General features: G+C 42.2%; 5 protein-coding genes and 4 long non-coding RNA genes across 17 annotated transcripts; 5 read left to right on the top strand and 4 right to left on the bottom strand.

Moving 5' to 3' along the window:
- Positions 1–31,923: 31,923 nt before the first annotated feature.
- On the top strand, positions 31,924–34,109 carry LOC129866968 (uncharacterized). The gene is made up of 3 exons (XR_008761559.1): positions 31,924–32,542; positions 32,662–32,821; positions 33,447–34,109. It is a non-coding gene; the product is annotated as an uncharacterized LOC129866968 (long non-coding RNA).
- Positions 34,110–35,361: 1,252 nt separating this feature from the next.
- bend7 (BEN domain containing 7) lies at positions 35,362–45,071 on the top strand. 3 transcript variants are annotated; one of them, XM_055940026.1, is made up of 10 exons: positions 35,362–35,713; positions 36,932–37,009; positions 37,217–37,561; positions 37,844–38,319; positions 38,529–38,636; positions 38,710–38,827; positions 38,951–39,064; positions 39,195–39,236; positions 40,799–40,849; positions 41,069–45,071. In XM_055940026.1, exons 1-10 carry the CDS (start codon positions 35,644–35,646, stop codon positions 41,125–41,127), a joined length of 1,461 nt encoding a protein of 486 aa, XP_055796001.1. In that variant the 5' UTR covers positions 35,362–35,643; the 3' UTR covers positions 41,128–45,071. The 3 variants fall into 3 exon arrangements, 2 of the variants coding, with proteins under 2 accessions (XP_055796001.1, XP_055796000.1); XM_055940025.1 differs by having other exon boundaries at positions 39,192–39,236; XR_008761558.1 differs by having other exon boundaries at positions 39,195–40,849; positions 41,069–41,117.
- Positions 45,072–46,940: 1,869 nt separating this feature from the next.
- On the top strand, positions 46,941–59,353 carry sephs1 (selenophosphate synthetase 1). 2 transcript variants are annotated; one of them, XM_055940027.1, is made up of 10 exons: positions 46,941–47,047; positions 49,886–50,014; positions 50,328–50,424; positions 50,508–50,611; positions 53,317–53,424; positions 53,523–53,677; positions 53,871–53,961; positions 57,255–57,354; positions 57,614–57,826; positions 57,917–59,353. In XM_055940027.1, exons 2-10 carry the CDS (start codon positions 49,919–49,921, stop codon positions 58,129–58,131), a joined length of 1,179 nt encoding a protein of 392 aa, XP_055796002.1. In that variant the 5' UTR covers positions 46,941–47,047; positions 49,886–49,918; the 3' UTR covers positions 58,132–59,353. The 2 variants fall into 2 exon arrangements, with proteins under 2 accessions (XP_055796002.1, XP_055796003.1); XM_055940028.1 differs by having other exon boundaries at positions 46,984–47,061.
- A 402-nt stretch (positions 59,354–59,755) lies between these two features.
- Positions 59,756–81,478, bottom strand: LOC129866962 (carnitine O-palmitoyltransferase 1, liver isoform-like). 3 transcript variants are annotated; one of them, XM_055940022.1, is made up of 19 exons: positions 81,339–81,478; positions 66,811–66,970; positions 66,423–66,562; positions 65,891–66,062; positions 65,638–65,739; positions 65,345–65,482; positions 65,090–65,167; positions 64,870–64,977; positions 64,493–64,577; positions 64,086–64,281; positions 63,780–63,965; positions 63,493–63,598; positions 62,447–62,563; positions 62,086–62,250; positions 61,731–61,865; positions 61,039–61,191; positions 60,811–60,924; positions 60,511–60,603; positions 59,756–60,386 (listed from the first exon to the last, which is right to left on the bottom strand). In XM_055940022.1, exons 2-19 carry the CDS (start codon positions 66,949–66,951, stop codon positions 60,294–60,296), a joined length of 2,322 nt encoding a protein of 773 aa, XP_055795997.1. In that variant the 5' UTR covers positions 66,952–66,970; positions 81,339–81,478; the 3' UTR covers positions 59,756–60,293. The 3 variants fall into 3 exon arrangements, with proteins under 3 accessions (XP_055795997.1, XP_055795996.1, XP_055795995.1); XM_055940021.1 differs by having other exon boundaries at positions 81,359–81,478; XM_055940020.1 differs by lacking the exon at positions 81,339–81,478 and adding an exon at positions 79,292–79,625.
- LOC129866963 (kelch-like protein 42) lies at positions 80,190–97,064 on the bottom strand. The gene is made up of 10 exons (XM_055940023.1): positions 96,571–97,064; positions 88,791–88,897; positions 83,740–83,998; positions 83,367–83,555; positions 83,028–83,212; positions 82,521–82,872; positions 82,278–82,423; positions 81,837–81,991; positions 81,518–81,675; positions 80,190–81,428 (listed from the first exon to the last, which is right to left on the bottom strand). The coding sequence occupies exons 1-10, from the start codon at positions 96,622–96,624 to the stop codon at positions 81,246–81,248; spliced, it is 1,788 nt and encodes a 595-aa protein (XP_055795998.1). The 5' UTR covers positions 96,625–97,064; the 3' UTR covers positions 80,190–81,245.
- A 5,992-nt stretch (positions 97,065–103,056) lies between these two features.
- LOC129866964 (zona pellucida sperm-binding protein 4-like) lies at positions 103,057–107,339 on the bottom strand. The gene is made up of 8 exons (XM_055940024.1): positions 106,647–107,339; positions 106,195–106,382; positions 105,860–105,957; positions 104,743–104,900; positions 104,470–104,662; positions 103,964–104,111; positions 103,390–103,465; positions 103,057–103,263 (listed from the first exon to the last, which is right to left on the bottom strand). The coding sequence occupies exons 1-8, from the start codon at positions 107,275–107,277 to the stop codon at positions 103,160–103,162; spliced, it is 1,596 nt and encodes a 531-aa protein (XP_055795999.1). The 5' UTR covers positions 107,278–107,339; the 3' UTR covers positions 103,057–103,159.
- A 4,112-nt stretch (positions 107,340–111,451) lies between these two features.
- Positions 111,452–119,570, top strand: LOC129866969 (uncharacterized). Of its 4 annotated transcripts, none has more exons than XR_008761562.1 (5): positions 111,452–111,540; positions 114,307–114,419; positions 114,802–114,884; positions 115,008–115,109; positions 118,968–119,570. It is a non-coding gene; the product is annotated as an uncharacterized LOC129866969 (long non-coding RNA). The 4 variants fall into 4 exon arrangements; XR_008761560.1 differs by having other exon boundaries at positions 115,005–115,109; XR_008761563.1 differs by lacking the exon at positions 111,452–111,540 and adding an exon at positions 112,546–112,686 and having other exon boundaries at positions 115,005–115,109.
- A 365-nt stretch (positions 119,571–119,935) lies between these two features.
- LOC129866971 (uncharacterized) lies at positions 119,936–122,721 on the top strand. Its single transcript, XR_008761565.1, has 2 exons — positions 119,936–120,288; positions 122,488–122,721. It is a non-coding gene; the product is annotated as an uncharacterized LOC129866971 (long non-coding RNA).
- A 9,841-nt stretch (positions 122,722–132,562) lies between these two features.
- Positions 132,563–143,034, bottom strand: LOC129866970 (uncharacterized). The gene is made up of 2 exons (XR_008761564.1): positions 142,369–143,034; positions 132,563–137,208 (listed from the first exon to the last, which is right to left on the bottom strand). It is a non-coding gene; the product is annotated as an uncharacterized LOC129866970 (long non-coding RNA).
- Positions 143,035–144,179: the final 1,145 nt, after the last annotated feature.

Below are 144,179 nucleotides of genomic sequence, written 5' to 3'. Positions count from 1 at the left end.
ATCAAAATATATTTTATAATTGAGATTCTTCTAGCTACCCTTTGCCTTGATGACAGCTTTGCACACGCTTAGCATTCTCTCAACCAGCTTCATGAGGAATGCTTTTCCAACAGTCTTGAATAAGTTTGCATATATGCTGAGCACTTGTTGGCTGCTTTTCCTTCACTCTGCGGTCCAACTCATCCCAAACCATCTCAATTGGGTTGAGGTCGGGTGATTGTGGAGGCCATGTCATCTGATGCAGCACTCCATCACCCTCCTTCTTGGTCAAATAGCCCTTACATAGCCTGGATGTGTATTGGGTCATTGTCCTGTTGAAAATCAAATTATAGTCCCACTAAGCGTAAACCAGATGGGATGCCATTTCCCTTTGCTTATTTGAGCTGTTCTTGCCATAATATGGACTTTTACCAAATCGGGCTATCTTCTGTATACCTCGACCGTGTCACGACACAATTGATTGGCTCAAACGCATTAATTAAGGAAAGAAATTCCACAAATGTACTTTTAACAAGGCACACCTGTTAATTAAAATGCAATCCAGGTGACTACCTCATGAAGCTGTTTTTTAGAGAATGCCAAGAGTGTGCAAAGCTGTCATCAAGGCAAAGGGTGGCTACTTTGAAGAATCTCAAATACAAAATATGTCATATGTGTTATTTGATAGTTTTGATGTCTTCACTATTACTCTACAATGTAGAAAATAGTAAAAATAAAGAAAACCCCTTGAATGAGTAGGTGTGTCCAAACTTTTGACTGATACTGTATATCTCTCACTTCATATTGTCCTCCAAACCACCCTTTTTCTCCCTCCCTTTCACTCTCCCTTTTCCACCATTTGTGTGTATATGTGTATGTTGCTTCACCTGCTGCATGACGGAGGAACACCTGCTTTTCCCATCTCTATCACTCCACCTCTCTCTCTATCTACTCCCTTTCCATCTCTCTCTCCATTTCTCATCCCCTTTTCCACCCCATAGCCCATAGAGTGTTAATACCTATAACCCCCCCGGGCCAGGATTGATCTTGTTACACATCAATGACATGAACCAGACCAGTGTGATCGAACAGCATTTAGGAGGAGAGTGTGGTGGGTAACCAGATTGTAACCTCTGAGCTAAATTAATTAACTAACTGAAACAGCTGGAGAGAGAGGGATTGAAAGAGATAGAGGGATGAGGGGGATAGGTAGTGATTAGAAGTCCCAGCTGTGTGAATCTGTCCCTGTGGAGAGGATATAGCCGGAGCACAATAAGAGAATAAAATAAAGTAATGACGAACACAGACAGGTCTCTGAGAAATAGAATCTGACACATCACTGCTACTGCTCAACCTTATGAAACACTGACCTGAGATAGCCTGACCTGAGATTTCTCTCTCTCTCTCTCTATGAGAAACAGCAGGTAACAGGTGTAACACCTTAACTACATAACTTCATATGTGTATTTGTGTTAACGCTTATGTAAATATTATCCAGCTGCCTATCGCTCCTTCTCAGAGGGCTGGCAGGGACCTGCAGGGCAGTGAGGAGTCTGTGAGTCTGTCTGTTAGTTAGGGCGGCATCTCAATAGTCTAGTATGTCTTCCTCACCTCATCTCTTAACCCTCATCTTCACTGATCAAATCTAGCCAATGTGTAAGCAATATGGTGGATGCCTATTATATCTACAATTTCCATTCACCAGATCAGTTATTTCATGTCAATGCAGTTGAAGGAAAGAAGATAATGAGAGGAGGCTATTTCAGACTACAGAGAATAGTGATCTAGAACCTGTTAGAGCAAAACATCATGAATAAAAGTGAGCACAGGAGAAATCTCTGGTGCCAGAATTGTATCTATTACAAACCTAAGTTTGTCAAAGACTCCAGTCACCCAAGTCATAGACTGTTTTCTCTGCTACCGCACGGCACTGAGCGCCAAGTCTAGGTCCAAAAGGCTCCTTAACAGCTTCTACCCCCAAGCCATAAGACAGCTGAACAATTAATCGAATGGCCACTCGGACTATTTACATTGAACCCTCCCACTACCGCTATTCACTGTTTATTATCTATGCATAGTCACTTTACCCCTACCTACAGTTGAAGTCAGAAGTTTAAATATATTTGGCTAAGGTGTATGTAAACTAAGTTTTTCACAATTCCTGACATTTAATCCTACTAAGAATTCCCTCTCTTAGGTCAGTTAGGATAACCACTTTACTTTTAAAATGAGAAATGTCAGAATAATAGTAGAGAGAATTATTTATTTCAGCTTTTATTTATTTCATCACATCCCCAGTGGGTCAGACGTTTACATACCCTCAATTAGTATTTGGTAGCATTGCCTTTAAATTGTTTAACTTGCGTCAAACGTTTCGGTTAGCCTTCCACAAGCTTCCCACAATAAGTTGGGGGAATTTTGGCCCATTCCTCCTGACAGAGCTGGTGTAACTGAGTCAGGTTTGTAGGCCTCCTTGCTCGCACACACTTTTTCAGTTCTGCCCACACATTTTCTACAGGATTGAGGTCATGGCTTTGTGATGGCCACTCCACTACCTTGATTTTGTTGTCCTTAAGCCATTTTGCCACAACTTTGGAAGTATGCTTGGGGTCATTGTCCAGTTGGAAGACTCATTTGAGACCAAGCTTTAACTTCCTGACTGATGTCTTGAGATGTTGCTTCAATATATCCACATAATTTTCCTTCCTCATGACACCATCTATTTTGTGAAGTGCACCAATTCCTCCTGCAGCAAAGCACCCCCACAACATGATTCTGCGACCCCCGTGCTTCACAGTTGGGATGGTGTTCTTCGGCTTGCAAGCCTCCCCCTTTTTCCTCTAAACATAACGATGGTCATTATGGCCAAACAGTTCTATTTGTGTTTCATCAGACCAGGGGACATTTATCCAAAAAGTACGATCTTTGTCCCCATGTGCAGTTGCAAACCGTAGTCTGGCTTTTTCATGACGGTTTTGGAGCAGTGGCTTCTTCCTTGCTGAGTGGCCTTTCAGGTTATGTCGATACAGGACTTGTTAAACTGTGGATATAGATACTTTTGTACCTGTTTCCTCCAGCATCTTCACATGGTCCTTTGCTGCTGTTTTGGGATTGATTTGCGCCTTTCGCACCAAAGTACGTTCATCTCTAGGAGACAGAACACATCTCCTTTCTGAGCGGTATGACGGCTGCGTGGTCCCATGGTGTTTATACTTGCGTTCTATTGTTTGTACAGATGAATGTGAATACCTTCAGGCGTTTGAAAATTGCTCCCAAGGATGAACCAGACTTGTGGAGGTCTACAATTTATTTTCTGAGGTCTTGGCTGATTTCTTTAGATTTTCCCATGATGTCAAGCAAAGAGGCACTGAGTTTGAAGGTAGGTCTTGAAAAACATCCACAGGTACATCTCCAATTGACTCAAATGATGTCAATTTGCCTATCAGAAGCTTCTAAAGCCATGATATAGTTTTCTGGAATTTTCCAAGCTGATTAAAGGCACAGTCAACTTAGTGTATGTAAGCTTCTGACCCACTGGAATTGTGATACAGTCAATTATAAGTGAAATAATTTGTCTGTAAACAATTGCTGAAAAAATTACTTGTCATGCACAAAGTAGATGTCCTAACCGACTTGCCAAAACTATAGTTTGTTAACAAGAAATTTGCGGAGTGGTTGAAAAACAAGTTTTAATGACTCCAACCTAAGTCTATGTAAACTTCCGACTTCAACTGTATTCTATACTATCTACTGTATCTCAGTCTATACGCTCTGACATTGCTCGTCCATATATTTATATATTCTTAATTCCATTCCGTTACTTAGATTTGTGCGTATTAGATATTTCTTATGAAATTGTTAGATATTACTTGTTAGATATTGCTGCACTGTCGTAACTAGAAGCACAAGCACTTCGCTACACCCGCAATAACATCGGCTAAACACGTGTATGTGACAAATAAAATTCGATTTGAATGATTAAGGGAAATCCGTTTTTTAGGCAATTTTGCAAATTTATAAAATAAAAATAAAAGATATTTACATAAGTATTCAGATCCTTTGATCTCAGGTGCATCCTGTTTCTATTGATCCTCCTTGAGATGTTTCAACTTGGAGTCCACCTGTCGTAAATTCAATTGATTGGACATGATTTGGAAAGGCATACACCTCTCTATATAAGGTCCCACAGTTGACAGTGCATGTCAGCGCAAAAATCAAGCCAGAACTGTCCGTCGAGCTCAGAGACAGGATTGTGTCGAGGCACAGATCTGGGGAAGGGTACCAAAATATTTCTGCAGCATTGAAGATACGCAAGAACACAGTGGCCTCCATCATTCTCAAATGGAAAATGTTTGGAAGTACCAAGTCTCTTCCTAGAGCTGGCCGCCTGGCCAAACTGAGCAATCGGGGGAAAGGGCCTTTGTCAGAGAGGTGACCAAGAACCCAATGCTCACTCTGACAGAGCTCAAGAGTTCCTCTGTGGAGGTGGGAGAACCTTCCAGAAGGACAACTGTCTTGACTATCATTAAAAGTGAAGACTGTTGTATTATTAAATCCATTCTCTAGGTTTAATTATTACGTGATTAAACAAATCATGTAAACATGAATTAACTAGGAATTTGGGGCACTACGGGAAAATTTCGTAACAGAGTTACTATTTCCCGAAAATAACTCTTCGGATATTTTTATATCTTTTCAAAACAGTCGCTTATTAATGAATTTGACCTCGATCAGTCTCATTCTTGAACGTCGTAATTCCTTGTAGTCTGAACGAACTCAGACTTTACTTGTTGAATCATCCATACACAAATTGGCTAAATTATTTATTTACTAGCTAAGTAAACAATTACAGAATATATGAAAAATCCTGACATTATACAGTCAATACCGGCCCTAGAGGACTTAACAACACATGACAGTTTGGTTATAACACAATAGATACAGAGAGAAAAGGGGAGGGAAGGGAGATAAAGGAATTGGTATCTAGGACAATGGGGAAGCTACGCTCCCAGAAATACAAATACATAAACCACTAATAAATCGCTCATTCGAAAAGTAATGCAATGTATTTACGTGAAGCTGGATTCGATAGTTGGTCGATGAGGTAAGACTCTGATTTGCCCAGTAGAGATCGCCATTGTCCTTTGTAGAGTCTTCCGGGTCGTAGTGGTGTGAGAGGTTCATTTCACTTTATAGATGCTTCCACGTTGTTGTCAGTGTTCTCAGACTAGACTTGTGCACATTTTCAGCTGCAGACTGATATAAGCTGTAGCCTAGGATTCACTTCTTCAGTGATCAATAGTTCAGTAACTCACGCTCCACGCAGTCTGGTCTTTTGGTAGTGTTGTAGTTTCAAACCATTTGTAACACCTGGCTTTCACTGTGTGTAGACCGGCCTGATAGAAATTCAACAATTTCAAACGTGTGTAGCAAGCGCTCATGTTCTTTCTGGACATAGAAATTCAACCATTTGCAACCTTAGCTTACACAGTGGTTTGGGTGGTCTGGTGTGAATTGCGTCACGGGGGCATTTATACTTGGGTAGAAAAGGGGCCGTCTCATCATGTTTGTTCCCACCTGGGCGTAGCTACTGACTGTGCATAAGTTATCATAAAACAACCAATACTCATTGAGAACACTAAATCAAATTGTTATCTTTTCAAAAGTATTCTTATACTTAATCATTTATCTTATACAACATTCAGATGTAAACCTGACAGCTGGGGAATGAACACGTTAAGAGATACAGTTATGTTGTCCTACTGTCTTTCATGATGTCACCAAATTAAACAAAATTGACATGGTGGTTTTTGGACCCCCTCCCCCGACCGTTTGCCCCATCCTCTATGTTGGAAATATTGTTCAATCATTCATTCTAGGATGCTGGAGTTTTGGCAGGAAGGGTCTCTGTCCAGGGGGAGAGTGAGTCTCTGCCAAGAATTTGTGACCTGTTGTAAATTCATAAAACTGCCGTTGGTTGTTCACATCTCTGCCTAGCCGATCCACTGAAAGGGGCGAGCGTCATGACACAACCATCTCTGCAACACTCCACCAATCAGGCCCTTATGGTAGTGGGTAGACGGAGGCCACTCCTCAGTAAAAAGGCACATGACAGCCCAATTGGAGTTTGCAAAAAAGGCACCTAAAGACTCTCAGACCATGAGAAACAAGATTCTCTGGTCTGATGAAACCAAGATTGAACTATTTGGCCTGAATGCCAAGCGTCATATCTGGAGGAAACCTGGCACTATCCGTACATTGAAGCATGGTGCCGGCAGCATCATGCTGTGTGGTTGTTTTTCAGCGGCCTTGTCTGCGTTAGCATTGGACTTCTGTGTTGGGAAACAAAATGCAGCATCTCTAGCCACTCTCTTCCTATGAACCAGTTGCAATTAAATTACATTTTTTGAGACAGAAAACCTGCGGCTAAGGTGGATTCTAGGCTAACCTGGGCTGGCTCCTCTGTTCCAAGTTCATCAGGAACAGCCGGAGGCAGCTGTGGAGCCATTTTTGCGGCACTTGTGGAAGTGTCGTAGGTTAAGCACACATAAGCACATTATGTTTATTTTACCAGGTAAGTCAGTTAAGAACAAATTCTTATTTTCAATGAAGGCCCCTGAACAAGGCAGTGTTCCGGGGCAGACCGACAGATTTTTACCTTGTCAGCTCGGGGATTCGATCTTGCAACCTTTCAGTTACTAGGCCAACGCTCTACCCACTAGGCTACCTGCCACCCATAAGATGGCAAAGGAGCCAGTTAGATGTAAGATGGCGCCGGAGAAGAAGGCAGACGTTTTACGTACCCCCAGGCGATTGTGTTTTTTGTTTGTTTATTTGAGTTGCTTGTAACTTATTTTTTTACTTAATTTGTATATAATGTTGCTATCGTCTCTTATGACCGAAAATAACTTCTCGACATCAGGACTGCGATTACTCACCACGGACTAGCAGAATCCTTTTTTTTCTTTCATGACTCTAACGAGCCCGACGCGAAGGATATACTGCTTCCTCGGGAACAGGCCTCGGTCCACGTGATCTGCGTGAAGAGGAGGTGGCGAAAGAGGGGCTGAAGGGCGGGCTGCCTTCTGAGAATTTGTAGGTGATCGAATAAACCCCCAATGTCCCTCCATTCCGCTAGCAAACGTGCAATCCTTGGAGAATAAAATTGACAAGTTATGCTGAGTATTAAACTACCAACGGGACATTAAAAACTGTAACATCTTATGCTTCACGGAGTCGTGGCTGAACAACGACAAAATCAACATACAGCTGGCTGGTTATATGATGTAGCGACAGGGTAGAAAAGCAGTGTCTGGTAAGGCAAGGGGCGCGGACTATGCATTTTTGTAAATAACAGCGGACACCAAGGAATGTACACCAAGGAACGCTCAAGGAACGTCCGCGTTCAAGGAACGCGGACACCAAGGAACGCTCTAAGCAGCGTGATCACACAGTGAGTTTTTCTTACAGCAGAGTAAGACTTTTAAACAGGTCAATGTTCACAAGGCCGCATGGCCAGACGGATTACCAGGACGTGTACTGCGAGCATGCGCTGACCAACTGGCAAGTGTCTTCACTGACATTTTCAATCTCTCCTTGTCCGAGTCTGTAATACCAACATGTTTTAAGCAGACCACCATAGTGCCTGTGCCCAAGAACACTAAGGTAACCTGCCTAAATGACTACCGAGCGGTAGCATTCATGCCTGTAGTCATGAAGTGCTTAGAAAGGCTGGTCATGGCTCACATCAACACCATCATCCTAGAAACTCTAGACCCACTCCAATTTACATACCGCCCCAACAGATCCACAGATGATGCAATCTCTATTACACTCCACACTGCCTTTTCCCACCTGGACAAAAGGAACACCTAGTATGTGAGAATGCTATTCATTGACTACAGCTCAGCGTTCAACACCATAGCGCCCTCAAAGCTCTTCAATAAGCTAATAACTGTGGGACTAAACACCTCCCTCTGCAACTGGATCCTGGACTTCTTGACGGGCCGCCCCCAGGTGGTAAGGATAGTTAAAAACACATCTGCCACGCTGATCCTCAACACAGCGGCCCCTCAGGGGTGCGTGCTCAGTCCGTTCCTGTGCTCCCTGTTCACTCATGACTGCATGGCCAGGCACGACTCCAACACCATCATTAAATTTTCCGATGACACAGTGGTTGGCCTGATCAACGACAACGACGAGACAGCCTATAGGGAGGAGGTCAGAGAACTGGCCAAAAACCTCTCCCTCAATGTGATCAAGACAAAGGAGATGATTGTGGACTACAGTAAAAAGAGGAGTGAGCACACCTCATTCTCATCGACGTGGCTGTAGTGGAGCAGGTTGAGAGCTTCAAGTTCCTTGGTGTCCACATCACCAACAAACTAACATGGTCCAAGCACACCAAGACAGTTGTAAAGAGGGCATGACAAAACCTATTCCCCCTCAGGAGACTGAAAGGATTTGGCATGGGTCCTCAGATCCTCAAAAGGCTCAACAGCTGCACCATCGAGAGCATCCTGACTGGTTGCATCCGACCGCAAGGCACTACAGAGGGTAGTGCAAACGGCCCAGTACATCGCTGGGGCCAAGCTTCCTGACATCCAGGACCTCTATACCAGGTGGTGTCAGACGAAGGCCCTAAAAATTGTCAAAGACTCCAGCCACCCTAGTCATAGACTGTCGTCTCTGCTACCGCACAGCAAGTGGTACCTGCGCGCCAAGTTTAGGTCCAAGAGGCTTCTAAACAGCTTTTACCCACAACCATAAGACTACTGAACATCTAGTCAAATGGCTACCCAGACTATTTGCATTGTCCACCCCCCCCCCCCCCCTCCCATCGCCCACTTTACACCACAGCTACTCTCTGTTGTCATCTATGCATAGTCACTTTAATAACTCTACCTACATGTACATACTAATTCAACTAACTGGTACCCCCATCTATTTAGTCTCGCTATTGTTATTTTACTGCTGCTCTTTAATTAGTTGTTACTTTTATTTCTTATTCTTATCCGTATTTTTTTAAACTGCATTGTTTGTTAGGGACTCGTAAGTCAGCATTTTAATGTAAGGTCGACACCTGTTGTATTCGGCGCATGTGACTAATAAAATGTTATTTTATTTCATTTCATTGATTGTTTGTGTACTTTGGCCAAGACAATTTCTGATATCAATCATGGAAGACTAGCTGGTTCGAGCTAGCTAAATAGGCTAAGGCTAACATTAAAGCTTTTTACCGTTATAGCTAAGAGAGAAGAAGCTTCAATCGTACGCCCTTTTAAATCAAAATCAAATATTACAGGCGGAGGTGTATCACATTATTCACTACCACTGACATAAGAGATGAGAAGCATTTCCCCGCTTTTTACGGAAACCCAAAGGAGTCATACCTAGCCGCCCAGTGGCTATCCATAGCCCCCTGCTGCAACCTGGTCTCAGAGCATTTCCTTTTCTGTACGTAAATCCAAGACACTCCACGTAGTATTATACTCTACGTTACATTTTGTATTCATTTGAGAATGTCCATCATTTTCATTTTCGTATGGTATGTTACGAATCACAATTTGTATGATATGTCACAAATTTGCTAAATGTACAATATGTTAAGAATTTGCAAGCATACAACACATTTTTGCCTTTACGCTGCAATATGTAACTTTTTGGGTGACCCGACCAAATTCACAGAGAAATGTTGAGTTATAGATCTGTCATTCAAATTGAAGCAAGTCTAAGAAGCAGTAGATCTGTACTAACCAGGCCCGAACCTTGATTTTTTTTACCCCGTTCTCTCCCCAAATTAGGTCCCTTGGCTCATCTCTGCAACTCCTCAATGGGCTCAGGAGAGGGGAAGTTCGAGTCATGCGTCCTCTGAAACATGAACCGCCTGGCCACTTACTTCTTATCCTCTTAATATACTGCTCGCTTAAGCCGGATTTCAGCCTCGCCAATGTGTCGGAGGAAACACGGTTCGACTGACAACTGGGGTCAGCTTGCAGGCGCTTAGCCCTGTCACAAGGAGTCACTAGAGCATGATGAGCCAAGAAAAGACCCACCGGCCAAACCCTCCCCTACCCCGGACCAATTGTGCGCCGTCCTATGGGGTTCCCGGTCACGGCTCGAACCCCAGGCTGGGATCGAACCCCAGACTGTAGTGGGTAGTGGCACCTCAGCACTGCGGTGGAGGGCTTTTGACCACTGCATCACCCAGGACCCCCAAACAGCTGAAAATACAATATTTGGAGTTATGGAAAAATTATTTCACAGCGGTTTAGGTTGTACAATGATTCTCTATACAATTACTGCTCATTTTGTCACATAAACTGAAATTAGGCGAACTATTAGAATTTTAGCAACCAGGAAATGGCGGAGTGATTCCTGTATATTGCACCATGAAGTAACCTTCTGTCTTATGTAACCATACCAAACGTAACATATACTAATTTGTATCCCGGATTTACAGTTGACTATATTACATCTAGTCCAAGAGACCATTCTGTCTACACACACTGCAGGGGGCCTTGTCCATTGTGCTGACACAGTGGAGCGGAGCTAGATTTCTTTTAGTGCCAACCTGTCACTCAATCATTTTAACTTTTGTTGCTATTTTTACATGTGGATGTAAAACTAAAACTGAGGTGGCTAAAGTTTGAACAGAGGGGACTAAGCCCCCTTTAGCCCCCTCGTGGTGCCGGGTCTGTTTATATTCCACTTATCCTGGCTGATCAGTGAAATACAATCAGGGGCTGCTGCCAGACCCTAAGCACACCTGTGTGAATTGTTTGTTTGCTTATAGTCATATCGTTCAATTTTCTTTAATTTTGTCTAGATCTATGTGCGTCCGTAATCCTAATCGCTTTAATATGCGGAAAACATTATAATCACTAGCGGAGGTTGTATGGATTCACAGCTGTACATTTCGATGAAACATGGTGACCTCCCTGGAATACTGTGTTTCAGACATAAGGAAGTAGATGGAGGCAAATGTTTTACTTTAAAACTCAGACAAAACAGATGCTAGTTCTAGGTCCCAAGAAACAAAGAGATCTTCTGTTAGATCTGACAATTAATATTAATGGTTGTACAGTCATCTCAAATAAAACTGTGAAGGACCTCTGCGTTACTCTGGACTCTCTCTTTGACGAACATATCTGAAATATTTCATGGACAGCTTTTTTCCATCTTCGTAACAATGCAAAAATCAGAAACTTTCTGTCCAAAAATGATGCAGAAAAATGTATCCATGCTTTTGTCACTTCTAGATTAGACTACTGCAATGCTCTACTTTCCGGCTACCCGGATGAAGCACGAAATAAACTTCAGTTAGTGCTAAACATGGCTGCTAGAATCTTGACTATAACCCCAAAATTTGATCATATTACTCCAGTGCTAGCCTATCTACTGGCTTCCTGTTAAGGCTAGTGCTGATTTCAAGGTTTTATTGCTAACCTACAAAGCATTACATGAGCTTGCTCCTACCTTTCTTTCCGATTTGGTCCTTCCATACATACCTACACGTACGCTACGGTCACAAGACGCAGGCCTCCTTACTGTCCCTAGAATTTCTAAGCAAACAACTGGAGGCAGGGCTTTCTCCTATAGAGCTCAACTTTTATGGAATGGTCTGCCAATCCATGTGAGAGACATAGACTCGGTCTCGACCTTTAAGTCTTTATTGAAGACTCACCTCTTCAGTAGGTCATATGATTGAGTGTAGTCTAGCCCAGGGGTGTGAAGGTGAATGGAAAGGCACTGGAGCTGTCTCTGCCTGGCCGGTTCCCATCTCTCTACTGGGATACTCTGCCTCTAACCCTATTACGGGGGCTGACTCACTGGCTTACTGGTGCTCTTCCATGTCGTCCCTAGGAGGGGTGCGTCACTTGAGTGGGTTGAGTCACTGACGTGATCTTCCTGTCTGGGTTGGTGCCCCCCTTGGTTTGTGCTGTGGGGGAGATCTTTGTGGGATGTACTCGGCCTTGTCTCAGGGTAGTAGGTTGGTGGTTGAAGATTTCCCTCTAATGGTGTGTGGGCTGTGCTTTGGCAAAGTGAGTGGGGTTATATCCTGCCTGTCTCAGCCTCCAGTATTTATGCTGCAATTGTATTTATTTATTTTATTTTTATTTCACCTTTATTTAACCAGGTAGGCTAGTTGAGAACAAGTTCTCATTTAATACTGCGAACTGGCCAAGATAAAGCAAAGCGGTGCAACAAAAACAACAACACAGAGTTACACATGGAATAAACAAAACATACAGTCATTAACACATCATAAAAAAAGTCTATACACAGTGTGTGCAAATGAGGTAAGATAAGGGAGGTTAGGCATTAAATAGGCCATAGTCGTGAAAATAATTACAATTTACCAATAAACGCTGGAGTGATAGAGACTGGAATGATAGATGTGCAGAAGGTAAATGTGCAAGTAGAGATACTAGGGTGCAAAGGAGAAAAAAACATTTTTTATATATAAATAAATAACAGTATGGGGATGAGGTAGTTGGATGGGCTATTTACAGATGGGCTATGTACAGGTGCAGTGATCTGTGAGCTGCTCTGACAACTGGTGCTTAAAAGTTGGTGAGGGAGATATGAGTCTCCAGCTTCAGTGATTTTTGCAATTTGTTCCAGTCATTGGCAGCAGAGAACTGTAAGGAAAGGCGGCCAAAGGAGAAATTGGCTTTGGGGGTGACCAGTGAAATATACCTGCTGGAGCACGTGCTACGGGTGGGTGCTGCTATGGTGACCATGGAGCTGAGATAAGGCGGGGCTTTACCTAGCAAAGACTTATAGATGACCTGGAGCCAGTGGGTTTGGCGACGAATATGAAGCGAGGGGCAGCCAACGAGAGCATACAGGTCGCAGTGGTAGTTAGTATATGAGGCTTTAGTGACAAAACAGATGGCACTGTGATAGACTGCATCCAATTTGCTGAGTAGAGTGTTGGAGGCTATTTTGTGAATGACATCGCCGAAGTCAAGGATCGGTAGGATCCTTTTTACGAGGGTATGTTTGGCAGCATGAGTGAAGGATGCTTTGTTGCGAAATAGGAAGCCGATTCTAGATTTAATTTTGAATTGGAGATGCTTAATGAATTATCATTGATTTAGCTCAGTCTTATCAATCACTTAAATATATCTAATAATGATCTCTTATCTAGCTTCATGACTGGGCATTTTGTTTACTTTATGTTGTTCTGAAAAGAGACGGCTAGAAGGACCATGAGTAATATTAGATTGTTTAGAAATGCAAGAAATTAGCTTTAGATGCCGCCAAAAATGGTAGGTCCCCAGACCTCCCACCAAGTTATGTCCCCCCCACTTCTAAAACCAAAGTTGCGTCCCTGCATACAATACAACAGCGATGTGTAATCTGACAGCCGGAGAACAGACTAATAAAAGAACAGAGGAAGACCCCATGGTAATTCCATATACATGTAATTAGATTGTTGTATCGTATGAGTGCTGTATGGTTACACATACAGTACATAGCCAGTGTACATTTTTCACAAATCATTGCAAAGTATTGTTGGCCTATTGTCTTGCAATTGTGTAGTAACAGAAAGCAATTTCACGCGTAATATTGACACATCAGAATGTATGATACTTACGACACTGTGTTACAACAGGACTACTTTCTGTTGTTAAATAAAACAAATCCAACAAAACTGGTTGGCTCAACTACCTGAAACCAAAAGCTACTTGTATCAAATGATGATTAGACTGTGCTATAGTCTGCTAAACTCTTTTAACATACTGTAGGTAAACACTATCAACCAGATCTAAAGGAGATCTGAGAACTGAGGAGCTAATAATAGACACTTTCTGCTGTTCAGCTTCTGTTCCATATTACACATCTTCCTGCTCAGACCACATCTAGACAGGCTTGTCATATCATTTAAAGGATTAATAACCAGTGAGGATTATTTATAGAATAACATAAATCAGTCATATCACTGGTGTATTTTAAATACAACTGAAAAGGTCAACTGGACTACCTCAGATACTATTGAATGTGAGACACCATCACTGGCCTACTCAGGGCTGGCCCTAGCTTTTTGGGGGCCCTAAGTGAGATTTGGTTTTGGGGCCCCACACTTCGTGGGTAAAACATTTTAGTAGTCTCCTCTTGACGGCGGTGAGAAAATGTTAAGGTTTAAAGTTTACAAATTAAAGTTGGTAACCTGCAATTCTACGCATTGTGCCATGCGGTGTAAAGAAAATGTTGTGGTTTTAAAGCTAATTTTATGTAATTCTACTCATTGTGCTATGAGGTGGATAGAACAATTTGCAGTTTAAAATCACATTTCCTACAATTTTACACATTTTCTTATGGTCATATGGTATCTGAGTGAGAGTGACTAACAAAATCATTGGGGGCCCTCTGGAGGTCAGGACACCTGGGCACGTGCCCTGTATGTCTGGTCAGTAATTGAGCTAGGATTACTACAAGGTGTAGATACTGTAACTGGCTAGACTAAACATTAGCTGACATGGGCACATTGAGTGACTGTCAGTAACTGACATTACAAGAGAAAAACTGCTGCACTACCAAATGTAGGAATGTATTTTTTTTATACTTTCTTTTGCTTTAGGGCGCCCTAGCGGTTGGGGGCCATAAATGACCCCTTGTCACTTATGCCCAGGGCCGGCAAATCTTTGGAACTGTTGTAGAATGTTAGAAACAATGAATACACCCCAGATCTACTGGAATGAACTGACAGACTTGTGAGTAACTGCTGCCCTCTTCTGGTCTATTCACAGATGTCAAGTACCATAACAAACCTAGTTCCTCATACATCAAATCAAATTGTATTTGTCATATACACGTGTTTAGCAGATGTTATTGTGGGTGTTGTGAAATGCTTGTGTTTCTAGCTCCAACAGTGCAGTAACATCTAACAAGTAATATCTAACAATTTCACAACAATACACACAATACACACAAATCTAAAGTAAAGAAATGGAATAATAAAGAATAAAGACTATGTAAATATTTGGGCGAGCAATGTCAGAGCAGCACAGACTAAGATACAGTAGAATAGGATAGAATACAGTATATACATATGAGATGAGTATGTAAACATTATTAAAGTGACTAGTGTTCCATTATTAAAGTGGCCAGCGATGATTTCAAGTCTATATAGGGCAGCAGCCTCTAATGTGCTAGGGATGGCTATTTAACAGTCTGATGACCTTGAGATAGAAGCTGTTTTTCAGTCTCTCGGTCCCAGCTTTGACAGGACAACGACCCTAAGCACACAGCCAAGACAACACATGAGTGGCTTCGGGACAAGTCTCTGAATGTCCTTGAGTGGCCCAGCCAGAGCCCGGACTTGAAAAAAATCGAACATCTCTGGAGAGACCTGAAAATAGCTGTGCAGCAACGCTCCCCTTCCAACCTGATAGAGCTTGAGAGGATCTGCAGAGAAGAATGGTAAAAACTCTCCAAATACAGGTGTGCCAAGCTTGTAGCATCATACCCAAGAAGACTTGAGCCTGTAATCGCTGCCAAAGGTGGTTCAACAAAGTACTGAGTAAAGGGTCTGAATACTAATGTAAATGTGATATAAGTTTTTTTTATTTTTAATACATTTGCAAAAATTGTGGAAAAAGGAAAGGGGTCTGAATACTTTTCGAATGCACTGTACCTACTGTATAGACTTCCAGTCATTGCGCTAACGCTAGTTAGCATTGGCTCACAAAACTAACTTCCTTTCTACTGGAAACAGGCATAAAAAGGGTGTCCACTAGTTCATCTGACTTTGGGGAAGTAGATAAAAGGCCTCATTGCCAAAATCCGGAAGTATACCTTTAATGGCAGAGAAAACTGAGGATGTATCAACAACATTGTAGTTACTCCACAATACTAACCAAAATAACAGAGTGAAAAGAAGGAAGCCTGTAGAGAATACAAATATTCCAAAACATGCATCCTGTTTGCAATAAGGCACTAAAATAAAACTGGAAAAATGTGGCAAAAAAATGTATACAAAGAGTTATGTTTGGGGCAAATCAAACACAACAAATCACTGAGTACTACTCTTATATTATTGTATTTTCAATCATGGTGGTGGCGCATCATGTTATGGGTATGCTTGTCATCAGAAAACAATCTAGGGAGTAAAAAGAAACAGAATAGGGCTAAGCACAGGCAAAATCCTAGAGGAAAACCTGCTTCAGTGACAGATCTTGAATAATTTTTACAAGAATAATGTGCTAATATTGTACAATCCAGGTGTGCAAAGCCCTTAGAGGCTTACCCAGAAAAACTCACAGCTGTAATCGCTGCCGAATGTGATTCTAACATGTATTCACTCAGGGGTGTTAATAATGATCTAAATGAGATATTTCTGTATTTCATTTTCAATAAATTTGCTACAATTTCTAAAAACATGTTTTCACTTTGTTTTATGGGGTTACTGTGTGTAGATGGGTGAGAAAAACATCAGTTTAATCCATTTTGAATTTAGGCTGTAACACAACAAAATATGGAATAAGTCAAGGGGTATGAATACTTTCTGAAGGCATTGTAAGTATCATGATAATATCGTATCGTGAGGTCCCTGGCAATTCCCAGAGCTACAGTGGGGCAAAAAAGTATTTAGTCAGCCACCAATTGTGCAAGTTCTCCCACTTAAAAAGATGAGAGAGGCCTGTAATTTTCATCATAGGTACACTTCAACTATGACAGACAAAATGAGAAAAAATAATCCAGAAAATCACATTGTAGGATTTTTTATGAATTTATTTGCAAATTATGGTGGAAAATAAGTATTTGGTCAATAACAAAAGTTTATCTCAATACTTTGTTATATACCCTTTGTTGGCAATGACAGAGGTCAAACATTTTCTGTAAGTCTTCACAAGGTTTTCACACACTGTTGCTGGTATTTTGGCCCATTCCTCCGTTGCAGATCTCCTCTAGAGCAGTGATGTTTTGGGGCAACACAGACTTTCAACTCCCTCCAAAGATTTTCTATGGGGTTGAGATCTCGAGACTGGCTAGGCCACTCCAGGACCTTGAAATGCTTCTTACGAAGCCACTCCTTTGTTGCCCGGGCGGTGTGTTTGGGATCATTGTCATGCTGAAGACCCAGCCACGTTTCATCTTCAATGCCCTTGCTGATGGAAGGAGGTTTTCACTCAAAATCTCACGATACATGGCCCCATTCATTCTTTCCTTTACACGGATCAGTCGTCCTGGTCCCTTTACAGAAAAACAGCCCCAAAGCATGATGTTTCCACCCCCATGCTTCACAGTAGGTATGGTGTTCTTTGGATGCAACTCAGCATTATTTGTCCTCCAAACACAACGAGTTGAGTTTTTACCAAAAAGTTATATTTTGGTTTCATCTGACCATATGACATTCTCACAATCTTCTTCTGGATCATCCAAATGCTCTCTAGCAAACTTCAGACGGGCCTGGACATGTACTGGCTTAAGCAGGGGGACACGTCTGGCACTGCAGGATTTGAGTCTCTGGCGGCGTAGTGTGTTATTGATGGTAGGCTTTGTTACTTTGGTCCCAGCTCTCTGCAGGTCATTCACTAGGTCCCCCCGTGTGGTTCTGGGATTTTTGCTCACCGTTCTTGTGATCATTTTGACCCCACGGGGTGAGATCTTGCGTGGAGCCCCAAATCGAGGGAGATTATCAGTGGTCTTGTATGTCTTCCATTTCCTAATAATTGCTCCCACAGTTGATTTATTCAAACCAAGCTGCTTACCTATTGCAGATTCAGTCTTCCCAGCCTGGTGCAGGTCTACAATTTTGTTTCTGGTGTCCTTTGACAGCTCTTTGGTCTTGGCCATAGTGGGGTTTGGAGTGTGACTGTTTGAGGTTGTGGACAGGTGTCTTTTATAATGATAACAAGTTCAAACAGGTGTCATTAATACAGGTAACGAGTGGAGGACAGAGGAGCCTCTTAAAGAAGAAGTTACAGGTCTGTGAGAGCCAGAAATCTTGCTTGTTTGTAGGTGACCAAATACTTATTTTCCACCATAATTTGCAAATAAGTTCATTAAAAATCCTACAATGTGATTTTCTGGATTTTTCTTCTCATTTCGTTTGTCATAGTTGAAGTGTACCTATGATGAAAATTACAGGCCTCTCTCATCTTTTTAAGTGGGAGAACTTGCACAATTGGTGGCTGACTAAATACTTTTTTGCCCCACTGTATACTGTACAGTACAGAACAGTAGAGTAAAGAATAGTATAGTACAGTACAGAATCCTATTCGTAAAGAAAAGTAAAGAAAAGTACAGTACTTACTATACACAGTACATTCACCAGTGTTATATTCACTGTGACAAAAGTGATCGACTCCCATAGAGTTGTTTTAGCAGCTGGCAGTGCCAAATGACTCCTAGCATCAGTGCTGATAACTGGTGTTAATTGCTAAGGTATTGTAATGACCTGACTAGATCATAAAGGAACAATTGTCCAGACATAGGATTGAGTTTACGAATTGACGGTTTATTAACCCAACTTTACACAAGCTACTGTTTGGCCGTAGCCCACGCCAAATATATGAAAGATACCCCACAAACTAACCGTGACCTTCTCTTGTGAAGCCCAGACGTAAGAGAAAGAACAATGGCTAAACCTGGTCTTAACTTCCAATGCTCCATCCCCCTGCCAAACCCCCCTCCACGCCACTCCGCCAACCACCAGGATGCCCGGCATCAGAACATTCCAGGCATTCCCGTGATTGGCAGATAGCAGGTTGATTGGCATGTCAGACCCCGCGAACACTGGTAAGTACAACACACTAATAGCCTAAAACATAACACACCGCTGTCTGTGCGAGTCGCTACACAGCCCCCCCACCACAAAGTCCCTCGTCCCCGAAGGAACAAACACATCTCTGAAGCGACCCGGAGGTCTCCTTTGCCTGTGTGGCCGTGATGGTCGCGGAGTGTCCAGATGTGAAACAGGGGGCTCCATCCGTGGCAGGGGGCTGCCCCTCTGGGACCCCAGTGGATGAAGGAAGGGATATGGGGGACAAGGAAGCGGGAACGGGGAATAGAGTCCGTGGCTCTGGGGAACCACGCAGTGACACAAGGAGGGAGACAGGGGGAGTGGGCTGTCTGGAGCCTTGTCTGCGGCACCTGGGGGTGGGTGCCTGGAGAATGTCATTGCCAGAGAGGGGAATTGTGGGGGTCACTGGGGTTTGGGGAGCAGAGGCCCCTCTGTATGGGGCTAACCTGTCCCGGTGCAGTGCCACCTTTCTCCCCCTGGGAGGAAGCTCCACCCAGTATACAACCTCCCCTAAACTCTCCAGGATGCTGCAGTGTCCCACCCAGTGACTGTCCAACTTGGGGCATCAGCCTTTTTTCCTTAGGGGGCTGTAGACCCCGACCAGCTCCCCAGCCACAAAGTGCCTTCTCCGGGTGTGCACGTCATAGTTCCTTTTCTGCCTAACACCTGCATTCACCAGCTGCTCTCTGGCGATGGTGTGGGCTGTCTCCAGGTGGTCCTGGAGTCTCCGGGCATACTCCGGCCCCGGGGGGACATGAGGGCTATCCAGGGGCCGACTAAATGCCATCTCCGCAGGGGTGCGGATCTCTCTCCCCAGCATGAGGAGGGCAGGCGTGCAGGTGGAGTCTTGGACAGCGGAGCGGCATGCCATGAGGACCATAGGCAGGTGCTTGTCCCAGTCACGCTGGTGTTTGGCAGAGACGATGGCCAGCTGCTGTCCAAGCATTTTGTTGAAGCGCTCCACAAGGCCATCACTTTGAGGATGGAGAGGAGTAGTGCGGGTCTTGTGCATACCCAGTCTCTCACACATGGTGGCGAACAAACGGGACTCAAAGTTTCTGCCTTGGTCGCTGTGGATGGACTCCGCAGCTCCAAACCTGCTGAACATCCCCGCTGTCAGGGCGTCGACGATGGTCTCTGCCACCTGGTCAGGCAGAACATAGGCCTCGGGCCATTTTGTGAAATAGTACATGGCCGTGAGCACCCAGCGGTTTCCACTGTCTGTGGTGGGGAACGGCCCAACTACATCCACTCCCACCCTCTCCATGGGAGCCCCCACTGGGAACTGTTGGAGCTGAGCATGAGAGCGGCCTGGGGGGCCCTTTCTCGCTGTTGAGTTGTCACAGCGGCAGCAAAAGTCCTCCACATCCCTTGTGCTGCCCCCAGTAAAAGCCCTGACGGAGGCGGCGCAGTGTTTTTGTGACCCCAAAGTGTCCAGTCCCCACCCCGCCATGAGTACTCTGGAGCACAGCCTCCCGCAATGCTTTTGGGACCACCACCTGCCACCTCTCCTCTCCCGTAGCTGACTGCTTCCATGCCCGCTGTAGCACGCCATCAGCCAGCTGCAGTCTCTCAAACTTTGACCGCAACCCTTTGGTCGCGAGTGAGAGCGCTGTCACCTCTTCCCATGGTGGCCTCACCTGCGCCTCGACCTACCGTAGCACTGGCTGTAGGTCTGTGTCCCGTCCCTGCTGCTGCTCCTATACAGCCACGTCGACAGTCTGCAGCTCACAGCAGACAGGCCCGCTCGCCCGACACACTGTGGCACAGACCCCCTCCTCTGCACACAGTTCTCTCTCCCGTCCCTCTCGCCGTTCACAGTGGCGGCAGCCGCCTGCAGTACAGGGCCGACGGGACATGGCGTCGGCGTTGGAGTGGGGTGTTGAAGGCCTCCTCACACTCCACTGTCCAAGTGAAAGCCTTGTCCTTCGGCAGCAGGCGGTTCAGGGGAGCAGCGACGCTTGAGAAGCCCCGTACAAACCTCCTGTAGTACGAGGCCAGGTCCAGGAAGCTCTTCAGCCGACGCTGGTCCGTGGGTGTGGGCCAGTCTTGGACAGCCCCCACCTTGTCCTCCATGGTCCTGATCCCCTCCTTCCCCACTCGGTGGCCCAAGAAGGACACCTCTCTCCTCATGAAGTGGCACTTCTCGGGTGGAGCTTCAGACCTGCGGCAGCCACCCGCTCCAGCACACGCCATAGCGCCACCAGGGCTGACTGGAAGGAGCTGCCATGGGACAGGATGTCATCGGGGTATACCAGACACTGCTGTCGTGGGATGCCATCCAGCACCCTGTCCATCAAACGCTCAAAAGTAGCTGGAGCATTGCACAGGCTGAAGCATAGGACCTTGAACTGCCAGTGTCCTCTGTTAGTGGAGAACGCAGTTTTGGCTCTGGCCTCTGGGGAGAGGGGCACCTGCCAGTAGCCACTGCGGAGGTCTAGTGAGGAGAACCAGGAGGACCCCCTAACCAGGTCCAGCGACTCATTGATACGTGGTATGGGGTATGAGTCCTTCCTGGTTACCTCATTCAGCCGCCTGTAGTCCGCACAGAACCTCAGCTTGTCCCCCTTATTCGGAACCATGACGACTGGCGCCGCCCAGGGGCTGTCTGAGGGCTCGATGAAGTCTGCCCGCTGAATCTCCAACACAGCCTTGTCTGCCGCCTTCTTGCGTGCCAGCGGGATACGGCGGGGATGCATCTTGATGGGTCGAGCATCACCTGTGTCGATCTCATGCTGCACCAGATGAGTCTGACCCACCTCTTCCTCACTCAGCGCAAAGCTGTCTCTGAATTCAAACAGCAACTGCCACAACCGTTCCTGCTGCTCGGGGTCAAGACCAACACAGTTCCTCCCCCATATCTCCCTCACTGCAGACAGTGTCCTCTCCTCTCCCATCTGGGGTAGCTGGGCTGGGGGGGTGCGGCCCGGGCTCACAGAGGGCTGTGTCGTGGAGGTAGCTGGGGGAATGTAACACCCAGCCGTAGGTGACAGGGGGGCTGGGGAAAAGTCACACACAGATGTGGGGGAGGGGGGGCAGCCATGAGTCTCTGCTGCTTTAACTGTTGGAGTAAAGGGTTTGTTGGGTTGAGTGAATGTGACATTAGGGGGGGGGGGGCATGGTGACTTCCGGCCCTCCCTGGAAGCTCAGTGTGCCCCCATTTAGGTCTAACAGGCAGCCTGTGCTCCTAAGAAAGTCCAACTTCAGTATACAAGGGTCCTGCACAGCTGCCACCCACACAGGATGACGCACAGACCTGCCCCCTACTGTCAGAGTCATTATTCCCTTCCCTTTCATGGGTGCCAGCTCACCTGTGACTGTGCGGAGCTGCACAGTTGTAGGCTCACACTGAGTCCAACCTGGCACAATATCTGGCCTCACCAGGGTTACTGTGGACCCAGTGTCCACCAGGGCAGAGCAGGGCACCCTCTCCACAGTGACAGGGACATGACAAAAGTCCCCAACACAGGTCCGGCCCACCACAACAACAGGCTCCATCCGCTTGCCCTCGTCTGCTTCTGGGGGAAGTGGAGCCTTGCTTCCCCGTCTGTGCCGGTGAGCTCCTCCTGAAGAAGATGGTAGTTGGGACAGAAAGCCAGGGGTCCGCACTACCCGGTCTATGCGGACCCGAGCCGTTTCCCTGAGCTCTGGGGGAGATGGGGCAACCCCAGCGCAGATGGCCTGGCTGGCCACAACCCCAGCAGACCCCGGGACCAAAGCGTGTGTTTCGTGCCGCCTGTAGCGACACAGCACGAATGAGTTCTGTCATTTCAGCCACCCATGCAGGCTTTTCCGGCTCCGGGCTGCTCTGCCCCCCAGCTCGCACAGAGGTTCTGTCTCCCTGCACCCCCACCAAAGCCCCCAGCTGAAGCCCCAGCCAACACCAGCTCCCTCTCCAAAGCCATCTCCAAGGCTATCTGCAATGACTCAGGATGAGCCAGCTGGGTCTGTATGCGCAGCTCCGTAGGAGAGAGCGCCAGTATGAACTGGTCCCATGCTAGCTCGCTCTGCAAAGAGGGGGGCATGTGAGCATATGCCTGCCGAGAGAGGCTCTCAATGTCATTAGCTCGAACCCGTAGAGGCTCTACAGGCTGCCTGCGTCTATTACTCAGTTCGGAGCGCAGTAGCCCGGGCTGTACACACTGTCCATAGCGCCTCCTCAGTGCTCCCACTCAAGCACCATAATCACGTCTGTACTCGGGGCTAATCAATATCAAACAGGCCAGAGCTTCATCCGTGAGGCATAAAGCCAACTGCAGTGCCCTATCTTCATACGATCACCCCCTAAAATGAGCTAACAGTTCAAACTGAGCATGAAAAGCTTCCCAATCCGCCTTACTGGAATACTTCGGGGTCTTAAAAGATACAGACGCAGCCGGGAAACTGGGCGCCGCCATGTTTGTTTACATCCTGAGCCCCAGATTCCTCGTCCCGTCGCGACGTCACCCCTTCGGTCCGCCCACCAGAATCCGTGCGAAGCACAGTCGACGAAGGACTCATGCCCGCTTCAGCCGCCATCACTCTAACGTCCTCCCTCAAGCGGCCTCTGGGCTCCGACGCCCTGGCGATCTCCTCAGCCAGCTCATCCGACGTCCATGCACACGCACACACGCGCACCTCCTTGGCCATAATCGTCCATAATGACCTCCACCTTCACTTTCAGATTCCCTCGAAGCATTTTCAACCCCGTTCTCACCTATGGTAGCTAGCCACAGAAGTCAGCTAGCTAGCTTGCTAACTTTTATAAACGTTTTTACTTCTGACACCAATGTAATGACCTGACTAGATCATAAAGGAACAATTGTCCAGACAGAGGATTGAATTTACGAATTGACGGTTTACTAACCCAACTTTACACCAGGATGCCCGGCATCAGAACATTCCAGGCATTCCCGTGATTGGCAGATAGCTGGTTGATTGCATGTCGGACCCCGCGAACACTGGTAAGTACAACACAACCAACTAATAGCCTAACACTGTGGGTCGCTACAGTATACAGTTTTACTCTATTAGTAAAGACATTTACTCAGTAAGTGTAAACAGCATCACAACCACGCCCATAAGTTCAGTTTCTGCGTTCAAATTTTCTTTGTTGGATCAACAAAATCCTAATTTGTTCCACGACAAGTGAGTTTTAAACAATTATTTCACTGATATTATTTAGCTATTTTATTTTAAATACTTGATACTTGGTTGTCAGACTGCCGTGTAACATAGAAAGTAACAGTTTTGATTGTGTGTGTGCAGCTAATGTTAGAGTTACTTGCGTTTCACTTTTTGCACGTCTTCGCTTGATAGCTAGCATGCTAGCTAACGAGCTCGCCCCTGTCCTGTGCAGTTAGTCTGCTCCACGTGGTGGTTCCATGGGCGCGTGTCTTATATCAGCACCAGGCATTTTTAGCCTCATGCTAGTTTGTTCTCTTTATTTCAGCTGCTTACTATATATTGAGGACTAATCTGATTTAAGGTGAGTTGTTTATTTATTTTTTATTTATTTATTTATTTATTTATTTATTTAGGTTCGTTTGTTTATTTATTTATTTATAATTGCATTTTAGACTTGTGGGTGATGTTTATAGATAAATATTGTGGCCATTGAATCGCCAAATATCTAACTGCGTTTTCCACTCACTTTATCACCAGTTCATTTTGGCGGTCTTGTAAGACTGCTCCTAGAACTTGACAACATAATATAGTGACTAGCTGGAATTACGAGTGTATTTTACTGGACTAATTAGGCCGTGTCCACATTTCGGGACAGTGAATGTGAGTTGAATAGTCTTTTTGCTTTAGTTGGGACCTGCTTCAAGTAATATCAGACAAGTTCTGGTCATGATCCAATATTTTCAGAATATACTTTTAAATTAGCATTGCTAAGTAAAGGAGTATTGGTGAAAACGTTTGCAGTCATCCTGATATAATGTGTCATGATTGAAATACAAATGTAATGCTTTTTCATCCATTTTGGCCTTATCTCGTACCATTAACCGCTTTCAGACCCAGTCATGTTGATCAGGGTGAAATTCAATGGTGAATAAAAATATGTCAAGGTCATTGACCTGACATGTGAAAACCTTTTGATTGGAGGTAAACTTTTAATTTGTGAATGGAAATAAATGTATTGTGTTCATTCATTTACAAGTTAGTCTGAGTACTCTTACCATTACGATTGCAATTCTAATTGGAGGTTGTTTTAATGTTTGTCACAGCTTTCCTGAAATTTGAGATCCCATTAGTTTATCAGAGGCAAAGCTGTATGATGGGTCTGGAACTAAAGTTGATGAGGGGGTTTGAGGAGGTGGTGACACGGACAGATCTTGGTGTTTGATGCTAAAGGTATGTGCTGGTTTTCAAGTCTTGACTACTTGTGGCATCACTTTCAATATAACCATATATTTGACATGCCTGTTTCGTCATTGTGTATTTCAGAATCTTCCCTGATGAGTCCTGTCTCTGCCAGTTCTGTGATGGGTGGTTCAGACCATGAGTCGGATGATACAATCATTTTGATTGATGGAAGCTCCTCACGACTGCATCAAAGATCTGATGAGGAAGCAAAAAATGTACTTTTGTCACCGGCAACAACGTCGCCTATGGTCACAAACTCACCGTCCCTGGACCAGACATTATGGCGGTTATGTCACACCAGGGGTGATGGTCGGATTCGCAATTATCGTGGAAGGAATGAGCGTTACACCGAGACCTGTACTCTGGAGCGGGATCGATTTGGAGGTGGAGGGTCCGTCATGGTCTGGGGCGGTGTGTCACAACATCATCGGACTGAGCTTGTTGTCATTGCAGGCAATCTCAACGCTGTGTGTTACAGGGAAGACATCCTCCTCCCTCATGTGGTACCCTTCCTGCAGGCTCATCCTGACATGACAATGCCACAAGCCATACTGCTGTGTAATTTCCTCCAAGACAGGAATGTCAGTGTTCTGCCATGGCCAGCGAAGAGCCTGGATCTCAATCCCATTGAGCACGTCTGGGACCTGTTGGTTCGGAGGGTGAGGGCTAGGGACATTCCCCCCAGAAATGTCTGGGAACTTGCAGGTGCCTTGGTGGAAGAGTGGGGTAACATCTCACAGCAAGAACTGCCAAATCTGAAAAAATAAACGCAGTTGACAGTGAGAGGATGTTTCTTTTTTTGCTGAGTTTACTTTGAGATATTTTACCCCAAAGTTTAATTCAATTTTGGTAAATATTCCCTTATGTGCACTCTTCCATATCAGGACGCATGGATTTGATTCCATTCTTAAGCCAATAGTAAGTGATTTGAAAGTGCTTGAGACTGAGGGTATTGAAGTTCCCTTTTTCAGTGGTCGTATACATAGCAGTATTGTCCAAGTAACTGTAGATAATCTTGGTAAACATTGCCTGTTTGGTTTTGTGGAATCATTTAGTGCTCGTCATTGTTGCCGTTTTTGCCTCACTGAGAAAGTGGATTTTCAAACTGTGTTCTCTGAGGATGACCCAAGAGTGACTTTACGAACAAAACACATGTACTCAGACCATTATCAAACTCAACACTACCTCATATGTATGGTGTGAAGCATGCTTGCTTATTTAACTCTGCAGTACTTCAATACTACAGATTTTTTTTTCTATTGATAAAATGCATGACATTTTAGAAGGAGTTGCACAATTTGAGGTAAAACTTGTGTTACAGTATATACAAGCGAACTTTGTGACTGCTAAAGATGTGTACGGTAGAGTTCATTAATTTAACTATAGCTACACAGAGAGGAGGAATCGTCCAGCTGCACTCAAATTGGATGATGGGAGCAATGATTTGGGTCTAAATGCTATTCAGTCTTGGTGTTTTCTCCATAATATCTGGTACAGAAAGATGATAAATACTGGCAGCTGCTTCTGTTACTAATACAAATTGTAAATATTGTGTTTTCTCCTATACTAACAGAGGGCATAACTATCTATCTGAAGCACTTATTTGTTGAACATCATATGCTTTAAGTATTTGTTTCCTGATAGAAATCTGTTACCGAAACACCACTTCATGATACATTATTGTTGTTGTATAAGGAATATTTTGCCAATTCTTCACTTGTGGTGTATGCACTACGAGGCAAAACATAATTTAAAAAGCAACTGAAGAGTTTTAAGAATGTCACTATGACCTTAGCCAAGAAACACAAATTACATGGCATATAATTGGGAAACGTTCAGCCAGGATAGACTAGCTATAGGTCCAGGATATTTTTGACTACATTGTCCCCTACTGTCACTTGATAACAGTTTAAGCCAGGGCTGATACTTATGGTTAGGTTGTCAGAAACATGTTTTTAATGTAAATGTCAGCATTTTTCAACAAACATATTGATTTGATCATGTCATATGGAGCAAGGGGTTCTTTTGACTACATTCTACTGTCGCTTGTACTGTGATGTCCAACTTATGAAACATAGACGTCAGATTTGGTCTGGACCAACCAAATTTGGTCTTGTTTGGGGGCAGAGCTCATTAGAATAATAGCCAGTATGTAGAATAATACCCAAATAGGCAAAAAAAGGATATATCAGGATACATCACCATGAAGAGAATTATAATTTTTTATTTCAGTATAGTACAGATCAGGGACACATGATGTAATCTCAATAGCATATTTCGTTACCAGATATAAATCCACTTGACCTATTGTAGTTCAATAACCAATAGACATTTTTGTAAAAACTGTTCAAAAACAAATAGACATTTTTCTAAAAACTCACGAGTGATATCATAGCTGATGCCCCATTCTTTCTGCATACATCATTTCATCTTAATTCGGAGCAGATATTTAACATAGTTTTTGGAAAACGTGGTCACATAAGAAACTGAGATTTTACTATAATTCTGTTACCAAACTTTGCATCTGCACAGTTCTTCCAGTTTTTGTGAAATGTTCTGTGTAAATTGTTCAAAGTAGTTATTGTGCATAGACTTTGAAATCAATATGTTTTGTTTGGCATACATTTTAAGTGAAAAATCTGAGTCAAATCGTCATTCCGTTATCGTGGTATTACCATAGACCATCTTAATGGCCATGAAAAATGTCAGTGTTTACCGACATTAAACCCCGGCAAAGTATAGCAGTTTCATATTTGAAATATGCTGACTGGTCTTGATTTCAGAATCACATGAATCTGCACCCAGGTAGCCTAGTGGTTAGAGCATTGGGCCAGTAACTGAAAGGTTGCTGGATCAAATCCCTGAGCTGACAAGGTAAAAATCTGTTCTGCCCCTGAGCAAGGCAGTTAAACCACTGTTCCCTGGGTGCCAAAGACGTGGATGTCGATCAAGGCAGACCCCCGCACCTCTGATTCAGAGGGGGTGGGTTAAATGTGAAGACACATTTCAGTTGAAGGCATTCAGTTGTGTTTTGTGTTTCTATGAGGAGCACAATCAACAATAAAAATACAATAAACATTTTTTTTCACATAGCCAAAGCCCCAAAAATGCACAAATGATCAATTTCAGATGGAGGTCTTGCATTTGTAAGCTAAAAACCCGCTTTACGTGCATATTTGGAGCTGTATTACAGTCAGTTGGATTGCAATGCAGTTTCCCTCCCACACATGATCAATCTCAAAAGTAAGATAAAACCTGTAAACACAAAAACCAAGGGGAAGAATTGAAAGTTGTTTCTGCTGCAAAGGCCCATATCAAACTTGTTTGCAACATATGTAGCAAAGCCTGATTAACCCCAACACTTTAAATGTGTGAAGGGATAAACTGATAACAGAGCCTAAAATCATTCTCAACTCCACAACATGGCCATAACCCAACTCTCAATTCCTTGCCCCCTCTCCTTCCAGGTAACTGATCAGTGAATGGACTGAATACCCCCCACACATACACCATAAAGTACTGAGTAAAAGGTCTGAATACTTATGTAAATGTGATATTTCAGTTCTCTATTTTTTATAAATTTGCTAAAATAAACAGTTTTTGTTTTGTCATTATGGGGTATTGTGTGTCGATTGATGAGGGGGGAAAAAAATTTAATCAATTTTAGAATAAAATTGTAACGTAAGAAAATGTCAAGGTGTCTGAATACTTTCCAAATTCACTCTCCATCACTATGATTAATGACTTCACATTTAACTGGCTAGCTAGACACAATTGTTACCTTGTAGCCACACCTTTTAAAATACTCCTCTTCTTTTCGTACAAGCTCGGCTTGTTTCAACTATTTCTTTGATTCCTGTAAATCGAAACATAAACTAACACCACATCTCAACAAGAAGATGCAATGATTACAACATTTTAATCTGACAAATTATAGCTAGCTAAGCCAGTTGAGCTCTGAAACTACTGTAAACTAAGGTAGCTAGCTGGCATGAGCTTGCCGCTAACCTCAGACCCATAGTGTGCAGGGCAAACCCGTTTTGGTGATTTCTGCAGAGGCGGCTACGGAGGGGAGGACAGCTCATAATAATGGCTGGAACAGAGCGAATGGAATTGTATCAAACACATGGAAACTATTTGTTTGATGTATTTGATACCATTCCAGTGATTCCGCTCCAGCCATTACCACGAGCCCGTCCTCCCCAATTCAGGTGCCACCACCCTCCTGTGAATTTCTGGTATATCATCAAAATAAATAAATCACAGCACATGTTTAGACTCATTCTGCAGTTTTTACCTGATTAAGTACAATCCCATTGGAAAAGAATTTTGAAAGTTTATATTTCTAAGTTCAAAATTATGCTGTCACTGCTTTCTGTTGACAAGACATATTGATAAATAGCAGTGGCGACCGGTCAGACAGGGCAGTTGGGGCAGAGAAAAACAGGTGGGCGGGTTAGTTGCCTGTTGTGCATGTTATTTTGGCATTAATTCGTGTCACATATCAGTTTGCAAACAATGTAAAAACAAATGTATTGAGTGAATAAAGCTGCATACAAACATGAGCTCTTGCTTTCTTGAGTAAGGTAGCTCCAAAATGCAAGTGTTTCAGCCTAGCTCAGTGCTTTCTGTGGAATCTACAGGGAGAGCTAGGCAGTTCAAGCCCTGTTGGGTGCTGCTGTTACCGGTTCTGTGGAAGAGAAGGGAAAGCTCTGGACACAATTCTGCCGGTTGTCTCTCTTTTAATGACTACATAGAATAGATACAAATGCAAGGCAAATGTTAATGCTGCTTTCTGGACTCTGATACACAAGTATATTTGCCTGATAAAAGACAAAAGACAGTGCAGAATGCCGTGAGAAAATTGTCAAAAGAATCATCTCCCGCACCCGAAGCTAACAGTAGCTGTGCTACCCTTGCAAAGTTGCAATCAAAGTTGCACTTGAAATGTATCCCCATTCACAGTAATATAGTATATATCCCTACCAACAGCAGTACAACAACACTAAATAAATGACGATATCATTTTTGCTTGTCTTTTTTGTGCATTTGTGAACATTTGCTAACATGTGCATTCAAAAGACCGGAGCATACAGTTGGCTCCAATATTACTGGCACCCCTGACTGGCAATGCACAAAAAATACTTTAAAAATAGAAACAATATAATTATAGAGAGAAACTCAAAATACCAACATGTGAGAAATACTGTACTTGAATAATGTTTCAATGGAACCAACCAAAATCATGAACCATTGCATTTCTGTTCAAAATGTTGTCAAGACTGCCCAAATGTGCCTAATTGGTTTATTAATAGCATGGTATTCTTTCATTGTAATAGCTACTGTAAATTGGACAGTGCAGTTAGATTAACAAGAATTTAAGCTTTCTGCCAATATCAGATATGTCTATGTCCTGAGAAATGTTCTCGTTATATACAACCTCGTTAGCTCAACCGTCCCACGGGGATGCCACTGATATTTTTGATTCTTCAAGGTAGCCACCCTTTGCCTTGATGACAGCTTTGCACTCTTGGCACTCTTTCAACCTTTGAAATACTTTGCGGGTCTTTTACATTTTTTGCTTCTTTGAAATATTTTGCAGAGGTCTTTGAAATGTTTAGCAGTTTAAAATATTTGAAATATTTTACAGGTCTTTGAAATATTTCGCAGGTCTTTGAAATATTTCGCAGCTTTTTACAAAACTTTGCATGCCTAAATATTTTGCAGGCCTTTGAAATATTTAACTTCTACAGAACTTTGCATGCCAAAATATTTAGCTGGTCTTTGAAATGTTTTGAAGACCTTTGAAATATTTAGCATCTTTGAAATATTTCCCAGGACTTAGAAATATTGTGCAGGTCTTTGAGATATTTTGCAGACCTTTGACATTTTTTGCAGCTTTTTACAAAACTTTGCTCGCCTAAATATTTCTCAGGGCTTAGAAATATTTTGCTGGCATTTGAAATATATATATATATATTTCACTCCTTTGAAATGTTTATTTGGTCTTTGAAATATTTTGCAGGCCTTGTAATATTTTGCTTCTTTGAAATATTTTGCAGGTCTTTGAAATATTTAACAGATCATTTACCAAACTTCACAGCCCCAAATATTTTGCTGTCCAAAGATTTTGCAGCCTTTTACCAAATGTACCAATATTTTGCTGGCCGTTGACATATTTTGCTGGTCTTTGGAATATTTCGCAGGCCTTAGAAATATTTTGCAGGTTTTTTAAATATTTCGCAGCACTTTGTAATATTTAGCAGGCCTTTGAAATATTTAGCTTCTTTGAAATATTTAAATCATTTCACAGGCCTTTAAAATATTTCGCATGACTTTTACCAAATTTTGCAGGCCTTTGAAATATTATGCAGCATTTTAATAAACGAGCAGGCCGACATATTTTGCTGCCTTTTACCAAATTTTGCAGGACTCTGAAATATGTTCTAGCATTTTACCAAACTTGGTAGGCCTTTAAAATATTTTGAAGCCTTTTACCAAATTTTGCAGCCTATTATTTTGAAAGGTTGTTTGCCTCCTTTAGGGCCACGGTAGTAGAGGGCTGTAGTACCTGCGGTTCCCGACAGAGATCATTGCGGCATGGTTGGCAGTTTTCATGCTGGCAATTTTGCGATTAAAATATATTTTTGTCCCGTAAATTATTTGAACATGTTCGTCTTTCTGCTTTGTATGCGTTAGCCTACCTGTTGTATTAAAAGCACATATTTGTCAAAGTATTCACACAATCAGAATTCGCTGCCTCAAGTTACTGTAAGTAGCCTACCTCTCCTCGTTGGGCGTGCGAGATCAAGTGCCCTAGTATATGTGTGGTCTCAATGAAATAGAGTAGGCTGCATGGGCGGAGAAGCACGGGGCAGTTAACTTTCCTATGACATTTACTTCCTAAATATGATTAGGCTATAGTTAACTACATTGCCTAGAAATAAATATTGATCACCCATATTTGGATACTGAATGCTGATTGGCTAAAACAGCATTTAGCTGTGTGTGAAACGGTATACCATGACTGACTGTTTAGGCTTGTCACCTCGATAAAATGGCAACATCAACAACAGTTCCACATGTCGATGTAGAAAATAAGCCTTAATATCAACTTGATAGAAACCTAAACAAACTAAACGGGCACTTGCCTGCTTCACAGAACATGGGATACATTGTGAGTTTGGGAATACAACAAAGACGGAACCGAACGTCATTCTATGATACTTTCGTGGTTTTGTGAGAAACATCTATGGCGAAGAATATAGGATTAGCAGCTACATTACGCTGAACTCGGAGCTGGTTTGAACCGCCTTGTCAACGACCCCTCTTAGTCTGGCATGGAGTATACAGAAGGATACCAAATTCACAACGAGCAACAATGTGTCTGTCTGCGAAATTAAAAAGTTGAGGAAAGAGGGGCGGGACAAAGCTGCCTACCAGTGAACTGATACATATGTAAGTTAACTGTTAACTTTAATTAGCTAGTTAAATCATTCTAATGTACCCTGGCAATATAACCGGTAGTTTTGTAGGCCTAACTATTAGTTCACGTTATTTTGTCTTATATCTTTCAGGTACACAAAAGACGAGCCGATGGGAGTGACCACCCTCACCCCTGCAAAATAGCAGTCCCGTCGCAGATTTAAACAAACCACTGCCTCCGAACCACAATGATCCAGAAACTGTCGGATGCTCAATGGCGACCCGTCATTGTTTTGAGCGCCACACTTTTAGGTATTTTTTTCTTCTTTTTAAATAACAAATTCAAGATTTATTTGGGGGTCTTGTCTGTTTTGCTTGTTATTTTGCCATTAATACATGTAATATCAGTTTGCAAACAATGTAAAAAACATGTTTTTTAAAATTAAGTTAATAAAGCCGCATACAAACATGGTCTCTTGCTTTCTTGAGTAAGGCAGCTCAAAAATGCAGGCGTTTCAGCCTAGCGCAGTGCCTTCTGTGGTGGTGGGATTGGCAGTAGAAAATACATGAATGTCGTAATCGAAATTAAGGGTTGCCTCATCAACTTGTCGTCCTCTTATACCATAATTTGTACATCTCAATTGTCAGTAGAAACCACATTTGTTTCAGCAAGTCTGCCATATCAGCTATGTTTTTTTTAAAGGCAGCAAATGAGGCTGAATTAATTGTTTCGCGGCCAGACAAGGCTCAGCTGAAAGACAGGTTTAGCAGTAGGAAGGTGTTGGGACTCTGCTGTTGGGACAGCATTATGTAGGCCCTACCAGTTTGTGGGCACCGTTTGTCACCGTTATAATGCAATTCATGTATTGTTTAGCGTTGTGTAGTGGCTTTGCTGCCATGCATCCCACATGTTTTTTTTTGTTGTTGCCCCATCCAGATATACATGCTAAAATCGCCAGTGCGGTTGCTTGACTAGAGGCGCGAGGAATACTCTGTCAAGAGGACACAGATTCGCAACCTCTCTTCAACATTACTGGAGGCCAAATCTGTAAGCATTATTCTCAGACAGCACAGCAGCAGCTCCCCCAGCTAAAATAACGGCTTCCATTTCCAGCAGCGTGGAGACAACAACAAACGATAACATGGGACCATTTTTTTCATTTGTACACAATAAATAGCAACATTCAGATCAACATGAATAAATCATTTGAATGTGTTGGTCACTTTAGAAGTGGCGCTAATGCTCGGTTTTTGCCTACATTTAATGTAAGCTTGTTAGCTAGCCTGTGGTTGTTGCATAGTAATGAGACTTTTGTCCAGACTACTTTTTCTGGCGGAATTGATTTATTAAAGCAACATTTTCAATTTAGATGTGTAGTTCCTTGCCTTACTGTGTTGGCAACCGGTTTATAAAAGCAATAAGGCACCTCGGGGGTTAGTGGTATATGGCCTATATATCACGACTAAGGGCTGTATCCAGGTACTCCATGTTGCGTCGTACAGAAGAACAACCCTTAGCTGTGGTAAATAGGCCATATGCCTTATTGCTTAAATATAGCCCAGTAATACCGAAATAAAATCGGATACAAAATCATCGCTATTTTGACTGCCTGTATGTGTCTTGCTTGTGTTTGATATTCTTGCCTAAATATACTGTTACAACAAAGTTTGTACGAACATGTCTATCATGTATTTTGTGTAGGCTACAACATGAAAAAAAATCACGCTCGAGCCATGGAATGCATATATCGAACATGTTGACCATATCTTTAGTGTACAACATGAAGTTTCCCCCTCCGTGTCAATAAGGGGGAAGAGGCAGTGGGAGCACTGAAGAAGCTACTTGGGCACCCAGCTAGCACAGGCCACACTCGGTTGGGTAAAGGCATGATCGGCTGAGAGTCAGCGTTGGGTGTCGTCAACTGGACCAACACCATGCCGACTTTGGGGGGGTAGATGGGTAATATTAATATGAATTTGTTGATATGACTTTGCATCGGTACACTTCTGGTGGGATTCTGGCAAGATACCGACTCCAGAGTGGCGCAGTGGTCTAAGGCACTGCATCTCAGTGCTAGAGGCGTCACTACAGACCCTGGTTCCAGGCTGAATCATAACGGCCTTGATTGGGAGTCCAATACGGTAGCGCACAATTGGCCCAGTGTCTTCAGGGTTAGGGTTTGGCCGTCATTGTAAATACGAATTTGTTCTTAACTGACTTGCCTAGTTAAATAAAAAATACAAAAAAAGTTCTGGTAGACAGAATCAACCCGATTCTGGGCAGTCATTCAATATGGCACCCGGATTCGGCTGATTAAATCAGTTCTGGCTTATCAGAATGGGGCCACGATTGGTTCAAGTACTTGTTTCTAGCTGGGCAGCAGCTACATGAGAATCACACATTTGCAGAAATCTATGTATAATTAACCACTGTAAATCGGGTTCCAGAAAATCCGGAACCGCAGCCACAGCCAACAGTGTTGAAAAATACAATTATAATAATATGAAATTTAGAATGTGTTATTAAGACTGAATAATCAAGTCTTATAAAATAATTTACATCACAAGACAGAAAAATACTATATTGCCAACAGAATATAGAATAGAATATATTGATGTAGCTATTCTAATTTCTCAATTATATTAATCTTTTCAATTGTTATTTAAGTGATAATGCCCGAGAAGCCGGTGTTTGGAGAATATATTGGCACGGGTGTTGTTAGGCCGGAGACGAAGCCGGCTTCTCGGGCATTATCACTTAAGTGTTGACCCTCCAGTCCAGAATATAGCAGAGAACTGGATTGTTGCGACCATCAGGTGGCGCAAAGGCATAGATGTGACGAATTGTAAGTATTAAGTCATTTATTTATTTACATAGCCAAAAAACGGACAGCCCTCTGAGGACAACCCATTTAAAAGATGACTGTGATGAAATACAATAATTAGTTCCTCAGTTATTATTTGAAGAGCTTTTACAGAGTGAAGGTTTGATGGAACTATAAAAGATATTGAAGGCGAATTTAAACGGAGCATTATTAGGGCAGACGGTCAGTGATCTTCTGTGTGCCGATGCACTGCGCGCTTCGCTTTCTGATGAGGCATCCTCAGCTCTACAACACACAGATCCTGTAAAGATGGAGTTTAGCGAGAGGAAAAGAAGAAGGAAATCTCAGAGCTTCAAACTGGTCCATGAGCAAGAGCAAGGTAGGGGATACGGGAGACTGTGTCTGTCTCTGTCTGTGAACGTCTGGCGCTGTGAGCAAGTCAGTGCTACACTGTAAACAATAGGCTAGAGATGGCTACGTCAGTACATAGGTATGTACCTGTTATGCATGTATAACTCACTCGTCATGGTTTCCAAAAAATAGCTAGGTGAGTGAGTATTAAAAAAAGGAAATTCAACCAACGCAACGAACTAAGAAAATCCAGAGAGCATTTAGGCAGTGGATCAGTGATTTTGTACAGAATATGATTAGAATATTATTTTATGTGTTTTACTCTTGTATTTGGCTAGCCTTTAGGGCACTTTTTTGTGAACTAGCGAGAATAATCTTTCTGAGAGCTGCAACTGAGAGAGTGTTTTTAGTGAGAAAGATTTCGTCATACAATACCACCCACAGGTGGTGGAATCTGGGCTGAATGGGAGGAGGGTGGAGAATCATTGGTTTACATCACAGCCCACAGAATTACCATAGCATAGTGCATGATGTGGGCCTAGACAGAGGAATGCAATGTTTTCATACACATACGGAGTGTACAAAACATTAGGAACACCTGTTCTTTCCATGACAGACTGACCAGGTGAATCCAGGTGAAATCTATGATCCCTTATTGATGTTACTTGTTAAATCCACTTCAATCAGTGTAGATGAAGAGGAGGAGACAGGTTAAAGAAGGAAGTTTAATCCTTGAGACATTTAAGACATGGATTTTGTATGTGTGCCATTCAGAGGGTTAATGGGCAAGACAAAAGATTGAAGTGTCTTTGAAAGGGGTATAGGTGCCAGGCACACTGGTTTGAGTGTGTCAAGAATTGCAACGCAGCTGGGTCTTTCATGGTCAACAGTTTCCTGTGTGTATCAAGAATGGTCCACCACCCAAAGGACATCCAGCCAACTTGAGACAACTGTGGGAAGCATTAGAGTCAACATGGGCCAGCATCCCTGTGGAACACCTTCGACACCTTGTAGTCCATGCCCGACGAATTAAGGCTGTTCTGAGGGCAAAAGGTGGTGCAACTCAATATTAGGAAGGTGTTCCTAATGTTTTGTGCATTCATTGTATGTCAACCCTCATATGTATATTATCATTAGTCATACAAACATCATTTTATTTATTTTAATGTCATTATTTTGGATGTACACCAAACTACCCTGATTGTGCCCTAGATATTACAGATCTCTGGTATTTTTATTTTCACAGATTTTGACGCAAGGAGTTTTGACAATGCCGTCAATATTCATGTCAATGGAGCATCAAAAGATACTGCCATGCCAGAAGGTATGATATTCATGCTCTTTATTTTAGTCAGGAAAATTACACACACACACACACACACACACACACACACACACACACACACACACACACACACACACACACACACACACACACACACACACACACACACACACACACACACACACACACACACACACACACACACACACACATCCTCTCTTTCTAACTCCTCTCTTTCCTCCCCAGCCTGGTTGGGTGATGAGGGTGTGGAGATTAAGAGACAGATCACAGGCATGATGCGTTTGCTGAGTGACAAGGCCGGCCGGATGTACCAGCGTGTGGGAGCAGAGGGAAACAGCCTCAAACAGGAGCCCCAGGAGGAGCACCTGAGCTGGGCACAGCCGGCTGCTTTGCCACCAGAACTGGAAGACCCCCAGATCAGTGTCTGGAGCTCAGCAGGGGAAACAGAGCCCAGTCCCATGTCTATACCCAATCTAGTCCCCAACGGCCAGGGGTCTGGCCAATACGGCACACGCTCCAAGACCCAGAGGATGCTCAACACAACCACCAAAGGCACATTCAAAACTAATGGTAATGGGGGGGGGGGGGGGGGGGGGGGTCTGTTTATGAGGTCTAGAGAGCAGACAATTTCTGCAGAACCAGACAGCCACATCATTATACAGAGCAGTGACATCATAAAGAGGCCTCTATCAGTCCCTGTCTGGTAAGGCAGACAGACAGTGGAGAAGCTTGTGTCATTTAAACAGTCAGACAGAGGCATGGGGTGTCAGAGCTGCCTGGGCAAAAGGTTTGTCCCATGTAATGACACATGTGTATATGTGTGTGTATGTGTGTCTGTGTGTTCCCGTGCAGATGTGGCTCCTGCAGTGGTAGAGGCTCCCTGCTGTATGTGTAACTGTAAGAGCACCTTACAGGCTATTCTACAGGAGCTACGCACCATGAGGAGGCTAATGCAGACACAGAAAGGTTCCCAGGAGAAGCAGGAGCACAGGGCCCCTCCCTGCCCCCCTTGCCCTGTCCCTACAGCTCCGCGTCGCAGACCCCGCAAGAGACGTCCTGTCCACAAGGTTGCTCCACTGAGCGCACCCAGCAAGAGGGCATCTGTTCCCCCTCTCCCCCCCTCATCCCCCGCCTGTGTACCCCTGGAGTCCGGGGGAAGGAGGGAGGGGGGGAGCAGAGAGCTGGAGAGACCTGTGCACACCCCTGCCTCACCCTCCACCTCACCCGAGCTCTCAGTACAAACCCTGTCCATGCAGAACAAGCCCATCCCTGGTGACGATAAACACAATCCTAACTATAGACAACCCAAAGGTCTTCAAACCTCAGAGGTATGTTGCACTGTGTGTGTGTGTGTGTGTGTGTGTGTGTGTGTGTGTGTGTGTGTGTGTGTGTGTGTGTGTGTGTGTGTGTGTGTGTGTGTGTGTGTGTGTGTGTGTGTGTGTGTGTGTGTGTGTGTGTGTGTGTGGGGAGGGTAGTGTACTATCAGTCTGTCTGTCTCTGTCGAATGTGCCCCTCTTTCTCTCTCTCTCTCCCCCAGAGTGAGGTGCGCCTAGCGGAGGACTATGAGGTGTTTATTCCCAAGGCGCAGCTGGACTCAATCCTGGTCAACTACACACGCTCTGGAAGCCTGCTCTTCAGGAAGTTGGTGGGTCTTATTAACCTTATCACTGGCTTTATTCACTTTATTTATGTTGATTGACACACCATCTTGGTCACAGGTGTGCGCCTTCTTTGACGACACCACGCTAGCTAACTCACTGCCCAACGGCAAGAGGAAGAGAGGTCTGAACGACCAAAGGAAAGGACTGGACCAGAACATTGTGGGAGCCATTAAAGGTAGGAAAGAAACACACTGTGAGAGTAGAGTGGAGTGGAGAGAGATCGGGCATGGAGCGAGATAGAGATGTAATATCTATTTGTTTTGTTGGGTCTTCTGTAAATCTCCCGTGCTGTGTCTAGTGTTTACAGAGAAGTACTGCACAGCTCACAGAATAGAGAAGCTGCCAGGCCCTCGAGATTGGGTCCAGATACTACAGGACCAAATCAAACTTGCCCGCAGACGACTAAAGAGAGGTAAGTGTGTGTGTGTGTGCGTGTGCGTGTGCGTGTGCGTGTGCGTGTGCGTGTGCGTGTGTGTGTGTGGGTGGGTGGGTGGGTTCAGAATGTATCTTACTGAAACTATGTTGTTTTGTGAACTCAGCAGAGGCTACAGACCCTCAGGACATCTTCAACAGACCTTGCACAGGTACACACATATGCACACACATGACAACAGTCGCTGCACCTGACATTCCCGCCTCGCTCACCCATCCGTCCCTGGTTTATGCACCTTGGGTGTAATGGCTCTGTCTTTGGCCGGTATATTTAAGTGAGGCGATCCCCCTGACATCTGACATTCTCTTCTCAGACTCCCAAAATGTCAGCTAATTAGTTTCACACTGTGCTACTCTCTCCTGCTCCTCTCTATTTCAACTTACTCTTACACACACACACTCCCCTTCTCTCTTCTCTGTCGCTCACGCTCTTTCACCAATCCCTCTACTCTCTTTCTCATGTCTCCCATCTTTATCTCTCTCGCACTCCTTCTTTCTTATTATTTCCCTCGCTCCCTCACATTTTCTCTCTTTTGCCCTCCACATCTGTTTCTGTCTTCCCTCCCTCTCTGTCTACCCTGCTCCTTTCTCCCTCCGTCTGTCTGTAGTTCTCTATTACCTCATCGTGTATCAGTCCAGAAGTTCTGTAACATTAGGGTGGGGGATGTGGACACTGTCCAGAGGATGTACTGAACTGTGTTAGACTGGACTGAGTTCACCCCCTTTAACAGCAGCTCTCATATGAGAACAGCAGTACACTGGAGACTAGCAAACTCTCTACATTAACAGTAGTCAGTGGTGTACTTAAGTAAAAATAATTGAAAGTACTACTCAAGTAGTTTTTTGGGGTTATCTGTACTTTACTTTTACTTCACTACATTCCTAAAGAAAATAGTGTAGTTTTTACTGCAGACATTTTCCCTGACACCCAAAAGTACTCTTTACATTTTGAATGCTTAACAGGACAGGAAAATGGTCCAATTCACACACTTATCAAGAAAACATCCCTGCTCATCCCTACTGCCTCTGATTTGGCAGACTCACAAACACAAATGCTGCATTTGTAAATTATGTGTTGGAGTGGGCCTTTGGCTATCTTTTGATACTTAAGTATATTTTAGAACTAATACTTTTAGACTTTTACTCAAGTAGAATTTTACTGGGTGACTTTCACTTTTACTTGAGTTATTTTCTATTAAGGTATCTTTACTTTTACTCAAGTATGACAATAGGGTACGTTTTCCACCACTGACAGTAGTATCGTAGTAAATGCTGAACATCTGTATGTTTGCTTCACACAATACTGTGAACATATTGTGAGATGACACTTTCCACATTATCCTTTTATTTTCCCCATTTTGTAATGGCCACACACCTTTTATTTTCTTTCTCGTTCTTGGGTGTGTTTTAATTTTAATTTAACTAGGCAAGTCAGTTAAGAACAAATCCTTATTTACAATGATGGCCTACCCCGGCCAAACCCAAGCCCGGACGGCGCTGGGCCAATTGTGCGCCGCCCTACGGGACTCCCAATCATGGCCGGTTGTGATACAGCCTGGAATCAAACCAGGGTCTGTAGTGACGCCTCTAGCACTGAGATGCAGTGCCTTAGACCGCTGAGCCACTCGAGAGCCTAGTTAAATAAAGGTTAAATAAATAAATAAATGTTTTAATGTGGATTGATAACTATGGTGGTATCATATTCTTGCAATAGAATCTCTTCAGCTGTCCGGAGAGAGGGAGGAGAGGGAGTTTCTATCAACAGGTAACACCACACACACACACACACACACACACACACACACACACACACACACACACACACACACACACACACACACACACACACACACACACACACACACACACACACACACACACACACACACACACACACACACACACACACACACACACAGGTTATAATTTGATAATTTAATTACATTTGATATAACAATGTTTTAATTGAAAATGTGTCCTGTAGGCTATGACTACAACAAGCCAGCATGTTTGGTTAAGGTGGGGAAGGATGTGACTGATTGATGCCGGTGCTGTGAACCAGCAACTTGCAATGAAGATACAACGCACTGTACTTTATGTCTTTGTTGCTCCACTAACTTGATGCGTTGTGCCTCTTTAGAAAGTCCATTTTGGAGATGTATTGTTCTTTTACAGCTATGTCAAAATTGTATTGTGGTTGTAGAGAAAAAAACATGACAGTGACCAAAATAAGTTGGTTAGTGAAATGTAGTTAGTTTCCATGGACTGCTTTGTTTTACATATGCACACCACATGCACACACACAGACACACACAGAAATACACACACACACACACCAGTCTGACCAGTATAGTCTAGCTGGTTCTGCTGGCTGACCAGCAAAGTCTAGCTAGTTATGCTGGAAGACCAGCATGGTCTAGCTGGTCTGACCAGCATGGTCTAGCTGGTTATGCCGGCAGACCAGCCTTCGTTGTGTTTTCACTGGTGACCTACCTTCATTGTGTTTTTGCTGATGACCAGCCTTCACTGTGTTTTCGCTGGCAGACCAGCCTCTGTTGTGTTTATACTGGTGACCAGCTTTCGTTGTGTTTTCGCTGGTGACAAGCCTTCGTTGTGTTTTTCGCTGATGACCAGCCTTTGCTGGGTTTTGGATGCTAGCAGATACCCAGAGACATAAAAATGGTATCCACAAGTTCATCTGACTCTGGGGAAGGAGATAAAGGGCCTCATTGCCAAAATTCTCACGTATCCCTTTAACTGAATTGTTCGAAACAAGATTCATGTTAGAAATGAGAGGATCGTCCAGAGTCGAGGTCATGTGGGAAACACTCTCAGCAACAAATGTGTGCTTCCCCACCATAGACCAGGGTTCAAATACGACTCACCCTTAATGCTATGTGTCTGTCTAAGTAATGCAAAAAATACTAAAGGTAGAGTGGAATTCCACTCTCCATAAAATTAATGAGAGGTTTTTTAGTGCAGGACTTAAATTAACACTCAGTGTTGTAAAATAACCCCTTTGTGTTAATAACCAGAGTTGAGCGTGATTGTGTCATTTCTACTCTGTAGTATAACATTGACACTCAAAACCACGCCTATCATATTTCCCAGCATGCTTTATTGCAGGTATATTTTTTTGAATTGTTGGTGTCAATATCTGTGTTTTTGCATGCACGTTGACTGATAAATGGATTGATTGAGTAATCTTATGCTGTACCAAGCTAAATAACATACCTTTTTCTAAACTAATCCAATCCATTAATCCGTTGGACTTATTGCACCCTTTACTGAGATGATTTTCCAGTTTAAATGGTTTAGGTCAGGGATGGGCAACTGGTGGCTCCCTTTTTGTATACCCGCAGATCAATTTCCAAAAGCAGAAGATTTTTTTTTTTTAGGGGGGGGGGGCGGGTTTCGGTCTCAATTTACTGTTGAGAGTTAGAATAGTACAATACACAAGGTGCAATTTCTAAATTTGGTTGTGCTTGAGCAGTTTTTTCTTATGTCAATCACTAGCTAGGTTTCCATCCAAAGGAAATATGCTAATTTTCCCAGAAGTGTTGTTGTGGATAAAAGGCAGTGGGTGATGTGGATGTAGTGCACACACAAAATCTACTTTTTTGCTTACGTTTTCATGTACCGAATAAAAATCTAAAGTTCAATGTGTTTCAATCGCATTTTCAACTCTACCGATAGTTTTGTCACAAAAACTATTGCATTAAATGGAAAATCTGCCTACCCTGGCCTTGGCACGTGTGCTCTAGCCAAAAGCTTGCAGATACAGTGCAGGTAGCCTGTGCGGTGGTCTACATGATGAGATTATTATGAATAAGAGCGAGAATATATTTTTGGGTCAAATGGCAGTCAAGCATCAATCATCATGTCACCTGAATAATACCCTCAATATTTATTGTAAAGGTGCATCAATATCACTGTGCACTTTCACCACGCTGTGAAGTTCATCATAACCTTTTTGATCTGTAGCCTAATAAACTGCATGGTTTCCCGAGTCATAGTGGGAGGACTACACACCATATCATCTCATGACTCCAAGTTTACTTCGATATGATGGTTATCATATCGATATTTGCGCATAAAGGCGATTCCCCCACAATTTCTTGCATAATTAATTTTACCAACACAAAACGATCCCACCATGTCGAATGTCAAATGATCTGTCAGCATTTATAAAATTGTACTGAAACTACCTGTTTCCATCACAGCTGACGTGATTCCTTTTTTATAAGGTATGACTTTACCCACATTAAAACTGGATGGAAATGTGGTTACTGACAGTCACTCAATTAGCTCATGTCAACTAAAAAATTTTACACTGCTAAATTAGTCTAGCCAGCTATCTAAACTTAATTATCATGGTTGAATTACATGATTTTGTTAGTCACTCTCCCTCAGATATCATATTAAAAACTGCAAACATTTCTCTCCACCCTATGGAAAAATGTGAAGATTTGCAGGAAATGACCCAATGGAAAAATATGTAGAGTGGCAAAAAAGAAAATCGGGAAATTAACTTCTGTTTTTTTTTCTCCTGTCCAGCGGCGACACTAAAATGTTAGGGCCGGCTCTGACTGCATATGTGTGTATGGATGTGGTTACGCAGACCCGCGAGCCACTGTGGGCCCCTCATGATGAGTTCAGATTTTTTGTGGCCCTAACCCAAACAAAGTTGCCCATCTCTGGTTTAGGTAGTCTCCTTTGTCCAATTCTCCCTACCTTGGCAGTCATTCTAAAATGCTGGTTGCAAATTCCAATTGCTGAATATCTTGACTGTCTGGATTGCAATAGGAATTACATATCACTTTGCAAGCCAGCATAATGTGACATGCTTGTTGTGGCCTGCAAACCAGGAGTTTCAGACCACTGTGCTGGGGTAAAACTAGGCTGTTGAGGTATAGCCTTATGATACAGTATGTAATGTGTTGTCATGAAGGGTAACATTTTAAGGACACTATATTCACTTAGGCACTCACTTGGTGAAACTACTGGTTTGATAAGAATTAAATGCAAAACCATGTTTCTGTCACTAGCTAACACAGTCACGGTGACTCACGGGTGGTAATTCCAATGTTCACTAACTGGCACTCTGGGGTATATGCAGATATTTGCCCACATTTGCATATATCACAGTGTGCTAAATTCATTAACGCCAGTAAATGGAATTTGCACAATTATAATACAATTGAAGTTTGACCATTTTTAAAATTCCAATTCCATTCATTGGGATGTTTTTATTTTCCAATTCCAATTCAATTCCAATTCCATTCCAAGGATGGTTTTGTTCTTCAATTCCAATTCAATTCATATTACGACAGTCTAAATCCAATCCAATTCCATTCCAAGGATGGTTCATGTTTAATTCCAATTCAGACAATCTAAATTCTAATTTAAATCAAATGAAGTTGTTTGAAGATTGCTGCAATTCCAAGTAAATTCTCTACTTCCTGCTTGAATTCGAGAATTGAATTTGAAATACAATTGGAATTGACCCCAACCCTGCTGGTCACCAGCGAAAACACAACGGCTGGTCACCAGTCTGTGCTGGTCTATGCTGTTTTTTTTCAGCAGGGTTGTTGTCTCTTTATGACTGTTTATCTGAAAACAAAGGTGGATAACTTCCTGGTAACTCTTTGTTTTGCACTTGTAAAGTCCCTCAGTCCTACAAAATAAAAACAACATCTCTTCCAGGTGACATCTTTGAACTTATGAACCTCAAATGTACGGATTGCGCCTTTTAAAATAGTTCTGGTTTTGTATACCATGTAGACTGTAATGTGTTGTCTTAATGGCATTCTAATCTGCCACTCACTATGCACCTCAGTGCCATTTATGTTATTAATGTGACCAATAGGACAGTACTGTTTTTATTTGTGTTCACTGTGCCACCTGCCAACACCTTCATGTAAGGCTCCTTTGTGTACATGTACAGTTGACTGTGTATAATACATATTAAACTAAATATGATCTGATGGTACTGTGTTTTAGTTGATGATGAGTGCTGCTTTGAGAGCAAACACTGTAATTGATAGCTCCTTTGATTATGTCAGTATCGTGCTAGAATTATGAACAAGAGTTCAAGTGAGATTGTCAGAACTGATAATGAGCAAGTACACGTGTTGGGGTGAAATTAGGGTTCGCGTTAAAGGGCAATTACACCACTTTCCAACCTAATTTTCATTACCTCCAGCACCATACCAGTGTATACATATGTGAAAATACAAAGTTAAAAAGTTCTACCCGATGACATCATCAAAAGTTGAAACATTTTTAAAACAGTGATTTTCTCCATCTACTGTTTGCCAGGAGCCCAACACCATTCTGGTTCTGTTGGAACAAATCAAAAGCCTCCTCTCCTTACCACAGACAGGTGGAAACATCTTGGGTGCGTTTGAGTGGTAAGGCGAAAGCAACTGACTGTAGACAAAAGTTGCGGAATGAAGTCGGGGAAGGTGTATCTGCACATCTGAAACTCGGACAATAATGTAGTTTTCCAACAGCAAGGCTCACATTGCAGTGTTGCATTTGTTTATAATTTTTTTTCTTTGTAATGTCGAAATAAACATGGCTCCAACCCTTACATCACACATTCACAAACTGAAATCATATGTGTGTACATTGTACAATCAATCAGTGAGAGAGCATCAAATATCTCATTCCTTTGTACATATCCACTGTATACAGGAATCACGGCAAAGTTGTTTCCTGTTTCAGTCATGTCTTTTGTCCCTAATGCGCGTGGTTGGCAATAGTCTCCCACAATGCAGGCGATGGCTGCAGGATGTAGTTGGTAACAACTGCAGAAACTTGCAGTCGACTGTAGTCAAAAGTTCCATTCCTCTGATCAGACGCTGCTCAGACGTTGCTGACGCCTATCAGATCTTAAAACACCTCAATATGTTACGTATCAGCTAACCACATCATATATTATAGCAATATTGTGCCCAACTGCACAGTCGGTTGACGTGGTATGCAACGTCTAAACCGGGGAACACGACTAAAACCTTAAATGGCCTTTGATCACATGATTTTTGTAAAGTTCATACAGTCCACATGTAGGCGCTAGTCGGACATTTTTAACTCCATAATGCAATACACTTTGAAAGATGGTCACCGACTTTACAAAAATGATCCACTCGAACGTTCCCCTAGACATTATGCATTTTCTACTATAAATTATAGTTTATGTTCCCATTGCTTAACCGTCATATCAGCACCATTCAGTAGTTCCAGATGCATCAATGCCTTTGTGCTGACATATTAGGAGTATAATTGTAAGACGTCATTTAAATTACATTTAGCAAGTCGATTAATGCAAATCATTCATTCAGTCATTCGTTTGCAAAGTTATCAGTGTCTTCCCACATGGTTAAACCACACTAATGACACGTTTTATAAAAACCGATAGCCTACTGAACATATACTGGAATTCAGAGGTCATTTAACATTGAATGTACAATCATAAACCATTATGCATGCACTGTTTCTACTGTGAATACTATAAACTAGATTACAATATATGTAATACTACTGATGTGAGGGATCACATTGGAGGGAAAATACTAAATTAAAGGTACAATCCATTGTTGACTTTTTATTGCCAGACTCTGCGGTTCTTTAAAGGGGAGGTAAAACCGCCAGTCTCCTTGTGAAGGACCCTTTGTGATCTCGTGCCACAGACAAAATAGTATTTTTGCTCGTGCTTAATCGAAAAAATTCCCCAGTTGTGATTACTTTCCTCACGTTGCGATATAATCTGACGCATGTACATCTGTTTATTTTATGCACCTCCCAACGCCGAATAAATGTAATATTCTGTTGTAAAACAAGAAATAAAAAGGAATGTATTTTTCGTCAGGCTATCTTCAGAGGCACCCGATTTACTCCAAATGCATTCTGGTACCGTCCCTTCTCTTGTATCGGGAGACCCGAAGCTAAAGCAAAACCGGTAAGGATAAACTGGTGAGAGCAATTAAAGGGGAAATGTTATAGGTATATACCTCCGCTTCAGCCCTGTAAATGCAAGGGGGGGTACTTTAAATATATCGTAGGCAGCATATGATGACAAACTGTGTGCAAGTTGCATGTATGGCGCTATTTTATTGTTACAAAGTCTGTTGTTGCACGTCTCGCATGACGCTGGACACGAAGGGGTTAATTTTTTCCACCGCCGACATTTTTATCCACTGCGCCTCCCGCTTACTTCGAACCATAAAATGCTCCTTATTGTTCTGGTTTCGATAACTGAAATGATGAATACAGTACTATTTTGTTCGCTTTTTAAATCCTGTATGAGGCCCAATCAGTCACACTTGATTGATAGCTAACTCTTTGATTAGCAAACGTTAGCTCTCAGGCAGGTTTGTTCAAATCGGTGGGCTTTTCCTGTCTTGCAGCTAGCCCACCGAATTATTGTTAACGTAATGTTTTACTGTCTGTAGATAGTTAATATTTCGAACTTTTTTGACTACTGAAGTTGAAAGTTGGCAGCAAATGACGGGTGCATGATTTAACTGGAGCTGGCGCACACTAGCCCAACTTCACATCCTCCTCGCACTGTTTCAGGAGCCTCCAAAACGCCCCTGTCAAACCGTTTGAAACTAGGCCCTGGGCGCAACAATTTAGCCAGAGCCACGATGAAATACAGGCTCGATCACACAGGGAAAGTTTGCTCCTAGTCCTAGCCTGCTGCTGGGATTTTGTTTCATAGAATGTATTCTATTTCTGTTTTATTTATCAAAGAAATGACATAAGAGGTCTGATTCTATGTCCATAAATGTGTTTGTAAACAGTGATGTAGTGCTATCTTTTTTAGGGGAGGGAGCGAAACATTTTTTAAAATGATGTCATCATTTCTCAATTAAAGTTTGTACCAACACATGTAGCCTATTTAATATCATTGTAGAACAGGCCTATGCATAAAATGCATCCTCCAAATGTACGTCTTCCTATGCCCACACATATTGTCAGAGATTTTTAATACCCATAACACCAAGTTTGGCATACCTCGTTTCAATATAGGCCAACACTGTCAATTGTGAATGTTAAATCTTCACGTTTTACCAGTGGACACTCCAAACTGCCAATCCATTTGATCTCAATAAGTTTCATGGGAATATATATTTTGATCTTCTTGAATTACTGTTTGTTACATGAATTAAAGCAGATGGTGTTAACAAACTATTAGCCTTTCTTGTAGGCCTATATTGTTTCAATCAAAACATAGGCCTATATCCTGCCTAGTTTTGGCCGCGAGGGGGAAAAAATACTTTTCAGCTTCAGATAAGAAATGACTGAGGTGTTTTTGGTGTAACATATAATAGGCCTATTAAGCTACAGTATATAGGCCCTACTATTATTTTCAGTTCTGTTATGTAACATACTAATTCATAATTGTGAGCTTGCAAGGCATTGATTCAGCTTTGATTACTAAACAATCACCATTGTGAGAACTGATCATCTTCTATTTGTAATAATAATAAGTGATGAGTAGGACTATTAGCATGGGCAACATATCTTGTTGAGGGTTATTTTAAGCGATTTGAGTGTCCTTTGAATTGTGGTGGTGAAAGGACTGCACCTTAACCAAGTGGTCACACATCGTTCTGGGTTCCACTACTCAAGAGGGGTCCGTGGAGTTTTATGAACATTAAGGCAGGCACAGTGAATTTGGTTCCTAGATCTTGTTAGTTTGATGATTCATGGGGGGGATCCATTTGTTTTGCATATGGAATAGGGGTGGTACGTTTCTGTAAGCTAAGGAGTTCAAGTGCATCGTACATGATCCCGAAGTCCATAACAACCTGTTTTGAGGACAGCTGTTTTAGCAGCCCCTGGTAGAGTTTTCTGTCTGTGGCAGTTCTTGTTAAGTTGGATTTGGCCCACACAAAGTGGTCAAGCCTCCGACCGACTGGCTTCTGCACACACGCCAGAGAGAGGGAAGGCAGGGGGGAAAAACACCATTTACCTACGTATAGGCTACTATAGCCGACATATTAATTTACTATAATATTCATGGAATTTGAGTGGTAATTAAATAGAATTGATCAGAATACATTTCCAGAAGTATTTTCACCAGCTTTTGTATTCTCAAATTGCGGCTCTGCCTGTGCTCCCCATGCAGCCCTATGGCAGCACTACATCCCTGGTAGGCAGCTCACTAGAACAATCAGATAAGATTTAGTAATACTGACTTTGAAACAATCTGTCTAGATGGATTTCTCCTACTTTAAACATCTCTGACAGTTCTAAGCAGTTCATTTTTTCCCTCAAATGTATTTTGAGTAAATAATTTATGATTGATTTTAGATAGGATTTTGCAACAACTTAAAAACATTAATCAACTGATTCAGCCACTAAAATATACATACATTAATAGGCAGTTTTAGTTGTATTAGGTATTTGCAAGTTCTCACTTTGGACATTTTGGAGTTATAACCTAATCTCCATAAATAGCAATATAACGTAGTCAATCATTCTTCAACATTCTTCAACACTATTGATACCCGAGGATACATTTTAACCAGATGTCAGCATCCACTATACCTGTACTTTTTCAGTTTAGTCGTAGTTACACAACAACTGGATATTTCATGTTTTACACCCACTCTCCTTCACTCATCCCTCAGTCCTTCTCTGTTCCGTTATCCTTAGTCACTGTATCCTGACCCTAGATGCTGATTTGGTTGAACAGACTAGAGGTGTAGTCAGTGGTGAATGTCCAACGTTACTCCAGACATGTTTCTCATCCCACTCTTCCCTTTTCCCGCTCTTCTGTCCACCTCAGGTTATTGACTGAGATCCCAAAGTGTTTCCAGCCATGTCGGTCAGAGAGTCGTTTAACCCAGAGAGCTACGAGCTAGACAAGAGCTTCAGACTCACACGCTTCACTGAGCTCAAAGGAACGGGCTGCAAGGTGGGTTTTTCTACACCCCTAGCGCTGTAAAGAGAGAGTTATTAGGCGACATCTAAGACTGCCTACTGGTATAATGGCCTTAAATAGAATGTTAATGTCCACTCAGTCTTTGCTTCTTACAAATATTATTTGCTGTATCCCTAGCTTCAATATTAAATAATGTTTGGGAGCAATGAGCAGACATTTACATTATGTTCATAACTATACAATGTGAACTGTGATGAGTGTGAGAAGCACTACAAATGTTAACATTAGGATGATTACGATTACCTTAGAAGTACAAGTCAAGCATAATCTGCTTGTTATTCCCTAGGTGCCCCAGGATGTGCTACAGAAGCTTCTAGAAGCCCTGCAGGAGAACCACTATCAGGAGGATGAACAGTTCCTTGGGGCTGTCATGCCCAGACTTGGTATGAACACATACACATATGCACTTTAATCACATCCATTCTTTATATAACTTTTACAGTTTAATAATAACTGTTCTATGCAGGCATTGGTATGGACACCTGTGTCATCCCCCTCCGACACGGGGGCCTTTCTCTCGTCCAGACGACAGACTACATCTACCCCATAGTGGACGACCCCTACATGATGGTATGTTTTCATTATGTACCACTCTTTGTGTTACTGTTTTCAGCTATACCACATGCTTTAGGTCCTGTGAATATCATATACAGTGAATTCTGAAAGTTATTCAGACCTCTTGACTTTTTCCACATTTTGTTACGTTACAGCCTTTTTCTAAAATTGATTAAATCGTTTCCCCCCTCAATCTACACACAATACCCCATAATGACGAAGCAAAAACAGGATTTTTAGACAAATGTATTAAAAATGGGAAATATCACATTTATATAAGTATGCAGAGCCTTTACTCAGTACTTTGTTGAAGCACCTTTGGCAGTGATTACAGCCTCAGGTCCTCTTGGGTATGACGGTAGAAGGTTGGCACAGCTGTATTTGGGGAGTTTCTCCCATTCTTCTCTGCAGAGCCTTTCAAGCTCTGTCAGGTTGGATGGGGAGCGTCGCTGCACAGCTATTTTCAGGTCTCTCCAGAGAGGTTCGATCTGGTTCAAGTCTGGGCTCTGACTGGGCCACTCAGACATTCAGTCACTCCTGCGTTGTCTTGGCTGTGTGCTTAAGGTTGTTGTCCTGTTGGTAGATTAACCTTCACCCCAGTCTGAGGTCCTGAGCACTCTGGAGCAGGTTTTCATCAAGGATCTCTCTGTACTTTGCTTCATTCATCTTGCCCTCGATCCTGACTAGTATCCCAGTCCCTGCCGCTGAAAACATCCCCACAGCATGATGCTGCCACCACCATGCTTCACCGTAGCAATGGTGCCAGGTTTCCTCCAGAGGTGACGCTTGGCATTCAGGCCAAAGAGTTCAATCTTGGTTTCATCAGACCAGAGAATCTTGTTTCTCATGGTCTGAGAGTCCTTTAGGTGCCTTTTGGCAAACTCCAAGCGGGCTGTCATGTGCCTTTTACTGAGGAGTGGCTTCTGTCTGGCAACTCTACCGTAAAGGCCTGATTGGTGGAGTGCTGTAGAGATGGTTGTCCTTCTGGAAGGTTCTCCCATCTACACAGAGGAACTCTGAAGCTCTATCAGTGATCATTGGGTTCTTGGTCACCTCCCTGACCAAGGCCCTTCTGCCACGATTGCTCAGTTTGCCGGGCGGCCAGTTCTACCCTTCCCCAGATCTGTGCCTCAGCACAATCCTGTCTCGGAGCTCTGCAGACAATTCCTTTGACCTCATGGCTTGGTTTCTGGTCTGACATGCACGGTCAACTGTGAGACTTTTATGTAGACAGGTGTGTGCCTTTCCAAATCATGTCCAATCAATTGAATGTTCCACAGGTGGACTCCAATCAAGTTTTAGAAACATTTCAATGGAAACAGGATGCACCTGAGCTCAATTTTGAGTCTCATAGGGTCTGAATACTTATCTAAATAAGTATATATATATATACATTTTTTTGCAAACATTTCTTAAAACCTGTTTTTGCTTTGTCATTATGGGGTAGATGGTAGTGTGTGTTGACTGATGAGGAACATTTTTTATTTAATTCCACAAAATGTGGGAAAAAGTCAAGGGGTCTGAATACTTTCCGAATGCACTGTAGATTGAATAGTTACGGAGAGCTTTGGACAGGAGTCTTTCACCTTGAGCGGAGTATGTGTTATCTTCATTCATACACTATATATACAAAAGTATGTGGACACCCTTTCAAATTAGTGGATTTGGCTATTTCGGCCACACCGTTCCTGACAGGTGTATAAAATGGAACACACAGCCATGCAATCTTCATAGACAAACATTTGTAGTAGAATGGCCTTACTGAAGAGCTCAGTGACTTTCGACGTGAATGATAGGATGCCAATATTCCAACAAGTGAGTTTGTCAAATTTCTGCGCTGCTAGAGTTGCCCCGGTCAACTGTAAGTGCAGTTACAACAGAGTGGTAGGCCTCACATGCTCACAGAATGGGGCCGCCTAGTGATGAAGCGCGAAAAATTAATCTGTCCTCCGTTGCAACACTCACTAACGAGTTCCAAACTGCCTCTGCAAGAAACCTCAGGATAATAACTGTTCGTCGGGAGCTTCCTGAGATCGGTATCCAAGACCGTCGGCTGGAGTGATGTATCACCATCTAGCAGCCTGACAGACAAATCTGGGTTTGGTGGATGCCAGGAGAACGCTATCTGCTCCAAAGCATAGTGCCAACTGTAAAGTTTGGTGGAGGAGGAATAATGGTCTGGGACTGTTTTTCATGGTTCGGGCTAGGCCCCTTTGTTTCAGTAAAGGGAAATCTTAACGCTACAGCATTCTAGACGATTCTGTGCTTCCAACTTTGTGGCAACAGTTTGGGGAAGGCCCTTTCCTGTTTCAGCATGACAATGCCCCGATGCACAAAGTGAGGTCCATACAGAAATGGTTTGTCGAGATCGGTGTGGACGAACTTGAATGGCCTGCACAGAGCCCTGACCTCAGACCTAAACACCATTGAACACCTTTGGGATTAATTGGAACGCAGACTGTGAGCCACGCCTTATCGCCCGACCTCACTAATGCTCTTGTGGCTGAATGGGAAGCAAGTCCCCGCAGCAATGTTCCAACATCTAGTGGAAAGCTATCCCAGAAGAGTAGACACTGTTATAGCAGCAAAGGGGAGAACAAACTCCATATAAATGCCCATGATTTTGGAATGAGACGTTCGACGAGCAGTTCTCCACCTACTTTTGGTCATGTAGTGTTTCAAAATCATGTCAATAATGCCTTCTTGATAACTGTCTGTAGGGGCGAATTGCGTGTGCCAACGTTCTAAGTGACCTGTATGCCATGGGAGTGACGGAATGTGACAACATGCTGATGCTACTGGGGATCAGTAACAAGCTGTCAGAAAAGGTAAATTGCATTGACACACACACACACACACCCACCACCACCAATGGGTAGCACCCAGCCACTAAATTGTCCCTCTCCTTTCTCTATGCCCCTGTCAGGAGCGGGACAAGGTGATGCCTCTGATCATCCAGGGTTTCAAAGACGCGTCAGAGGAAGCAGGCACGTCTGTGACGGGGGGACAGACGGTGCTTAACCCCTGGGTGGTCCTGGGGGGTGTGGCCACCACCGTCTGTCAACCCAATGAGTTCATCATGTAAGAACTCTTTCATAGACAGCTACCCTCTTGTCCATCTCTTGCCCCCTCTCGGTTGCTCTCTCTGTCTCGTTCTTGTTCTCTGTTTAAGCCTCTGAACTATTGCTAGTTTGTTCATGTGAGCTGTATTTTGCGTTGTGATAGTCATGATATCAGAATTGATCATGTTGATGTCTTCTCTGCTGTCCCCCAGGCCAGATAACGCAGTGCCAGGAGATGTGTTGGTGCTCACCAAGCCTCTGGGGACTCAGGTGGCTGTGGCTGTACACCAGTGGCTGGACATCGTAAGTGTCAACACACAAACCACCTTTCATTTGAGTTAATAGCCTATATTGTAACTTCAACACTAAAATGTCAACAGACAAGGTGTCTGTATTTGTTAGAAAATATCAACCTCTACAGTACAGGAAAGCTTTATCGGTGGTTTTCATTAATTCAAAGTGATCTAATGTCGTGTGTATGTATACAGTGCCTTCGGAAAGTATTTAGACCCCTTTTACTTTTTCCACATTTTGTTACGTTACAGCCTTATTCTAAAATTGAATTGAAAAATCTACCCACAATACCTCATAACAACAAAGCTAAACATTTTTTTTTTTTGCAGATGTTTTATTGTGTCTTATTTACATGAGTATTCAGACCCTTCGCTATGAGACTCGAAATTGAGCTCAGGTGCGTCCTGTTTCCATTTATCATCCTTGAGATGTTTCTACTACTTCAATGGAGTCCACCTGTGGTAAATTCAATTGATTGGACATGATTTGTAAATGCACACAACTGTCTATATAAGGTCCCACAGTTGACAGTGCATGTCAGAGCAAAAACCAAGCCATGAGGTCAAAGGAATTGTCCGTAGAGCTCAGACAGGATTGTGTTGAGGCACAGATCTGGGGAAGTGTACCAAAATATTTCTGCAGCATTGAAGGTCCCCAAGTACACAGTGGCCTCCATTCTTAAATGGAAGAAGATTGGAACCACCAAGACTCTTTCTAGAGCTGGCCGCCTGGTCAAACTGAGCAATTGGGGCAGAAGGGCCTTGGTCAGGGAGGTGACCAAGAACCCAATGGTCACTCTGACAGAGCTCCAGAGTTCCTCTGTGAAGATGGGAGAACCTTCCAGAAGGACAACCATCTCTGCAGCACACCACCAATCACGCCTTTTAAGGTAGAGTGGCCAGACGGAAACCACTCCTCAGTAAAAGGCACATGACAGCCTGCTTGAAGTTTGCTAAAAGGCACCGAAAGACTCTCAGACCATGAGAAACAAGATTCTCTGATCTGATGAAACCAAGATTGAACTCTTTTGCCTGAATGCCAAACGTCCCATCTGGAGGAAACCTGGCACCATCCCTACAGTGAAGCATGGTGGTGGAAGCCTCATCCTGTGCGGATGTTTTTCAGCGGTAGGAACAGGGAGACTACCGGTAGTCAGGAGCCAGGCAAAGATGAATGGAGCTAAGTACAGAGAGCTACTTGATGAAAACCTGCTCCAGAGTGCTCAGGACCTCAGACTGGGGCGAAGGTTCACCTTCCAACAGGACAACGACCCTAAGCACACAGCCAAGACAATGCAAGAGTGGCTTCGGGACACGTTTCCCAATGTCCTTGAGTGATCCGGACTTGAACCCAATCGAACATCTCTGGAGAGACCTGAAAATAGATGTGCAGCAACGCTCCCCATCCAACCTGACAGCTTGATAATGTCTGCAGAGAGGATTGGGAGAAACTCCCCATGAACAGGTGTGCCGACTTTGTAGCGTTCAACCCAAGAAGAGTAAATGGTCTGAATACTTATGTAAATGTATTATTTCAGTTTTTTAATTTTAATATATTTACAAAAATTATAAAAACCTTTTATTGCTTTTTGATTAATGGGTATTGTGTGTAGATTGATGAGGATGTATTTTTTATCTATAAAAAAAAAATACATTTTAGAGAAAGCTGTAACGTAACAAAATGTAGATAAAGTCAAGGGTCAAGGGGAATACTTTCCGAATGCACTGTGTATGTATGTACAGTACCAGTCATAAGTCTGGACACTTACTCATTCAAGGGTTTTTCTTTATTTGTACAATTTTCTACATTGTAGAATAATAGTGAAGACATCAAAATTATGAAATAACACATATGGAATCATGTAGTCACCGAAAAAGTCTTAAACAAATCAAAATAGTTTCTTCAAAGTATCCACACTTTGCCTAGATGACAGATTTACACACTCTTGGCATTCTCTCAACCAGCTTCATGAGGAAATCACCTGGAATCCATTTCAGTTAACAGGTGTGCCTTGTTCATTTGTGGAACTTCTTTCCTTCTTAATGCATTTGAGCCAATCAGTTGTGTTGTGACAAGGTAGGGGTGGTATACAGAAGATAGCCCTATTTGGTAAAGTCCATATTATGACAAGAACAGCTAAAATAAAAGAAGAGAAACGACATTCATTACTTTAAGACATGAAGGTCAGTGAATCCGGAAAATTTCTTCAAGTGCAGTTGCAAAAACCATCAAGCGCTATGATTAAACTGGCTCTCATGAGGACCGCCATAGGAAAGGAAGACCCAGAGTTAGCCCCGCTGCAGAGGATAAGTTCATTAGACTTAACTGCACCTCAGATTGCAGCCCAAATGAATTCTTCACCGAGTTCAAGTAACAGACACATCTCAACATCAACTGTTCAGAGGAGACTACGTGAATCAGGCCTTCATGGTCGAATTGCTGTAAAGAAACCACTACTAAAGGACACCAATAATAAGAAGAGACTTGCTTGGGCCAAGAAACACAAGCAATGGATATTAGACCGGTGGAAATCTGTCCTTTGATCTGATCAGTCCGAATTTGAGATTTTTTGTTCCAACCGCTGTGTCTTTGTGAAACGCACAGTAGGTGAACGGATGATCTCTGCATGTGGTTCCCACTATGAAGCATGGAGGAGGAGGTGTGATGGTGAGGGGGTGCTTTGCTGGTGACACTGTCAGTGATTTATTTAGAATTCAAGGCACACTTAACCAGCATGGCTACCACAGCATACGGCAGCGATACGCCATCCCATCTGGTTTGTGCTTAGTCCCACTATCATTTGTTTTTCAACAGGACAATGACCCCAAACACTTCTCCAGGATGTGTAAGGGCTATTTGACCAAGAAGGAGAGTGATGGAGTGCTGCATCAGATGACCTGGCCTCCACAATCACCCGACCTCAACCCAATTGAGATGGGTTGGGATGAGTTGGACCGCAGAGTGAAGGAAAGCAGCCTACAAGTGCTCAGCATATGTGCAAACTCCTTCAAGACTGTTGGAAAATCATTCCTCATGAAGCTGGTTTAGAGAATGCCAAGAGTGTGCAAAGCTGTCATCAAGGCAAAGGTTGGCTACTTTGAAGAATTTGAAATATATTTTGATTTAACACTTTTTTTGGTTACTATGTGATTCAATATGTGTTTTTTATAGTGTTGATGTCTTCACTATTCTATAAGGTAGAAAATAGTAAAAAATAAAGGAAAACCCTTGAATGAGTAGGTGTGTCAACTTTTGACTTGTACTGTATATATTGTTTGTGTGTGTGTCTCTCTGTCCTTCAGCCTGACAAGTGGAATAAGATCAAGCTAGTGGTGACTCAGGAGGATGTAGAGCTGGCCTATCAGGAAGCCATGATGAACATGGCCCGGCTCAACAGGACAGGTACACACGCACACGTGTGTAAAATACTGAGGCTGGACTTTTCCTCATGAAGGACAATGAAGCGTGATTTATACTGTCCATTTGATACGATTAGTTAGCTTTAATTTGTTTTAAAAACACACACCTGACTCGACAGACCAAGTACATGTCCTCAAGTTGTGCTCCCTCTCTTCTTTCTCTTACTTCTCCTCTCCTGTCTTCTACCATTTTTTGGACCAATGTGATTTAAATACTGATGATGTTGTTTTTCTCTCTACAGCCGCTGGTCTGATGCACACCTTCAATGCTCACGCTGCCACTGACATCACTGGCTTCGGGATCCTGGGCCACGCCCAGACACTGGCACGGCAACAGCGTAGCGAGGTGTCGTTCGTCATCCACAACCTCCCCGTGCTCGCCAAGATGGCAGCTGTGTCCAAGGCCTGCGGGAATATGTTCGGACTCATGCACGGAACCTGCCCTGAGACATCAGGTGTGTGTCTGGTCGTTTTTGTCGGTCTGTTGTCTCTTGCCTGTCTTTCACACACATAATCATCACCCACTTCTCTCTCTCTACACGTAGGGGGTCTGTTGATCTGTCTTCCCAGGGAGCAGGCAGCTCGTTTCTGCGCTGAGATCAAATCTCCTAAATACGGTGAGGGCCACCAGGCCTGGATCATCGGCATCGTGGAGAAGGGCAACCGTACCGCCCGCATAATCGATAAACCACGAATCATTGAGGTCGCTCCTCAGCTCTCCACACAGAATGTCAATCCCACACCCGGCGCAACCTCATAATAACCCCCACAGCAACGCAGAGCAGAACCACAAGCTTGGACAAGTTTTTTTTCTTTTTTCGCATATTCTTAAACTAGAGCGTGTTAAATGTATACACGTGTGTGTATGTATGTATGTATATACACATACACACTTAAATGGGTTGCTGTGTATGCACACCTGCCTCAGACAGAAGCCTTAGGGGCAGGTCATCACACAACTAAAAAGAAAAATTCTCTCAAAAGAAGAGAAAGTAAAATCCATTTGCCTTTTGTGTCTGTTGTAATCTGTTACGTTTTAATTGTAGAAGCAGGCAGCTTCTGTGTTTGAGAATTGATGATGATGAAGATTATCCGATACTGTTGATTCATTTTGAATCTTTTGGAGACTCTTGGTGTCCGTTGCCTTTTGGGCTCTTTTTAAAGGGTGCTAAGCAAGTGTAAGTGATGGGTAGCGAGATAGCGTTTTTGTTTGTCCGTTCACTATGTGTACAGTTCAAAAGCCTTGTTCAAGTTGAAAGCTATAAGCGATGCCTTGAAAGATTGAAAAATGCCTTTAAAGAGTGTGAACGTAAGGGTTGCTTTTTTACTTTCACTTTTTGTATTTTTTCCCCAAAATAAATAAAATAGATGTTTTATTTTCTTGCGTTGTTTTACGAAAGCACTATCAAACTTATGGAATCTATGGTGGACTCCGTCTGTTCACATTGCTGCCCTGAACTTTAAATCAGTGATATGATCATTCATAACAAGGACATTAAATCATTTTACAGGAAATGAACACAACGGCCTGGGATAATTTGATATACTCACCTATAGAGATGTGATCACACAATAGGATTTTGAAGAAGTCGGAGCATTCTGTCTCAACTCTGTTGTATTGTACGACTACCTTTTCAGGAAGCAGGGGTCATGATATGAGGCAGGTGAAATGGAAAGCACTCAAGTCTTGGTTGACACTTTTCTCCATGAAAATAATACAAGTGCATCCATTTGTAGCAGAGCTTACTCTGATGTTCCATATAATCTTCCAGTACCTAGAGGTTCCATCATTTGTATGCCGGTAGTGTACTTTGTTCACAGTATCGCAAATCTACAATCTGTTTCTAATCATCCTGGTTGGGATCGGTGTAGTCTTAATACTCTCCATCTGATATAAGGCCTTTTCTAATATCTGGTACTATAAAGGGTTGTATGGCACTGCTTCCAAACTGAAATAAAACTGGATCCTCTCTTACACTGAAGGACTGTGTGTGCTCTCTCATCTTGTTTCTTAAAGCAGAAAGTAGCCATCTACACACAGCAACATCAAGGGCTCTATTCAATCTGTCTCGTGGAAGTTCAGCATTACAGCGTGAATTCAATTTAAAGGCAACGTTCCAGCATTAGTGGAGACTACATTCACGGTAAACACTGCAAATGTCGGCTCAATCGGAAACGACCGTAAAATTTCCAGCGCGCAATCTAATGCTTCAGCATCCAGATTGAATAGAGCCCTAAATTGTCATTATGCCATATAGTGACTAACCACTTTGTACACCAGAATGTAATTCCTCTATTATACATGGCGACGGCAGCAGTTGGCCACACAGTTGAGGTATGAGAGTATTAATTTCTAACTGTCCTGGAGTCCAAAGAAGAAGTCAAACAATCAACATCCTTTATTATAATATACTAATAAACACATTAATGCATAAGCATAACAGATATATATATATATTACAACACTTAAAATACTCTAAACAGTGGTATTTACAAGTGTACACATTACAATCAGAAGCAAATACTATGACCTCTGTCTAAACAGATGAGTGGCCTATCCTTACAAGGCTACATTCATATATCATTCTACTACAATCAAAATCAGATTAATAATTGGTCTATATGGCCACCAAGGCATTATGTGCTCCATTGCTCTTGCCAGAATCGGTTCAAAATTTACTGCCCTTTTATAGAAAGGATAGTGTCTAATATAAATAGTAAAAATGCTTTATTAAATATACATTTTTTCTGCAAAGCAATTCCTCCTGCTAGATATCCAGAAGTTTTATAACTTGACCCAGTCTAAAGTCGTTACCCAGAAGAGACTAGTCGTGACCAGCCGTTTGGGAAACAATGTTGTAAAGTCACAGAACACAAAAATGTGGTATGAAGGCTATAAAGAACTTCCAGTCTGTCTACTCATCACATCTCTTTCTCCTTCTTGTCTTTTTGGTCGAATAGCGCACGAATGTCCAGCATGGCCTGTCGAATGTTCTGTCCAAAGCGGTACGAGTCCTACAGAGAACAAGACAGTTGTTTGACCTGATAAATATTCACCTAGATTGCCATTAAGGTATTATGTGAGGGCAATATACTGTATGGTTCAGTAGGTTTGTGTAGTGTTAGACAGTGGTCTCACCGTCTCAGGGCTGGAAAACTTGCTGGAGATGTGGAATGTGATGAGGTTCTCTCCTATAATGATGTAAGAGACGCCATAGCCGTCATCAGCCACCTGGGGGCACAGGAGAGCCACATCAGTACTACTCACCCCTAACTCTGACCACTTCATAGAAGTAAAAGCAGACATAGAAGAAGTAACAGAGAAGGACACAATGGCAGTAGGACTTAGGATATGTAGGATTCTGGTACCAGCTAATTTATTACCGTCTGTCTGTGTGCGCGTGTGTGTGTAGCGTGTGCGTGTGGGCGGTTGACTCACAGGGCCGAACCCCCCTCCTGCGCCCACGTATCTGGGGAACTTCTTTATGTCAACCATGTTGAGCTGCTGTTGAGGAGTCTGACTAGTGGACAACCTCCAGGGTTCTGACAACACCTAAATGGAGAGGGAGAAGGGTGAGCGGGTAAGCGTAAATCTCTGATATCATTTCACTTGGTCACCAAAGTATCATTTAACATGTATAATGGTGTTAACATCACACCCACACACCTGTTTGAGGAATGGTGAGTTGATGCTGAGGTACTTAGACATGATGTAGAGACAGAAGAGGTGTCTGTCGATGCCAGAGCCTGTCATGGCCAGACGGTACATGTTCTGGTGTTTGTCTGCGGCCTTCCGGAAGAGGTCCAACCTTTGGGCACTCTTTCCACAGAGAAAACAAAGGATATTCAATCAAAACCTAGATCCAGCTCAAAAACATAACAGATAGAGCAGTGGTGGCCAACCCTCCACCTGGAAAGCTACTGAGTGTGCAGGTATTCGGTGCAACCCTACTCAGACACACCTGATTCTACCTATCAGCTGTTTATCGGCACTTTGATTAGCTAAATCAGGTATGTTAGCGCAGGGCTGGAGCAAAAGTAAAAAGTACATCAGAGATCAGAGTCCAGAAACAGACATTTGGGTCCTGGTCACCTAGTTTTCAGTCAGAGTGACCTGAGCCTTACTGGAAGTTACATCATGTCACTCTCTATCAGTAACTCCCACAGACAAGGCTATTGACTGTGGAACTACTGACCTGCAGTGCTGAACCCACACTGTGTTTAACATCAGATACTGTCAACCATCTGATGGTCTAGCAGGTTCTAGCATGTAAGTGGAAGGTGACTGTTACTGCTCTTGCGTTGTCATTAGTTCATTCTATATTTTCTCTGACATGATTAACTGAGGTGTGTCCCCACCATAGTGTTCTTGTCCTCCATGGCTCTGACAAAGGCTGTGGACTCTGAGGTGCAGGAGCGAACCGTCTCTGTCCTACCCTCACGGAACATCCGGGTCATCGAGGCCTCATACGTCAGACAAAACTCCCCCTTATCCTACAACACATAGACAACAAATACATTCAGATGCATTGCTATGGACTTGATAGTGTCTTGTGTTAATGTTAACCTAATCGTTGTGTTGTATTGTTTGTCTGGTATCATCCGTTGACATCAGGCCAGGTGTCATATGACTATTCATTACGAAAGCATACACACATGCACGCACACACACACACGCACATACACACACACGCACGCACACACGCAGTCATACCCTGAATTGGGCCAGCTGCAGTGCTAGCTGTATAAAGGCATCAGGACTGGTCCTACTCTTCTTGATCAGGCCTTTCCCAAACTCATCAAACAGACAGCCATGAAAGTCCACGTCATCAGCGATCACCTTGGCAACCATGTAGGACTCCTCAATGACCTCCTGGCACTGAGGGACGAGGAGAGACCAGAGGACAGACAGGGTCAGACAAGACACAGGGCAGCCTGTAGAAACTACTGAATGGTCTACTGAACACAACACAGTCTAAACTAGCGTTACTGACTCTACAGAGAGAATTTGCATTCATCCCCTTTCCTCTTTACCAAAGCTACAACTTTTATCCCTAACACATTAGAAGCCATACCTCCAGTGGAATGTCCCATTGTAGTTTGGTGGGGGGAGGCAGGCCCTTGTTGATGTCTCCTTTGCAGTGCCCCTCCTCTGTGTAGCCCAGATGGAAGCAGTCCGTTGCTAGGACATACTACACAGAGACAGCACAACAATCGTTAGACTCACACAACACACATCCCAATTAATCACAATGTCATACACTGAGTGTGCAAAATATTAAGGACACCTGCCTAATATTGAGTTGCACCCCCCCCCTACCCCCCCCCCCCCCCCCCCCCCCCGTTGCCCTCAGAGCAGCCTTAATTCGTCCGGGCATGGACTCTACAAATGTGTTGAAAGCATTCCACAGGCATGTTGACTCCAATGCTTCCCACAGTTGTGTTAAGTTGGCTGGATGTCCTTTGGATGGTGGACCATTCTTGATACACACGGGAAACTGTTGAGCATGAAAAACCCAACAGTGTTGTAGTTCTTGACACAAACTGGACACAAACCTAATACCATACCCTGTTCAAAGGCACTTTTGTCTTGCCCATTTACACTCTGAATGGTAGACATACACAATCCATGTCTCGATTGTCTCAAGGCTTAAAAATCATTTTTTAACCTGTCTCCTCCCCTTTATCTACACTGATTGAAGTGGATTTAACAAGTGATATCAATAAGGGATCATAACTTTCACATGGACTCACCTGGTCAGTCTGTCATGGAAAGAGCAGGTGTCCTTAATGTTTTGTACACTTAGTCTTTATTTAGGCAATAAGGCACGGGGGTGTGGTATATGACCAATTTACAACGGCTAAGGGCTGTTCTTAGCACGATGCAACGTGGAGTGCCTGGATACAGCCCTAAGCAGTGGTATATTGGCAATATACCACAAACCCCCAAGGTGCATTATTGCTATTATAAACTGGTTACCAACATCATACACGTGGTATATGGTTTGATATACCACGGCTTTCAACCAATCAGCATTCAGGGCTCGAACCACCCACTTTACAATGTGTTTTAGAAAAACTTGTTTGTTCATTAATGCACCATCAATAATATGGTTATTACCTCCCACATGTGTCCTATAATGGGAGCGTCTGCCCATGAGTGTTCTGCATTAACCCCCAGTTTACCGTTCTTATAAGCGATCAGAGTGAAAGATTTGTCAAACCACCTGAGAGAAAGAATGCATATCGGGTTAAACACTGTAACACACTCATCACAAGGCAGTGCACAGAACAGCAATTTACCACTAAACTACAGTTTAGTGAAAAATAGGCCTACTTTACAATAGATGTTTTCTTCCTCATTTCCTGTCCTGTCCTACCTGTCATAGCAATTCCTGTTTGTCTCACCTGTCATAGCACTTCCCGTGCAGCAGGGACTTGGCATACAGGTCCAATGACCTCAGCTTGTCAGGGTCATAACCATGCACCTCGTCATCAAGGCTGAGGAAGAAAGCTGACGTCTCGATGGCCTCCAGAGAGGTTTTGTTAACACCCTGGCTGAAGTACTTCAGACGAGCCCGCGCCCACGGAACTCTGGAGAAGAGGTGGCTGTTTTATTTCTGATGTGTGTGTAAGGAAGGGGAGTGTATATGTACCCCTCTGTGTGTGTGTGTGCAGGTGTGTCTGCGTTTTCATGCCTATATGTGTGTATACCTGTTGCCGGCTGTGAGGGCAGCCAGTTTGAGTTCCCCAGGCTGTGGCTCCGTGGTGTCGTCGAGGATCCTCTGGAACTGAGTCTCCAGCTCAGAGGGCCAGAGGTGACGTCCCCCGTAGTACAGCCACACCTTAAAGAAGCGGCCCTTATGGTACACCACCAGGTGCTTCCGGTCACTCAGGTGCTGAACAAAGTCTGGACCACGGAGAAGGAGAGTGGGAGAGGAGAGAACATAGAACATTATTTGGGGGTGGGGGGATCCACATAACGCTTCTCTTGAATTATAGCGTTTGTCTATGATTGTCGGAATATGTGTCTTACACAAATGCATGTTCATATTTAGTCATGCAACTACCCAGCAATAGTCTGATAGTGTTATTCCCCCAGCAGGCATCAGTGTGCTCACCTGTCTCTATACCAGGGATACGTGTGGTGTTGAACATCCTCTCCATCTGAGAAGAACACATGGGCACCACCCCCAGAGCCCTCAACTAGTGAGAGAAAGACAGAGGGAGAGGGAGAGAGATATAGAGAAAAGAGAGAGAGAGAGAGAGAGTGGGGTTAAGAGAGTGGGGTTACTTTAGTAGAGCAGAAATAAGTCAAAGGCAGTGGGAGGATGATTTAGGTTAACAGAGAAGGAGGAGGGAGATGACCTGGGTTATTTAAGGGGTAGAGAGAGGGCCAAGGGTCCAAGGGAAATGGGGGAGGGACCCAAATACTCTCAGGGGAAGGGAGAGAGGGAGAGAAGAGCGGTGAGAGAGAAGTGAGAGGGGTTTTCGTTACCGGTGCATGTTCTCCTCTCTCTAGTTTGCGGCGGTACTGCAGCATAGCGTGAACAACATTCCCTGCCCGAGCTGCCTGTCTGTGTGTGGGAGTCACGTACAGCAGATCCTAAATCAGATCATCATTACAGCATTAGGGAAGGGTTACTGGATGCATCTTAATTAATGCCATGTTCCCTGTATAATGTCTACAGTACATGTACAGTACAGACATGTCTTACCATGGCGTAGAAGTTACTGTTGACCATGATGGGACTCCTGCCTCTAAGGTAGATGTACTCCTCCCACCAATCACTCACCTGCAACAGGTAAAACAATCTATTACAATCATTTGTTTAACTACTATTTTGTTTTTAACAGCAATTTTAACACTCCCCAAAACAGTAATACAGTCATTTTTCTTTTTTAAATAAAGCTACCAACATTATTGTTTAATGTATCCTAACATGGCACTTTGAAACAATCGGAATACGTACATAGTTAGTAGCCCACCAGGATTTGAGGATGAGGTATTTCTGGAGTTTGGGTGCCTGGTCCTTCTTGAAGTCATTGGCCACCACCTCCATCTGGTTGTACTGCTCATCATCCAGCAGGGGGCGAACTGACTCCAGGTACTGCAAGGTCATAGAGAGATTATATGATATAATACCGATATGTAGTGTACATATATGGTTATATACTGGTCCTCGTCTCTCCTGAACAAATTAGCAGTTTGATATTGTATTTCAACCAAGCATATGAGACACATAAACATCTCTCTTTCTCTCACCCTGGTTATGGTGTCATCCACGCTAGGCACAGGTAGTCTGGGTAGGGAGGTCTGGAAGCTATAGAGGAGAGGTCTGCGCCCAGATAACATCTTCACCAGACTCTGAGGAGAAAGAACACAACACAATGACTGGGTTAATTGCCAGAATAATCAAATACTGAGCTCAGACAATATATTGTCTTGATTCTGAGCTATGAGTGAGCTGCTCTTTTGGTCATGTTGATTTTGAAATATAGACATTTAACAGACATACCAGCCAGAGTTTGGTGCAGAAGCTAATTTTGCCGTGGGACTCAAAGATCCAGGCGTGGTAGGAGAGAAGGGCCTTGAGAGTGTACCTCAGCATGAGGATGAGAGAGAGCCACAGCCCTGTGGAAAACAGGATGGCACTCAGCACTGTCTGGGTCTGCACTGTCATGTAGCCACTGGAGTGAGGGGAGACGAGAGAGTGGAAATGAGAAGTCAGGTACTGCAGCAAGCAAACTATTTAAAATGTTTTTTCAAATGGAATGGCACTCATCACTAGCAAACTATTTAAAATTGTTTTTCAAATGGAATGGCACTCATCACTGTCATGTAGCCACTGGACACAGGAGAGAACACAACTTTACCTCATTTTATCACAACAAAATAGCATCAGGCAAAAAAATCGAACCATCAAACAATCAAAATTATGTTTATTTTCCTTCACGAGGAAATTATTTTGACAGATAACCACAGGCTGAAAAGAAGATGTATCACTGTTCCACAGTGCCTGTTCATCATTGTGTTATTTGCTCACTGACCTGACAGACATGGTCCTCTTGATGGTGTCTATCATTCCCAGTGATGGGTCTATCCTAGCATATATGGTGCTCATGATGGCTATCACCACGATCAGCAAACTGGATGGGCTGGCAGGGTAGACCCCTGTCAATATCCCATTCTGAAATTAAATAATATAATTCAATGTTCATTTAGGTAGTTAGCCTACAAACAGACCAACTAGGCTATTCCTAGATGTGCAAGCATCTGTCCCACCTCAGCAGTAGGCTACACACACCTAAATCAATCAAGACAATAATAATAACTTGAATAATTTGTTTTATTGCTGGACTGCAACAAACACCAAGCTAGCTATCAGGTCCAGGATTGGTAATAACTGTAGGGCTACTTACTAATTGGAAAACAAACCTTAAATCTTATGGCGCGCTTTCTCCATGATGTCACTCCCGACAGGTAGATGTGTTTGAGTACCTCGCGGCTCAGGTGGAGGTCGATGCCGTCTGGGGTGACGGTGAACTGGAAGCCAACTGCCTGATGTGCCTCTGCCATCCCGGTGACGTCGAAGACCCTGTTACAAAAAGAGAGATATAGACAGAGAGGCGTTCAACTTTTTTAACCCTAAATGAGCCAGCACATTTTTATCTTAAAAGCGCAAACAGGGGTACATTTTTACCCCAAATTGGTAATGATTGTGAAGAGATACTGTCTGTGAAGTAGTAACACTTTCTTTCATTAACTTTTTGTAACACGTTATTGGTTTTAATACCCAAAAATAATAATATATTTGATGTTTAAAAATAGACCCTTTTTTGTATGTTTTTCATTTGATCAAATTCCTCCATAGCAACTTGTCCTGAAAATGTTTATGTTATTAATTCAAAGTGTTTCTGTGATACTAAGAGTTTGCGAAATTGGCGATTGAGCTAGTCTGACGTACCGGTATGACCTAAGATAGCCACCAATATGGGTGTTATAGGCGGTATTGGTGCCAGTGCCATTAAACTTTTAGTTCTAACTTTGGAAAGCTATTGACTATCAACTCATCTCCAATTGCATCTGAACATGGTAGAGACATTGACCGAAACCAAATGTGTTTACATTATGGAGTTATTTAGGAGTTGTAGTGGCTGCCAAGCCCCCACTATGGGGTGGCTCCATATCTATATATTTAATTTTAATCTACATATGTGTCAAATTTGATGCTTTTATCATAAAGTGCACTATTGAGTCAACATTTTCAGCTTAGCCTTGCACCACTAGTATACAAAAGATAGATTATTTTTAATTCCTCCATATTAAAAGGTCCAATGCAGCCATTTCTTTTCTCAATTTCAACAATTAACCTTTCTGGGAAGGGGGTTCCGCTAGCGGAACACCTGGCCTACAGCCAGTGAAATTGCAGGGCGCCAAATTCAAAACAACAGAAATCTCATAATTAGAATTCCTCAAACATACAAGTAATATACACCATTTTAAAGATAAACTTCTTGTTAATCCAACCACAGTGTCCGATTTCAAAAAGGCTTAACGGCGAAAGCACACCATGCGATTATGTTAGGACAGCGCCTAGCCACAAAAACCATACAGACATTTTCCAGCCAAAGAGAGGTGTCACAAAAGTCAGAAATAGCGTTAAAATTAATCACTAACCTTTGATGATCTTCATCTGGTGGCACTACCAGGACTCCATGTTACACAATAAATATTTGTTTTGTTCAATAAAGTTAATCTTTATGTCCAAAAACATCATTTTTGTTCACGCGTTTAGTTCAGTAATCCATATGCACAAAGCATGTGCACAACATCCAGACGAAAAGTCAAAAAAGTTCCATTAAAGTTTGTAGAAACATGTCAAACGATGTTTCTAATCAAACCTTAGGGTGTTTTTATCATAAATATTCAATAATGTTTCAACCGGACAATACTGCGATAAACAACTCATGGCTTTCAGCTGAGCCGCTTACTCTGAGTGCTCTTATTCTCTCCCCTTTCACAATAGAAGCCCGAAACAACTTCTAAAGACTGTTGACATCTACTGGAAGCCGTAGGAAGTGCAATCTGACCCCACAGACACTGGATTTTCAATAGGCATTCACTTGAAAACTACAAACCTCAGAATTCCCACTTCCTGGTTGGATTTTTCTCAGGTTTTCGCCTGCCATATGAATTCTGTTATACTCACAGACATTATGTTTTCTATCAAAATCTACTAATTATATGCATATTCTAGCTTCTGGGCCTGAGTAACAGGCAGTTTACTCTAGGCACGCTTTTCATCCAAACTTCCCAATGCTGCCCCCTATCCCAAAGAGGTTTTAAGTACCTTAGTTCGATTAAAATGTTCAACAATAAATAAAAATAGGTTCTTAGCAATAAGTTATTTCTCAGGCAAGACTGTCTAGGACTGTCTGGAAGTGGTCTGAGTGAGGGGCCTAATTAGAGGAGCTGAAATCTAGCTGTTATTGGCAGAGAGGATGGCAACCTGTCTTTGTTATTTGTCTATCAACCTATACTGCTTCAAATAAAATAAAATACAAGTTTATTTTCTCTCTTTATGTAGTGTTGTCTCTTTTGTCGTGATGTGTGTTTTGTCCTATGTTATTTTTTATTTTATTTTAAATCCCAGCCCCCGTCCCTGCAGGAGGTCTTTTGCCTTTTGGTAGGCCGTCATTGTAAATAAGAATTTGTTCTCAACTGACTTGCCTAGTTATATAAAGTTTAAAACCTTTTGTCAATAGGGGGTGCTATTTGCACTTTGTAATAATTTCGTTCCCAAATTAAACTGCCTCGTACTCAATTCTTGCTCGTACAATATGCATATTATTATTACTATTGGATAGAAAACACTCTCTAGTTTCTAAAACCGTTTGAATTATTTCTCTGAGTGAAACAGAACTCATTCTGCAGCACATTTCCTGTCAGGAAGTGAGATTTCTGAAATCGAGGTCCCTGTTCTAGGGTCAGTTTATAAGTCCCCATGTAAGCTATGGGTCTACATGCACTGCATACGCCTTCCTCTAGATGTCAGTAAGCGGTGAGAATTTGAATGGAGTGGATTGCACCATCTGGGGGACTATAAAAGCTCATGGAACGGAAGTACCGTTCTTTCAACGGGGCGCCTGGCGCAAGAGGGACATTACAATGGCGTCCTGCAAAAGCTTTCGTTTTAGCAGTTCTATATCTCCGGTCATGTTTTTATTCGTTATAGGTGTTAAAGACATCATAAGGTAGTTCATTTAAACCGACTTATAGCAGTTTATATCAGTTTATTGCGATTTTCTGGGATTTCTTTGTGACGCGCTATCACGAGTTGGATACCTCTCCAGTGGATGGCTATCGTTAGCTGCTATTTCTACAGGAGAAGAGGACATCTTTCAACCAAAAGAAGATTGTTCTGGAGAAAGGACACCTTGCCCAAGATTCTGATGGAAGCTCAGCAAATAGTAAGCAGTCTTTATGCTGTTAATTCGTATTTATGTTGACAAATGTCAAATAATAATTCCGCCATGAATTTCGGTGCGGTCTCGCTTTAGCGCACGCTGTTTGCGCAGTAATGTTAATGAAAAAAATCTAACACAGCGGTTGCATTAAGAACTAATGTATCTTTCATTTGCTGTCCAACCTGTATTTTTTTTGTCAAGTTTATGATTACTTATCGATTAGAATAGGTGCCTCTCCAAGATGGCGCCGGTCAGATTGCTTGAGGTTTTGGCCACTAATCACATTGTATAACCACGATTTGTGCCGCTAAATATGCACATTTTCGAACAAACCCTATATGCATTGTGTAATATGATGTTACAGGACCGTCATCTGATGAAGAATATCAAGGTTAGTCAAAAATTATATATCTTTTGCCTGTTTGTTACGATTGCAAAATGTACATAACAATAACGAGGTTATATACAGGGGGTACCGGTAGCAGAGAGAACAGTCTATGACTTGGGTGACTGGAGTCCTCAACTGGCAGCTTCATTAAATAGTACCCGCAAAACAACAGTCTCAACGTCACCAGTGAAGAGGTGACTCCGGGATGCTGGCCTTCAAGGCAGAGTTCCTCTGTCCAGTGTCTGTGTTCTATTTCCCATCGTAATCTTTTCTTTCTCTTTGCAACTCTGCCTAGAAGGCCAGCATCTTGGAGTCTCCTCTTCACTGTTGACATTGATACTGGTGTTTTGTGGGTACTATTTAATGAAGCTGCCAATTGAGGACTTGTGAGGCGTCTGTTTCTCAAACTAGACACTAATGTACTTGTACTCTTAATCAGTTGTGCACTGGGGCCTCCCACTCCTTTTTCTATTCTAGTTAGAGAAAGTTTGCTCTGTTCTGTAGACTTGTTGACATGCTGCTGTGCGTTTTGTTGCTAACCTTACATTTCTACCTGCCAACTTTACGTTTTTTACTTTTTAATTACCGTTTATATTTTTTGTTTTTCCCTCTCTCTACTTTTTTTCATTCAACTTTTTCACTCCGGACGCTTTATCTGGACGTGGTTCGTCAGAACCTCCACCAGCCGAAGCTAAGTAGTAACATTAAACTTCTTATGGCTGCAAGGCAAAGTGTTGAGTAGCCAGTGAAATCGTGCCCATTTCAAACGGCCTCCTACTCAAATCTTGCTCGTACAATATGAATATTATTATTCTTTTTGGATAGAAAACACTTTCTAGTTTCTAAAAGAGTTGGAATTGTTTCTCTGAGTGAAACAGAAGTCCTTCTGCAGCACTTTTCCTGACCAGGAAGTGAAATGTCAGAAATCGATGCTCTTTTCAACTTGATGCCTATACATGGTCTTGACACTTAGGAGTCTGCTGACACTCTATACTCCTTCCTATTGGTGTAAAGAGGATGTCAGAGAAGAATTTTTTGTGCTCATCTTGTTCTGTGGTGGGAAAAAACCTATTTCTTTGACGTGACCGTCCACTTCCGGTACTCTGAAGGAAGTGGGATTGACTTCTGTTTTGCCTTGGTAACGAACGGCTAACGTCTCCGGCTCGAATTTTTTTTGATACATGTGACCATATCATCGTAATGTATGTTTTTTCAATATAGTTTAATCAGATTATTGAAACTTTATTCGGGAGTTTTGCCGTGTTCCGTCCTCTGACTGTGTTTACGTTGGAGAAATTTATGCCACTCGGCTAGTGCCAATGCTAATTGAAGAGGGACATTTGCCATTCTGAATCGAAACAATGACTCATCTGGACAGAGGACACCTTCTTCAACATTCTGATGAAAGATCAGCAAAAGTAAGACCCATTTTATGATGTTATTTCATATATCTGTCGTGCATGTGAACTGGCCGTGGGCGCCAAATTGTGTCTGTCTATTGTAGCTACGCTAATATAGCGATACATTTTGTTTTCGCTGTAAAACATTTAATAAATCGGAAATATTGTTTGGAATCACAAGATGCCTGTCTTTCAATTGCTGCAGACTATGTATTTTTCAGAAATGTTTTATGATGAGTAATTAGCTATTTGACGTTGGTGTCTGTAAATATTATGGCTGCTTTCGGTGCAATTTCGGATTGTAGCTGAAATGTAAACTATGGTTTATACATGAAATATGCAAATTTTTCGAACAAAACATATGCTATACAATAAATATGTTATCATACTGTCATCTAATGAATTTGTTTCTTGGTTAGTGGCTATTTATATCTTTATTTGGTCGAATTTGTGATAGCACCTGATGGAGTTAGAAAAGTTGTGTCTTTTGCTAACGTGGTTAGCTAATAGATTTACATATTTTGTCTTCCCTGTAAAACATTTTAAAAATCGGACATGTTGGCTTGATTCACAAGATGTGCACCTTTCATCTGGTGTCTTGGACTTGTTAATGTGTGAAAGTTAAATATTAAAAAAAAATAGATTTTGAATTTCGCGCCCTGCACTTTGAGCTGGATGTTGTCATAAGTGTACCGGTGTCGGGCTGCCCCCGTAAAAGGTTAAGGCTCCTCTCTCCTCCACTTGTTACCTGTATTAATGGCAACTGTTTGAACTTGTTATCAGTATAAAAGACACCTGTCCACAACCTCAAACAGTCACACTCCAAACTCCACTATGGCCAAGACCAAAGAGCTGTCAAAGGACACCAGAAACAAAATTGTAGACCTGCACCAGGCTGGGAAGACTGAATCTGCAATAGGTAAGCAGCTTGGTTTGAAGAAATCAACTGTGGGAGCAATTATTAGGAAATGGAAGACATACAAGACCACTGATAATCTACCTCGATCTGGGGCTCCACGCAAGATCTCCCCCCGTGGGGTCAAAATGATCACAAGAACGGTGAGCAAAAATCCCAGAACCACACGGGGGACCTAGTGAATGACCTGCAGAGAGCTGGGACCAAAGTAACAAAGCCTACCATCAGCAAGGGCATTGAAGATGAAATGTGGCTGAGTCTTTCAGCATGACAATGATCCCAAACACACCGCCCGGGCAACGAAGGAGTGGCTTCGTAAGAAGCATTTCAAGGTCCTGGAGTGGCCTAGCCAGTCTTCAGATCTCAACCCCATAGAAAATCTTTGGAGGGAGTTGAAAGTCCTTGTTGCCCAGCAACAGCCCCAAAACATCACTGCTCTAGAGGAGATCTGCATGGAGGAATGGGCCAAATACCAGCAACAGTGTGTGAAAACCTTGTGAAGACTTACAGAAAACGTTTGACCTCTGTCATTGCCAGCAAAGGGTATATAACAAAGTATTGAGATAAGCTTTTGTTATTGACCAAATACTTATTTTCCATCATAATTTGCAAATAAATTCATTAAAAATCCTACAATGTGATTTTCTGGATTGTCTTTTCTCATTTTGTCTGTCATAGTTGAAGTGTACCTATGATGAAAATTACAGGCCTCTCATCTTTTTAAGTGGGAGAACTTGCACAATTGGTGGCTGACTAAAACCTTTTTTGCCCCACTGTATATATATGCACATTATCGAACAAAACACACAGTCCATGTATAACATGATGTCTTCTGATGAAGATAATCAAAGGTTAGTGATTTAATTTTATCTATATTTCTGCATTTTGTAACTCCTATCGTTGGCTGAAAAAATGGCTGTGTGTGTTTGTGACTTAGCTCTGACCTAACCTATGTTGTGTTTTCGCTGTAAATCATTTTTGAAATCGGACACCGTGGGTAGATTAACAAGATGTTTATCTTTCATTTGCTGTATTGGACTTGTTAATGTGTGAAAGTTACATATTTCCCAAAAATATTTTTGAATTTCGCGTGCTGCCTTTTCAGCGGAATGTTGTGGGTGTTCCGCTAGCGGAACCTCTGAGCTAGAAAGGTTAACAACAAGCTAAGCTGTGTTTTGGTATATTTCACTTGTGATTGCATGATTATAAATATTTGTAGTAATATTTTTGAATCTGATACGTTTGGGAATTTTCTTCTGCCTTTCAGGACCGGAACGAGCATGTGGTTTTCTGACCATAACGCGCAACCCAAATGGCGTTTTTTTGTTATAAAACTAATATTTATCGAACAAAAATAACATTTATTGTGTAACTGGGAGTCTCGTGAGTGCAAACATCCAAAGATTATCAAAGGTAAGCGATTAATTTTATTGCTTTTCTGACTTTTGTGACCATGCTAATTTGGGGCTAGCTGTTCTAGCATTGATTGATACACTCACAAAAGCTTGGATTTCTTTCTCTGTAAAGCATATTTTCAAAATCTGACACCATAGTTGGATTAACAACAATCTAAGCTGTGCTTTGGTATATTTCACTTGTGATTGCATGATTATAAATATTTTTAGTAATATTTTGCGCCCTGCAATTCAGCGGTTGTTTAGGAAAATGATCCCGTAAAAGGGATCCGTAGTGCAGAGAAGTTAACCAGCACAACAGTTTTCAGCTGTGCAAACATAATTGCAAAAGGGTTTTCTAATGATCAATTAGCCTTTTAAAAGGATAAACTTGGATTAGCTAACACAACGTGCCATTGGAACACAGGAGCGATGGTTGCTGATAATGGCCTCCGTACGCCTATGTAGATATGCCATAAAAAATCTAGTCATTTACAACATTAACAATGTCTACACTGTATTTCTGATCAATTTGATGTTATTTTAATGGACAAAAAATGTGCGTTTCTTTCAAAAACAAGGATATTTCTATGTGACCCAAAACTTTTTAACGGTAGTGTAGGTCCGAAATGTCAGGAAGCTTGGGCCCAGTGATGTACTGGGCCGTACACATTACCCTCTGTAGCGCCTCACGGTCAGATGCCAAGCAGGCCATACCAGGCGGTGATGCAACCGGTCAGGATGCTCTCGATGGTGCAGCTGTAGAAGTTTTTGAGGATCTGAGGACCCATGCCAAATCCTTTAAGTCTCCTGTGGAGGAAAAAAAAAAATTGCGCCCTCTTCACAATTGTCTTGGTGTGTTTGGACCATGTTAGTTTGTTGGTGATGTGGACACCAAGGAGCTTGAAACTCTTGTCCTGCTCCACTTCAGTCCCGGGGGCCTAATAGGGGCCTGTTCGGCCCTCCTTTTCCTATAGTCCACAATCAGCTCCTTTGTCTTGCTCACATTGAGAGAGAGTTTGTTGTCCTGGCACCACACTGCCAGGTCTCTGACCTTCTCCCTATAGGCTGTCTCATCATTGTCAGTGATCAGGCCTACCACTGTTGTGTCGTCAGCAAACTTAATGATGGAGTTGGAGTTGTGCTTGGCCACGAGTGAACAGGAAGTACAGGAGGGGACTAAGCACGCACCCCTGAGGGGCCCCAGCGTTGAGGATCAGCATGGCAGATGTGTTGTTGCCTACCCTTACCACCTGGGGGTGACCCATCAGGAAGTCCAGGATCCAGTTGCAGAGGGAGGTGTTTAGTCCCAGGGTCCTTTGCTTAGTGAAGAGCTTCATGGGCACTATGGTGTTGAACGCTGAGCTGTCGTCAATGAACAGCATTCTCACATTGGTGTTGCTTTGTCGAGGTGGGAAAAGGCAGTGTGGAGTGCGATTGAGATTGCGTGATCTGTGGATCTGTTGGGGCGGTATGTGAATTGGAGTGGGTCTAGGGTTTCTGTTATGATTGTGTTGACGTGTGCCATTAACCTGCCTAAATGATTACCGCCCCATAGCACTCACGTCGGTAGCCATAATGTGTTACAGATTTCTTGATTTTTCTTTGATTCATTCTGACTATTTTGAGGAAGTGCATGGAAATGTTGTTCTCATGGTGGCTCTAGGGACAAACAGTAATATTGCCGCTTTCTTCTAGTTTTTCTAACAAAGGTCTTTAAGGAGTATGTGAGCACAGACTTTCACTTCTCCTAGCCGAGTTCTGATAGGACCAAACGGAACCTATGTATGCGCCTTTAGGAGATCTTATACTTTTTAAAATTAGATAATATCAGTCAGTTAACATGATCTTTATGAATATGAAGCCTTTATGTGCTTGTTTTGATTACATATATGCTTCGAAATTCACAAAAAGTTACATTAGCCGATGAAGATCATAGAACAAACCGTATAAGATCTCCTAAGCCTGTGTTTACCACAAAACTTATTTTTGGAGTTTATCCAAAAACACACAAAAAAACATTAACTTCTTATCAATACGGGGGCGCTGTTTTCACTTTGGAAAAAATTGTGCCCAAATGAAACGGCCTCGTGCTCTGTTCTAGATCATACAATATGCATATTATTATTACTATTGGATAGAAAACACTCTCAAGTTTCTAAAACTGTTTGAATTATATCTGTGAGTAAAACATAACTAATTTGGCAGCAAACTTCCATACAGGAAGTGAAAAATCTGAAAACGAGGCTCTTATTCAGGTCCTGCCTATTCAACTGTCTTTTATTTATCGATATGCATGCACTTCATACGCCTTCCACTAGATGTCAACAGGCAGTGGAATGGGGTGTCTAGCTTGATCTGAGGCCGAACAAGAGCTTTTGGAGTGACAGGTCCGGAATTTCTTTGTCTTCGAAGGCGCGCCGGGGAGCTCGACATTGTCTTCTGAAAAGCGTTCAGTATACACGGTGAATATCTCCGGCTCTGATTTTATTTGATGCATATGATAATAACATCATAAAGTAGTTTTTTTCAACCAAGTTTTATCAGTTTATTCAACGTTTATTGGGACTTTTGGAGTTTTCCGTTCTTTGCGTCAAGAGAGGATGGGAATGTTAGCAACCTTGGCTAGCATTGTGGCGCGAATTCGACAGAAGAAATGGACATTCTAAAACCAAACAACGATTTATTCTGGACCAAGGACTCCTTGTACAACATTCTGATGGAAGCTCAGCAAAAGTAAGAAAACATTTATGTTATTTCGTATTTCTGTGTAAAATGTTGACTCCTATTCTCTGCCGTTTTGGTGAGCGCTGTCTCACAATAACGCAAGCTGTATGTTATGGTAAAGTTATTTTTAAAATTCTAACACAGCGGTTGCATTAAGACCTAGTGTATCTTTCATTTGCCATACAACAAGTATTTTTATGTAAAGTTTATGATGAGTTCTTTGGTCAGATTAGGTGAGTGTCCAAAATATCTCCGGAGATTCTGGTGAATCGATGCTACGTATTCACAATGTATAACCAGGATTTGTAGCTATAAATATGCACATTTTCGAACAAAACATAATTCTATTGTATAACATGATGTTATAAGACTGTCATCTGATGAATTTGTTCAAGGTTAGTGATTAATTTTATATCTTTTGCTGGTTTTTGCGAAAGCTACCTTTGCGGTGAATAAATGCGTTTGTGTGTTTGGCTATTGTGGTAAGCTAATATAATTCTATATTGTGTTTTCGCTGTAAAACACTTTTAAAAAATCGGAAATATTGGCTGTATTCACAAGATGTTTATCTTTCATTTGCTGTACACCTTGTATTTTTCATAAATGTTTTATGATGAGTATTTTTGTATTTCACGTTGCTCTCTGTAATTATTCTGGCTGCTTTGGTGCTATTTTGATGGTGGCTGCAATGTAAAACTGTCACGCTCGTCATTAGGTGAAAGAGAGGACCAAGGCGCAGCGTGATATAAATACATCTTATTTTTAATAGAAGAAGAAACGAACACGAACACTAATACAAACTAAACAAAACAACAAACGACCGTGAAGCTATCAAACGAAAGTTCAGACACAAGCAACTAACGTCAAAACATAGACAATTACCCACAACCTACCTAATGCCTATGGCTGCCTAAATATGGCTCCCAATCAGAGACAACGATAGACAGCTGTCTCTAATTGAGAACCAATCCAGGCAACCATAGACTTACATAAACACCTACACTGAACACAACCCCATGAACTCTACAAAACCCCCTAGTCAATACAAACACCCTAGACTAGACAAAAACACACAAACATCCCCCATGTCACACCCTGACCTAACTAAAAATAATAAAGAAAACAAATATAACTAAGGCCAGGGGGTGACAAAAACTATGATCTATACCTCAAATATGCACATTTTCGAACAAAAGATAAATGTATTGTATAACATGTTATAAGACTGTCATCTGATGAAGTTGTTTCTTGGTTAGTGACTAATTATATCTCTATTTTGTCGATTTTGTGAAAGCTACCTAAGCGGGGGAAACATGGTGAAAATATGCGGTTGTGTGTTTGGCTATTGTGGTTAGCTAATATAAATAAATATTGTGTTTTCGCTGTAAAACATTTTAAAAATCGGAAATGATGGCTGGATTCACAAGATGTTTATCTTTCATTTGCTGTATTGGACTTGTGATTTCATGAAAATTATATTATATGATATCCCTGTCCCGTTAGGCTAGGCTATGCTAGTCAGCTTTTTTGATGAGGAGGATCCCGGATCCGGGAGGGTGATGAAGTAGAGGTTAATTTTCCCATAGGCATTGGCCAACGAGCCATGGCGTAGTTAGTGCCTACTAAAAGACGCCATTACTATTGCTCTAGCCTAATGGTTAAAACCAAACCAACTTTAGGCTAATGTGTGGGAATGGATGCATGCAGGAATGAAGTCGAACGTTCATCAATTTCAGGTGAGAGAAACATTAATTTTCATAGACTCATGGAAACAATGACTAAGAAATAGCCCTAGGCAGCCCTTTTGTAATTTCAAGTATTAGTTAAATATTTTCTAACTATATGTGGAGGTCATAAGTCTGTTTATGTTGTGGCCCGGTTGACTGACAAGTTGGGCTTGAATTTCTTTTTCCATGTCATATGCCGGGACGGCAGCCAAGTAGGGCAAAGTTGAAATGGCAGATATAGAGGCCGGTGTAGCCTGGGTTACTGGCATGCGCTCAGAAGTAGGACCGGTTTATAAATATAAACACTGCAGACTAGGAAGAGCAGTCTACGACACCACTGACCACATAACGAAACATTTTGCATGGTGTATTCATAAAAAATATTCTAATAATTAGGTTTGATCATCAGGGCCATAATACAGTGCCAAATACATAATACAGTTCCATCAGTGCCAAATGGATATTTCTTCAGTATAGCTTTATAATATGGGTCCGGTCAGCTAAAAGTTTAGATTTTAACAATATCAACTGAAGAATGAGACAATTAATTTCCTTCAGTTAACATTTACTTGTTCAAATCAATTGTGAGGATGCAGACTTCCTATGAATTAACTTGCCTTTAGCCCATTACACACACTTATTGTGTGGCACAAGGGGGATAGAGAATAACTAACTTTTGGCTTGCTTTTGTTTGTCAAACATCTGAAATGTTTCCTATAGCTATCAGGTGCAGACGGTGACACCCAACCCAGCACCAGCAACAACTCCATATGGTAACTAACTACACTAGTACAGTATTACATACTTAAGTGTTTCTCAGAGACATAGACAGCTACAGTAGCCAAAGAATTGATACATAATAGCAATCCAAAAGCCAAATATTCAGTAATTCAATACCTTGAAAATCGATTAAATTCAAGCTTGCTGAAGTGAAACAGCAGAAGACAGTGAATTTGGTTTCTCACAGTGGAATTCCTCTGGACCAGGGCTGAGCTCTCTCTGTGTGTGTGCTGCCTCTGTGCTCTGTGTGTGACTCCTATGCCCTTGAAGCGGCTTTCCTCAGGTACTGGGAGCAAAATGCTACCCCCTTTTCTTTCTGTAACTGGACACCATCTAGAGCTAGACTGTATCCTCATGTGCCTGCTGACCACATAGCATTCAAACCCCTACAGAGTACTACTAGAAATACCTGATGTATTTTCATCAATCCATTCACGTATATATTACGTTTTGGCCGTGGTATCCAGTGACAAATGGTTAATAATTCATAGTTATGAGGCAACTTTTGAGGCGAGTTTCATCTCTCTGTGAACAGTGTGTCTATCGGGGCTGTGTTACGTAATAACCACCATGTTCCATTTTTCTATCACTACATCTGTGGACACTGTTTTTGTTAATGGTTTGACAGGCTTTAAGCTTTAGGCAGTCAACCAAGCAGTTCATTCTCCTTTATTAGCCTCTATATTACAAATACACTTGTCACAAAGTGCTTATAAATAAGTAAACCTCCCAAAAGAGTAAACAAAGGTAATAGTAGCTATATTTCAATCCAATTGGCAACTGATTTTCACACATGAATACTCAAAATTCTGCATAAAGAAAATGTGTGCATTTTCCCACCAGTGGTGTTTCCACCAAACTGACATGTTTCTGTTAAAAATCAGTATGTGATGATGTAGTGCACACTAATGATGTAATGCACACAAGCTTTCATGTACCGAATAAATATCTAGAGTTCATTGTGTTTCTATGCCTATCAAACTCTACCGATAATTTTGTCATAAAAACTGTTGCATTAAATAGCAAATGTGCCTACTCTGTACTTTGCATGTGCGCTTCTAGGCAAGAGCTGGCAGATACTGTACAGTGCGGGTAGGCTGTGCACAATGTACGGGTAGGCTAGTGAGTCTACATGATGAGATTATTATGGATAAGAGACAGAATATTTTTATTTGTCAAATGGCAGTCAAGCATCAATCATCATGTCACACTCAACATTTATTGGAAAGGAGCATCAAACTCATCACGGCACACTTATGTGAAATTCATCATCACTTATTTCATCTGTATCCTAATAAACTGCATGATTTCCCGAGTCTTAGTAATAGGACCACACACCATATCATCACACGTGACTCCAAGTTACCTTCGATATTGTTAGAATATATCAATACTTGCACATTAAGTTGTTTCCACTGCACCGCCATCTCTCGCATAATGAATTTTACCAACACAAAAAGATCCCACCATGTCGAACGCACAAATTATCTGTCGGCATTTATACAATTGTACCAAAACTGCCTGTTTCCACCACAGCTCTCGTGATTGTTTTTATATGGTATAACTTCACTCGCATAAAAACTGGAAGGAAATGTGGTTACTGGGAAAAACTCCATAGGAAACCTTTAAAAGGAACCTGACTAAGAAGAAAACGAGATTGGGAGCCCATCCTCCTCAAGGTAAAGATTTAAGAGACGACCAGACCGCTAGGATTGTCTAGCATCTGCTGGCAAGAGTACTTAGCACCTCTGAACAGAGTCTTGGCTGTAATTTGCAAACTGAACAGAAACCGGACGACACCTGGGCAAGCCCCCTACTGTACAGACCGACAATCGGTCCGGTGAGTTATCTCCTTTAGATTAGGCCTACTTAAGTTAAAAAGTTGTCATATAAGGCAGAGTGAAAGCAGGACAAGGCATATTGTTGCTGACACAGAATGGTGAAGTACACATGTAGCAAAGACCCCCTTGATGATGAGTCTGTGTTTGTCCAGAAGCACTAAACAAAAACCCTGACCTGAACCCCAGAAACAGCAAGGCAAGGCAAATCAGACAAATTGATGAAAGTTATTTTAGAAGGAAAGGTGAAGGAGGGCTTCATAGCGAATGCAGATGGGTAGAGGAGGTAGGACAGTGAGAGATAGGGAGTGGAGATCCAGCCTTACAGCAGCGTTGTGTTCTATACCTGGCATGTACACCTGGTCACTCAGCACTGTCCCCTGTCCAGCTAACGCTACCTTCTCAGCCCCTTTCACCTAGGACCAAAAACAGGAGGATTAGATAGGCATATGGCATTTAAAGCAACTTAATCTCATTCAAGATAACGGCTAGGTGGTGGTTTCACCTGCCCCCACTTCCCAGACTCCACACAGAATGATGTCACCACATTCTCTGAGTTGTTTCCTCCAATCACAAACAACCGGTCTGTGGCACCCAGGAAGTAGAGGCTGGGGAGGTCAGCATTGGCTTTGGTTAGGGTAGGGAGCAGCTCAGACCATAAGTCTGGGAAAGACAGAGAAAACAGGAGTGTGCATGTCTGTCTGTGTGTGTTTGTATGTGTGTGTTAGGGGCTCAAAGGCTGTTATTGATTAGACTACAGCCTGCAATTGACCAACATGTAAGGTTGCAAGGAACAACTCCACTCAAGATTGATACTGCTTTACCTTGCCTGGTGTCATACTGTAGAAGCAGCTTTTCCCCAGTCCTCTGGATGTTCCCCAGGACATAGAGACGGGAGCCCAGGCTGGTGGCCAGAGGGAGGTCATGTGACAGGGACATGGTGAACTGTAAGTCAGTCAGAGGCAGAGAGGAGACAAACCTGCAGCAGAGAACACACACAAACCTATAGGTTAGACCAAGAGGTACAGTAGCAGCTAGGGCTGTCAGAGTTAATCAATCAACTCGAGTTGCTTTGGACAAAATCAAGACATCGATATTCTTGTAATGCTTTTTGTATATAAAAAAATTATCTTCCAATTCTGAATTTGTGATTAATCGCGAGTAATAACAGCAAATACTGTGATTAAGTCGATTAAATGTTTTTATCGTTTGACAGCCATAGTAGCAACATAATAATACACATCCAGGTAGGAGCCGTAACCTACGTCCATGTGTTGTCCCAGGGGTGGTATCGCTCCACAGCAGTGTAGAGGGCTGTGCTGGAGTCAGGGGTCACCAGAGAGTCCAAGTACCAGCCTCCCACAGCATAGATAGAGCCATCACATGACACTGCACTGAAATGCCTCCTGTGCTGTCAGGAAGACAACAGATACAGACACTTAATATACGTTTTATATAACAATGATTAACAATGATTGATTTTCATGAGGTGGATGTCTTTCCTGTACCTTGATGAGAGGTGCAGTGGAGACCCAGGTGTTGGTGAAGGGGTTGTACCTAAAGGAGGCCATTTTGAACTCCCAGCCCCTCTTGGCCCGCTGCCTGTAGCCACCGATGAGGTAGAGGTAGTTGAGTAGAACCACCGTGGTGAAGCACCACTTATCAGCCATGAAGGGGAGCTCTGTTATTGGACGCCAGTCACCAGTGACCTCTGATCCCTCTAGGGTGAAGAGGTGGCGGGCAGCTTCTGTTTCTAGGTCATTCCAGGAGGTCAGGTTCTCCTTTCTCACGCAGCAGAGCCGGAGATCACCCTGCCACCTCAGACGGGCCAGTTCAGCCCTGTCTTCAGCCGGCAAACACCTGGCCATGCATTCACAATATGAAGAATAATCCATTTTCAGTTGAAAGGAGAGTTCACTCCTTGCAGCTGAAGATTATTTGCTTGGTGTGGAAATTGAAACCCATGAAGTAGGCCGATTAAATGAGGTCAGGTATTGGGGAATGTCATGCTGTACCTGGTGAGGTGAGGCAGCTCCAGCAGGTGTCTGCTGAGGTAGCAGAACACAGTTGTCTCCAGCTCAGTACAGCAGATATCCCGGGCCAGAGCCAGGTAGGACAGGCAGGTGTCTGAGGTTAGAACACCAGACAGGGCCAACAGGCACTGCGACACAAAGGCCTCAGCCAGCAGGTAGCTGCCCACCTCCAGAGTCAGACAGAGAAATGGAGTTATCATACATATAACGTTTCAAACAATAAATTGCTGGTGCTCTGTGTGACGTGCCAGCCTGGGACAGATTCATTTTCATATGAGTGGAAAATAAGTATGATATATGGGGAATAAGACATCCACCCACTTGGATGTGTTCTCCCAACTCCTCCTGGGGAACGCAGAAGTCATTCCGGAAGCAGAATTCTAGGAGGGAATGGAAGACTGAGGAGGGAATGTGGTCCAGGACAATCAGGCTCTCTGTGGTCTCTCTCATACTGGACTGGGACAGGGCTCTGAAGTATTCACTACATTCAGTCAGTCGACCAAGGTTCACCTTATACACCCAGATGAAAGAACAAAAAAACATAGATGGAAGGTTAGCTTTGTCATTATGTCAAGTTATGAAAATATTCTGCAGTATGTCTGATGAGTCAATCTCCATAATGGAGATGTGAGGTGTACCATTTCTAAAGGCAGTTCAGGGATTATGTGATGACATACAGGAGCTGTTAACTTACGTGGAAGGCATGTGTGCTGGTCTGGACTGTAACCATTGTTCCACTTTCATCTCCATGGTGATAGGTACGATACATCTCATTGGTTAGCCACTCCTTTGACACCCTGTCATACAGTCCTTCACCTGAGTTGCCTGGTGATGTCACCCAGGTGTGTGGCACTGAGAACGGTATTCTCCACACCCTCTCTAAAGCATACTTCAACCACCCACTGATCCACAGCACCACAACTTTCACATACGGTCTGAGAAGACTTATCATACTGAGGAGAAAAGATGATTTACTAATATTAAAGGGAGTTACCTCACCTATCTCACAAATCAATCTTATTGTCTGTCTCTCAAAACTGTGTTGGGTCTAGTCAAAATATATCTGTGTCATTTTCTAAAGATCCATGTAATACATTTGACCTTGTATCCATGTAATACATTATGCTATTATTGTATAACTATTTGTCATAGGAAGAAAAACAGGCCTATGTTAGGCACTAACTGTGAGAAACCCGGATTTAAACTTAGATCCTAGAAACATTGAACAACTTCCTGCTATAGAGAACTCAATGAGAAGGGCTTGCATTACACAAAAACAATACAGAGCATGAAGGAAACACACTGAACACTGAACAGACACTCGAGGGTCCTAACACACATGTATCTCCCTGATCCATCGCAGCTCAGAGTCACATGTCTAAAAAAAGATAACAGTCCAGCAGCAGCAGCAGCTATAACACTAGCTGAATGCCACACACCAGTGGCCATACAAAATAAGAAAGAAATGCAATAGGCCCACAGCAACTATGCTGCTTGGACCCCTAACAATGACATCCCAAACGTGCATAAATCCAAAATCCAGCTTTGATCCCCGTGTGAGAGTAGACAAGGTCAGTTATAAAGCCTCTCCTCAATAGACAGTCCAAGCAGGGCTTACATGGAACTGGGTGCAGAAAAACAGCTCTACAGGACTGATCTATTTTAGGCATCATGGGGGACTTGTGCAATATTCCAAATCAACCCCTAGCCCCTACCCCTAGGTACTCCCCATTCCCCTTCCTTCTATGCACTGAAAGGAAGGAATATAGATGTTAGTGATATAGTGAAACTCCCACCTAGTTAAGAGGTGCAGCTATTTCCATATTGAATATCTACCCAATCCTTACAGATTAGCATTAAGTATGCTAGTGTGAAATATGACCCCTAAATCTGCTAAGAATTGTACCATTAGGGGGAGCTCTGGTTCCTGAACATGTATTGTTTTTCTACAGTACACGTACAAGGTGAAAAGAACTGTTGCCATATCAATAAATTAATATCCATAATCAATCAGGTATCAAGCATGTTTATTAGCTGTTAAATTTTCATATTTACACCGCAGTTGCACTGCAAGGAGGATTTTGGACAGGATTGAGATGTAATGAAAAACAAATACTCAAAAATGTAGCTAGATGATGAGGCACTGGCTTCTAAAGTAGGCAGTTTAATATTCTCTCAAATCTAACATTGGCCTACATCCACAGCATACATTCTAACTCTGATATTATAGGGTCAATTCATAGGGAAACCTTAATTATAACCGACATACCAAAACTGAGGGTACTGCACTTAGCAAACAAATATACTAAATAATTTACAACATTAGGAATTATACTGAACAACATTTTGACGTGTTCAAATGATTGCCATTCCAATGAAAAAAATAACTTTTCTTTCAACCTGATCCCATTTTCATCATCTTTAAAAATAAAATAAAAATCGTACAGATGATATTACACTTGGTTTAAATAATATTTTAGGCATACACAAACAGTAGCCACATGCACATTTAAATCAGAAACAAAATCTGTTGTTCAAAGTCATGGACAGTTTTGTTTAGCTATTGTGGTTCTTGGTCTGAAATGGAAAAGGACAAACATCTAAACCTTGGGCATAGTCAATTCGTGACAGACAGTTCTATACCAATTTACTAGTAATGGATCAGCTTTAGAATTCGAGGTAAACCTAGTCAGATTGCAATGACTTCATAAAAGCCAGACGGCTTTCAGCAACAACAAAAAAGGATGACGATATTTAGCACATTCTGATACTGAAAGCTGTACAGTATATAACAGAGATTATTATTTTCAAAAGCTGCTCTCTGAGATATGTTGTGCAATTAGCTTTCATTGTCTATACCCAAAAACATGTTGCCTTTGTCGTGGTAATTTCCTGTATTACTAAATGAGGTGTCACGTTCCTGACCTTTCCTTTTGTATAGTTGTGTTTAGTGGGTCAGGACGTGAGCTGGGTGGGCAGTCTGTGTTGTTTGTTCTATGTTAAGTGTCAGTGTATATTGACCTTGTATGGCTCTCAATCAGAGGCAGGTGTTTTACGTTTTCCTCTGATTGAGAACCATATATAGGTAGGTTGTTTCACATTGTTTGTTGTGGGTGGTTGTCTTCCGTGTCTATATGTCTACCACACGGGACTGTTTCGTTTTGTCGTTCGTGTATGTAGTCTGTTCCTGTTCGTGCGTTCTTCGTATCTTGTAAGTTCTCAAGTCCAGGTCTGTCTACATCGTTTATTTGTTTTGTAGTTTGTTGAAGTGTTTTCGTGTTTCGTCCTTACTTTAATAAACTTCATTATGTCATGTAACAACGCTGCGCTTTGGTCCAATCCCTACTCCTCCTCTTTGGACGAAGAGGAGGAGAACGACCATTACATGAGGAGAGTTTACAAACCACACACAAGTGAGAATTATATTTAAACTTAATCTTTAATCAAATGAGCTTCACCATAGCCCTTTGACTCTCTGATCAATTCAGTGTCTATAAATGAATTCTGAGACTGCTTACAAAAGAATTCTAGTATCTTTTATTGCAAAGATACACCCCTCTCAACTCACATGACGAACCACAGATCTCAGGGACTTCACAAAGGGCCTTTTACTTGAGAGAGGTGTATCCCATAACCAGATAGCATTAGCTATAAATTATCGTTCAGTTTGGTCTCTAAGACGAGGTTCTAATCTCGTTCTTGGTACTTCATAGTACCAAAACATTACCTCATCCAATGGCATATATCAATTGTCAACATTAGATACTCCCATCTCAAATACACCCCACCCCTGGACAAGCTCACTGAGGGGAGTGACTTGTGCAAAGACATTGTATAGCCAAGAGATAACTGGTTCCCCCTTAATCATCCCTTCACATGGTTTAACAGATACATTCACATATGAAGACAATGTTCCATTCTGTTCACATATGAAGACAATGTTCCATTCTGATATTCTGCATATTACCAGACATGTAAAAGACAAGGCTGACCACTCCCCTCTCTGGGCCCCAAGTGACTTTTCCCTAGAGTAGAAAGGAAAAATGCAACTGCCGACAGTATAGTTCTAAAAGAGAAATTCTAATGACAAGTATCTCACATAAGCATATTATGAAAGTAAATAAAACATCTTATTTATCTATGTCACCTAACTAATTCTGATTCAGCTACGACACTTTTTGAATCATTTAGTTTCACTCCTTTATCCATTTGCTCATTTGTCATGCAAACATAAAATGTGTAAAATCATCCTGATTGTTGTGAAGAGGTAGAATGACTGTAGAGACTCTTAAAACAGACTGGCTATATAGTTTGAGTAGAGACAATGCTGAAACAGATAGGCCATACATTGAGTTTAGGCCCCATTCAATCAGAACCCATCATAGAGAAAGGTCAAAAACAACATCCTGTTTAAGAACATATTTGACTTACTATGCAATTGAGCGTCTGCTTTTTTCCCACAGCGTTAACACTTTAACTGATAGATGAAGATTATCATAAATGTTAACATACAATCTTGCCCAGCAACAAAGTTTTTGTGTTCCTCCGGCCACTTAGTTACTGTTTCTAAATGAATAGGACCATCAGTCTGTGTTCCATACTGTTCTACAAAGCAACAGATAACTATAGTATGAATGGATTTCTGAGCTGCAGCTTGATTCTCTGCCATTCTGTATTATGCCAGCACCCAACTCCATGCATAGAACACACATTTAACAAACAAGTCAAGAGCAAAACAGACAACACAAAATGTGCATATTTTGACCCGGAAGTCAAATGTTTACTTAAGTACAACAACAATCATTTAAATTACAAGGTGGGGTAAAAAAAGAAGGTGAATTTAATGACTGTAAAAGAAAGCACATGAATACAGAACAATCTGACTACAGGTTTTGAAAATAAATGTATGGAACCAGTAGATAACTAATGTAAACAAACAACATACATTGTTGCTGTGCTTTTCACTGAATTTCGTATTTCATAGCAGGGGTTGATGAGTGCATTTTGTTGGATTGCAGATAAATCCCTGCTTCGCTGTTACTTGTCACAGGCAGTGCAAAGTATTGGATGCTACTAAGCAAAGATACTATATGGATGGTATAGTGGTATATTATAAATATAAAAGTTCAAACGATGGATTATCTTGTAAAAATCTACCTCAGACTCTTTAGTGGGTATTTTCCCCCTTATTTGGCTTGGTTTCACGACTTAATAAATCTGCCTAGCTAACCATGTTTCTGCTACGTTATCATTTCACCCAACTCCCATTATACATACTTTGAATAAATTAACCAAACTAAAAAGGTAAAAAGTAGCTTTTTACCGAGCCGAGGTAAGCATTAAATCGAGACTGGGCATAGTCCTGAAATGACAATGTAAATATTGATGTGTTTTGGAAGCACATGCCACTGTTTATCCAGGTCATAGAACAACTCACTTAGCAACAGAAAGAGAAGTGGAGAGACCATAAAACACCTATACCTGCAATGTCTATACCTGCAATGTTTCAAAAGTAAGCACCACATTGGTGGTGGTAAAGGTGAGTTTTCCACCTTATTATGTAAAGCGCTTTGAGCACCTAGGTGGAAAAGCGCAGTGTAAATCCAATCAATTATCATTATAATTATTATGACAATCATATAATGAAAAGTAGTGTAGATTACTTTTGAATTTAGAAAATCAATCTTCGATTTAGGAGTGAACTATCTCTTTTTGGCTAATTTGTGGTAGATGTTTTAGTCTTACCGACTTGCTTCGATGAACATCTCCAGCTCTTTACGAGCTTGGTCCTCGTGCATAGTGCTCTCCGAATATCCTCCCATCACCAACAGGTAGTTAAGAATGAAATGCAGCTGAAGAGAAAAACACACTCGCTCAGAGATGAGGGACACCAAATAGATTTAATCTATACATGGATTTCCCTGGCTTGTATCAATAACCTGAAAATAATGCATTTGCAATTGTGTCATATGACTTCATGAGTTCTGGAAATGTGCATGCATAGTTTGTTTCCACTAGATGGCGATGTGGTCAGAAAAACAGTTCCATACAACTGGACAGACATAATGTACATCACACAATTATGAAATAAAAGATATACACTGGCAGTGAACCCACAGAGTTTCTAAACTCATAGGCGCAACATTGCGAGACTTCCGGGAACACTTGTGAAACAGACCAAGCAGACCAGGCTGGGGTTTGAGAAGTCATTGGACTCGTTTGAGTGGTAAGACTAAAGAAATCGACTGCATACAGATGTCGAGGAGTGAAGTAGGGGGGGATACATCTGCAACAGCCGAAAGTCGGACATTAAAGTGGTTTTCCAACAGCTAGGCTCAGATCAACATGATTGCCATTTAGGGCTAGGGTCTTTTTTTCTCAATTTCCGCCTGACTGACTTGCCCAAAGTAAACTGCCTGTTGCTCAGGCCCTAAAGCCAGGATATGCATATAATTGGTAACATTGGAAAGAAAACAGTTTGTAGTTTGTAGAAATGTTAAAATAATGTAGGAGACTATAACATAATACATATGGTAGGACAAAAATCTAAAGGAAAACCAACCAGAATTATTTTTCTTGAGAGCACATGCTCTTACAATGGAAAGTATAGGGAAATAATTAAATATAGCTCCCAGTATGCAATTCCTATGGCTTCCATAGGGTGTCAGCACCTTACGTTCAAGGTTTCAGGCTTGTTTCTTCCAAAACGAGTAAGAAATTTGAGTTTTAGTACTGGGACACACTATTGGAAATTCGTGTTTGGGCGCACGAGGAAGACAAGGTGCACCTGCTAATATCGGTTTCCTATTGAACATACTTCTTTCCATTTGAAATATTATAGTTTGAATACATTTTAGGGTACCAGAGGAGTCAATAGAAACTTATTTTGACTTGTTTTAAAAAAGTTTAGCAGTAGATTTTTGGATTCCTTTCTCTGCATGTTGAACGTGTGGATTACTCAAATCGATGGCGCCAACTAAACTGACTTTTTGGGATATAAAGAAGGTTTTTATCTAACAAAATGACACTACATGTTATAGCTGGACCCTTTGTATGACAAATCAGAGGAAGATTTTCAAAAAGTAAGTGAATATTTAATCGCTATTTGTGAATTTATGAAACCTGTGCCGGTGGGAAAATATTTTGATGTGGGGCGCCGTCCTCAAACAATCGCATGGCATGCTGTAATGGCTACTGTAAATTGGACAGTGCAGTTAGATTAACAAAAGTTTAAGCTTTCAACCGATGTAAGACACTTGTGTGTACCTACATGTTTAATAGCCATACATTTTATGATTATTTATTTGAATTGCGCACCCTCCAGTTTCACCGGAAGTTGTCCTTCTAGCGGGACGCCTAGCCCTAAGAAGATTTATGAAAGTTTTTCTTTATAATGTCGAAATAAACATGTCTCCAACCCACATATCACACACTCACATACTGGAATCATGTGTGTGTACATTGTAAATCAATTGAGAGAGTGAGAGAGAGAGACTCATATCACATTCATTTGTATAATCCACTGTATACATCAATCGCGGCATAGTTTTTTTCCTTTTTCAGTCATGTCTTTGGTCACATTTGCGTGGGTCAAACATAAACACCCTAGGGATTGGTTGAGAGCTTCTGGATATCAGGACAGCGATCACTCACCTCGGATTAGACAAATATTTCTTCAACAAAAAGCAGGACTCACACAATATTCTCCAAACATCCCATAGGGCAGACATCAAAATTATTCGCAAAAGGAAGCGACGCAGAGGAAAGAAGAGCCGGATGCCTCGTCCGGACCCGCAGAAGGCAACTAGGAAAGTTGCCGTTATCGTCAATATTACTCGCCAACGTGCAATCATTGGACAATAAACTAGACGAGGTACGATCACGAATATCCTACCAACGGGACATCAAAAACTGTAATATCCTATGCTTCACGGAATCATGGATGAATGATGACATGGATATTCAGCTAGCGGGATACACGCTGCACCGGCAGGATAGAACAGCACACTCTGATAAGACGAGGGGGGGCGGTCTGTGCATATTTGTAAACAACAGCTGGTGCACGAAATCTAAGGAAGTCTCTAGATTTTGCTCGCCTGAAATAGAGTATATTGTGATAAATTGCAGGCCATACTACTTGCCTAGAGAGTTCTCAGCTACACTTTTCGTGGCTGTTTATTTACCACCACAGACAGATGCTGGCACTAAGACCGCACTCAGTCAGCTGTATAAGGAAATAAGCAAACAGGAAACGACTCACCCAGAGGCGGCGCTCCTAGTGGCCGGAGACTTTAATGCAGGGAAACTTAAATCAGTTCTACCAAATCTCTATCAACATGTTAAATGTGCAACCAGAGGAAAAAAAATTCTAGATCACCTGTACTCCACACACAGAGACGCATACAAAGCTCTCCCTCGCCCTCCATTTGGTAAATCCGACCAAAACTCTATCCTCCTGATTCCTGCTTACAAGCAAAAATTAAAGCAGGAAGCACCAGTGACTCGGTCTATAGAAAAATGGTCAGATGAAGCAGATGCTAAACTACAGGACTGCTTTGCTATCGCAGACTGGAACATGCTCCGAGATTCTTCCGATGACATTGAGGAATACACCACATCAGTCACTGACTTTATCAGTAAGTGCATTGAGAACGTCGTCCCAACAGTGACTGTACGTACATACCCCAACCAGAAGCCATGGATTACAGGCAACATTCGCACTGAGCTAAAGGGTAGAGCTGCCGCTTTCAAGGTGCGGGACTCAACCCGGAAGCTTGATGGTTCGCCCTGCGACGATTCTTAGCCCAATACAGGGCTAAGAATCATACTACACTGGCTCCGAAGCTCGTCGAATGTGGCAGGGCATGCAAACTATTACAGACTACAAAGGGAAGCACAGCTGCGAGCTGCCCAGTGACACGAGCCTACCAGACAAGCTGAATCACTTCTATGCTCGCTTCGAGGCAAGCAACACTGAGGCATGCATGAGAGCATCAGCTGTTCCGGACGACTGTGTGATCACACTCTCCGTAGCTGACGTGAGTAAGACCTTTAACGTTTCTAGTACACATGTTCCGCTAGCGGAACCCCTCGACAACATTCCACTGAAAAGGTAGTGCGGGAAATTCAAAAATATTTTTTTGAAAGATGTAACTTTCACACATTAACAAGTCTAATACAGCAAATGAAAGATAAACATCTTGTCAATCTACCCATCGTGTCCGATTTAAAAAATGCTTTATAGCGAAAACACAACATATGATTATGTTAGATCACCGCCAAGTCCAAAAAATACACAGCCATTTCCCAGCAAAAGATAGGAGTCACAAAAAGCAGAAATAGAGATAAAATTAATCACTAACCTTTGATGATCTTCATCAGATGACACTCATAGGACATCATGCTACACAATACATGTATGTTTTGTTCGATAATGTGCATATTTATATCCAAAAATCTCAGTTTACATTGGCGCCATGTTCAGAAATGCCTCCAAAATATCTAGAGAAATTGCAGAGAGCCACATCAAATAACAGAAATACTCATCATAAACTTTGATGAAAGACACATGTTTTACATAGAATTAAAGATACACTTGTTCTTAATGCAACCGCTGTGTCAGATTTCAAAAAAACTTTACGGAGAAAGCAAACCATGCAATAATCTGAGACGGCGCTCAGATAGAAACAAAATGTCTCTGCCATGTTGGAGTCAACAGAAATACGAAATTACATTATAAATATTCCCTTACCTTTGATGATCTTCATCAGAATGCACTCCCAATCCTAGTTCCACAATAAATTGTTGTTTTGTTCGATAATGTCCATTATTTATGTCGAAGTAGCTACTTTTGTTAGCACGTTTAGTACGCATATCCAAACGCTCGTGCAGGTCCAGGCAAACGTCAGACAAAACCTTCAAAAAGTTATATTACAGGTCGAATAAACTTGTCAAACTAAGTATAGAATCAATCTTTAGGATGTTGTTATCATAAATATTCAATAACATTCCAACCGGAGAATTCCTTTGTGTCTATATAAGTAATGGAACGCAAGTCGATATCATGTGGAATACACGTGACCAGGACCTGGCTCTCTGCCAGACCACTGACTCAAACAGCTCCCATCTGGCTCAACATCACAGTAGAAGCTTCATTCAACGTTCTACAGACTGTTGACATCTAGTGGAAGCCGTAGGAAGTACAAACAGATCCATATCCCCTGGGATTTCAACAGGCGATGAGTTGAAAATCGACCAGCCTCAGAATTTCCACTTCCTGTTTGGATTTTTTCTCAGGCTTTTGCCTGCCATATGAGTTCTGTTATACTCACAGACATCTTTCAAACAGTTTCAGAAACTTCAGAGTGTTTTCTATCCAAATCTACTAATACTATGCATATCTTATCTTCTGGGCCTGAGTAGCAGGCAGTTCACTCTGGACACCTTATTCATCCAAGCTACTCAATACTGCCCCCAGCCATAAGAAGATAACACCCTCTATTTTTTTAGTGGCACCCTGTATGCATATGTCCCCGGTATAACATTGTTTTAAACCGTAGCAGGTTGTCAAGACATATTATTCTGTCTAGGCTGTTTGACTTTTTAACCCCCACATCCTCTGGGGTGAGATACGTTCTGATTTGAGAGGATTCAGTGCTAAAGACACGTTAGTGCCCAGCACAGTTGAAGAGACGCATAGCACACACACCCCTCCCCTTTGTTGTGAAACACACACACATACACTCGCACGCACACCCCCGCACCTGCACACACCCACGCGCACATCTTTCCAGAACAAATCTTTTCTCCGAGACAGACTGGCCGAGAGAGGGCTCATGATATTCCTTTCGTTAAAAACATTTATAAACATTTTATTTATAAACATTGTTGTACAGCAGGTCAGCCACCAGATCATTACCTGGCACATTACTACATTTTTAATAACCTTTAAATGTTTATAACTGTCTGTTGTAGGAAAGCCTGTATTCGTATAAAATAAGACATTGTTTTTTAAGACATTGCATTTCTCCGTGACAGACCGGGGCAAAAGAGAAAAGACAGATTCAATTTGTTGAAGGCGAGATACAATTTTAAAACCCTTTATTTAATTCAAAATCTTTAGTACAGACCTTTTAACACATGCTATAATCAATTAAACAATTTTACTGTTCCTTTCTTACAGAAAAATGGGAGGCTATAGGGTTGTCCCTGACCCCCCGTCAGTTTCCAATTCCCCGTCGTCAAGGCAGGCTCTCTTGCACGCACCAGCATGGTTCCGTAACTTTTCACTCCATGGATAGAGCAAACGTCTTGCATGTAGCTCCTGGGTATGTCTTAAGGATAGAAGCAGCCAGCGATGTAATTGTTAACGATTTTGGAAAAGACTGTCCAGCTTATTCATCAGGGTTATGAATATATGGTAATCACGCCATTTAATGCTAAACACTGGCATAAAAAAGTTTACATCCTTGCAGGCTTTGGAAAAAACATGAATTGACAGATTTGGTTGCATTTGTACTATCATATTGTTCACATGCTAAAATTGTCACTTTGGAGTCGGGGCTATACGTCATTGAAGAGATTCTTATGGCTTTCAAATCATCGCGCCCGCACACCAGCTCTTCCAAAGCATAGCCTGGTAGGGAACTACCACTCAGGGCCAGTTCAATTTGACAGAGCGCTAGCCGTATCGTAAGCCATTCTCTCATACGCAGCGCAGGAGAAAACCTCCTGGGTTTTGCATGATAAAGGCAATGATAAAAGCATCGAGAAATAGCATTATAAATATTCACTTACCTTTGATGATCTTCGTCAGAATGCACTCCCAGGAATCCCAGTTCCACAATAAATGTTTGATTTGTTCCATAAAGTTAATCATTTATGTCCAAATACCTCCTTTTGTTAGAGCGTTTGGTAAATAAATCCAAACTCACGCGTGCAAGTCCAGCGAAAAGTATGGACGAAAAGTCCCAAAAGTTATATTACAGCTCGTAGAAACATGTCAAACGAAGTATAGAATCAATCTTTAGGATGTTTTTAACATAAATCTTCAATAATGTTCCACACGGAGAATTCCTTTGTTATCAGAATAGCAAATGGAACAGAGCTCGCTCTCATGTGAACGAGCATCATGAGCTCAAAGCATTCTGCCAGACCTCTGACTCATTCCTTTCTCATTCAGCCCCACTCCACAGTAGAAGCATCAGACAAGGTTCTAAAGACTGTTGACATCTAGTGGAAGCCTTAGGAAGTTCAACATGACCCATATCCCACTGTATCTTCAATGATTTGGAAAACAACCAACCTCAGATTTCCCACTTTCTGGTTGGATTTTTTCTCAGGTTTTTGCCTGCCATATGAGTTATGTTATACTCACAGACATCTTTCAAACAGTTTTAGAAACTTCAGAGTGTTTTATATCCAAATCTATCCCCGGCCTCCTGATGTGCAGCTCCAGCCGCAGGACGACACCGGCCAAGGGGAAGGCCCAGAGGGTGAGGAGCGGGCCGGTCTGGACCGTGGAGGTGGAAAGCTCCTGGGTATGTCTTAAGGATAGAAGCAGCCAGCGATGTAATTGTTAACGATTTTGGAAAAGACTGTCCAGCTTATTCATCAGGGTTATGAATATATGGTAATCACGCCATTTAATGCTAAACACTGGCATAAAAAAGTTTACATCCTTGCAGGCTTTGGAAAAAACATATGAATTGACAGATTTGGTCGCATTTGTACTATCATATTGTTCACATGCTAAAATTGTCACATTGGAGTCGGGGCTATACGTCATTGAAGAGATTCTTATGGCTTTCAAATCATCACGCCCGCACACCAGCTCTTCCAAAGCATAGCCTGGTAGGGAACTACCACTCAGGGCCTGTTCAATTTCGGCCCCACTCCACAGTAGAAGCATCAGACAAGGTTCTAAAGACTGTTGACATCTAGTGGAAGCCTTAGGAAGTTCAACATGACCCATATCCCACTGTATCTTCAATGATTTGGAAAACAACCAACCTCAGATTTCCCACTTTCTGGTTGGATTTTTTCTCAGGTTTTTGCCTGCCATATGAGTTATGTTATACTCACAGACATATTTCAAACAGTTTTAGAAACTTCAGAGTGTTTTCTATCCAAATCTACCCCCCGCCTCCTGATGTGCGGCTCCAGCCGCAGGACGACACCGGCCAAGGGGAAGGCCCAGAGGGTGAGGAGCGGGCCGGTCTGGACCGTGGAGGTGGAAATCCCGGACAATGTCAGGATCCAGGATGTCTTCAACCAGGACCCAATAGCGCTCCTCTGGACTGTACCTCTCCCATTCCACCAGGTACTGGAGCCGACCCTCACAATGTTGGGAGTACAGGAGGGACCTGACGGCATAGGCGGGGCTCCCATCAATGTCCAGGGGAGGTGGAGGGTTGTAATGGGGAACAGAACTAACCAGAGGACCAGGGACCACCGGCCTGAGGAGGGAAACATGAAAAGAGGGTGAGATTCGGTAGTTAGTGGCGAGTTGTAATTTATACGTTACCTCGTTGACCCTCCAGAGGTCCTTGAAGGGCCCCACACACCGGGGGCTCAGCATCCTGCAGGCGGAGTGGGAGGTTCCTGGGGGAGAGCCAGACACGAGCACCAGGATGAAACATGGGAGCCTCAATGCAGTGGCGGTCCGCCTGCTCCTTCTGGCAGTAAACAGCACGTTGGAGGCTCATGTGGGCATTGTTCCTTAACCTGTCTAGGATGAGGGTGCCGCTAGCGGCACTCCCCCCCACCCCCACTGAAAAAGCAGTGCCGCGAAATTCAATTTTTTTTTTTTTTTTTAAATATTTAACTTTCACACATTAAAGTCCAATACAGCTAATGAAAGACACAGATCTTGTGAATCCAGCCAACATGTCCGATTTTTTAAATGTTTTACAGGGAAGACACAATATGTAAAGATGTACATCTATTACCTAAAAATACATTAGCATAATCCACCATCTTTTATTTGTCCACCAACACCAGTAGCTATCACCAATTCGGCTAAACTAAGATATTTATAGCCCCTAACCAAGAAAAAAACTCATCAGATGACAGTCTGATAACATATTTATGGTATGGGATAGGTTTTGTTAGAAAAAAGTGCATATTTCAGGTAGATGGCATAGGTTACAATTGCACCCACCGTCACAAATGGACTAGAAAAACTACATTGAGCAACGTGTTTACCTACTTACTAATCATCAAACATTTCGTAAAAATACACAGCATACACTAATCGAAAGACACAGATCCTGTGAATACAGACAATATTTCAGATTTTCTAAGTGTCTTACAGCGAAAACACAATAAATCGTTATATTAGCATAGCACATAGCACATAGCAGCCCAGCATTGATTCTAGCCAAAGTGAGCGATAAAAGTCAACATCGCCAAAATATATTAATTTTTTCACTAACCTTCTCAGAATTCTTCAGATGACACTCCTGTAACATCATATTACACAATCCATATAGAGTTTGATCGAAAATGTTTATATTTAGCCACCAAAATCATGGTTAGACAATGTGAAATGTAGCCCAGCTGGTGAGAAAATGTCCGTGCGCCATATTAGACAGTGATCTACTCTTATACATAAATACTCATAAACGTGACTAAAAAATATAGGGTGGACAGGGATTGATAGACAATTTAATTCTTAATACAATCGCGGAATTACATTTTTTAAATTATCCTTACTTTTCAATACAGTTTGCGCCAAGCGAAGCTACGTCAAAAAACATGGCGTCCTAAGCCACTAACATTTTTCGACAGAAACACGATTTATCATAATAAAAATGTCCTACTTTGAGCTGTTCTTCCATCAGTATCTTGGGCAAAGGATCCTTTCTTGGGTCCAATCGTCTTTTGGTGGAAAGCTGTCCTCTTGCCATGTGGAAATGCCAATTGCGTTCGGGATGAACTGGAAGCGTGCCCAGCAATTCACAGCGTTTCAGAAATAAATGTCCCAAAATCGCACTAAACGGATATAAATTGCTATAAAACGCTTTAAATTAACTACCTTATGATGTTTTTAACTCCCATAACGAGTAGAAACATGACCAGAGTAATATTACTCCCTCCACTAATGCTTGGAACAGGTGCGGGTCGGTGTCCTCTAGGCGCATGACGCAGCTCCAAAAGAGTGACTAGCCTCAGGGTTTTTTAATTTGTAGTGCCTGTGAACGCGCAATCGACCCCATTCAAATCGTCATCACGTAAAGGCATCCAGGGGAAGACGTAAGCAGTGTCCGTATACTCATAGCAATAACAGTGCCCTTTTAACTGACTCCAGATCAGGGGCCAAAATTTCTGAAATCTGACTCCATGTCAGGGACATTGCTGTAGAATGACTTCTGTTCCACTTAGAGACAAAATTTCAACTCCTATAGAAACTATAGACTGTTTTCTATCCAATAATAATAATAATATGCATATTGTACGATCAAGAATTTTGTGGGAAGCCGTTTCAAAAATTACACGATTAGCATAAATAGTGACAACAGCGCCCCCATCCTCAACAGGTTAACCTCCTCTTCACACCTGAACCACTTGTCCACCGCAGGAGCTTCGGTCTGGCTTGGGGTTCACGGAGCCAAGAATGGCAGATATCCCAGGATACACTGGAATGGGTTCAGCCCGGTAGAGGAGTGACACAGTGACACAATTCTGGGTGTATTCCACCCAAGGAAGGAACCGGGCCCACTCCCCCTGACGGTCCTGGCAGTGACTCCTAAGGAACCTCCCCAGCTCCTGGTTCATACGCTCCAGCTGCCAGTTGGACTGAGGCTGGTACCCGGAAGTGAGGCTGACCGTGACCCCCAACTTCTCCATGAAGGTTAAGTTGAATCTAGTGACGAAAAGTGCCCACCTTGCTTGGCTCGGGTTCAGCCGCCTCGCTGTCCGCATGTACACCAGGTTCCGATGGTCGGTGAGGATGAGAAATGGGTCCTTGGCCAACTCCAGCCAGTGTCTCCACTCCTTTAAGCTCTCTGGGATAGGTGGGATGGTAGCGTCCCACCTGGCCAAAAGCCAGTGAATATGCAGAGCGCAAAATTCAAATAAATTACTATAAAAATCTAACTTTCAAAAAATCACACATGCAAGATACCAAATTAAAGCTACACTTGTTGTGAATCCAGCCAACATGTCAGATTTCAAAAAGGCTTTTCGGTGAAAGCAAACGATGCTATTATCTGAGGATAGCAGCCCAGTAAACAAAGAGAGAAAAGCATATTTCAACCCTGCAGGCGCGACACAATACGCAGAAATAAAAAAATTATTAATGCCTTACCTTTGACGAGCTTCTTTTGTTGGCACTCCAATATGTCCCATAAACATCCATTGCCGCCGTCTCCTCCTGTGACAGAGGATACACGTGAGTCCTGGAAAGTGTTGACTCTACCAGGAGATTTTTCACACAATCCCCCCGTCAGTCTGGTGGTAATTGAGTCGCCCTCTTCTTACAGAAGGCGAGAGCCAAATCGGCATATTCTGAGGGGATGCGCATGGTGGAGACCTGGTCTGGACTTTCCACCATAGTCACACCGATGGAAACCCCTACACACCTCCCTGAGCACTTTCGTGACCACCCCTTGAGAGCCCTCTGTTGCCACGAAATAGTGGGGTCATGACAGGCCAACCAGGGTAGGCCCAGCACCACGGGAAACGCAGGAGAAGCAATAAGGAAGAGACTGATTCTCTCCTTGTGACCCTCCTGCGTAACCATGTTTAGTGGAGCGGTGGCCTCCCTAATCAGCCCTGACCCTAATGGTCGACTATCTAGGGCATATCCACAGGAACAAGGGGGATCTCTAAACTATGGGCAAATGAACGGTCAATAAAATTCCCAGCCGCGCCTGAATCTACGAGCGCCTTATGCTGGGAATGGGGGGAAAACTCAGGAAATTGAATAAACACATACATGTGAGCAACAGGGGGCTCTGGGTGAGTCTGGTGCCGACTCACCTGGGGTGACACGATAGTGCCCTGCCTGCTGCCTCGACTCCCTGAGGAACCCCCCCAGCACCGACCAGCAGTGTGCCCTCTGCGACCATAGATGGTGCAGGGAATGGCCCCTCCTCCGGTCGCCCTTAGCGCAGCACCTTCCAGCTCCATGGGCGTCGGAGTGGAGGTGCTGGGGGTTGGAACTGACAGGCCCCGATCCTGACGTCCGCAGGTAACCAGCAGGTTGTCCAGCCGGATGGACATGTCCACCAGCTGGTCTAACGTAAGGGTGGTGTCTCAGCAGGCCAACACCCGACGTACGTCCTCGCGCAGACTGCACCGGTAGTTATCAATCAGGGCCATGTCGTTTCATCCCGCGCTGGCGGCCAGTGTCCGGAAGTCCAAAGTGAAATCCTACGCGCTCTTCGTCCCCTGCCTCAGGTGGAACAGACAGTCACTCAACGCCGCGTTTCCTTCATTCCATACGGCGTTGGCCCACTTCAGGGCTTTGCCTGGCAGGAGGCAGGAGACGAGGGCGGACACACTCTCATGTCCCTAAGGAGCCGGGTGGACGGTCGCCAGGTAGAGCTCCAGCTGGAGTAGGAACCCCTGGCATCCGTCAGCCATCCCATCATACTCCTTCGGGAGCGCGAGTCGAATCCCGCTGGGACCTGTTGAAAGAGGGGTGGACAGTGGGGCCTGCTGTAGTGGGGCTGGTGGAGGCGCTGGACGACCACCTCCTCTCTCCCAACGATCCATCGTCTGCAGCACGCGATCCATGGCAGTGCCCAGACGTTGCAACATGGTCGCGTGCTGCTGGACGCGCTCCTCTACCGACACAGGGAGGGTCTGCTCCTGCTGACTCCGTTATAGGTGAGTGATTCTGTAATGCGTCTGTGTGTAGCTGGTGCAGATGAGTCAGGCGCAGGACAGCAGATATAAGTATTGAAAGCAATTTACTCAAAAATAAAACACAATACACGTCAAATAAACCAAGGCCACTATAACGGACCGCACTACAACGAACAATCACTCACAAACAAACATGGGGGAATAGAGGGTTAAATAATGAACAAGTAATTGGGGGGTTTAAACCAGGTGTGTAAGACAAGACAAAACAAATGGAAAATAAAAAATGGATCGGCGATGGCTAGAAGGCCGGTGACGTCGACCGCCGAACGCCACCCAAACAAGGAGAGGGACCGACTTCGGCGGAAGTCGTGACAGGAGGACACCGTGTTGTGCCAATATATGCCCCAAACACCAGCTTCGAGGGCATTATCACTTTTATACAACAGGTTACCAACATATTAAAATAATGATTGACATATTTTCATAATTTTTATTTTGATGAATTCATTCGTACCATTGCATCCTTCCACAGGATATAGTCCCGACACAAATCTAGGGTTGCTATCCAAGCCGACTGGTGGTTCTATCGGTTTGGTTGCCAGAGACGCAACCCGGTCGTTCAGTCTTTTTGTTCTGTATCTATGGACGCGACACAGTCGTTCGTTCTAAATGTTCCATTGCCATACTGGCTGGCAACGTTCTTATCCCTTGCTTGCTAGCTAGCCAACTATGGCTAACTTACATTCACGTCAGCCAGCATAAAAGGAAAGTTGCTGCATTTGCGTTAGTTTAAGCTGTTTTCTAGTGACATTTATTTGTATACATCCATAACAATGAGTTATTTAGACGTGATTTCGCCTGGCATAGAAAATGTGCTCACTCGTCAGGACACTGTTGTTCAGAGCAGCTAGCCAACAACACAGCTAACACAATCACTTCAAACTGAAGATGGAAAGACTACAAACTAGCACTTTGCTTCGTTTGACTTTTTTTTCAATTTCCATTTCTTTGTAGGTATCAATAAAAATTATGCCAGCTGATTCATGATTTCGACTGGCTGAGAAACGCTGCCTGCTTGTCTGTCTCGTCCCGACTCCTGATACGTTCATTACTATGGGACAGCTGGAGATCGAATTTTAATATTGAAACAATGTTGCAAATGTCAGAGAGACAGACAGCAAGGTTTATACACAAATCTCCGCTGTGAAAACTAAATATTAGTCTAAAAGAAATGTGAGAATTTCTTTTTTATGGTGGAGATTAAGTTTATACATTTCCTGGCTAGACTGATGAGACAGTGGATTGCACAGTCAGATGGAACAGAGTAAATAGGCATTTTAACAGCATAGATTTAGCCAGTGATAACTTGTGGAATAGACACCGGCTGGAATGCGGTTTTAACCAATCAGGATTAGACCCACCCGTTGTATAATAATTGTTAGTTTGTGGTGGCTAATGTTAGCTGAAGTTTTGCAGTGGCTGTTTAAAGAAAACCGAACAATGGATTCAAATTTCTCCTGGCACATAAACTACTTTCAGGATGTGGAACCGTCTAACAACAAGTTGTAAAATCCTGAACTTGTTCTTCAAGAGGAAAGTTCATAGCCAGATTGACCATTTTGACAATAGGCTTTCAAATTTTAAAGTACAACGCCATGCTCCCGAAATATTAAATATTTTGAATTAAAAGCTTGGGCTGTGTAATTTCTTTCTGATTTAAAAACAACATCTTGAATATATCCTGAGTCAAAAGTCAAAATAATGTGTTAGCCCACTGATCTAAAGCCTATACACTAGCTCAAGGAAGGGGCTAACACAATTCATCTCCAAGACAAGGTTACTCATCACTTGGGCCAAGCCTGTCACTTCTGACACCAATGTGACAGAGTGTGACTCAAACTATGTGCTTCACCTCTGTTATGTACACAGACACACACACCACACACACACACACACACACACACACCACACACACACCACACACACACACACACACACACACACACACACACACACACACACACACACACACACACACACACACACACACACACACACACACACACACACACACACACACACACACACACACACACACACCAGTGGAGGCTGGTATCACTTTAAAGTAGAGGAAGGTTCACTGTAATGGCCGAATGGGATGAATGGAACTATAACCAAAAAATGTACGAACAACAAGTTCGAGGACAGTCCGATTTATTTGCACATGCCTCACTGTGAAGTCATCATGACAGCCGACAGCACCACGGTGACAAAGGGCTTGAGTTAAGTCAAAAGATTTTCTAGTTGGTGAGCTCCCTTGGGTCAGTCAGGATCAGTTCTCCACTGGAAACCAAATTAGACTTGATTCTGGTGGTCTTCTGAACTGCAGCAGGAATGTCTCTCCCTGGAAAAAACATTTTATGTGGTCAGTTGCAAAGAGAGGGATGAGACTCAAACTGTAGGGAAGGGTAGAGGGGAATGAAACTATTTGCTGGAATGGAATGCAGCCTATCAGAGAAAAGCAACTCACTCTTTCTGTAGCATCTTGGTTCACAGGTGTCTCCAAGGGATGGCTGACACACAGCTGTATTACAATGGATGAACACCTACAAGAGACGGTACAAATTGTTTTTTTAAATGCAATAATTATCCAGCCAGATAATTACTACCCAAGAATAAATTAGAGTAGTTTAATATTTATGTAAACTATCTGCTTTTATATTACTTATGTAATTGTAAGAAATAGGCCTACCAGAAAGAACCAATTGTGACCAAGCAAGCCGATACAATTTTGTTAAATCATTAATTACCAATAATTAGTAGCAATAATTTCACAAATACCAATTGTAATAGGACAGTGAAAAGTGTTCTCAAAAATCTAATGTAAGCATAAGGTACAGCACTTCTTCTATTTCATGCATGAATTTAATAAACAGTGTTAGCATGATAATCAACAACATCAATGTAGTTTTCAACCCTCTGATTATAATTACGATTAATTTGAACTCTATGGTTCCAGTAGAATTAGAACACAGTCATACCCTCAGAATTAAATAGAACAATATCTGTAAATATGTAACATAAATGTATCTCTATGGTCATACCGTCTCCCGCAGGGGGGACATAGAGATTGGATCCACAAAGGTGAACATCTTAAGGACGAAGCGCCTGTAGTGGCTTGGGAAGGACAGACCCGAAGAGGGTCCCACATTGATGGTAGTGGTCAGGTAACGGTCATCCTGGTAAGGACATCTAATGATATGAACGGAGAGAGAGAGAGAGAGAGAGACAGAGAGAGTGAGACGTAGACAGACAGACAGATTCATGTTCAAGTATCTGTCTGTCTGTCTGCGTCAGGGTTGGCATGCCGCATGCCATGTTATGACTCTCAATTTGCCGTTACCCCCTTTACACCAGCAACGGCAAATACATTGATCAAGGCTATGAGATGAGACATTGGTTTTGATAATAAAGAGGTATTTTTTAAGTGAATAACTCCAAGAGCTGCTGAACATTTTCCTCATCTTCACAAGGAACGGCAGAACAGTAATTGGACGAAACAGTTACTAAAATGTTTATTACTTCCACTACTACCTATTCAGATATTTACCCATCAATGAGAAGGTCCCACTGGGGAAGGCTGAGAGGGTTTGGGGTTGTGGTAGCCCAGCAGCGACCCAGGGTCAGCACAATGTTGGGATCTGTCCTCGCCAGGATGCGAACCTCAGCGTACACGGGATCCCTGAGGACCTTGGTGACAGGGTAGTCTGCCTCTGTGTAGTAAGAGGTGTAGGCCACGTCCTCTGTTTCAAAAGAGGAAAGATTCATTCATTCACCCATTTATTAATCCAACAAACCAATCAATGAATTTAGTGCCACATACCTTCATTACATCCCTTGGTAAGGCATGATCCGCTGCCCAGTCTGAGCTCAACTGTGAGGGGTCCAGGAGCTATCTCAGGATTTGGAGGAGGGACCGGCCTCACGTCAATAACCACAGCCACAATGGTGCTGCCCTTATATCTGCACTGGAATGTTAGACTGGGAAGAAATGGCGTGTGGTCAGACATCTTGAAGGTGTCTGAGAGACTTTAAAGCAGGACATATAAGGTGATGACTAAAGATCCCATTGCTTATTTAACAATAAAAATTGTGTTAACTCCAGTGTCTTGTTAAAATTTCCAACCAGGGGCCTCACTTATCAAAGGTGAATGCACACAAAGAGACTCTAAACCTTGTGTTCGCCAGTTTTCCCATAAAGGTTGGCATTTATCCTTGTTGACAGGAAAGTGTGGGTATCTCCATGCAAATCTCTGACTGTGCATACACAGAACTTAGAGCGGTTGATCAATTGTCTTGCAAGCAAATATTGTTATTTTGAAAGAAATTAATGTGTACAGGAATTATAATAACGGTAAGCTAATAAGAACAGAACGTAGACCTAATCATGACATTTATACATTTTCTATTGGTAATGTATGTTGCCCAATGTGTTTCTTTAACTTTTATTATATAGGCCTAAATGATGTCTCTCCTTTTCTCACGACTGGTTTATTCCCACCATTTATCCATCGCTCATTTAATAGCCTAACATGCTCGGATGTAAAGACCGGTAGCCTATTTAAATTGGGTAGGCTACAGTATTGTTAGGAATGCAACATCATAGCCTATTTAAATTCAGAGCCTATACCAAAGCAGGATAAGCCAAATATTTAACCACAATTCGTATTTTCACGAGTGCAAAAATATAGTATGGCTCTAATTTATCAATGAAAACATGAGTATGTGCTGAGTTCGACAGTTTGAATGATCCCAATAATTTGTTGCTCAAGCTATTCTTAGAATCTCCACGTACCCCATAATTTTGTAAGAAATGTATGCACGGTTGATAAATGAGGCCCCTTGCCCCATTTATAGTACACAACAATTTAAAGTGATGGTTCCTTAGGATGTTGTTGTTATTGTGTTATTATTATTATACTTTTTAAAATATCACCTACTCATATTGGCTGTCCCTGGTGATGGAGCCAAAGGGGCCAACCCCCACTTGATATGAAGAGGACATCCTATTCTCATAGATAATAGTATCAGTTTCCTCCTGCAATAAACACAACTATGTTATACAGCTCATCTTTAAGAGGCAAAATCACTATAGCTTTAACAAAGAGCTTTTGTCACAATGTGCCAGCATCTTTAAACCTGAATAAACAATCAATGATATGATCATGATATGATCATTGTTGCAACCAATACAGGAGATGTTATCCAATTATTTGAAGGAGAGAGGAGCTACTTCCCTGTACTGAGACTGAAGCCAGGCACATGTGATACGTACCGTCATGACAGTTCCACATTCAGTGACTTTAAACTGGTAGATGGCGAAGGCAGAAGTTGTGCCAATAGCGTTGCAGTGGGGTCCGTTTCCCCCCAGCAGGCTGATGGAGTCCAGTTCTAGGTTGGGCAGAGTGGCATCCCTGGCCACCACCACCACAAACTGGCCATCCTTGGTACACTGAACAGTCACTGGTGACAAAGAGCATAACAAAAACATGAAGTTAGTGTCCTTGAGTAAATTGGAGCATGTTGGAACATGTTGATTTTAAACTGCTTCGCATAAAAATTGTCCATATATAAGTGGAAGTGGAATCAGTGAGAGTTCAGAATACAATGATTTGTTTTCTGGTGAAGTGCGATAAACAAGTTTCTCTGAGGGGGCAATACATAAAGTAAAACCGTACTGTTAAAACATGGAGTTCTAGAGTAAAATGAGCATGGTCAAACACCTACCTGCTTTTCCGTAGAAGCACATCCGTCCATCAAAACAGCAGTTAATGGCCTCACAATGGGCGGCAGTGATGTCAGGAGGTCCACAATTCACCTTGTTTTGGGGCTCAACATCACAGCTTTGCTTTAAGCCTGAGTCAGAGGGGAATTTAGGCCTCTGAGATGGCTTAGAGGGTTGGGCAGGAAACTGAAGGGCTTGAACAGGCCACTGAGGGGGAAGGGCAGGCCTCGGAAGGGGGTTGGCAGGCCACTGCTGGGGTTGGGCAGGCCTCTGAGGTGGTTGGGCAGGCCTCTGAGGTGGTTGGGCAGGCCTCTGAGGGGGTTGGGCAGGCCTCTGAGGGGGTTGGGCAGGCCTCTGAGGGGGTTGGGCAGGCCTCTGAGGGGGTTGGGCAGGCCACTGAGGGGGAAGGGCAGGCCTCGGAAGGGGGTTGGCAGGCCACTGCTGGGGTTGGGCAGGCCTCTGAGGTGGTTGGGCAGGCCTCTGAGGGGGTTGGGCAGGCCTCTGAGGGGTTTGGGGAGGCCATGACGGTGGTGTCTGGATGGGTGGCCACCCTGGTTTTTCAAAGTAATTCTGAGCATCACACAGCCAGCCAAGCGTGGCCACTGCCACTAGACAAACTACACTCCACTTCATCGCAATGGCTTCGCTACAAGAACTAATCCGCAATGTTCACTGGATGCTGTGATGAGGATGAAGGAATTGCGGCCACCTTTATAATAGATGGAGCGTTGTTTACTTATTGGAAATCCGCCCCCTCTTTATCTGACCGTTCCTTTTCTGAGGGGTCAAGGTTTTAGCCCTGGCTAATGTTCCTTTAGTAGCACACTATTCAAAACAGTTGTGTAACATTTGCGAACATCCAACATTTCGGTCATGGCCTTGAGAAAGGTCTTTGTGACCGACACGTCATGTCATTGGAGGCTTTGCCAGTTCTGTCAGTATCTAATTTGCTCCTAGTTGTTGCATGTGACAATATATATATTTATTTATATACTTATTTTGATAGTCAGAAACAATCCAAAATGATTTACGCATTATAAATAGATAATTAGACAATTTTGTATATATTACAGTCTTTTTCAATCACTTTGGTGCCATTTTCACAAGTATATAGTACATTTTCACAACTCTAAGCACAAAAATCTAAACAGATCATTAAAATGGCTTGTGGTCAAAGCTATAAGCATAGTACAACAAACAAATTCATAAAATCACTTTTACACTGCACCAAATCACTCTTAAAATCTACTTTTCAAAATGCAATATTCACATTACTTTTGATGTTTTTTCTTGTTATTTGTTAACAATACATTTAACTAATCACTTAATCAAACTGCTCAAAACTGATAAATACTGAACCAAAATGATTTAGTGCATAGTTCACATATAGTTTGATAACTGCTGAACATTGTGAAGTTCTAAATTCTTACATCATTAATGTATCAATTAACAATATACAGGGCGGCAGGTAGCCTAGCGGTTAAGAGCGTTGGGCCAGTAACCGAAAGGTCGCTGGTTTCGAATCTCCGAGCTAACCAGGTGAAAAACATGTCGATGTGCCCTTGAGCAAAGCAAGGCTGGGTTTTTCACACTCAACAGTTTCACATATGTTTCAAGAATGGTCCACCACCTGAAGAACATCCAGCCAACTTGACACAACTGTGGGAATGATTGGATTCAATATGGGCCAGCATCCCTGTGGACCGCTTCTAGAATTTATCCCAAAACGAATTGAGGCTATTCTGAGTGCAAAGGAGGGTGCAACTCAATAGTAGCAAGGTGTTCTTAATGTTTTGTATACTCAGTGTATAGTGTAGTGTACAATGCATTTCTGAAATTCCTGGGTTGTATATACTGTTTTTTCAACCACTTTGGAACATTTTTCAGAAGTGGTATATTTTCAAAACTCTAAGTAAAAAACTCAAAACTGATAACACTTCTAATGCCCCCTATCTTATGTTCAGAAGCTTCGATTGTACATTCATTGGGGTTTCACACACCTTCACATTTAGTCGTTTATGCCAAATCAAAGTTTTCCTTGAAATACCATGTGCACCTTTTGATTAGTCACCGATACAGTAGATAATGATAGGCTCACCATTTAGTCATTTGAACTACCATTTAATCCAATGGAATAAATTACAGGATACACATTTCAAAACGTATTTTTGAAGTGCTGAATAGAAAGAATAGTAGATATAATTTTTATACACTATTTGACTATAACTTGACATGCACACTTTTTAAAATAACTTGTGTCAAATGGCAGGTTGAGAGTATGTTGACAAATATGTCAGTCTTACAGTTTCATTATCCTTATACCATCGTGTCCCAAACTAGGGGTCGTGACCCGATGTGGGGTAAACATCGGCCATTTATAACATAACATTTTTCACATGGCGGGGTTGCAAATACATGCAGTATTTACAGCCACATCCATATATTATTTGGTTGCAACATAAATTGATGTCAAATTGATGCATTATGAGGTAAAAGATAAACATTTACAGTGTTCAGCAGTTATCAAACTATATACGTTAACTAGCAAATCCAGGACTTGCAGAATAAATTAGGACAGCATTCACACCACTTGACTTTTTCCACATTTTGTTGTGTTACAAAGTGGGATTAAAATGTATTTAATTGTCTTTTTTTGTTAACAATCTAGACAAAATACCCTCTGAAAGTGTAAGAAAATGTTTAATTTGTAAATAAAAACATGGAAAATAAAACAATCATTCTGTACATCTTGATTTGATAAGTATTCAACCCCCTGAGTCCATACATGTTAGAATCACCTTTGGCAGCAGTTACAGCTGTGAAAGTCTCGAAAAGCTTTCCACACCTGGACTGTGCAATATTTGCCCATTATTCTTTTCAAAATTATTCAAGCTCCGTCAAATTGGTTGTTGATCATTGCTAGACAACCATTTTCAGGTCTTGCCATAGATTTTCAAGCAGATTCAGGCCAAAACTGTAACTCAGCCTCTCAGGAACATTCACTGTCTTCTTGGTAAGCAACTCCAGTGTCGATTTGGCTTTGTATTTTAGGTTATTGTCCTGCTGACAAAGTTGTCTAGGAGCTGGTTACGAGGTGACTGTGTCTGTTGGTGGGATGTTGTTATAAACCCTCTCTAGACCAATTACCCTGAATTTAAATTCCTTATCTTCTTTCAACTCAAGCCAAACTCAACCCAACTACCTCAACCCATGGCAGATTCCAAAGACAAACTCAAAACCTCTCAACAAACTAAGCGGTAAACCTTAATATCCACTGAATTCTGAAAACTTTCAGGAATTTGGGGAATTAGCTTAACATGTAAAATATATAAAATAATACAATAAGATGCTTTACAAATTAAAACATACAATCATAAAGATGTAAATATAACGCATTCAATTCGTGAAAATCATAGAAAAGTAAAATTGTGTTTATATGAACAGCATGAAATAAGGCTGAAAATGCTAAATACTCTATTCCACTCGGTAATGGCTACTGTATTATTCATTATTGTGTTATACAGTTTTTCCCGCAATTGGTTTAGAACATTGTGGGGATCAAAGCTCCATGCTCTAAAAACAATCACCAAAACAACCTTTTTATGAGATTTGGAAACACCTAAAACACATTTGCTACTCTTTTTAAATATTCAGACAAAACCTTTTATGTAACATGCCCTTTATGTAAGTTACACATCATTTTGTCAGTTGCTTAAGTGTATAGGAATGAGTGGATCGTAAAGACAGATCGTCCAGAGCCGTGGTTATGGGGCAACATTCCCACCAACAAGCAAATGTGTGCTTTCCCACTGAAGACCAGTGTTCAATTGCCATCTCCGCCTTTAATGTCATGTGTCTGTCTAAATAAAGCAAAAAATACTAAAGGTAGAGTGAAATTCCACTCTCCATAAAAGGAATGCGACCTTTACTAGTTCAGGATTTAAATGAACACTCAGTGATGTTAAAAAAACATTGGTGTTGATAGCCTGAGTGTGAGTGTAGTAAAACGTTGACACTCAAAACCACACCCATCATTATCATATTTCCCAGCATGCTTTATTGCAGGTTGATATTTTGTTTCAATATCTGTGTTTTTACATGCACATTGATTGATTAATTGATCTTAGGCTGTACAAAGATAAATAGCATACATTTTTCTAAACTAATCCAATCTGTTAGGAGGTGGATTTATTGCACCCATTAATAAGATGGTTGTTCCCATTTAAATGGTTTAGGTTGTCATCTTTGCCCAATTCTTCCTACTATGGCAGTCATTGTAAATGCATTTTGTGGGTGATTAAAAATGTACGATCACTGGATATCTTGACATGGGCTGGATTCTAACAGGAATTAAATATCACTTTTCAAGCCAACATAATGTGACTTGCCTGATGCGGCCTGTAAACCAGGAGTTTCAGACCACAGTTTTGGTAACACTAGGATGTTGAGGTACAGCTTTAAGGATGATATAGTGATTTATGCACTCACTTGGTGAAGGATTAATATATATTCAATGCAACAACCATGTCTCTGCCACAAGGAAACACGGCTATGGATGGTAAATTTCAACGTTTATAACAGGCACTCTGAGATATATGCATATATTTGCTTATATTTGCCTATGTCCCAGTGTGCCTTTAGAGTGAATGTTGGAATTACCACCCATGACTGTGTTTGTTAGTGACAGAGAGTTAGTCATTGCATTCACCTGCATGCTAGGTGCTTATCAAGGGCTGCAGTAAAATGCATGTTGTTATATGTGTGCTCAAATACCAGAAGGTACACCATTTACTTTTTTCCCCTTCTGTTTACTATTGGCTGAGTCAACCAATAGCGTTGCACCTTAAACCTTCAACCTTTAAATTTCTCCAGGACCATCTGCTTTCATACCACAAGGTAAGATTAAAAACAACATGAAATATACTTCAATGGTGATATTAACCAGAGCCAAGTTGTTTTCCAACAGTATAATTTAAGTAGCAACTGCTAACTTGTGGCCATCAAAAGTTGCTGCTTAGCTTACCTGCTTGGCAAGCTATCTAGCTAGCATGGTAATGGTACAGTAAACTTACAGTAGCTCTAGCATTCATTTTCATAGGTAAGAGAACTGTCAAAGTTGATGAGATATCAAATATAATGCAATCTGCTAACGTTACCAAGGTTAAGTTATTGCCCATTTTAGTAAACACTGTTTAGCTATTTCAGATAGCTAAGTTTGTTAGTTATCTAGCTAACATTTGCTATCTAAACAGCTTGCAGTACGGTCACACATTATTTGGTAAAGTGACAGTAGCATTCACTTTCAATGGGGGGAGCTGTCAGAGTTCGTGTAACCTGATTTTCTTTTGACTTTTTTTGCTAGGAGCTATATTATTATGCCAGCTAATTTAGACAATGCTTTGATATCCATGGGATAAAATGTGACCTGATTCAGGAAACTAGGCGTATGTCGTCAGTCATGACTTCACAGTAGAGCCGTTTGAACGTAAAATATATATTTTTATCAAAATGCGTTTTTTGGCAGGAATGCCTTCTCGAACATGTAAACTTCATGTGCCTTAATATCAAACGTGTATGCCATCTGTAAATATGAATAAAATTGTTAAATTATGAGCCTAGTTGTTTTAGCCACAGAAAAAGTAGCAACCTTCCCATTTGCCATGATTGGCTGAGATAATGAGTGGGCTGGACATGCCAAGAGATGAGTTTGGATTGGTCTGCCATATAGCACGCGTCTGTCTATTGGAGTAGGTCAGTATGTTTAGGTAATCGTGTTGAACATGCTTTTTTAGAAATGTTTGGTGTTGTAAAACTGCATAAACCTAATGTCAAGTTAAAGTGTACTGTTAGCTAGCTAACGTTAGCTGGTTGGCTCGCTAGCTAATGTTATGTGTGCTCTCCACTTTCTGGAGGACTGAGTTTTGAAATCAGTAGAATTCGAGTATGATAGCTAAGGAGATGGAGAAAACATCAGTCTGGATTACATATTCAAACTAAGGGCAACCATGCAATGCAACAGACAGGAGACCATCCAACCATGATGTACGGTAAGATAGTCTAGCTAGCTACATTTTCAGATATTACACGTTTCTAATTTTGACAAAGTGGTTTCATTTCAAGTGTACTGTTAGTTAGCTAACATTAGCTGGCTGGGTCGCTAGCTAACGTTATGTGTATGATCTTATTCTCCGTATCTCAGACACATTTGCTTGACTAGTTGTAGCCGTAGAACCTGGTTGGTTAGCTACCTGCAGATTCATGCAGGGTAGTAACGTCATGAGTTGTGATTATGGGCCATTGTTTCGCTAGTTAGCTAGCTACATGTCTTAACAAAAGACTCCACTATGTAAGTATCCATTTCAATAGAATGTCAATGCAACTGTTGATAGACGCACAAGCTGGTAAATTCGCTCTGGCCATCTACTCCGATTTCAGACCACAGGTAAGATAGTCTCTAGCTAGCTACATTTTCAGATATAACGCGTTTCTAATTTTGACAGAAGTATTTTAATTTCAAGTTAGTGTACTGTTAGCTGGCTGGCTCGCTAACCAACATTACGTTATGCATTGGGATTCAATGTTTACATAGTTAGCTATCTAGATACATTTCTTAACAAAAGACTCTCGTTTTAGTGTGCCAGAGCGCAGAATAAGTGATGCATTTTTTTAATCCTCAACACCAGTTGAATATGTCCGGTGGTCAGTAAACGTAGGCAACAAAGCAGAATTCAATTGTTGCCAGCAGCACAGTTACAGTCACCAACGCTCTGGATAACATGAATACGGCCAAACCAGCTCTGCTAGTGTGAGTAAAATGGTCAGAGTGGGGTGTTCTGTCATTGTGTCTGGAAGTAGCTAGCCAATGTTAGCCAGTTAGCTTGGGTGCTTGAATTGTGAGGTCAGAGCTTTCGGATCAACCATACTTATTGGCCAGAGCGGCCAGTGTGCGCTCTGAACGCGAAACGCACTGAATTTGCAAAAGGACAATCTGACAGCACAGTTTCTGTCACCAAGATAACATAACAGCCTAACCAGCTCTGCTAGGGCGAGTAATGTTCAGTGAGCTGTTCTCTCTCTCTTAATTGTCTGGAAGTAGCTGGCAAGTTAGTACAGGACGCTCGGATCAACCCTTAAAGAGATGGGTGGTGATAAGGCTTAAGAGGGTGTGAACAATGCTGAATAGGTGTAGACAAAGAAGGGCTCTCCAATAGTAGTACCAAAACATTGAAAGACGGTTTTCTCAAAAGTGAGTTTACAAGTTGATCAACTTTCAAAGCAGAATTACTTTCCCATTGTTTCCTCAAATGCAGTGTATGATATACCGTTTTGTAGCTCTGAGTCTCTACATTTATGCAACATAAAAAACAGAAATTAAAATGTTGCTACATAAGACAGAATCCAGGTTGTGAGTCACAAATGTCTTATAAACATCAGGCCATAGCGAACATTACCTATATACCTATGTATTTGTTTATTAATTAAAATCAGTCAGCCTAAGTTGACAAATTTGCCATGATGCTTGATTAGCATACTTGCTTGACAAATATCCCAATAACATAATGTATTCTTGTAGGCTGACTCTATTAGCCAAGTTTACATTAGGTTTGCTATGTATTTCTAATTGTTATTGTGGTAGTGTGATATTCATCCTGTTTGTTTCAGATGTCTAAAAAGCCCCATAAGCCCATAAGGGAGTGCGTACATTTGCCACCACAGGGGTTTGGCCTGCCGATGCGGGCAATAGGCCAGCTCCGAGGTGGTATAACCTTTCATAGGTATGTATTATGACGAGATAATGGCAACATGCATAGGCCTATGACATTTGAACTTTGTGTTCCTATAGAAAACATACTGTACTACTAGAAATACCTGTCATTAAATGTAGGCCTTTACACTAATGAACAGCAACGTTATTATAATAATTGGCCATCAAATTGTCATTGCAACAAAGAGACTATTCACAGTGTCAAAGTCCCAAGCTGTGATCTTGTCAACCAATCACAACAGGTTAAGGGAAGTTCCAGAGAGATCTAGACTGCATCACCCTTTGATACTGTGGGGGATGGATAGTGGGGTTAGCTGCTTGAAAGAGCTGTGAGATGGTGAACTCACCAGCAGGGGACTTCCTAACACAGGCTTCCTTATTTATTGTTACAGATAGAGAATTGTCAAATGCAGGTCCGTGGACAACTCCTCCAGGGGATTCAGAGATGATGTGTTTGTGGATTTCACCCCCAGAAGTTAGAAGTTAAAATTAATAAAGTTAACAGGCTAAAACGACATGTATTCTCTTTTCTGATTTACTGAAATTAGATATCGTGCTGTAATGTTGTCTCTGTATTTCCCCCCTATATTTTAAGCAGGTCTCTACCAGTGGACCTACTGGACCAGTACCTACAGCTCCACCAGTGCCTGTGTCTGCTGTACAGGCTCCTTCATTGACGACTGCATTGAATTTGTCAATGGTAAATATTACAATTTTTTGTCACATTATTTTTCCTGAACTACTATGGCTCTGCTGCCATGATAGAACACTGACTCGGTTTCCTCCTCGGTTCATCGGGACTTAGGTTTTACTTTCTCTTTTGCTGTTCAATAAGCAAATGTTTTGGGGGCTCATATGTCTGCAGCAAGACCAAACCTTAACTTGGCAAGGAAGCTTGCTCAGCCAAATACAGTACAGGCTAATCTGTTAAAAAATTGGTTTGTATTGATCATTTGTTTCTATAACCGTATAACTTTAAATAATCTTAATGCAACTACATATCTGTTACAGACACAATATGTCCGTAGCTCGGCCAAGTTGTCTACAGCCTTTGTGAATGCCCCCACCCTTCCACCGGCCTCTGTGAGGGCCTAAACCCTTTTCTGGCCTCTGTGAGGGCCCCCACCCCTACTCGGCATCTGCGAGTGCCCCAATCCCTGCAATGCTGTCAAGAAGTGACATTTTACCTACTACATGCACTATTGTCATTTTAGAACTCCAGTGCCTTCCGAAAGTATTCCCACCCCTTAACTTTTTCCACATTTTGCTGTGTTACAGCCTGAAATTAAAATTGATACAATTTAGATTTTGTGTCACTAATCTACACACAATACCCCGACACAACAGTGGTAGGCCTGATCACCAACAATGATGAGACAGCCTATAGGGAGGAGGTCAGAGACTGGGCCGGGTGGTGCCAGAATAACAACCTATCCCTCAACGTAACCAAAACTAAGGAGATGATTGTGGACTACAGGAAAAGGAGGAGGTGATTTTGCAGAGAGCCACATCAATTTACAGAAATACTCATAATAAACATTGATTAAAGATACAAGTGTTTAGATAAACTTCTCCTTAATGCAACCGCTGTGTCAGATTTGTTTTAAACTTAACGGAAAAAGCACACCATGGCTGTGCCGTGTGCAAATTATAAAAGTACATGGCCATTAAGGCCAGATTGTTCTTCAAGATATTCAAACGTTTATAGATGACCAGCAGGGTCAAATAATAATCATAATCACAGTTAAATGGCTCTGATAGGAGGAAACTGAGGATGGATCAACAACATTGTAGTTACGCCACAATATTTACCTAAATGACAGAGTGAAAAGAAGCAAACTTGCACAGAAAAAAACATATTCTAAAACATGCATCCTGTTTAAAATAAGGCACTAAAGTAAAACTACAAAAAATGTGGCAAAGAAAGTAACTTTTTGTCCAGATTGCAAAGCGTTATGTTTGGGGCAAATCCAACACAACACATCACTGAGTACCATTCTTCATATTTTCAAGCATGGTGGTGACTGCATCATGTTATGGGTATGTTTGTCATCGGAAAGGACTAGGGCATTTTTCAGGATAAAAAGAAAAGGAATAGAGCTAAGTACAGACACAGTTGTAGAGAAAAACCTGGTTCAGTCTGCTTTCCAAAAGTGGAAGACAAACCCACCAGCAGGACAATAAACTAAATGCCAAATATACACTGGAGTTACTAACCAAACAACACTGAATATTCCTGAGTGGCCTTAGTTACAGTTTTGACTTAAATTGGCTTGTAAATCTTTAAAATCTATGGCATGACTTGAAAATGGTTGTCTACCAATGATCAACAACCAACTCGACAGGGCTTGAAGAATTTTTTGATTCAATATGCACAGCACTTCATAATTCTCTGAAATGGAATAAACTGTTCCTGATACTGATTCCAATGAATTGCCCCAAACCTCAACAGGGGGCTTGAAATTATATTGATTTAGATGTTTCAGGAGCCAATTTACACGGGGCATGACATGAGAAATGCGTGTCTACATGTGCTGGACCATCAAGCACATCACAAGAGAACAACTGTGTTACTATGCCTGGTGTTAGCTTTACTTCTTTGAATGTGTGGTAGGCCCCTCTGTCTGTCAGTGGCGAACCACTTTGCAAGTACACATGAGCAAAAACCTCTACTACTTTGATCAATGCTTATAACCTCTCCCTGCATGTCTACCTTACCATGTTGTTCTGTCAGCTGTACAATGGTGAGATCACTGTTTGGATACATCAATGTGAAGACACTATACATATCGTTCCTGTCTTCACTTGCTATGACAAACATCTGTTTAGGGGGCAGGCGAATAATGTCTGAGCTCAATACAAATTCAACACTGGTCAGATCCTTATTCTCACTCTGATCAATGGCATGTAAGTACTTGGTACCATCAGAACCTACAGTGTACATGTATGTCGTCTCTCATGAACCCCTGCTAACAAGTTTCTCATCATCAAAGTCCATTGGCCAGACCATGCTCTTAGCCTCTTGGGCAGTTAAAAGCTCTCAGTAACTGAACTGAGATGCTGTGATTGTTGGTCTTCTGTTTACCCATGAACTCGCTCAAATGGAAAGCATCAGAAACCACATACTTAACCATAGTCCCAAACATAATTATTCAAGTGGCTATGGAGGTGCATAGCCACTTGCATATGTGATGTATGAATGAGGTAATGGAGTACAGGTGTGCATCATGATGAAGCACAGGTGCGCGTAATGATGGTTCCCAGGACCGGTGGTTAGTAAACCGGCGACGTTGAATGCCAGAGAGGAGGACCGGGAGAAGACGTGACATTAGCCATAGAAAAAGCGAGAAACCTTCTCGCTAGCCATGATTGGCTGAGATAATGAATGGGCTGGACATGCCGAGAGATGAGTGTGGATTGGTCTGCCATGTAGCACCTTCTGTCTATAACATGAGCTGCTCGGTGTGTGTAGAGAATCCTTTCTACTGCAGCTTTTTTGAAAGATATCATGGAGAACTGCAAAAGTGTTGCTACTGCTCTCAATAACACTGCGGCCAAGAATTTTTCAGGCGCTATCGACAAAGCTCTGTGAGGAAAAAGTTGTTTTGAGCTACTTTCTGGAGGACGAACATTTGATACTGACTCTCTCGGACTCTGAAAATTAATCAGACGATGAGAACATCCCTGATTTTAGGTAAAAACTATTTTCATTGAACCAGACATTGTAGAGTCTTCTGATGACTGTGATGGGGAAGAAACGGCGATCAACAGTGTTGCTGTCACGGAAGAAGATGACCCGAGTTTTGAAATCAGTGGAATGCCTGGTGGAAGCAGAGTATGAAAAGGAGATTAATACAATTCTGGCATTTGATTGCAAAATGCAGTGGGAGACAAAAAGAGAAGACAGAAGGCTGTTGTATAAAACACCTGTCTCCGGATTACATCTTCAAACTAAGGCAAAACCATGGCATCCGTGACAGAAAGGGAGAAAGATATGGTGATTCTTATAGCATTGCACACAGTCAGTTTGAATCAGAGTGACTTGACACAACAAGCCAAGCAAACTGTACAAACAAAACGGACACAACGTCTTATTTAATGAAAGGGCTTGCAGTCTGCCGTAAAGCATTTGGGTAAGAGTCAAGCTATATTTTCAAATATTATACATTACAAATTTTGTCAGAAAGTTGTTTTCATTGCAAGTTAAAGGGACTGTTAAATAGCTTGCTCACCTGTTAATGTATGATCAGTGTGGTAACTTTATTTGTATCTCAGAAATTCATTTGCATTGCTAGTTTTAGCCTAATGTTAGTTAGCTAACTAACATTGCACCTAGTTGGTTAGCTTTAGCTAGCTATGCCAATCGATTTTGTTTTACTAGTACTCTATGGGTTGGGATTATAGTTAATTGTTTAGCTAACATGTCGAAATAAAAGACTCCACTTCGCGAGATGATTACATGACCCATCAAGTTAGCCAGTTGTGTCTGGCAGTGATAACGGCCATCTATTGTATAATAATAATGCTAATATATTTGTATCTGGAATTTGTCTTTCAGCATCAGTAGAACAAGTCTGACTCCTCCACCAGTCATACAAGGAGAATGGTCTAATGCCTCCCATTAAAAAGAGAGCATGCGCAAGCAATCACAGGTTACACCTGAAGCATAAGGACTTGCAGCGAATTGTGAACTTCATGAACAACTACAGTGGGGAGAACAAGTATTGGATGCACTGCCGATTTTGCAGGTTTTCCTACTTACAAAGCATGTAGAGGTCTGTAATTTTTTATCATAGGTACACTTCAACTGTGAGAGACGGAATCTAAAACAAAAATCCAGAAAATTACATTTTTTGTTTGATCACAAAGCAAACCCTCCTAGTGTATCTGTTTGGAATACCCAAGCTCTTATCATTGAACAATTCTAAGCATTTTTAGAATACCAAATCAAAGATATCTTAAAACATTCCCCCCAAATACGAGAATAAAGACTACCAACCTTTTCTTTAGACTGGGAAAAGCAATGTATTTTGGATCTCGTCACCACCTCTGTCGTGTACCAGTTCGCCCCTGGCCTGAAATTGACCCTCAACTCAGAGGTCAGGTCTTTGTCTCAGCAATAATAGTTTTCAGAGCCCTCTACTGTTCTCTCTACCCATCCTTCAATCCCCCATCCCATCATGCTTTTCCCTCTTATGGCTTTACCTACATTTTTTACACTTTTTCTGTTTTAGTTTTTAAGAATGTAGGTACAGTAGTAATAATAATAACAATAATTTAAAATGTGTACTCTTGGGGCGAAAAGAAAGTATATAAGTCAACATGAGTGCATATCCATAATCACAGTAAACTGTTATAATAATCGAAAAAAAGAATACATGTATAATAATATAATAAACAAAACTTTGACTGAATGTGCCTCCATGAAGAATCCCTCCCTAATAGGTCCCTTCTCCCTCAATAGGACACCCCCAGCACCTCTACCATCTCCATCACCCCCCCCCCCCCCCCCCCCTTCAACCACAATACACAATAATTATAATAATATAAAAAAAATATATATACCAAGAAATATACACTGCTCAAAAGAATAAAGGGAACACTTAAACAACACAATGTAACTCCAAGTCAATCACACTTCTGTGAAATCGAGAGCATCCTGTCGGGCTGTATCACCGCCTGGTACGGCAACTGCTCCGCCCACAACCGTAAGGCTCTCCAGAGGGTAGTGAGGTCTGCACAACGCATCACCGGGGGCAAACTACCTGCTCTCCAGGACACCTACACCACCCGATGTCACAGGAAGGCCATAAAGATCATCGAGGACAACAACCACCCAAGCCATTGCCTGTTCACCCCACTATCATCCAGAAGGCGAGGTCAGTACAGGTGCATCAAAGCAGGGACCGAGAGACTGAAAAACAGCTTCTATCTCAAGGCTGTTAAACAGCCACCACTAACATTTAGTGGCCGCTGCCAACATACTGACTCAACTCCAGCCACTTTAATAATGGGAATTGATGGAAATTATGTAAAAATGTACCACTAGCCACTTTAAACAATGCCACTTAATATAATGTTTACATACCCTACATTACTCATCTCATACGTATATGTATATACTGTACTCTATATCATCTACTGCATCTTGCCATCTTTATGTAATACATGTACATGTATCACTAGCCACTTTAAACTATGCCACTTTATGTTTACATACCCTACATTACTCATCTCATATGTATATACTGTACTCTATACCATCTACTGCATCTTGCCTATGCCGTTCTGTACCATTACTCATTCATATATCTTTATGTACATATTCTGTATCCCTTTACACTTGTGTGTATAAGGTAGTAGTTGTGGAATTGTTAGGGTAGATTACTTGTTGGTTATTACTGCATTGTCGGAACTAGAAGCACAAGCATTTTGCTACACTCGCATTAACATCTGCTAACCATGTGTATGTGACAAATAAAATTTGATTTGATTTGAAACTATCCACTTAGGAAGCAACACTGATTGACAATAAATGTCACATGCTGTTGTGCAAATGGAATAGACAACAGGTGGAAATTATAGGCAATTAGCAAGACACCCCCAATAAAGGAGTGGTTCTGCAGGTGGTGACCACAGACCGCTTCTCAGTTCCTATGCTTCTTGGCTGATGTTTTGGTCACTTTTGAATGCTGGCGGTGCTCTCACTCTAGTGTTAGCATGAGACGGAGTCTACAACCCACACAAGTGGCTCAGGTAGTGCAGCTCATCCAGGACGGCAAATCAATGCGAGCTGTGGCAAGAAGGTTTGCTGTGTCTGTCAGCGTAGTGTCCAGAGCATGGAGGCGCTACCAGGAGACAGGCCAGTACATCAGGAGACGTGGAGGAGGCCGTAGGAGGGCAACAACCCAGCAGCAGGACCGCTACCTCCGCCTTTGTGCAAGGAGGAGCAGGAGGAGTACTGCCAGAGCCCTGCAAAATGACCTCCAGCAGGCCACAAAGGTGCATGTGTCTGCTCAAACGGTCAGAAACAGACTCCATGAGGGTGGTATGAGGGCCCGACGTCCACAGGTGGGGGTTGTGCTTACAGCCCAACACCGTGCAGGACGTTTGGCATTTGCCAGCGAACACCAAGATTGGCAAATTCGCCACTGGCGCCCTGTGCTCTTCACAGATGAAAGCAGGTTCACACTGAGCACATGTGACAGACGTGACAGAGTGGAGACGCCGTGGAGAACATTCTGCTGCCTGCAACATCCTCCAGCATGACCGGTTTGGCGGTGGGTCAGTCATGGTGTGGGGTGGCATTTCTTTGGGGGGCCGCACAGCCCTCCATGTGCTCGCCAGAGGTAGCCTGACTGCCATTAGGTACCGAGATGAGATCCTCAGACCCCTTGTGAGACCATATGCTGGTGCGGTTGGCCCTGGGTTCCTCCTAATGCAAGACAATGCTAGACCTCATGTGGCTGGAGTGTGTCAGCAGTTCCTGCAAGAGGAAGGCATTGATGCTATGGACTGGCCCGCCCGTTCCCCAGAATCCAATTGAGCACATCTGGGACATCATGTCTCGCTCCATCCACCAACGCCACGTTGCACCACAGACTGTCCAGGAGTTGGCGGATGCTTTAGTCCAGGTCTGGGAGGAGATCCCTCAGGAGACTATCGCCACCTCATCAGGAGCATGCCCAGGCGTTGTAGGGAGGTCATACAGGCACGTGGAGGCCACACACACTACTGATCCTAATTTTGACTTGTTTTAAGGACATTACATCAAAGTTGGATCAGCCTGTAGTGTTGTTTTCCACTTTAATTTTGAGTGTGACTCCAAATACAGACCTCCATGGGTTGATAAATTTGATTTCCATTGATCATTTTTGTGTGATTTTGTTGTCAGCACATTCAACTATGTAAAGAAAAAAGTATTTAATAAGAATATTTCATTCATTCAGATCTAGGATGTGTTATTTTAGTGTTCCCTTTATTTTTTTTAGCAGTGTATTTACACACACATGTACAGTACATATACATAAACATATTCAAAGGACACTCAACTTCTCCTATCTCTTTTCCTACATCAGATATGCAGGTGACATTTCCACCTGGATGACAGCACAGAGATGCTCTTCATCCGAGGGAATGCCTGCCCATTCTCAGATGTTAGATAATCTGAGAAGATCACATCATTTACATTCCAGCCCTTGTCAGCTCCAGATTTGACTACTTCAACTCACACCCTGCTGGAATCCCTGCATTATCAGATTCCACTCTGTTATTAATCACTATATTGTACTCAATAAAGTCTTTCAAAATGCTGTACTTTTATTAACATACATGTTCAGATCATCCCTGAGAGAGAAGGGGTGTAATATCTCCAGATGGGCGTGTGGTACCTTCCTCACCCATGCCAACAAGATGTTACTTCTTGTGGGGTCTTTGTCTTGAAAGTAAGTATGAGAGTATAAGTAATGTACAATTAACCTACTGAAAGTATACTGACTAAAAGGCAAAACAGAACTGCCAAATGATATTATAGCTGTGTCATTGTAAACTTGTGAATTAGAATCTTAAGTGTAATATCATTTTATTGGGGAAAACTGAAATGCCCATCAAATTTTTTTCCCAGTTTGCTGAATGTGTTCTGAAGGAGTCGTCGATTGTCTTTTCAAATACGGACAAAGATGTTTAACATCATGAGAGAAGAAATAGCAGTCACTCTCCTCCAAAACACTGGTGTGTTCAATGTCTAATTTAAAATAATTGTAGATTTAAAAAAAAATAAAAATAAAATAAACATGGATCTTTCCAAGTTATCTTTGATCCAACTTCTGACTACATGGCCACTAAAATACATGTATTTAAATAAATATGTTACAAGAAATCTATACTATTCCATTGTTCCCTGTTTGCTCAGAAAAATACATGTAAAGATGTATAGACTAATTGACATTATGTTTTGTTAGATGGCCTGAGCCAACTGTGCCACTTCTGTGGGGAGGTGGACAATAATGAGGAAGTCACTAACTGGGTAATTGCTTGTTCACTTCTAAAGGCACATTTTTAGGAGTAGGAGGCAAGAAAATAGCCTTGCGAAATCGTCCCCCACCAACTTCTATTTTCCTTAATTTTGTGGCTAGAGTCAAATACTTTCTGTGGCACACACTACTGGTCAACATGAGCTACCAAAATGATTCTGAAGTGTGGCAGGACTTGCAGTGCCAAGGTAGAAGGGGGAACATTTTGGCAGGCAAGAAAATGGCCTTGCCGAACCCCCCCCCCCCCCCCTATTTTTGACTGCTGTCATATTGACACTTATATTCATTATAATGCCATTATTGCTTTTGTGCCGATTTTCACTATTTATCAAGCACACTTAAAATTATGTTTATCATTTGACCACGCGTACTGCTGACCGTGCGTCTGTATATTAAAATAAGCTGTTACCTTGTTCCAACACATTGTTTCTGTTTCATAGTTCTAACAAAGGCATCCCATGAATACAATTGAACAGTTGAATTTTGGTGTTCGCGTTTTTTTGTTTTTACATATAGCCTACAGTAACACCAACTAATAAATGCTATTTAAAATTAAAAAATGATTATTCCAATGTTACCTAACACCTTCATGAACACAAACAAATAATTATTTTTGAGATAGCATATATGAAATGTATTAATTATTATGTTAGAATGTTGTAGTCAGAATAACTGCTCCTTAGCTTGAAGGGGGACCCTCGAGGCCCAGCGGTTCTAGTGTTAATCTTCCCTTGGTCAATCTATTGCTCAGTTATCACTTGGCACATGTAGTAAATCATTCTGTAGTTGTACCTTTAAACATGTTAAGGTAAACATCCCCATAGTGTTCACATTTCGCTCATGTAAATGTTGCACCCACATTAAAATATTAAACAATTGATTTGGGAAATATCTAGTATTTGCTACTTTCTTCATTAACATATGATTTCAAGTTGTATTGGATTTATTTTTATCTATTAAAGAAATGGAATACGTGTTGTTTAAAATATATACTCCCCTGAAGTAAGTTCATTTAAAGTTATGTGATTTGGTTTATGATAAACTTCATTGTTGTTTAACACAGTAACAAAAACCTGATCTAATTTGCATATTCATACTCAGTTTGCAGCAACCAGAATGTTCCCCACACGTTTCCCAGACTTGTTTGCCAGAAATTCACAAGTTGCTGCAAATTTACAGCAAAACTAATTTGCATGTAAAAATAAAAGAAACGTCCTCTCACTGTCAACTAAGTTTATTTTCAGCTAACTTAACATGTAAATATTTGTATGAACATAACAAGATTCAACTACTGAGACATAAACTGAACAAGTTCCACAGACATGTGACTAACAGAAATGGAATAATGTGTCCCTGAACAAGGGGGGTCAAAATCAAAGTAACAGTCAGTATCTGGTGTGGCCACCAGCTGCATTAAGTACTGCAGTGCATGGCAACAACATATAGCCTACAGTAACATCAGCTAATACATGCTATTTTGCTAAAAAACAAATTAAGGATTATTCTAATGTTACATAACACCTTCATGAACACAACCAAATTATTATTTTTGAGATAGCATATATGAAATACATTACACTGTTAGAATGTTCCTCCTCCTCCTCAAGGACTGCACCAGATTTGCCAGTTCTTGCTGTGAGATGTTACCCCACTCTTCCACCAAAGGACCATGCAAGTTCACAGACATTTCTGGAGGGAATGGCCCTAGCCCTCACACTCCGATCCAACAGGTCCCAGACGTGCTCAATGGAAGTGAGATCCGGGCTCTTCGCTGGCCATGGCTGAACACTGTCATTCGTGTCTTGCAGGAAATCACGCACAGAACGAGCAGTATGGCTGGTGGTATTGTCATGCTGGAGGGTCATGTCAGGATGAGCCTGTAGGAAGTGTACCACATGAGGGAGGAGGATGTCTTCCCTGTAACGCACAGCGTTGAGATTGCCTCTAATGACAACAAGCTCAGTCCGATGATGCTGTGACACACCACCCCAGACCATGACGGACCCTCCACCTCCAAATCGATCCCGCTCCAGAGTTCAGGCCTCGGTGTAACACTCATTCCTTACACGATAAACACAAATCCGACCATCACCACTGATGAGACAAAACCGCGACTTGTTAGTGAAGATCACTTTTTGCCAGTCCTGTCTGGTCCAGCGACAACGAGTCTGTGCCCATAGGCGACGTTGTTGCCGGTGATGTCTGGTGAGGACCTGCCTTGCAACAGGCCTACAAGCCCTCAGTCCAGCCTCTCTCAGCCTATTGCGGACAGTCTGAGCACTGATGGAGGGATTGTGCGTTCCTGGTGTAACTCGGGCAGTTGTTGTTGCCATCCTGTACCTGTCCCGCAGGTGTGATGTTCGGATGTACCGATCCTGTGCAGGTGTTGTTACACGTGGTCTGCCACTGCGAGGATGATCTGCTGTCCATCCTGTCTCCCTGTAGCGCCGACTTAGGCGTCTCACAGTACGGAGATTGCAATTTATTGCCCTGGCCACATCTGCAGTCCTCATGCCTCCTTGCAGCATGCCTAAGGCACGTTCACGCAGATGAGCAGGGACCCTGGGCATCTTTCTTTTGGTGTTTTTCAGAGTAGGTAGAAAGGCCTCTTTAGTATCCTAAGTTTTCATTATTGTGACCTTAATTGCCTACCGTCTGTAAGCTGTTAGTGTCTTAACGACCGTTCCACAGGTGTGTTTTTATTAATTGTTTATGCTTCATTGGACAAGCATTGGAAACTTTGTTTAAACCCTTTACAATGAAGATCTGTGAAGTTATTTAGATTTTTATGAATTATCTTTGAAAGACAATGTCCTGAAAAAGGGGCGTTTCTTTTTTTGCTGAGTTTATGAGTTTGCCGCCAATTTGTGTCAAATTGGCTAAAGGTTTGCCAGAAGCCATTTTTTTTGGTAAAGGGAAAAATATAAAAAATGTTGTATGCTTAATAAGTGACAACAAACAAATATATAAGGATAACTTTATCCCATTACTCAACATCAATTAAATGGAACAATATTGGAACAATCTTCCCATAAATATTGCAGGTAGAATAAACCTTTTTAGAATTGTCACGTTCCTGACCTATTTATGTTAGTTTTTGTGTGTTAGTTGGTCAGGACGTGAGGTTGGGTGGGCATTCTATGTTATCTGTTTCTATGTTGGTTTTGGTTTGCCTGGTATGGCTCTTGATTAGAGGCAGGTGGTTTGCGTTTGTCTCTAATTAAGAGTCATATTTAGGTAGGGCATTCACACTGTTTGTTTGTGGGTGGTTGTCTCCTGTGTCCGTGTCTATGTTTGCACCATACGGGACTGTATACGGTTTGTTCATTTCATGTAGTCTGTTCCTGTTAATTTCGTTCTTCACGTTGTATGTAAGTTCGTCGTTCAGGACTGTCTACTTTCGTTTTGTTATTTTGTATCATTTTCAAGTATAGTTCGTTTTTGTCTTGTTAAATAAATTCATCATGTCATTTCAACGCGCTGCACCTTGGTTCAATCCCTGCTCCTCCTCTTCTGATGAAGAGGAGGAGGATTATCGTTACAGAACCACCCACCAATCCAGAACCAAGCAGCGGTTTAAACGGAGTAAGGGACAGCACAAGAAGGAGGAATGGATTTGGGACGATGTATTGGACGGTAAAGGTTGCTACACATGGGAGGAGATCCTGGCTGGAAGGGATCGCCTCCCATGGGAACAGGTGGAGGCACTGAGGAGAGCAGAGGCTACTGGAGTGAAGAACCGGAGTTATGAGGGGACGCGTCTTGCACGGAAGCCCGAAAAGCCCGTGAGTAATTCCCAAAAATTTCTTGGGGGGGGGGCTAAGGGGTTGTGGGCCAAGGGCAGGTAGGAGACCTGCGCCCACTTCCCAGGCTAACCGTGGAGAGCGGGAGTACGGGCAGACACCGTGTTACGCAGTAGAGCGCACGGTGTCTCCTGTACGTGTGCATAGCCCAGTGCGGGTTATTCCACCTCCCCGCACTGGTAGGGCTAGATTGGGCATTGAGCCAGGTGTCATGAGGCCGGCTCAACGCGTCTGGTCTCCAGTGCGTCTCCTCGGGCCGGCATACATGGCACCTGCCTTACGCATGGTTTCCCCGGTTCGCCTGCATAGCTCAGTGCGGGCTATTCCACCTCGCCGCACTGGCAGGGCGACCGGGAGCATTCAACCAGGTAAGGTTGGGCAGGCTCAATGCTCAAGAGAGCCAGTACGCCTGCACGGTCCGGTATTTCCGGCGCCACCTCCCCGCCCCAGCCTAGTACCTACAGTGCCTACATTACGCACTAGGCTACCAGTGCATTTCCAGAGCCCTGTTCCTCCTCCACGCACTCTCCCTGTAGTGCGTGCATCTAGCCCGGTGCCTCCAGTTCCGGCCCCACGCACTAAGCTACCAGTGCGTCTCCAGAGCCCTGTACACACTATATATTCTCCCCCTACTAATCCTGATGTGCTTGTCCTCAGCCCGGCGTCACCAGTGCCGGTACCACGCATCAGGGGTAGAGTAGGCTTTGAGGATACAGTGTGCCCTGTCCCTGCTCCCCGCACTAGTAGGAAGGTGCTTATCATTAGCACGGTGCCTCCAGTTCCGGCACCACGCACCAGGTCTACAGTGCGCCATATCCGGCCAGAGCCATCCGTCTCACCAGCGCCATCTGAGCCATCCGTCTCCCCAGCGCCATCTGAGCCATCCGTCTCCCCAGCGCCATCTGAGCCATCCGTCTCCCCAGCGCCATCTGAGCCATCCGTCTGCCAGGAGCCTGCAAAGCCGCCCGTCTGCCATGAGCCTGCAAAGCCGCCCGTCTGCCATGAGCCTACAGAGCCGTCAGCCAGACAGGAGCCGCTAGAGCCATCAGCCAGACAGGAGCCGCTAGAGCCGTCAGCCAGACAGGATCTGCCAGAGCCGCCAACCAGACAGGATCTGCCAGAGCCGCCAACCAGACAGGATCTGCCAGAGCCGCCAACCAGACAGGATCTGCCAGAGCCGCCAACCAGACAGGATCTGCCAGAGCCGTCAGAGCGCCATGAGCAGCCAGAGCCGTCAAAGAGCCATGTGCAGCCAGAGCCGTCAGTGAGCCATGAGCAGCCAGAGCCGTCAGAGAGCCATGAGCAGCCAGAGCCGTCAGAGCGCCATGAGCGTCGTGAGCCGTCAGAGCGCCATGAGCGTCGAGAGCCGTCAGCCTGCCATGAGCGTCGAGAGCCGTCAGCCTGCCATGAGCGTCGAGAGCCGTCAGCCTGCCATGAGCGTCGAGAGCCGTCAGCCTGCCATGAGCGTCGAGAGCTGTCAGCCTGCCATGAGCGTCGAGAGCCGTCAGCCAGCCATGAGCATCGAGAGTCGTCAGTCAGCCATGAGCTGCCCTTCAGCCTGAAAAGGCTGGATACCCAGAACTGCCCATCAGTCCAGAGCTGTCTCTCTGTCCGGAGCTGCCTTTCAGTCCGGAGTTGCCCCTCTATCCTAATCTCCCTCTCTATCTTCATCTATCTCTATAGTCTTATCTATCCCTCTATCTTGATTTATCTCTCTGTCCTGGTGTTATCCTTATTTAATATATTATTAAGAGAATTGTGTGGGGGAAGAAAGAGGGTGGACATTCTTTGTGGGAGGAAGTTAGGATGGATTATGGTGGGGTGGGAACCGCGCCCGGAGCCTGAGCCACCACCGTGGTTAGATGCCCACCCAGACCCTCCCCTAGACTTTGTGCTGGTGCGTCCGGAGTTCGCACCTTGTGGGGGGGGTACTGTCACGTTCCTGACCTATTTATGTTAGTTTTTGTGTGTTAGTTGGTCAGGACGTGAGGTTGGGTGGGCATTCTATGTTATCTGTTTCTATGTTGGTTTTGGTTTGCCTGGTATGGCTCTTGATTAGAGGCAGGTGGTTTGCGTTTGTCTCTAATTAAGAGTCATATTTAGGTAGGGCATTCACACTGTTTGTTTGTGGGTGGTTGTCTCCTGTGTCCGTGTCTATGTTTGCACCATACGGGACTGTATACGGTTTGTTCATTTCATGTAGTCTGTTCCTGTTAATTTCGTTCTTCACGTTGTATGTAAGTTCGTCGTTCAGGACTGTCTACTTTCGTTTTGTTATTTTGTATCATTTTCAAGTATAGTTCGTTTTTGTCTTGTTAAATAAATTCATCATGTCATTTCAACGCGCTGCACCTTGGTTCAATCCCTGCTCCTCCTCTTCTGATGAAGAGGAGGAGGATTATCGTTACAAGAATGGCATGGTTCCCAAAGTTATATTTATTTTTGGTAATACCAATTACCCCACCGAAGACATTCTTTATAAAAAGTGAATAAAAAAAAAGTGTACTCGGTCATAAGACTTTATATGGGCAAATAAAACTGCCATTTTAAAATCTTTCTAAGTCTGAGGGTGGTTTTAAATGTATCAACTCGCCACCCAAGGATTTTCATTTGCAACTGTGTTAAATGCACTAAAGAGGAACAATAGGTACATATTGATGATGTGCATGCTTTTACATTCCCTAGCAAGAAAACCAAAAACTGTCGCTCAACCAGAATAGGGAACTAACAAAGAGTCGCTGACAACCAAAACGAAACAGGCAGGGTTTTAGGAGGCATTAGAAAGACACTCATGGGAGTGTCCACTGAAAGTTGACTAGCAACAACAACTGGAACCTAAAAGACACCCACCATGAGCGCCCACTAAATTTGCCTAAGAAGAAGAAAACAAAGGTAAAAACCCACAGCAAACTTAACGACAGCAACTCTTAAATAGCACCTTGGCCAGCACAGGTGAAATGCCTTCCCACTAACGAGATGGCAACCAGTACAGGTGTAACACATACTAACAAGGTGACACCAATCAGTGCGCTCTACATGCACGTGCTAAGGCTTTTATTTGTGACATAGTGTTAAATGCACTTGTCACGTTCCTGACCTGTTTTCTGTTAGTTTGTGTATGTGTTAGCTGGTCAGGACGTGAGTTTGGGTGGGCAGTCTATGTTTTCTGTTTCTATGTTGGTTTAAGGGTGACCTGATATGGCTCTCAATTAGAGGCAGGTGGTTTTCATTTCCTCTGATTGAGAGCCATATTAAGGTAGGCGTTTTCACACTGTTTGTTTGTGGGTGGTTGTCTCCTGTGTCTGTATGTATGTTCGTGCCACACGGGACTGTAGCGTTTGTTTGTAGTCGTGTACCTGTTCGTGCGTTCTTCAAGTTATATGTAAGTTCGTGTCCAGGTCTGTTTTCATCGTTTATTTGTTTTGTAGTTTATTCAAGTATAGTTCGTTTTCTGTCTACGTCGTGTTTGTTGTTTTGTCGTGTCTTAAATAAATCATGTCATCATACCTCGCTGCACATTGGTCTTCAGATCCCTCTCTCCTCTCCTCGTCGGAGGAGGAGGATTTAGAGAACCGTTACAGCACTAAAGAGAAACAATAGGACAGTTGAAGTCAGAATTTTACATACACTTAGGTTGGAGTCATTAAAACTCGTTTTTCAACCACTCCACACATTTCTTGTTAAAACCTGTTTGGGATAGGGGGCAGCATTTTCACTTTGGATGAATCGCGTGCCCATAGTGAACTTCCCCCTACTCTGTCCCAGATGCTAATATATGCATATTATTATTACTATTGGATAGAAAACACTCTGAAGTTTCTAAAACTGTTTGAATTATGTCTGTGTAACATAACTCATATGGCAGGCAAACTTCCAAACAGGAAGTGAGAATTCTGAGAAGGGTCGATGTTAAAGTCATCGCCTATTCAATTCCCTGTAATATATGGATCTGTTTGCACTTCCTACGCCTTCCACTACATGTCAACAGTCTGTAGAACGTGGAATGAAGCCTCTAGTGTGATGTGGGGCCGGATGGCAGCTATGAGTCAGTGGTCTGGCAGAATGCTAGTTCCTGTTCATGCTAGTCATGATATGGCCATGTCTTCCATTACTTATACAGACATGAAGAAATTTTCCGGTTGGAACGTTATTGGATATATATGATAACAACATCCTGACGATTGATTCTCTACTTAATTTGACCAGTTTATTCGACCTGGAATATAACGTTTTGAAGTTTTCGTCCGAGTTCGCCTGGACCGGCACCAGCGTTTGGACATGTGAACTAAAAGTGCTAGCAAAAGTAGCTAATTGGACACTAGTAGTGGACATTATCGAACAAAACAACGATTTATTGTGGAACTAGGATTCCTGGCACTGCATTCTGATGAAAGATCATCAAAAGGTAAGGGAATATTTATGATGTAATTTCATATTTCTGTTGACTCCAACATGGCGGAGAAATGTTGTGTATTTCTGAGCGCCGTCTCAGATTATTGCATGGTATGCTTTTTCCTAAAGTAAAAAAATCAAAAAATCAACAAAAAAAAAAAAATCGGGCACAGCGGTTGCATTAAGAACCAGTGTATCTTTCAATATATGTAAAACATGTATCTTTCATCAAAGTTTATAATGAGTATTTCTGTTATTTGAAGTGGCTCTCTGTAATTACTCCAGATATTTTGGAGGCATTTCTAAACATGGCGCCAATGTAAACCGAGATTTGTGGATATAAATATGCACATTATCGAACAAAACATAAATGTATTGTGTAACATGATGTCCTATGAGTGTCATCTGATGAAGATTATCAAAGGTTAGTGATTCATTTTATCTCTTCCTGCTTTTGTGTGACTATCTTTGGCTGGGAAAAATGGCTGTGTGTTTTGGATTTGGTGGTGATCTAACAAATATATGTTGTGTTTTCGCTGTAAAACATTTTTTTTTTTTTTTTTTTTTAATCGGACACGATGGGTAGATTAACAAAATGTTTATCTTTCAATTGCTGTATTGAACTTGTTAATGTGTGAAAGTTACATATTTTTGAATTTCGCGCGCTGCCTTTTCAGTGGAATGTTGTGGGCTAGGATATCTACTTAGGATATCTACTTTGTGCATGACACAAGTAATGTTTCCAACAATAGTTGGAAATGAACAGAAAACCCTTTAAAAAAAATGTTTTTGCCTAAAATGACAATTAACTGCCTATACCTCAGGTCCTGAAGCAAGGATATACATATTATTGATACCATTTGAAATTAAACACTTTAAAGTTTGTGGAAATATGAAATTAATGTAGGAGAATATAACACATTAGATCTGGTAAAAGATAATACAAAAAAACATTCATTTACTCATTTGTTTTTGGTTACATCATCTTTGAAATGCAAGAGAAAGGCCATAATATAATATTGCAGTTTAGGCACAATTAGGATTTTGGCCACAAGATGGCAGCAGTGTATGTGCAACGTTTCAGACTGATCCAGTGAAGCATTGCAATACTAAACAAAATATTGTATCAAGTTTGCCCAAATGTGCCAAACTGGTCAATTAAAACATTTTCAAGTACATCACTATAGAGAACATACAAAAATGATATGGTAATAAAAGACAGGGGGGGGGGTCTGAATAGTTTCCGAATGCACTATAGGCTATATTCCCTACATGCTAACAACCTGCCATTGGATACAATTTATTACAAAAATTGGTTTGCAAAAATAATTGTCCATATTATTTTCCAGTCAAATACTGTATGGGAAATTGTCACATCTTCTATTCTTTTTATTCAACACTTACAAAATAACCGTTTAGATTTTATTTGTTTTGCTATTGGATGAAATGTTAGTTAAAATGACTAAACAGTGAGCCTATCATCTGATGTATTGGTGACTAAACAAAATGCTCTCATGGTATTTCATGGAAAACATACATTTTGCATGAATGACTTATGGATGAAAGATGTGTTCAACTCCAATGAGTACACAATCAACAGTCCTGAACATAAGACAGAGAGTTTTACAAATGTTATCAGTTGAGAGTTTTGTACATAGCATTTTGAAAATAAACCACTGACATCTGAAAAATTTGCCAAAGCTTTTGAAAAAACGAAGTGTTAGAATGAGGTAATTGTCTTCTTCAGACCTGAAGACATGTTTGTTCTCAGGTGGGTAGATAGAGTGAAGATTAAGCAGACAGAGCAAATGTATCTGTACACAGCGTGTACTTGCAGAAATAACATTTGCTAACATCCATTATTTTGGTCATGGCCTTGAGAAAGGTCTTTGTGACCGACACATGTCATGTCATTGGAGGTTAGGCCAGAATTCCAGTTCTGTCAGTATCTTAGTGTGTGGCACTTCATCCACCTAAAAATGATAAGCAGATGCAATTCAAAAGCAGTAGCGCAAGGTGCCCCTTTTAGATTTTTTTATATTTGTTTTGCCCACATATTGAATACCTTCCCTTACAAAAACAATGTGAAAAAAATAATATTTTCACATAGGAAAAAAAAATGCTTTTAGGAAACATACTTTTCACATGTAAATGTTTTTACATGTACAAAACATAATCAGGTGTAAAATGTGGGCGAAACATCACATTTTCAAAAGTCAGAAACGTGGTTTCCGACATACAGTACCAGTCAAAGGTTGACACACCTACTCATTCCAGGGTTTTGCTTTATTTTTTACAATTTTCTACATTTTAGAATAATAGTGAAGACATCAAAACCATGAAATTAGACATATGGAATCATGTAGTAACCAAAAAATTGTTAAACAATTCAAAATAATTTTATATTTGAGATTCTTCAAAGTAGCCACCCTTTGCCTTGACAGCTTTGCACACGATTAGCATTCTCTCAACCAGCTTCACCTGGAATGCTTTTCCAACAGTCCTTGAAGGTTTTATTTTAGCCAAAGACTGCTATATCAAATCAAATTGTATTTGTCACATGTGCCGAATACAACATGTGTAGACTTTACAGTGAAATGCTTACTTACAAGCCCTTAACCAACAATGCTTTGAAGTTAAGAAAAAAAATTGAAAATAAAAGTAACAAATAGTTAAACAGCAGCAGTAAAATAACAATAGCGAGGCTATATACAGGTCCTACCGAGACAGAGTCAAAGTGTGGGGGCACCGGTTAGTCGAGGTAATTGAGGTAATATGTACATGTAGGCATAGTTAAAGTGACTATGCATAGATAATAAACAGAGAGTAACAGCCGCGTAAAAGAGGGGTCTGGGTAACCCTTTGATGAGCTGTTCAGGAGTCTTATGGCTTGGGGGTAGAAGCTGTTAAGAAGCCTTTTGGACCTAGACTTGGCGCTCCGGTACTGCTTGCTGTGTTGTAGCAGAGAGAACAGTCCATGACTAGGGTGGCTGTAGTCTTTGACAATTTTTCGGGCCTTCCTCTGACACCTCCTGGATGGCAGGAAGCTTGGCCCAGTGATGTACTGGGCCATATGCACTACCCTCTGTAGTGCATTGCGGTCAGAGGCCGAGCAATTGCCATACCAGGCAGTGATACAACCCATCTGGATATTCTCGATGGTGCAGCTGTAGAAACTTTTGAGGATCGGAGGACCCATGCCAAATCTTTTCAGTCTCCTGAGGAGGAATAGGCTTTGTCATGCCCTCTTCAAAACTGTCTTAGTGTGTTTGGACCATGATAGTTTGTTGGTGATGTGGACAGCAAGGAACTTGAAGCTCTCAACCTGCTCCACTGCAGCTCCGTCGAAAAGAATGGGGGCGTGCTCGGTCCTCCTTTTCCTGTAGTCCACAATCATCTCCTTTGTCTTGATCACATTGAGGGAGAGATTGTTGTCCTAGCACCACTAGGCCAGGTCTCTGACCTCCTCCCTGTAGGCTATCTCATCGTTGTTGGTGATCAGGCCTACCACTTTTGTGTCATCAGCAAACTTGATGATGGTGTTGGAGTCGTGCCCCTTGAGGGGCCCCTGTGTTGATTATACTAGCCATCTAGTATCTTTCATAAAATGTGCAATAAGCATAAAACATAAATGGAATTGGCAACTCTTTTTCATTCTGAGAAATAAGGTAGGCCACTTGATTGCAACATCTTAACAAAGTTGGCAGGCTAGCATGCTGTTCAAACAGTATAATATGGACAGAAGGTGGTGTTCACAACAATGCAACTGTTCTGCCTTGTTAGCTAGCAAACAGATCCAAGTTGGCTAAACTTTAAATATAAAGATTCCTATGAAGATTAGCTGGCTGCTCCTAGCAGGTGGGCTTGTGCTTGAGAGATTGTTTAAGAGACCTGTGCTAATTTTCTATAATGCCTGCTACAAGAAGTGAATGTGCATTGTGCATGGTTCTGGTTACATTGTAACAAAAAGTGCATATTCATAGACAAACTTAAAAGCCAGGTCGGTGATTGTTGCAAAAAAGCAGGTTTAACTATTTTCATAAAATAAAATAATTACTGAGTCTTATGATTGTGGAAGGCTTATATTTAGCCTAGGTATAATTTCACAAGTCCTGAATTCATTAGATTATTGCTGACTGTTTGAAATGCAGTGTATTTGATCTGCACAACAAATCTTATTTAGAGAAATCATTTGTAAAAAATCTAGTTACTGTATGTTATGTTTTGTATGGTATGTATTAGTTTGTGGATGTCTATCATCCATTTCATATGATATGTTACTAATTAGAATTTGTATTATGTTCCAAATTTGCAAATGTACAATATTTAACGAATGATACGTTACAAATTCCAATATGTTGTGGCTAATGTTAGCTAGGTGGCTAATGCTAACGTAACATTGGCTGGGCTAGGGGTTAAGGTTAAGGTTAGGAGTTAGGTTAAACGGTTAGATTTAATGGTTAGGGGAAGGGTTAGGTAACATGCGAAGTAGCTAAAATGTTAGGTAATTGAGGTAATACATACATGTAGGTACAGTTATTAAAGTGACTATGCATAGATAATAACAGAGAGCAGCAGCAGTGTAAAAGAGGGGGGGAGCAATGCAAATAGTCTGGGTAGCCATTTCATTAGATGTTCAGGAGTCTTATGGCTTGGGGTATAGAAGCTGTTTAGAAGCCTCTTGGACCTAGACTTGGTGCTCTGGTTTCGCTTGCCGTGCGGTAGCATAGAGAACAGTCTATGACTAGGGTGGCTGGAGTCTTTGACCATTTTTAGGGCCTTCCTCTGACACCGCCTGGTATAGAGGTCCTGGATCGCAGGAAGCTTAGCCCCGGTGATGTACTGGGCCATACGCACTACCCTCTGTGGTGCAGCTGTAGAACCTTTTGAGGATCTGAGGACCCATGCCAAATCTTTTCAGTCTCCTGAGGGGGAATAGATTTTGTCGTGCCCTCTTCACAAGCATGTAGGTGTGGGTTGTAGGGTGTCTAATAGTAAAAAAATATATATATTTGGGTGACTCTTAAAAGAGCCTGTTTTGTATTGTATGTGCAGACATCACCCTTACTTTAACAACACCCTCAACTGAGAAGTAGAAATCAAAGGGAGAGAAACTGGGAATTTAATAACTGCAGTTGACATACTGTAGCTAAGTAAATGGAAGAATACTCTAATTGCAATGTGGGTGACTCTTAAAAGAGCCTTTGGTTGTGCATAGTGTTTAGTCTGTTGCACCAGGTGTTACCAGGGTAAGGCACCTCATCGAAGAAGTAGGAGTTGAAGGTCTTCCGCAAACAGCCTCCTGTGCTGCGTTGTTGGCCCCTATCCGTGCACTATCGTGCAGAGCAGCAGGCCTCTCCTCTGGCACACGCCGGCAAGCTGCAGGTCCCCTCCTGGTCCTCGTGTCCATCTAATGAAGTTATGCAGGACACAGGGAGCCTTCACACACCCCTGATCCTGATCCACCCCCTCTGATCCCCTGTCCCAGATGGCCCTGGTCACACTCGCGACAATGCACCCAACCGTGCAGTGCCCTACAAAGGATTTGAAGGAATCTCCAGCTGCAAGGTATCTGTAGGAATTTGGAAGATAATGTCATTATTAGACTTTTACATCACCAGGTCATTGTGGATTACTGAAGTATAATGTATCTTTTTACAAATCATGACAACATTGGATAGATAAATGTTGTGGCAGCCGGCAGGGAGAGGTGAGGGGAGTGGTGATTGAGGGGCGATATCTGGCAGTCCGTTGGCCTTATATGGACTTCCTGCCCCAATGAGGCAAGACTGTAACTCGTTAAGCAAGGGAGTGTTTGGGGATAAAAGGGGGAAGGAAGCAGCCTGCAACATTGTGTGAAAGTATCGTGAAGTAAAACATACATACATACATACATACATACATACATACATACATACATACATACAGTTAGTTAGTTAGTTAAAGTCAGAAGTTTACATACACTTAGGTTGGAGTCATTAAAACTTGTTTTTCAACCACTCCACAAATTTCTTGTTAACAAACTATAGTTTCAGCAAGTCGGTAAGGACATCTACTTTGTGCATGAAGTAATTTTTCCAACAATTGCTTACAGACAGATTATTTCACTTAATCACAATTCCAGTGGATCAGAAGTTTACATACACTAAGTTGACTGTGCCTTTCAACAGCTTGGAAAATTCCAGAAAATTATGTCATGGCTTTAGAAGCTTCTGATAGTCTAATTTACATAATTTGAGTCCAGTGGATGCATTGACTCAAAGGCCTACCTGTATTTCAAGGCCTACCTTCAAACTCAGTGCCTCTTTTGCTTGACATCATGGGAAAATCAAAATAAATCAGCCAAGACCTCCACAAGTCTGGTTCATCCTTGGGAGCAATTTCCAAACGCCTGAAGGTACCACGTTCATCTGTACAAACAATAGTACGCAAGTATAAACACCATGGGACCACGCAGCCATCCTACCGCTCAGAAAGGAGAAGTGTTCTGTCTCCTAGAAATTAATGTACTTTGGTGCGAAAAGTGCAAATCAATCCCAGAACAACAGCAAAGGACCTTGTGAAGATGCTGGAGGAAACAGTTACAAAACTATCTATATCCACAGTAAAACGAGTCCTATATCGACATACCCTGAAAGGCCGCTCAGCAAGGAAGAAGCCACTGTTCCAAAACCGCCATAAAAAAGCCAGACTACGGTTTGCAACTGCACATGGGGACAAAGATCGTACTTTTCAGAGAAGTGTCCTCTGATCTGACGAAACAAAAATAGAACTGTCTGGTCATAATGACCAACGATATGTTTGGAGGAAAAAGGGGGCGGCTTGAAAGCCGAAGAACACCATCCCAACCGTGAAGCATGGGGGTAGCAGCATCATGTTGTGGGGGTGTTATGCTGCAGGAGGGACTGGTGCACTTCACAAAATAGGTGGCATCCTGAGGAGGGAAAATTATGTGGATATATTGAAGCAACATCTCAAGACATCAGTCAGGAAGTTAAAGCTTGGTCGCAAATGGGTCTTCCAAATGGACAATGACCCCAAGCATACTTCCAAAGTTGTGGCAAAATAGCTTAAGGACAGCAAAGTCAGGTATTGGAGTGACCATCACAAAGCCCTGACCTCAATCCTATAGAACATTTGTGGGCAGAACTGAAAAAGCATGTGCGAGCAAGGAGGCCTACAAACCTGACTCAGTTACACCAGCTCTGTCAGGAGGAATGGGCCAAAATTCACCCAACTTATTGTGGGATGCTTGTGGAAGGCTACACAAAATATTTGACCCAAGTTAAACAATTTAAAGACAATGCTACCAAATACTAATTGAGTGTATGTAAACTTCTGTCCCACTGGGAATGTGATGAAATAAATAAAAGCTGAAACAAATCTGAATAAGCTGAATAAAATAAAGTGGTCATCCTAACTGACCTAAAACAGGGAATTTTTACTAGGATTAAATGTCAGGAATTGTGAAAAACTGAGTTTAAATGTATTTGGTGAAGGTGTATGTAAACTTCCGACTTCAACTGTATATCTGTCCTTGACTAATAATGTTCTGTACTATGTATTATGTTATGTTTCATGTGGATCCCAGGAAGAGTAGCTGACACTTTTGCAGTGGCTAATAGGGATCCTAATAAATACCAATACCAAATCATAAACAATCACCAAAGTCAAAAAAATAAAAAAGTTATTACCATTGATTGGAGAGATGAGGTCGATGAAACAATAACAGTTGGTATTATTCATGAAAGTATTATGGGGTGGAAGCTATTGGAAGTTTTAATAAAATATTTTTAATATCAAGTCAATTTAAATTGATAGAAAATGCCATCATAAAAGAAATGCTAAAGTTATTGTTTTTGACTGGTGGGATGAGGTCCCTGAACTAGCCCTGTGTGGCTCAGTTGGTAGAGCATGGCGCTTGCAACGCCAGGGTTGTGGGTTCGATTCCCACGGGGGGCCAGTCCAAAAAAAAAGTATGGATGTATGTACTTGTAAGTCGCTCTGGATAAGAGCGTCTGCTAAATGACTTAAATGTAAATGTAACCCATAACAATTGGTTGTATTCATGAAAGTATTATGGGTGGAAGCTAATGAAGTTTTAAGGAAGTACTTTTTATAAAGTCAATTTAAATTGATGGAAAATCACCAAGGTAAAACATTACAAACATAAGTGTTTTAAGAAATATTTTCTATGTAAAGTCAATTTAAATTGATAGAAAAATCAGCAAAATCCCAAAATGCAAGAGTTATTGCCGTTGATTGGAGGGGTGAGGTCCCTGAAGCTGGTTGTATTCATAAAAAAAGTAACATAGGGTGGAAGCTATTACAGTTAAGGAAGTATTTGTAATGTAAAGTCAATTAAAATTCATAAAACGTTGCCAAAGTAAAAAACAATTAAAGCAGTTACCATTGATTGGAGGGATGAGGTCCCTGAACCAATAACAGTTGGTTGTATTCATGAAAGTCTTACGGGGTGAGGTGTAAGCTATTTAAATTGATAGAAAATTGCCATAGTACAAAAGTAATTGCCGTTGATTGGGGAAGAGAGGTCTCTGAATTTATAACAGTTGTTTTGAGCATTTTATGTCATGTGGTTGCAAAACTATTGACGTTTTTCAGTTAAAGGTACGCTATGCAGAAATCGCTCCTCCATTTCCTGGTTGCTAAAGTTATAATAGTTCGCCTAATTTCAGTTTATATGACAAAACAAGCAAGTATATTGTAGAGAATCACTGTACCATCTAAACTGCTGTGAAATATATTTTCCATAACCAAAATATTGTACTTTCAGCTGTTTGAAGCTAGTGTACAAAACCGAAAATAAAACACGCAAAAACAAAACTTCACAATGACAAGTGCACATAGAACAGCTTTACCGCCTCTTAGACTTGTTTTCAATGAGACTGACAGATCAAAAACTCAAATTTCGATGTGAATTTGGCCGGGGTTACCCCAAAAGTTACATATTGTAGAACAAAGAACAAGGACTGTAGCTTGTTCGCTATCGTCAGCTGATTCAGATTGTAATTTATATATATCACACTGGAATGTTCTGCTGAAGCGGTATCGACGTTCAAAGTCATTATCTTTAATATAAAGCCAACTTTCACGTAGGTCTTAAATATCCCCACTAGAGCATACGGAAATTGGAACTTTGCCGCACGTGTTTAAGGACACAGCTCAGATATTGCCACCCTTTCCAGCTCAGTGCATGCAAACTCATATAAGACAGGGTGCCATTCAGTACATGTTTACGTTTTGGAACGTTCAAATCAAAAGAAACGGTTCTGTACTCACAGACCAGTTGAAAAAACAGGAGGGGTTGTGGGTTTGGGATTGCTGTCAGCATGGCCACAGCCCTTAAATACGTCACTCATTGCTTCAAGCTACACCTTGCCACACCCACCAAATGGGAGCAAACGTAGCTCAAAGTCTGTACAATAACGTTTTGGAGAAACCTGTCGTCAATAGAAACCGTTCCGCATCGTAACAAACACTCAAGCGACGTAATCGCACCTCTGGTAAATTACTAGTCCTGGCGCTCGGGTTTGAAAATAATAGAAGCACACTGGTTTTAACAGGTGGAAATTGCAAACGAGCATGCGTTTGACAATTGCACTGGCTTAATGCCAGCTGAAAATAGAGCGCTTTTCATTAACACTAACACTGGTGTTCTTTTACATCAGTGAGTGTTAATTTAACACTTGAATCAACACTAGAAATGTTACACTGAAAAAAATCAACACTACATTGTAAACCCCAAGGCATCTTTTACTCAAAAGTTTAGCTCAAAGTCAATGAAATATCTCATTATTACTTTAAAATGTTCTGGTACTGACTCAAAACAAAATGAGAAGTCACATCAACTAAATTTGTTTGTTATAACAAATAGACTTTTTCTCCCAAGCATGCTGTACTGCAGGTCAATAAAACATCATATCTGTGTTTTTCCATGTACATTGACTGATTGATTAATTACTCTTATGCTACACAAAAATAAATAACGTACATTTTTCTAAACTAATCCAATCATTTAGTTAGATATTTTGCACCAGTTACTGAAATGGTTGTTCCAGTTTAAATGGCTTAGGTATTCTCCTCACATTGTTCTAACCCTGGCAGTCATTATGAGCATTGCAGGTGAACAAAAATTATAATTGTGGATATCATAAATCTGGCTGGATTCCAATAGGAAGAGATTCAAGATGGCAGACTGAAAACAGCTATGTAGACAACATCAAGATAAAAACGTAATATTCAATATCGGCAAATTAGACTACATATTGACACTTCACAAACTTGTGGGTAATAACCTTCAATCTGGATAACAACACAAAACAAATCATAAGACTAGAGAAATGTATGTACAAATATTACGAAAACAAGCAACAACAAACATAACAGAGAGTAAGACGGGAACCTATTTCAAAACGAAAACGTGACTCTACAGACACAGACGATTTAATCTTTTCACCGCCAATCTGTTAAAATCAATAAATGACAAACTGGGCATACTTGAACTTGTCAGTAAGGATATAAAAGAGCTGAAGGCAAGCCTCGAGAAGAGTGATGAAAAATCTGCGACATTGGAAAAAGACACAAACAAGCTAAAAGGGACAGTCAATAAAATTGAAACCGAAGTGAATGAACTTAAAAATGAGAACATTGTTCTGATAGAAACCTTGCTTGACATACAGACTAGATCCATGAGAGAGAATCTGGTACTTACAGGTATCCAAGAGAAAGAAGGAGAAGTTCCTGAAAGTGTAGTTAGAGAGTTCCTCCTTACAGTGCTCAGAGCCCACACAAAGCTATCGACAGAATCCAACTCCACCGTGTACACCGCTTTCGGACAGAGGTATGAACCCCCAATCGTTGCCAAATTTAAAATAATGGTTAAAAGCCTGGGTAAAAGACTTACTGGCTCGAAATAGGCATGAATGACCCGTTCCCGAGGGAAATTGCAGAACGGCGCAAAGTTCTGTATCCAACTTACAAGGAAAATAGATTGAAAGGGAAACGCGTAGCTCTCGTAGTTGATAAACTATATATTGATTGCCAATTGTTCAGAGACGCAAAGACTACTCCATGGCTATTCTAAAAATTACTAAATTCTCATAGAGGAGGCAAATAATGAAACACAATTCTAGCACTGTTATGGATTGTAATAACACACAAAAATAATATAGCTAACTTGAATAATATCTAATAGGACACAAAAGCACTAATTCAACATGGTGGAGATAAAAACACAGCAGACAGAAGGCACAGTATGTGGATAGATGGTGTTTGGGAAAGTGTGGCCTTAAGTGAGTAAGAAAGGAAATGGTTGCATATTCCAGAACCAATGTATATCTGTGAGCAGGGGTTGTGAGAGAGCTTTAAATTTTGTGCAGATGAGGGATATACATTTTGAAATTAATTATAGATCTTATTTATTTATTGTCCTATCATGGTGGAACAGAATTTAAAAATAAATTGTACATCAAATGTATTTATTGTTCTATCATTATTATTTTATTTATATAACCTTTATTTAACCAGGTAGGCCAGTTGAGAACAAGTTCTCATTTACAAATGCGACCTGGCCAAGATAAAGCAAAGCAGTGTGACAAAAACAACAACACAGAGTTACACATAAACAAACATAGTCAATAACACAATAGAAAAATCGATGTACAGTGTGTGCAAATGTAGAACAGTAGGTAGGTAGGCAACAAATAGGCCATAGAGGCAAAATAATTACAATTTAGCATTAACAATGGAGTGATGGATGTGAAGATGATTATGTGCAAGTAGAGATACTGGGGTGTAAAAGAGCAAGAGGATAAATAACAATATGGGGATGAGGTAGTTTGATGTGCTACTTACAGATTGGCTGTGTACGGGTACAGTGATCGATCGGTAAGCTGCTCTGACAGCTGATACTTAAAGTTAGAGGGAGATATAAGACTCCAGATTCAGTGATTTTTGCAATTCATTCCAGTCATCAGCAGCAGAAAACTGTAAGGAAAGGTGGCCAAAGGAGGTATGGGCTTTGGGGATGACCAGTGAAATATACGTGCTGGAGCGCGTGCTACGGGTGGTTGTTGCTATGGTGACCAGTGAGCTGAGATAAGGCGCGGCTTTACCTAGCAAAGACTTTTAGATGACCTGGAGCCAGTGGGTTTGGAGATGAATATGTAGTGAGGGCCAGCCAACGAGAGCATACAGGTCGCAGTGGTGGGTAGTATATGGGGCTTTGGTGACAAAACAGATGGCACTGTGATAGACTGCATCCAGTTCGCTGAGTAGAGTGTTGGAGGCTATTTTGTAAATGACATCGCCGAAGTCAAGGATCGGTAGGATAGTCAGTTTTACGAGTGTATGTTTGGCAGCATGAGTGAAGGAGTCTTTTTTGCGAAATAGGAAGCCGATTCTAGATTTAATTTTGGATTGGAGATGCTTAATGTGAGTCTGTAAGGAGAGTTTACAGTCTAACCAGACACCTAGGTATTTGTAGTTGTCCACATATTCTAAGTCAGAACCGTCCAGCGTAGT

Source organism: Salvelinus fontinalis, chromosome 12 (assembly GCF_029448725.1).
Source record: "Salvelinus fontinalis isolate EN_2023a chromosome 12, ASM2944872v1, whole genome shotgun sequence".
Lineage (NCBI taxonomy): Eukaryota > Metazoa > Chordata > Actinopteri > Salmoniformes > Salmonidae > Salvelinus > Salvelinus fontinalis.
The sequence above is the reverse complement of the archived record's forward strand: the minus strand, read 5'-3'. Positions and strand labels throughout refer to the sequence as shown.

Excerpts from the sequence above, each read along its gene's own strand:
- sephs1 (XM_055940027.1), top strand. The coding sequence starts at position 49,919 with ATGTCGGTCAGAGAGTCGTTTAACCCAGAGAGCTACGAGCTAGACAAG. Across the intron at positions 50,015-50,327 it reads TCAAAGGAACGGGCTGCAAG|GTGCCCCAGGATGTGCTACA; the intron begins GTGGGTTTTTCT and ends GTTATTCCCTAG. Across the intron at positions 53,678-53,870 it reads CAACCCAATGAGTTCATCAT|GCCAGATAACGCAGTGCCAG; the intron begins GTAAGAACTCTT and ends GCTGTCCCCCAG.
- LOC129866964 (XM_055940024.1), bottom strand. The coding sequence starts at position 107,277 with ATGAAGTGGAGTGTAGTTTGTCTAGTGGCAGTGGCCACGCTTGGCTGG. Across the intron at positions 104,663-104,742 it reads TACCAAGGGATGTAATGAAG|AGGACGTGGCCTACACCTCT; the intron begins GTATGTGGCACT and ends CTTTTGAAACAG. Across the intron at positions 103,264-103,389 it reads ACCAAGATGCTACAGAAAGA|GGAGAGACATTCCTGCTGCA; the intron begins GTGAGTTGCTTT and ends TGTTTTTTCCAG.
- LOC129866963 (XM_055940023.1), bottom strand. The coding sequence starts at position 96,624 with ATGCTGAGCCCCCGGTGTGTGGGGCCCTTCAAGGACCTCTGGAGGGTC. Across the intron at positions 88,898-96,570 it reads ACCTCTGGAGGGTCAACGAG|CTGCATTTCATTCTTAACTA; the intron begins GTAACGTATAAA and ends TTTTCTCTTCAG. Across the intron at positions 81,429-81,517 it reads AGTCTGGGAAGTGGGGGCAG|GTGAAAGGGGCTGAGAAGGT; the intron begins GTGAAACCACCA and ends TTTTGGTCCTAG.
- LOC129866962 (XM_055940020.1), bottom strand. The coding sequence starts at position 79,530 with ATGAGGATACAGTCTAGCTCTAGATGGTGTCCAGTTACAGAAAGAAAA. Across the intron at positions 65,168-65,344 it reads CCTGGTGGGCTACTAACTAT|GTGAGTGATTGGTGGGAGGA; the intron begins GTACGTATTCCG and ends TACCTGTTGCAG. Across the intron at positions 63,966-64,085 it reads GCCCTCACAGCCGGCAACAG|AGTTCCGTGGGCGCGGGCTC; the intron begins GTATACACACAT and ends CCTCTTCTCCAG.
- bend7 (XM_055940025.1), top strand. The coding sequence starts at position 35,644 with ATGGAGTTTAGCGAGAGGAAAAGAAGAAGGAAATCTCAGAGCTTCAAA. Across the intron at positions 37,010-37,216 it reads AGATACTGCCATGCCAGAAG|CCTGGTTGGGTGATGAGGGT; the intron begins GTATGATATTCA and ends TTTCCTCCCCAG. Across the intron at positions 38,828-38,950 it reads CATTGTGGGAGCCATTAAAG|TGTTTACAGAGAAGTACTGC; the intron begins GTAGGAAAGAAA and ends TGCTGTGTCTAG.